The sequence below is a fragment of the Mizuhopecten yessoensis genome, unplaced genomic scaffold, assembly GCF_002113885.1.
Source record: "Mizuhopecten yessoensis strain PY_sf001 unplaced genomic scaffold, ASM211388v2 scaffold716261, whole genome shotgun sequence".
Classification (NCBI taxonomy): Eukaryota; Metazoa; Mollusca; class Bivalvia; order Pectinida; family Pectinidae; genus Mizuhopecten; species Mizuhopecten yessoensis.
This window is the reverse complement of record NW_018480028.1, coordinates 39,401-180,455: the sequence shown is the minus strand read 5'-3', so window position 1 is coordinate 180,455 and position 141,055 is coordinate 39,401. Positions and strand designations below refer to the sequence as shown.

General features: G+C 37.4%; 6 protein-coding genes and 1 non-coding gene across 9 annotated transcripts in view; 2 read left to right on the top strand and 5 right to left on the bottom strand.

The window, feature by feature from the left end:
- Window positions 1-10,229, bottom strand: part of LOC110442406 — a 102,568-nt gene extending 92,339 nt beyond the window's left edge. The window contains exon 1 of one of the 2 annotated variants that reach the window (XM_021486001.1): window positions 9,818-10,229. In XM_021486001.1, coding sequence (XP_021341676.1) covers window positions 9,818-9,872 — 55 coding nt within the window. In that variant the 5' untranslated portion in view covers window positions 9,873-10,229. The remainder of the gene's footprint in view (window positions 1-9,817) is intronic. The other variant, XM_021486000.1, reaches the window with a different exon arrangement.
- A 1,307-nt stretch (window positions 10,230-11,536) lies between these two features.
- LOC110442404 (uncharacterized protein Rv2082-like) lies at window positions 11,537-17,704 on the top strand. Its single transcript, XM_021485999.1, has 8 exons — window positions 11,537-11,608; window positions 12,165-12,217; window positions 12,386-12,485; window positions 13,510-13,779; window positions 14,858-15,007; window positions 15,263-15,425; window positions 15,928-15,964; window positions 16,176-17,704. The coding sequence occupies exons 1-8, from the start codon at window positions 11,584-11,586 to the stop codon at window positions 16,659-16,661; spliced, it is 1,284 nt and encodes a 427-aa protein (XP_021341674.1). The 5' UTR covers window positions 11,537-11,583; the 3' UTR covers window positions 16,662-17,704.
- A 2,439-nt stretch (window positions 17,705-20,143) lies between these two features.
- LOC110442407 lies at window positions 20,144-25,572 on the bottom strand. The gene is made up of 3 exons (XM_021486002.1): window positions 25,432-25,572; window positions 22,446-22,799; window positions 20,144-21,592 (listed from the first exon to the last, which is right to left on the bottom strand). The coding sequence occupies exons 2-3, from the start codon at window positions 22,771-22,773 to the stop codon at window positions 21,432-21,434; spliced, it is 489 nt and encodes a 162-aa protein (XP_021341677.1). The 5' UTR covers window positions 22,774-22,799; window positions 25,432-25,572; the 3' UTR covers window positions 20,144-21,431.
- Window positions 25,573-32,366: 6,794 nt separating this feature from the next.
- On the bottom strand, window positions 32,367-48,714 carry LOC110442408 (alanyl-tRNA editing protein Aarsd1-like). Its single transcript, XM_021486003.1, has 13 exons — window positions 48,574-48,714; window positions 46,986-47,114; window positions 46,364-46,381; window positions 45,726-45,867; window positions 44,107-44,164; window positions 43,672-43,831; window positions 41,391-41,510; window positions 38,534-38,664; window positions 37,056-37,122; window positions 36,360-36,451; window positions 35,813-35,867; window positions 35,239-35,336; window positions 32,367-33,775 (listed from the first exon to the last, which is right to left on the bottom strand). Exons 1-13 carry the CDS (start codon window positions 48,610-48,612, stop codon window positions 33,628-33,630), a joined length of 1,257 nt encoding a protein of 418 aa, XP_021341678.1. The 5' UTR covers window positions 48,613-48,714; the 3' UTR covers window positions 32,367-33,627.
- Window positions 48,715-57,964: 9,250 nt separating this feature from the next.
- LOC110442400 (serine-rich adhesin for platelets-like) lies at window positions 57,965-82,005 on the bottom strand. Of its 2 annotated transcripts, XM_021485994.1 has the most exons (7): window positions 81,860-82,005; window positions 78,173-79,630; window positions 77,480-77,844; window positions 62,925-67,634; window positions 61,465-61,622; window positions 60,917-61,029; window positions 57,965-60,547 (listed from the first exon to the last, which is right to left on the bottom strand). In XM_021485994.1, exons 2-7 carry the CDS (start codon window positions 79,429-79,431, stop codon window positions 60,403-60,405), a joined length of 6,750 nt encoding a protein of 2,249 aa, XP_021341669.1. In that variant the 5' UTR covers window positions 79,432-79,630; window positions 81,860-82,005; the 3' UTR covers window positions 57,965-60,402. The 2 variants fall into 2 exon arrangements, with proteins under 2 accessions (XP_021341669.1, XP_021341670.1); XM_021485995.1 differs by lacking the exons at window positions 78,173-79,630; window positions 81,860-82,005 and adding an exon at window positions 71,524-71,543 and having other exon boundaries at window positions 77,480-77,658.
- A 1,224-nt stretch (window positions 82,006-83,229) lies between these two features.
- Window positions 83,230-83,301, bottom strand: Trnaw-cca. Its single transcript has one exon. It is a non-coding gene; the product is annotated as a tRNA-Trp (tRNA).
- A 3,747-nt stretch (window positions 83,302-87,048) lies between these two features.
- Window positions 87,049-99,357, top strand: LOC110442416 (metallophosphoesterase MPPED2-like). Its single transcript, XM_021486011.1, has 6 exons — window positions 87,049-87,100; window positions 87,806-88,149; window positions 90,122-90,353; window positions 91,133-91,248; window positions 96,339-96,449; window positions 98,883-99,357. Exons 2-6 carry the CDS (start codon window positions 87,834-87,836, stop codon window positions 99,134-99,136), a joined length of 1,029 nt encoding a protein of 342 aa, XP_021341686.1. The 5' UTR covers window positions 87,049-87,100; window positions 87,806-87,833; the 3' UTR covers window positions 99,137-99,357.
- Window positions 99,358-141,055: the final 41,698 nt, after the last annotated feature.

Here is a 141,055-nt window from a genome sequence, read left to right as displayed (position 1 = left end):
GACCAGATTTTGTCATCATTGTATATATTAAGTATTGTTTTAAGTTGACAGACCAGATTTTGTCATCATTGTATATATTTAGTATTGTTTTAAGTTGACAGACCAGATTTTGTCTTAAGTATTGTTTTAAGTTGACGGACCAGATTTTGTCATCATTGTATATATTAAGTATTGTTTTAAGTTGACAGACCAGATTCTGACATTATAACATTGAGTAATGTGTCTAGTATTGCTCACTATAGAAATTCTACAGTCTTGGTCTTAATGTTACCGATGTAGTTATACATAATCATCAAGATATTCAGTGACAAGTTTAATTCATTGACGAAATGTACATTACAGCAAGAATCACAAAAGTATAACTGTCACATACATACCTCCATGGTATATTCCCCTAACTATGACCCTTAATTCCCCCATCCTGAACCCCCACCCCTAATGTCACCCTAGCTCAGCTGAAGTGAATATCTTATATTAAACCTCTGTGCTGTATCTAAATCCTCTTTTCTGTCCCTCATCTAGCGTGATAAAACTTACCACAATCAATAGCTTTAAAATTCTGAATTCCTGGTAATTTAAACAGACAATGAAACCCATTGAATTTGGAAGTGTGCAATTGGGGGCGACCATGACCACTGGCCTTCAAACCATAAAAAAGGCTAGCCGCTTTAACAGCCAAACAATCAGAGTTTGTAAGCCCGTGATTATCTCAATTTGTTACCGGTGACATCTTGTTATGAATAAAAATCTTGTAATCTTGAAATTGTGATTGATTTTCATGGCCTTCCCCTAATCTGGCCTTGGATACGCCCTTGTTCATCTCCATTTCCTAGAGTATCGTGATTTCAAACTTCCTACCCGAATACTCCTCCAAATATTTTGCCTCAAGTAAAATTTCATTATATTTTCATCAAGAGATCCTAAAATGAAAACCACCCAATGAACAGACATGCTGATCTACATTATTGAGAAAAGAAGTTGGTCTTTCATCACGCTGATGTATGAATCATTATTAATCCAGTTATTACTTACTGTAAAAACATAAATTTTTGTGGGACATTAAATTTTGTTTATTTCCTGGATAACAAAAATCAATGAAATTAAATCCCCACGAAAACATCAATTTGGTATGATATAGATAGGGGAAACTCAGAAATCAGCGAAATGTAATGTCCTTGAATCGAAACAGGCTAGTATATATACCACAAAAATTTAACCCCAGGAAAATAAATGATTCTACAGTAGTTACTTTGGACTGTTTGTTCATCATTAGGTCCATACAGACAAATTCAGTTGTCGTTACTTAACTATCTTCATCTTTGATTACCTGTTTACAAGACAAGTCTCACTTTTCTATTCAAAAACTGTCCCAGTGTTTCAGTTGCCTCACAAACCTGGAATCATAATTGCTGGGAGCAAAGAGTGACAAGACTAAGGAGGCCCCTGGAAATTGGTGGTTTCTCTGAGCAGGCTCCACAGAAACAGTGGCTGGACCAAAGAGGCTTTGCAAAAGGTGGCTAAACTAAGGTATCCCCCCTGTGTATAAAACTTCCTCCCCACAATATACTGGGAAATCAAATACTTCTGTGGGGCCAAAATTTCATTGTTTCCATTTCGTGTGTACATAAATTTGTGGATGACTAGTACCCACTCCCATGGAGAATTGCTTATATCAAACTTATAACTACTTTGTTGACCTATGAATTCATGCATGAAGATTACACACTAAATCAACAAAATTAAACCAACTGTTGAATGATCAATCATTCTCCCTAGTGACTTACTGTTGACATGATTTTAAAGTCAATCATTTTCAAATTAACCTCATCAAATGCCAGTCATTATATAATTCTTATAATCTTTCTTTCCCACAGTGGCCAATAATGATACCGAAGTGGGCTGTTAACATCCTATTTTGGTACGACTTAAATGTGAAAAATAATCTTTTGAAGTTTCCTCTGAGAGTAAAATTGTACAAAGGAAAGATATATTTCAGTTGCAATCCTATAAATGGAATCAACTTGAACCCTTGCCATTTTTAAAGAGAAATTCTGACTTGAAAGTCAATTACTCTGAGGTGAACCTGATGTGTGTGAGATGTGACAACTTCACTCGCTTTTTATGTCCACAATTCTATAAGTGAAAGGGTCTCGTTTGTCATTTCCACAACTGCTAGAACCCGATCACCACTTGGTGGATTTGGTATCTTCTCTTTCCCTCACACTATGTGGATTCTGTACTTTTTGTGTACCCCACACTTGGTGGATTCTGTACTTTTTGTGTACCCCATACTTTGTGGATTCTGTACTTTTTGTGTACCCCACACATGGTGGATTCTGTACTTTTTGTGTACCCCACACTTGGTGGATTGTGTACTTTTTGTATCCCACACTTGGTGGATTCTGTACTTTTTGTGTACCCCATACTTTGTGGATTGTGTACTTTTTGTATCCCACACTTGGTGGATTCTGTGCTTTTTGTGTACCCCACACATGGTGGATTGTGTACTTTTTTTGTATCCCACACTTGGTGGATTATGTACTTTTTGTATCCCACACTTGGTGGATTATGTACTTTTTGTACCCCACACTTGGTGGATTGTGTACTTTTTGTGTACCCCATACTTGGTGGATTCTGTACTTTTTGTGTACCCCACACTTGGTGGATTATGTACTTTTTGTGTACCCCACACTTGGTGGATTACATACTTTTTGTGTACCCCACACTTGGTGTATTATGTACTTTTTGTGTACCCCACACTTGGTGGATTCTGTCCTTTTTTTGTATCCCACACTTGGTGGATTATGTACTTTTTGTGTACACCAGACTTGGTGGATTCTGTACTATTTGTGTACCCCATACTTTGTGGATTCTGTCCTTTTTGTGTACCCCACACTTGGTGGATTGCATTCTTTTTGTGTACCCCACACTTGGTGGATTATGTACTTTTTGTGTACACCAGACTTGGTGGATTCTGTACTATTTGTGTACCCCATACTTTGTGGATTCTGTACTTTTTGTGTACCCCACACTTGGTGGATTCTGTCCTTTTTTTGTACCCCACACTTGGTGGATTATGTACTTTTTGTGTTCCCCATACTTTGTGGATTCTGTACTTTTTGTGTACCCCACACTTGGTGGATTCTGTCCTTTTTTTGTATCCCACACTTGGTGGATTATGTACTTTTTGTGTACCCCATACTTTGTGGATTCTGTACTTTTTGTGTACCCCACACTTGGTGAATTATGTACTTTTTGTGTACTCCACACTTGGTGGATTATGTACTTTTTGTGTACCCCACACTTGGTGGATTGCGTACTTTTTGTGTACCCCACACTTGGTGGATTGTGTACTTTTTTTGTATCCCACACTTGGTGAATTATGTACTTTTTGTGTACCCCACACTTGGTGGATTATGTACTTTTTGTGTACCCCACACTTGGTGGATTATGTACTTTTTGTGTACCCCACACTTGGTGGATTCTTCGTTTACCTGTATTCTCATGCCTAGCTATAATTGTATTCTCTAGCAAACAGTGAAATTTTCATATACATGACCTTATAACCATATCCTTTAATTATTAACGAAACAAGATTAATTTCAGGACCGAAATCATCATGTTTGAACGACAATCTGGAAATTTGTTATACTGGTTGTTATGTGTGTAGTAAAACCTGCAAAACCACTCAAATAATCGAACCATATTGTTCGGATACACATTCTTTTACCATGGTTACAGACAATCAGTAGTCTGGATGGGTTCAAGGTCAGACAGCTAACTGACCAGTCTGATTATATTAGTGACAGACATGACCATATTTAAAATATCATCTATCTATTTTACATGAAAATGCCACCAGACACATCACTAAAGCATGATTGTCTCCCTTGCAGGTGATTTCATTCTTTCATTAATTCCCGTTTTTTTGCATTGATACTACCAACTAACCAGATTTATTGTGCTTTATCCATTCTTATACATATTTCACTGCAACTGGTCTATTTGATGATACCTCTATAGCATGAATATCCTTATACATCATTACATGTATCAAAATGATGTCATTTCGCTTGATTATCTGCCCTTACCCACAAAACGTGGATATATTCATATCAACTGCCACAAAATCAAACATCATACTCAATGAGGAGAACTTCTAGATAGAGACCTGCCTACACATGCAATGTTTTACCAATATTTTGTAAGAATGATGATTTGTCATGATGTGTGTAGTGAGAGGTTTGGTTTATTGCTAGTGACCTGATACATGTATCTCATGTTGTACAGCTTATCCACCAAATGTTGGGGCCTCGGGTCAGAATCCTAGCCAGGGTAATATCTCACCCTGCTACACTGAATCATATTCTCCGGCCCTAGACAATAATGGTCTCAGATTATACATCTAATATGTGTCTGTAGTCTGAGATTTTGGTTCAATAATTAAAGTTCACTAAGATGTACAAACACAGGTAGACAGCTGTGTAGTGATCTAGGGCTATTAAGACGAAGTCTAGTAATACAAGTGTCAAATTAAAGTTAATGTAGCTCTTTGGGAATCAATAACTCCATGGACTGAGTTGTCTATGAAGGTTTTCCAACATGTATGTGTATGATTCAATATAAACACTCATAAAAGTGACAAAAGAAGTTTTCTGCAAATTTTTCTGAGTTTCAGCATATAAGCTTTAAATACATCATTAGGTGAAATGTTCTTTAGCAAGGTACACTGGTCTAGTCTATGAAAATTCAGACAGTCTAAAAGAAATCCATATCTCAGAGTCCCAATGTCTGTGGGGTGTATATTTTAAATTCTTAAAGGTGAAAATGTTTTGAATACAATTTTCAAATAATGTATGTGCATCACTTGATGATCAAAGGTAGACAGCGACAATTATTTAAGTGTCCTGCTGTCCTTTTGTTCCAAAACAAGGACTTTCTTCCATAATAAGATAGGGATAATCCAGAAGTGATTCAACAATATCCATGTGTGAAATCAATGCAAACCGAGCTTAATTGTCACACTGAAGCAAAATTGCACCACATTGTTATAAGTTGTATAGAATAGTCAGCTTTTAACAGGTTTTCTCTGTCAACAAGGCCCGCGCCATCATCCACTTCGGTCTTGTTCAAAGTATGTACATGTAATAGATCGAAGCATAACAAACACCTCATGATCATAATGATGATTCAGACTTTTTTTAAGCAAATAGCAACATGTTTTAAAATTATGTCCTTCATTTTGTGAAAAAAGCTCATTTGATTATAAAGAGTATTTCAAAGGTTTGTATTGCGAGTTTGTCGATACTTAGTTGTAATAAGTAGAACGGTTAGGTGACTCCCCCTTAGAAACAGGATCTCCCGCTACAATGTAGACTTGCTAATGAGGGTCACGTTACAAGGGCAGAGTCTAACTAAGTTGGAGTGTGGGGCCACACCAATCAAAGGGTCATTGGTTCTTTATTATTTAAGAAATCTATTTTGAAATTATGGATACATAACATCAAATAGAGCATGGATTATTTAAAAAAGTTTTGTATTTTTTCCCCTCAATTTTTTAAAATTTCTGCTAATGTCTTATCAGACAAAATAATCAGCTGGAATACACTTAGAATGCAGGATATAAAATCTATAAATTATGTCTGACAGCATTTGCTGAGATAAAAATCTTGCTGTTTTTGAAAGTCTGAGGTTTTATACCTCATGCAGGATCATCCTTGAAAAAGTAATAAAAAAAATCTCTACTGATACACAGGATTAATTCATGCGTGACCATTCTATGTGTATGCATGGACGATTCTGTCCAGATCACAGATGTCAAATCATGCCTTCGGAAATGAAGAAATTAATTTTGTTTTGAAGGTAAAGTGTGCCACTGAACCAGTTACAGCCATGCAGGAAAGCTTACAGTTGCTTCCCTTGTCATCGTATTCACCTCTCATTTTGATACTAAGCATTTACATTTCCTGTATCACAACACTTGTAAGATGTAGGATTTGTAGAATAAAGGATTTAGATTTGATAGAAGTATTTTTATTTCTTTTAATTTTTTTTTAACTTCACTTTTTAACAACTATAATTCTGTTAATGCAAAGTGAACACTTCTGTGGAAAAGGACTAAAGATATTACGTGGCGGTGACAATCGTAGTTATATGTTTTAACTTGGTGGTTATCTACACCTTGATATATCATGACAGAATTCAGATATTCCAACTCATAGGAGGACAGCGAGGATTACACTTAGGACGTCGGTCCGTGGACCACAGCCGCTGTGACAGCCTGTCCGCAACTGAGGAGCTATCCGACCGCAGAGCGTGACCTGGATGGGTAGGACTTTAAAATCTCTGAGGGCCTGGTAAGCAGAAACCTACCCCCTCACTTCGACTGAACACCTACTTCGTCAGTGAAGTGTAGACGTAAAACCCATCAATCAACAAACCAATCAGATATTCCAATTGTGAAAAATTATTATTACATGGATACATTGTAGATCCATTTATAATGTAGGTTTACTTACAAATTAACCTCATAGATTCATACATATATATTATATTATACATTTATTTCCTATGCATGAAATATTCAATAACATTGGCTGTAGATCTACCGACACACCTTGTATACTTTCAGTATATAAAGACCGTTAAATTTAATATTGATCCCATGTTTTATTTTAACATTTAACACAGCTCCATTACTTTGCAATATATCTTACTCCTTGTTCTCATGCTGCTTATCACTTCTTCTTTCAAATATAATACACTGAGAAAGATGTTTAAAATCTTGTTACCAAAACTGACTGATCAAGTAAAATGTGACATCATCATCTAAATATAGCTGTTCGTGAGATTCCTCCCACAGCTATCAACGACCAATGGTAATCCTTCCTTGATGTTGAGGTGATCACATGATGATTTATTTAACCTGGCTGGAAAAATACTATTACCATATTTCATAATTGCTAGGTTATACATTATGCAATTATATAACTAGGCCATGGGACCAATATCAAGAATGATGACTAGATGATGACGAGATCAAAATGTTTGATCTTCGTATAAACGGGTAAAGGAACTACTGCACTCAATGGATAAGGAATGGGGTTCTTACTTTACTTTAAACTGAAACAATAAATTCACCACAAAATTACTATCTTCCTAAATACTATTATTGACTTTCAAAATAATTCAGTTTACCAGTTAAAACCATTCTTCTTTATAGACCATAAAGAACACCAATATACAGTGAAACCTGTCCAAACTGAACATACAGCTGCCAGTGCTCTGTCTACCAAGACTTCAGATCATTATTGGTATGTACTTACTGGTTTGGATTTCAGGGAGGTCTGGTAGCAGTTGGAAGCACACCAGCCTGTATTGACCAAAAGGCCATATCCAGACAAAGTTATGTTTTTTGTGACCTTGAGGAAGACACTCTACCCCTGTTGCTCAAATCCACACCTACCTAAAGACTGCAATAATATGGTCTATTTTTCAATAATTTCTATGGGAGAAATTAAAAGTTTTCATTACTATGAAATTGAGAAAATGGCTAAAATCAGCCATAAAGCTTAAAGTTTTCATCTCTGCAACACCCCCAACACTGCTGTAGATTCAAGTGGTATTCCAGTATAATGCTGATGGAAATGCAGACCCCTAATAAGGAAACCCCTATAGATACAGGTAACATGGTAAGGATGTTCTCCAGTATTAGGGATGTGCCCACAGATAACACCAACACATCCCTTGAATGGTAATTACAGTGGGTAAGCATTGACAGGCAATCCCTTTTATATCAGATATCATCATACAAATATATAATATTTATCTCACATCAACTCTACATTGTGGCTGCTGGTTTGGATATAAAGTTATATCGCATTCAGGAAATAATTGTGAATCATATCAAGGATTGGTTTCTTAAGATTCAAAATATATAATTTGACACCTTCTGTGTAGTAATTTTTTCTAATGTCACATGATGAATGTTTTCAGGGCGGTAAATTATCTGGTTGACTATATACACATAGACCAAAAATTTATTTTGAATGTAAACTAACTTTCCAGCAAGAAACTCTATAAAAATTCTCCAAACTGAGTGAGTTTAATTTATATTCTAGATGTACATGTATGTAAATTTTATAAGTTACACGTCATGACAATAAGTCTAAATTATCGAAGTAACCATCATCATAGGCCCTCTGCTCTTGTGAATCAACCATTAAAACCTTTGAAAATTAATTACTGTTTCAATAATATTTGAACATAGATGGAGACAATATACCCGTTTTAAATCTAGGCCTTGTGATTGTTATGACAGGACCATGTTGACTTTGTTTGTACACTAGCCTAGGTCCAAAGTCAACAGTTACTGTACATGTACATCACATTGTGTAGCTTAACTATACTGGAGCATGCACTCGCTCAGTCTGTGTGTACGTGCATAAAATTTACCATTTAGATAAAAGAATAAAAGTTAACATTAATTTTATATCTGGAAATGTAATTTTATTGAGTAATTTAAAAGTATGAATATTGCATAATGGTGCAAAATGTTTCCTTAGTTTTAAAACAAAGCTCTGGACTCTGAATATTTTATCTATTGAAAAAGAAACAATCGGTATCAGATCCATTTTTTTATTAAAGTAAAACACTTTAATAAGCTGATAAGTTATCTTGAAATCAAAACTATAGGCAAATTACATTTAGTTCAAAATAGTTTCATTTTAGAATACAGCTATACCCATAACATTCACAGCACCAATTATTTACCTACTCAACAGCTGTGTCCTTAATACTGTAATAGTATTATTATTAATTCTTGTAATACAATATTTTATTACACTTGCTGAGTTGTCAATTAAACTAAAAGTCTGATTTAAGATAAAATAAAATTAATGTGATTTATTTACAGCATAAAACTTAAAACAAATACACATCTTTTTCTAATGTTCTTCAAAACCTGTTCAATTTTTTACAAGAAATTTTAGCTAAACCATGTTTTATTTTTTTGAATAATAAACATTTCCAAATCACATCTTCATGAGGTTTCATTGAATGTTATATTGTAAGATTAATTGTTTTATAGTTTTCAAACAAATTTAAGTTGCAATGTTTGATATTGTCATCAATCAAAGACAAATTATTTATTTAAACTGACATAAGCCTATTCATTGATTAATAAACAAGACTGACATAAATTTGTATTGGTTATACTTAGGCCTACTGAGTAACCAGTACAAAGTCTTCATCATTGACGTTCCTGTTAACATGTCATAATACAACATTTAACACACTGCACGGTAGCACAACCATGATATTTCATCCAAATACTCATTAACATTTTTACAGTTTATTTACGTTTACAAAATAATAATGTAACAACCTTTATTTCGGGTGCAATTTTGTTTTCGTCCGTTTGCACAATATTCACCCCGAGGTGTTCCTAATTGACCCGTCTAGACGGCGACATCATGACCTTTACCTTAGATTTACCTGTCTGTTCGCCTGTGGTCGACCTAGCGTTTTCGACCCAAACAAAACATTCAATATACAAAAAAACAGTGTATATATCGTGCAAAATATACATAGTAATACAAAATGGACCAATATAGCTCAAAATGCACGTCTTAAATTAACATAAACTATTTCAAACGACGAACTGCAGTAAAATGATTACTTCGCAACAGAGAAGGATAGAGACGATCATGAATGTCGGTCATGAACAAAACGCACTTCGGCCGCTTCAAACCCAATGATGGCGAGTCGAATGAAACAGTCTGTGGACAATATGTTAAAAAGTAGATTAAAAACTTACCATCTGGAAGTAAAACTCCAACAAAGCTAGCTGTAAACAGCCATAGAGGCACCATAGTTGGACTGAGGGATCTCCCCTCGATTCCACTGTCTGTTTATCTCTGTAATGTAGTCCGTGTCTTTCGAACGCTTTCACTCGCTCCCCTCCGACTCGGCAAAAAAGCTTGCGTCCTCGGTCCGGATTACAACAGTACTTTGACCAAGCACGGCATTGATAAATCCATAGGCCTATCAAAGATTGTCAATTTATTTTATCACGGGTTTGACACTCAACACTCAGTGCAGTATCAGCCCGCTTAAAGTGTTCTTTAAAGACACACCATAACCCTACGAGCATGCGAAGTATTTAATTGGGCGGTTACATTCAATAAATAGGGAACGCAGCTTCAACTGGTTTCATGACATAACAGTCTGCACAGCGCTTAATCCCAGTGTATGAATACGTTATAAGTTACGTATCATAGAACGCACTCCAGTCGAGCACGGCTTAGTCTATTTCTCTGGTAGGAAAACATCGCATTAAGCAAATGAAGGTTGTATTGAAAAGAATAACCAAATTAAAATGAGAAATTAAACGCCGTTTTTGTTAAAAAAATAATAATTATACAAATGCGTAATCTGATGGGATGAATCATCCAGAATCGATCATATTGAGCAACGGCGGAAAGGGAAGTCGTACTAAAGTGGTGAAAATCAATTCACTGACGTAAATGCGCTGAAATTCTACTGAGAAAATATAACATTAAACAATCAGCATTTTTGATCAGTACAACCAACTAGGAAGTCGAACATAGCTTTCCAATTTAAAGCAAGCGATTTAAAAATAGGAACGATGATTATAAAAAAATGGATGTTTATAAATGATTTTTTTTTCTCTCCATAAATCATGCACTTATGGGCGTGTCCATCCCAACGATCCTTATATACGTGCGTCCCTTATGCAAGCACATTGTACTGCAGTGGAGAAAATTGAGCAGGGTCAATGTTCTGTATGCCGTGTTGCCCTGTTTTGTCATCACGCCTGTGGTCAATTTTCATTATCAAAATGTATTTCTCCTAGAAAGAGTAACTAGAGCTAGTATGAAAAGCCACGACATTTTTCATCCAAATGAAGTTTTTCAACGAAAAACTATATCGCTACTAAAGAACGATTTGAAAGTGTCATTTGACATTTCACTGAAAGACATCGGATTAATGCCGGTTATAACACGTTTGATTATGCCTACTTATCCAAAGTATTTTTAATAACGCATCTTCTAGGTCATGCTTTTTAATGAAAATCAACCATATTACTTCATTTGCGGGATTACGGGATTGAAAGAAGTGAGGAATCGCAACTGTTATGACCCATATACTGCAAAACTATAATGAAAATTTAAATATAAACTTTATCTATTTTACAACAATTATGAAACAAGTTCTAGTCACTCTTTTCGGCCCGGATGTTAGCGCGCGGGGTCTTCATTGGTGAGGAAACAAGAGAAACCCCACTTGGTCGGACAGGTGACCCATACCTTTCCATGTCCGATCGGGGAATCGAACCCCGACCGCCTTGGTAAAAGATAACGAAAATTTGCATTCCAAGCCAAGAACCAAGGAATCAGATGAAATGCAACTCCATGACGGCTACTCAGTGGAACACATGTCTCGTATTCATGAGACTTTTCCCGCCATGTGTTCATATTGCAAGCACTAACGTTACGTCGATTGTTCCGTGTTTATGACGTCACAAAAAACGACGGCGGAAAAGCGACACTCATTCTTGCAATGTTTCGTTTTTGTCTTATTTACGGTAAGTTCGGCCATGGAAATTGCACTTAAAACTGTTTTGTAAAAACTCTTTATAATAACTCTCTATTTTCTTTGTAAATGACATTGTGTTGGCTTTCGACGGAACATTTCTCTTTTGTTTCTATCAAAGTGACATCACGACCATTTCGTTCAAGTCTCATCCAGTCAAGGAAATAAAAGACACGAAATGTTCCCGTTAGGTATACTACTTACGCCGACTCGATTGAGAAAATCACACACGCGATCTCAAGTAAACTCTCCGAATACATATTTAAAAACTATATGTTGGTGTCCCTAATCCTATCATTACCTCTTTTGGTGTAACCCATCTTTAACATCTTATATATATATACACATATAAATTTGTATTAGGTTATTACGTGACACATTAATTTTGTATATATATTTTCTGTAACGGAAAGGACGTAAGTAAGTTGCAATAACTTTTGTCCAATCCATTTATTTATACGTCTCTGCTAAAATGTTCCCGTTACCGTAGAGCTATGGACCGTTTACAATGTAAGGGGAATAATCCATACAAAAATTGCGTCTTACAGGTTTCATTCTGCTTGTCGCAGCTTTGACAGAGGAGGATGAGGCTACCCCTAAGGTATTTTCTAACTGTTTTGCGTATTGAACTGTCGGCTTTATTTATTTTTCATTACAATGATAAGTTAATTTATCCCGCACATAAAAAATAGAACATAAATGGCACAGTACACATCTCAAATTCAAAATTGCTATTCTTATCTCTTTTTTTCTTCTCTCTATTTTGAAGAAATATAATGGTCCAGTCAGAAAAATTCTAGAAAAAAATGAACAGTTTCGAATGAATGATGGAAAGACCAAGCTCACTGGTGAATTTGGAGACCAATATGGTAAGTAACACATATGTGTACTTAACTGCTACAAGAAGAAAAACAGAGGTTGCTTTCTTTTGAATCATCATTTTTGAAGCATTTTGCATGACTAATTGTGGTAGAAATGTTGAAGAGAAAATGAAAGAATAAGATTGTTTTACAATGGGGAAAGGGATTAAAGTGGCAGAATGTCTAAATCGACATTCACAGATTGCTAGTTATCATATTTACTGTTGGCCTTTCTTCCTTTTAAAATGATCGAAAACAGAAAAGTGAAAGTTTAATAATTATGTTTTGTTGTAAAATAAAAATGTTTCTTAAAGTTTAAAGTTATCATGTTAAGACCAGTATTCATAATTTACATGTATTCAGTACAGCATTTATTGGTCATATTGTAATGAAGGAATATTTATGTTGACATGACATCATATAGAAAATATTGTCAATAACTTAACTGAAATTATTATGTATTAAAAAAAACCGATAAATGAATAACTGCTGCTCCAGATCCAGTAACTCTGAAATTAATTTCAAGGCAATTTTCAAAAGTAGAAATATAATTTCACCAGTTATCTTCCTTTACAATGTCAAACAAATCTTGTTGAATTATTTCTCTTATGATATAAGTCCAGTTTTGATAATTAAAGATAGATTTATCCAATATGTAATTAATAAGGTCACATGATATTCCTTTTTGTCTGAATTTGCATTAAACGTCAAGTACATATGTTAGGCCGAGTTTCCTCTGGCCCTAACACCAGAATTAGACATATAAATGTCTAGATCTGTCAAAATGTCTAAGTCTGCTGTTAGGGCCAGAGGAAACTCAGGCTAGTACATATGTCAGATTCAAGTTTTGTATTTATAGGCATTTCCTTAAACAGATATATCAAGTGAAAAGTTAATTTAAAACAGATATATTGAGTAAACATGAACAAACATCCTTGACTGTTCAGAAATGCGTTGCCACTTTCATTTCACATCATTTTCATTCATTTAATGCTATCATAAAAAAGATATGTTGTGTGTTTGCGGTACCCAGGATCACCCTCGCTGAAAATCCACAGTTCAAAGAGTGTGTTAACGGATGGGACTCAAGTACTGGACCTCGCATGCTCTACTGGATCAGCTGAAAAAAGGATTCATAACTTTGTGTGGTGGAGAAAAGGACCACAACAACAGATGTTCAAGTCACTGGTAGCAATGTCCCCAACGGGTGTGATCATGTGGCCTGATCAGGGCGGTGGCATCCTCTGGAATAAATATCAGCAGTTGAAGGATAATCAGCTGGTTGAAGGCACGGTTCGTTCAGGTAGGACAATTACAGTAGAAAAAAAACAACATATTTTCAGGGTTAAGGGTAGTCCCATTTTACTGTGCAGATTACATATGAAATTACCGCCTTTATACTCACAATGGAATTTTCTGTCTAAATTAAGATTTGAGATTGATTTAAGAGAGACACCTGCAAGGAGATTCCTGGAAACATCAAATCCAATGACACCATTAGGACGAAGGAAGATTTATCATAAAAGAGGCATGGTTCATGATTGATATTTGTTTCTGGAGGAGATTTGCAGACTTTTATATTTATAGGTGTCATTCAGTATCAGCTAGGACATATTTAGGGGGCACTGGTATTGACCCAGAAAGTGGGAACTTTCCAAAAGTCTGTGATCATGGAAATCCCCTTGCAAACATCAGTTGGTGCCAATGATTTTTACCACAATATACGTATGCTCAAATAAACTTGATGCATTTAGTGTTGACAAAATTAACAATCCATTTGGTAAGAAAGATATTTCTCCCATTTCTGTGTGTGTAAGATAGAGCTTTCCATGGTAAGAAAGGGGTGTAGGAAAATTCTATCTTATACCCCATTTCACGTGGCGTGTCAACAATGACGTGACGTCACAAATTCCATCGCTGCAATACTGGAAAGACGACATGACGAAATTAAAACATATTTACAGTACATATCAGAAAGATGAGATTAATGTTTCTGTACAAACTCTGTTTGCAAATATGGGGTACTCTNAGGGGGGGAATTAATATTTTCAAAATGGTAGCCAGTTCAAATGTGTTCAAATGCAAAGCCTCAGGTTTTACCAAATTTGAAAACCTCTCGGATGGAATTACCCTATCCTACACCCCTGGGCATAAAGAGTCTTATAACCTTACATAAAACAAATGGATATCTTACAATGGTGGGTGACAAAATCCCTCTGGAAAGGGGCAATGATCCTTCTGACCAGCAGAATGGACAAACCAGTATTGGTAATTAAATAAAACTCACCATATTCTGTTGATAAGAAAGGATATTAAATCATTTGAAAGTTTTTTTGTTTTTAACATCAGTCTCAGACAAGTTGTTGCTGTTTTATTTCCAGTTACTTCCGCCTCTCTCACTTTACACATCCCACTAGAACCTTGTGAGGATGAGGGACTCTTCAAGTGTTCTCACACTTTCAAAAGAAAAAGTAATACCAAAACACAAACAGATGATGTTGTGTTCCACTTCAACAGGACTCTTGTTTGTGGTGAGTTGTAATTACACATGTTCTGTTAAATGTTTTCTAGTTCCCGATATTTCTCTTTTATTTTCAATTATTTATTTAGGTCAAAGTTTATATCTCAGTCTGAGAAGTTCCATTATCTACAAGATTAATGCTTCTAAACCTCTCCCTAAAAACAGTTCAGAATAGGTGATAGTGTTTTTTGTTTCTTTAATCATTTGTGAAAAAGTTCTACAGAAACATTTTTAGAAAATTAAGACTTGTGCATTCAACTGTCAGGTAAATCCATGTCTGCACAGTCAGGTTCAAGTTCCCCGAAACACGTCCCTTCAGCTGTTGCTGCTTTCCTTGAAAATGAAAATGTCAGCTATGCTGACCTGGCTGTCACGGAAATGGCTGCCATAGTTGGTCTAATCATCGCCCTAATTGTCACCATTATATGGTAAGTCCAGCTGACCGACACTTAGATGTTTAGTTAAGAATTACTAAGTTAATTGTCTGATGAAAGGTTTGTTGATAAATTGTATAGGCCATTATGTATTGATGACACATGTTATTGTATATATCATTACATAGATAATGTTCTGATCAATGATATGGTTTTCACAGTTATATGACATGAAGTGAAACTTTTTCAAAACAGTGTTAATATGCTATGGGTAGCAATTTTAAATAAGATATCTTTCAGATGAAAATTACTGGTACAAATATTTTGAATTATTATTTCACTTTAAGAAATAACTAAATTTATATAATTTCATGTCCAAACGACTCCAGTTTACTGGGAATCAATGATTTGATAATAACAGATTGTAAATCCATTTATGTTAGATGTATATTTTCTTAAGAATTTTCCCCTGATATATTTCCTAAAATTAAATTTTTGTTTACCAGATGGTACATCTTAAATTCAACATTATGTTTTTTCTATTTTCAATTATTAGTTGTTTGCGTCTTTGGAAAAAAGCAAGCAATGAAAAGGTAAGATTGATAATTTATGTACAAAAAGTACACTTATGAATTGGTATATTATATTACACATTACTTTTGCTTACTTTATTTCAACTAATAGTGCAACTATTTCACTTAATAGTGTAACTTTAGCTTTCATTCTGTTGGTAAGCTGTAGTGTGTGATAGGTTAAGGTTTTCATGTTCATTTTCTTGAGACAATTTGTTTTATAAACTTTCAGGACGGAAAAGACAAAAAATCAGACACCAACTTACCAACAAGAAAGATATCATCAAAGAGCAGAGCAGGGATGACCAGATCAACAAGACATTTAAGCTCGAGAAGTCACTTGTCGGCTCATAGACAACCTTCCTATTCCTCAACGGGTCCAACCTACAACTCTCCCAGGCCGCATAGGTCGTCACACCAGTCCATGACAAGGATGGGAGGGCCACCTCCTCCAACACCTATGGGAGGACCACCCCCTCCCCCTGGAGTACCTCCGCCATCTATGGGAGGACCACCCCATCCCCCTGGAGTACCTCCGCCATCTATGGGAGGACCACCCCCTGGAGTACCTCCGCCATCTATTGGAGGACCACCTGTTCCCCCTGGTGGACCCCCACCTCCCCAGATGATGGGAGGACCCAGGGAGGTCCCTGCTGCTCCTAGGAATGCCTTATTTGCCAGTATCAATGCTCGGAGGGTGAGCTCGTCTAATTTGTAAAATTATCATTTGACAATATCCAAACTGTGTCCGATTTAAACAATTCATATAGATTTTTAATCATATTCATAGTTAAATTGTTTTAAGATTCAAAAAGATCATATACCCTAACTATGAAATAAGATATGGTGTTGTCTGCAGTGCTGCAATACTTATACATTTCCTAATTTTAGTCTTGGTACAAAGTAACATATGATGAGCAGAGACCTGTCATGACTGCTTGGTCGGGCAAGTTGATTTCAAATTTGTCTATTCGTTGTGATATCACAGTTGTTTTGCTCATCAAAACCTTGTTTGCGGATTGATGAATTAGCAAATTCAGTTTTTAATGATGGAGTCAAAATACAAAAGGAAAAAGGAGCAAACAGTACGTTTAGTAAAATTGATGACTTACAATTCATAAACAGATGCAATAAAGTTATTTGATATTCAATATAGGGAGTGTGTGTTTTACTTATCACCCTAAACTAGGGGGAAACAGAATTTCATTGTAAAAAATTGTGTCAAAGCAGCATCATGAATCAAGAGCGAGGCATATATTCCATCTTTGCTTATTGCAGAGTTATCTTCTCTTGGGAGCAGGTATTGATTGTTGCGTCACTTGTTTGTGAGAGTAACGTCATCAATTTTTGAGAAAACGACGTTATTTTCTCACACAAACCAATGACGTAACAATCAATACCTGCTCCCATGTGCATGGTTTCAACAATTACGATCTCAAGTAGAATTTCAAGGTGTTTTTTTTACTTTTTTTATAAGTGCAAAATGTCATGCTTCTGAAACATTTTTGTCACACCAAGTATGAAAATATTACTCAGGAAAGTTGAATTATTCATTAAAACATAATCTACTTCGCTGGCAGGATTAAAGTAGTTCTTTTTTTTTTCTTTTCGATTTTTAAAAAAGTTTGTTATTAAGGAATGCCTTCTTTTTCCTATATTTTTTTTCTAATTGTTTATACGTGTTGGAGAACCAAGTAAGGGCCATAACTATTGAAAAACCTTGACACAGTGCCCATTTTACGAAATACAAACTTTGTATCATCAATTGCAACAGATCTCCAAAGATTCCGTCAAAATGTGGGACTATTTGCGGTCACATTGCTGTAATTTAATAATGCTAATATGCTTCAATTAGGACTATGTATAAAATGTAAATTACGTTTATTGTCAAACATATCATTCCCCAACTTGTATGGGAGAGCTACACTGTTTTAGGTCTGGTAGCCTCCAATCATATTTGTATAAAACCAAGATCATGAACTGAATGTCTCTTTCTGTATAAGAAAATCTTGGTATGGTATTGGTAATTTAAAAGTGAGGTAAAAGAAACTTTTTTGTTTTCTGATTACATACAAAATTCATGTATGCAATCAATTTGTTGAACTGCTTTCAATAATTATAATTACTGGATTCTTAACGGACGATTAACAAAAATGAGGTCTTTGGGCCAATTAAAGTAGATAAATGAGTCAAAGGAAATGACATCAAAGGGACGAACAGGTAAAAGACAAACGTCAACTTTATAGTTAAAGTCATGGCTACATGTATATGGTTATAGTTACCTCGGGATATTTTTTTGAACAGACCAATAGTTTGTAGGTAAGATAGAATTGTAGAGATATTTACACTATTTGAATATTACGGAAAGTACAATTAAACATAATTAAAACATAAACAAATTGTGTAATTCATGACTTTTTATTATGTTGATCAATTTATGGTCTCTAACATGCATTTTCTGTAATTCCTCATTTAGTATATATCGCTATAATACATTCTAGTTTAAATAAACATGTTTACGAGTACATACACCCGTGATAATGTCACACATTCACTTTTATCAATTTTAATTTAACATTAAGATTTTTTTAAACAAAATTAAACTTTTATTAAAATGTAAATTATGTTTTGAACTAAATGAAGAATTAATTTTGTACGGTTTCAAACAGATTTTTTGTGTGCATAGTGAGTGTGACATCATATAATAAAACATTTTCTTGTCTATTAATTTCCAGAAACCCATGTATTACAAACTATCATAAATCAAACTTAATATTGATATCCAATTCTTTCCTTGAAATGAATATAACAGAACATGATACATATGCATGTAGTTGAAGATGGAAATGTTAATCGCTTTTGGGAATGTATGATCAAATTGACTAATTGCACTTAGACTTGGAGGATGAATGTTAAAAAGGGGGACATTTTTGTACAATAGTCCTGTATGCCAAGAGTACATGGCTTGTACATGATTATAAAATTAATAAGTGCTTGTGAATTTACAACTAGAGCTAATTTTACATACAATGAATTCAGAAAATAAAAGCTGCTGTGTCAGGTTGTGTTTTTTTTCTATTTAACTGAATGAGAGATTCATATATAGTAGTTTTTAAGATGGGAGAAAGATTCCTGTTTCTGAATTCCATATGTATGAGCTACGATTACAACCTTGATTAGTGGGTTACTTAATGATTCTTAGACTTGCTATAATCACTTAAGTCTATTAATACAGTAGTTCTGTGGTTTTATCTGCGTATATGGTTTATACATTTCTATAACAATTTAAAGTGTTCTACATCTTTTTCCAATTAAAAATATACAGGCCAATTCTTAATTATTCCAAACTTTTCCTAGATCCAACCGGTTTGTCTGTTCATAAATGTAACATTTTTGTGTATAAATCCTGGCGGACCTGCAAAACTTTATGCAGGCCTTGCAAGGCTTTGACAAGGCTCACCTGAAAGCAGCATCAGATTACTAGGTTCGACCTTATTTCATAAACGAATAACTCTTTGGATCGCGATAAATGAAAGAGGACCGGCCTGGTCTCTTGAAATACATGTTTGATCCCCAAGTATAAACATGTGATCATAAAACCTGTGGTTTGTGAGCATTTTTGTTATACAGATACAACTTTTTGAAGGATTTGTAGCTTTCAGGGACCCTGCTATTTTTTTGGAAAAACTGAAGACAAATTTTCCCTGAAATATAATGAGTTTTGACTCATTTTGATCACTGCTTGATTAAAATTTTACTTCTAGCCACTGAATTTTATAATACTATGCTGTGTACAGTAAATAAAATCTATGATTTAGACAGCCCACATAACATCATGATAAAACGCTGTGATAATCATTTAGTAGAAGGGAGATGATGGTATATGGCACAGGATAAAATGAGAAAAATATTTACAACAAAAAAAAAAAGGGAATAAAAACGACAATAATCCATCTGGACCTATCATTAGTGCCCTAAGCCTTAGGAAATATAGGATTGAGGTATTAAATAAAAATTAATGCGTTCAAACACTACGATTTTTAGAAATATCGATGGAATCCTCACTGAAAGTAATGATATGATCACATAACAGTATTAGTTAATAGAGTCTGCAAGATGCAAAGAAGGAATGTACGGTCAGTCAATCAAATGACCATATAACAATAACATAAGAGGTTTGATAATTGTTTTCTGGTTGGATTTTTTACAATTGTTACAAAATTTTTGAGGGTATAACTTGATACAAGATCATTTTTTAGAAAGAAAACACTTATTGTTATATTTTTATATGATTACAACAATGAAGGGATTATAACATAAACAAAGTATAGGGGCCATTTACATAGAATGCAAACATCATTTGTTTAAAAAAAAAAAAGGAAAAAATGCTGAAATTGGAAGACACTGTGCTTTGCAAAAATGAATTTTATTTTAAAATCCAATGCTCACTTTTAACAAAGTTTTTCACCTACAGAATTTTAATCAGTTTATCACTGTTTCTTTTCCCCCAAACACTTAACTGATGAAAAAATAGCACTTACGAGTAAAACAACAGAATGTGCTTTCTTATAGCTTTAAATAAAAAAATAAAAAAGAGGAATATTTAAAACGGACATTTGAACTAAATATGTACAGTAGACTACACAGTACGCACCTTACAGCGATGAATGGGATGACATTTTATAGGATGGTTTACACAAAAATCTATACATTGTCATACAAAAATATATATACCTTGATCACTATTTACATGTGTTATATATAAAATGTTAAGAAATTGACTAAAATATCGAAATAAAAAACATGTTATCTTTTCTCAATAGCCAAAAAATTCAATGTTTCCTCCATCAAATATTGTGCTCTCCATTTTTTGGCATCATGATTTGATTTGAATGGACCTTAGAAACAGTTCCTTTAGATCTCTAAAGATATTTTAAATATTGCAATATTAAGTTAAGTAAGTATACACTGACTAGCTGAACAATTCCATAATCTTCATTCCACAGACTTGAAAAGACACAGTAGTAACACATGTGTCTATATATTACAACTACTCACAGAATGTCAGGTGGTATCACAAGACAGAAGATAAAGCTATATACAAATTATGATTGGAGTCTTCAATACAGTTTTTTAACATTGGACCATGTCATAATATGATATGCAGAACAGCAGCTCAGTCCACAGGTAACTTAAAATTACTGGTGGTCAAGTCAAGCCAACATGTGTATGTTGGCGCAGGTCTTGAATCTCTTCACCACGAAAACAACATCAGACCAATATATGCCTGTCCTAAACAAACAATTCTGGTCCGACAGGTCAAGGACTTGTGTCAAATAAATCCATCTTTAGACACTTAGATATTGAACTTATCATAGAATTATTTATTTATATCAGCTGAATTATAAAAACAAATGTTCAAGAGGTCAAACATGGCGTTAAATTTTTTGTAGAAGCTTGGAGGAGGAGAAGAAACGTGTTGCCGAGGTTAATAGTTAAACTTGAGTTGGTAGTGTAACACTTGAGCTATGATGAGAAGCAGGACGATAATGGTCGACGCTATACCTCCAGCTGCAGCACCCTTCGCGTACGATCCGTACTTCGAGGCCTGAATATATTTACAGCGATTGAAATAATCCTTTGACATTTCTGTTAAAGAAAAACAGAAAAGAAGAAATTAAGAAAAGCCAACATAATTTAAGAACAGTGTTTTCTGACAATTAACACAAGAATTATAAGAGTGAATTTTAGCGAGATGGCAAACATAGTCAATATGACCTCTGACAGACCACAGAAAACAGTTCATGCAATATTCCTGTATTTCTATTTGCATTATATCATGTCCATCTTAAGCTTTTTATTCAAAGCTCGTTTAGATAATAAATACAATGATGATATGATCAATTTTAATTTAATCAGAAAATGATAAATCGCATCCTGAATTTTCAGCACATGGATATAATAATAGAATCCATCCCTGATGTGATGTATGGATAAGGTTATTCAAACCAAGGGATTAAATATTGAGCAGGAGACCAATGGCTTTGCCGAGGGTCTTTTGCTCAATATTTTATCACAAGGGTTTGAATAACCCTATCCTTACCTCATATCAGGGATGGATTCTATTTCTTGCTTATTACCTAAAACCCATAAAAACAGCTGCTCTTCTAGTAAAGTTGTAAACTGTCCGCACATTTCTCATTTGCATATGAAGCCTGGATGGCATTGTTATTGACGTCAATGACCCTGACTGACCCCAAAACGTCATAAAATGACGTCACAAACAATTACGTGACGCTGAAAGGTCACTATAATTCCCCCCCTCCAGTCTACCTGAGTAAGCGATCTAGACCTGTGAGTCGGATAGAATTTTCCAGCACCGCCGGAAATGCGGATATCTCGGTCTAGTATGCAAGAACATGGTATAAAGTTTTAAGGATATGCTGAACAAGAGATTTTCTATGAAAATGTAAGATTTGCCTATATCCTGCTGATTTCTCACCTGCTAACAACACAGCAATGAGGCCAAACAAAGGGTTAATGAACACAGAACAGCAGGCGAAACCCCAGTTATCTGCTGGCTTCTTAATAGGGTCCGGTGCATCTGTGACGACTGGAAGTATGTAGGAGGCCTGGGACGGCGTGTACATGGACAGAACGCTCCGACTTCCATATAAGGACATTGTCATACTGGCTTGTGACGTGTACCGCGAGTCTCCCAGGCGTCGCAGCTCATAAGCACTTCCCAGCTCTGAGGCAGACTGGAGGTGGTTGGTGCTGCCTCGAGTGTCATCGAAATACTGGTTAGCCATCGGTGGATAGTTAGACATGATGGCGGTCTAGGTGTGGCAGGTATCTGAAATCAGAACAGAATTGTATGTATGAGTTTGTACGTAGCTGGTTATGATATGTTGGTGGATATAAGAAAGAAAAAAATGCAAGATTCCGGATAACATGACTGAAAAAAATAGGACAGGTCAGGAAGGATTTATTGTCTTTTTTGGAAGGAGATGACTTATTTTAGAAATTACAAAAATAATTTTCAGATCTTTTAAATACCAAGATGGGGTTGAAGTTTGGATTTTTGTTTCGATACAACCTTGTCCATCAGTTTGTTTGCATCTGGTGAACAATTAGTTTCAAAACCATGGATGGGGTGTGTTCAAGTGATATACAATTGCTAGATCTAAAGTCGGAGATAAATACTAGGGTCTGTCAGAGTACCTGAAACACAGTTTGGTTTCGCCAAAGCTTTTTTATCAACAGTTTACACTAGAGGGGCACATGTCTAATCTGACACCACAAGACTTTCAAACGACCGTTTAGAGTATGTTTTGGACTCCCCAAAATAAGCTGGAATCTTCGGTTTAAAGGACAGGTTTATTTGTACCTTTTTAGGTCACCTGAGCTTTAGCTCAGGTGAACTATTGCTATCCGTCTTTGTCCGTTAACATTTTACATTTTCAACTTAAGCTGAAATTCTGGCAAAGGGATTTCATTAATATTTCATGGGAAGGTTACTGACATCTCCCTGATCAAGTGTTGTTATTTTTCGGGTCGATCAGAAATCCAATTTGGTCGCCACAGTCGCCATTTTGAAAAATTATTTCAAACTTAAAGTCAAGTTCTGCTGGGCCGATTGAACTGAAACTTTGTAGGAATGATGATCGACTCATGGTCCTGATAAATTGTTGTTATTTTTCGGGTCAATCAGAAATTCAATATGGCTGCCACTTTGAAAAACTATTTCAAACTTTAACTCAAGTTCTGCTAGGCCAATTGAACTGAAACTTTGTAGGAATGATCGACTTATGGTCCTGACAAAGTGTTGTTATTTTTCGAGTCGATCAGAATTCCAATATGGCCGTCATTTTGAAAAACTATTTCAAACTTTAAGTCAAGTTCTGCTGGGCCGATTGAACTGAAACTTCCAATTGGTAGGAATGATCGACTCATGGTCCTGACAAAGTGTCGTTTATTTTTCGGGTCGATCTGAAATCCAATATGTCCGCCACAGCCGCCATTTTGACAAACTATTTCAAACTTAAAGTCAAGTTCTGCTAGGCTAATTAAACTGAAACTTTATAGGAATGATCGACTCATGGTCCTGACAAAGTGCTGTTATTTTTCCTGTCAATCAGAAATTCAATATGGCCACCACGGCCGCCATTTAAAGTCAAGTTCTACTTGGCCGATTGAACTGAAACTTTGTAGGAATGATCGACTCATGGTCCTGACAAAGATTTGTTATTTTTCGGGTCGATCAGAAATAAAATTTGGCTGCCATGGCCGCTATTTTGAAAATACCTATTTCAAACTTAAAAACAAGTTCTAATAGGCCGATCTAATTGAAAATCGGTCTGGGAATGATCAGCTCATGATCCTGACAAACTTAAGTTAACGTAATGCTTAACAATTTTTTACTCAAATTGGTACATATTTCAACAACAAAAATAAATACTGTAGGACTCAGGTGACCGTTAAGGCCCATGGGCCTCTTGTTTTAAATATTTTCTTTCTTTCCAAAATTCGTGGAAAATTATATTTGACTGTTGAACTACTAAATGTCAAGGGCCAACTGATATAGCCCTTACTTCATATATGGGATACACAATATTTTGGTAAGATTGGACAGGATATTGTATTGTGTAATTAAGATACCCAAGACATGTGTTGTGTCGGGGGGGGGGGGGGGGGGAGTACAAGGTATCTAGTAGCTTTGGGTGGGTGAGGGATCCTCTGAAGCTATCCACAGTAGAACTAAGCACAGAGGTGTATGTAAGATGATACCAGTCAGGGGCTTTTACAGATCTGGGCTTTAAAACACTTTGATCAAGTTGATGTTGGAGTGTTTTCATTACAAAATATATATATATAATAGGATGACAGCAGCATGTACGTTGGTTTAGACAGGATGCCAGGGGTCAGATAACACAGGTTTTCCTGAATAAAACACCTTCTCAAAACCTGAAATCATTGTACAATACTCTGATCATTTACATGTGTCCAAAGCACTTTTTTCTGATTTATATTTATTGTGGCTGTGTGATTTTGTGATAGTGCATACAAATATCCAGTATTTTAAGTAAATTAATTGTGTCTGCTTAAAAGTGGGGAATATATATTAAACACACAATAAGTAAAAAAAAATGCTGAATATGTTGTGTATGTTATATGTACAATTTCAGGAAGTGATTCACATAAATCATATTGAGCGTTAGGACAATTTCCCAAATCGAAAATTGCATTTTGTACTGAAGATTAACCAGGTAGATAACACCTGGTGCGTAGATCTGTGAAACTAATGCAGATATATATAAACGATGTACGTAGTTTATGGAGAAATCAAACCTAATATTTAGGTCAAAAAAAATATGGACGAAAAGTAGGAAGTGCATGGCGCGGTTACGTGAATTCAAATAACACCATCTACCTGTAGCGTTATACAGGTGAATAATATAATCCAAAGCACACCTGTGCTTATTTACCTGTATTTTACGTCCAATATGTTACATCAACGCAAGATTCTGTGAGTGAGGAGAATCTTCTTATCAAGTTTCATCGTCTGGTCTCTACATTTATTCACCTACAAGCGGAAATCAACGCTAACAATAATATGTAAGTACGCATGCGCGCAGGTATGAAAAATCTTAGGTGAGTCATTTGAGGAATGTTACACAGTGTTTATATCGGAAACAGCCCGTCCCTTTTGTAAATAAAATTAATCAAATACACAAATATCAGCAGATGTTTTTAATATGTTGGTATTTAATAAATTAACAGGATTTTCCAATAACCTACGTGATAATTAATCGTAATTGCAAGAGAAGTTCAAATACGAGTTACTTCCCTTTAAGCTATAGACACGCCCAAACGTCCGCGCCACATGTACTTACTAATTAAAACAGTAGAGTTTGTGTTATTTTCAATATCCTGCTGAACAAATCGCGAAAAGTACTGATACATATGTATCTATTGTACATACATAATAAATGTATTGTTCAAACAATCTATTTTCATTAGTATGATTTAAGTTTTTGATTTAAACATATTTTATTGTTTTTAAAGCAACAGGATTAATATTGGGCACAAGTTGTACAACTTATTTAAAGCCATTTCCCTAAAATTAAACATCTGTGCATATCTTATGAGGGAGAGAGAGATAGAGAGAGGGATATTTTTTTAAAATGTATTTTTTTCATAATGTGGACAATCTTTTCCGACACTGACGGCAGAAGTTGACACTATACACTTTCCTAAACATTCTGCTTGTACTATTGTCCATCACTCCCGTGCCAAGTGTGCTATTGTCCATCACTCCCGTGCCTTGTACTACTGTCCATCACTCCCGTGCCTTGTGCTACTGTCCATCACTCCCGTGCCTTGTACTATTGTCCATCACATCCCGTGCCTTGTGCTATTGCCCATCACTCCCGTGCCTTGTGCTATTGTCCATAACTCCCGTGCCTTGTACTATTGTCCATCACTCCCGTGCCTTGTTCTATTGTCCATCACATCCCGTGCCTTGTGCCATGGTCCATCACATCCCGTGCCTTGTACTATTGTCCATCACTCCCATGCCTTGTGCTATTGTCCATCACTCCCGGGCCTTGTACTATTGTCCATCACTCCCGTGCCTTGGGCTATTGTCCATCACTCCCGTGCCTTGTACTATTGTCCATCACACCCCGTGCTTTGTGCTATTGTCCATCACTCCCGTGCCTTGTACTATTGTCCATCACTCCCGCGCCTTGTACTATTGTCGATCACCCCCCGTGCTTTGTGCTATTGTCCATCAGTCCCGCGCCTTGTACTATTGTTCATCACTTCCGTGCCTTGTGCTACTGTCCATCACTCCCGGGCCGTGTACTATTGTCCATTACTCCCGTGCCTTTTGCTATTGTCCATCATTCCCGTGCCTTGTACCGTTGTCCATCACATCCCGTGCCTTGTGCCACTGTCCATCACTCCCGGGCCTTGTACTATGGGCCATGACGCCGGTGACTTGTACTGTTGTCCATCACTCCCGGGCCTTGTACTATGGTCCATGACTCCCGTGTCTTGTACTATTGTCCATAACTCCCGTGCCTTGTAGTGTTGTCCATCCCCCCCCGTGCTTTGTGCTATTGTCCGGCACGGGAGTGATGGAAAATAGCACAAGGCACGGGAGCGATGGACAATGGCCCAAGGCACGGGGTGTGATGGACAATCGAACAAGGCACGGGAGTTATGGACAATAGCACACTTGGCACGGGAGTGATGGCCAATAGTACAAGGCACCGGAGTGATGGACAATTGTACAGGGCACGGGAGTGATGGAAAATAGTACAAGGCATGGGAGTGATGGACAATCGTAAAAGGCACGGGATGTGATGGACAATCGTACTATTGTCCATCATTCCCGTGCCTTGTACCATTGTCCATCACTCCCGAGCCTTGTACGATTGTCCATCCCATCCCGTGCCTTGTGCCCTTGTCCATCACTCCGGTGCCTTGTACTATTGTCTATCACTCCCGTGCCTTGTGCTACTGTCCATCGCTCCCGTGCCTTGGTTTGCTTCCTCCTTGTCATTCCGTTCGTCCTTGACTATCCGTTTCTCTTGTGCCGTCAGCATCGGAAAAGATCGGTACAAAAACATTTAAACGTATATATATACACCCTGATTTTTACCTATAACAGAGTAAGATAGAAAAGTGTGCTATTGTCCATCATTCCCGTGCCTTGTACTTCTGTCCATCACTCCCGTTCCTTGTTCTATTGTCTATCACTCCCGTGCCTTGGTTTGCTTCGTCCTTGTCATTCCGTTCGTCCTTGAATATCCGTTTCTCTTGTGCCGTCAGCATCGGAAAAGATCGGTACAAAAACATTTAAACGTATATATATACAACCTGATTTTTAACTATAACAGAGTAAGATAGAAAGTAGGGAAGGGAGCGGGGTGGGTTAAAATCTGTTAGAATCATGAATATATTACTGAGTATGCATGAAGATTAATTCATTTTCCTGCTCAGATAAATTTGTATCTCCAAAAAGGAGTAGATTAACGGTGAGAGGAATATATGCATTAAGTTCACGGAAGAGGTTTATTCTTTGTTCAGCATAAGTATTGCAGTTAAAAAGGAATGATTTAAGTTATCAGGTTGTAACATGGATTGAAGACTGAGTGATAGAAAGCAGTGTGTAATAACTAATGGAACGGCCTCAAAACAATATCCAGTAGTCAGCGGAATCCCGCAGGGAAGCGTACTAGGGCCGATCTTCTTTGTCACTTACATCAATGACTTGCCAGACAATACAAAATCTCAAACATTTTTATTTGCAGATGATACCAAAACATTCAGGGATATAAAAGGTAACGAAGATTACAAATCACTTCAGGAAGATTTGAACAAATTACAAATATGGTCCGATAAGTGGCTGTTAAAATTCCACCCACAAAACTGTAAAGTACATGAAGGGATCTCGGGAAGGAAGGATAGATATAGAAAACGTCTCACAAGAAAAGGACATAGGGGTGATGGTAGACGGGAAACTTTAATTTCTCGGCTCGTATACAGGAAGCAGTAAATAAAGCAAACAGCATATTGGGACTCATTAGGAGATCATTCGTTTATTTGGATCGGATTTCTTTCAAACAACTTTTCAAGGCATTAGTAAGACCTTATCTAGAGTATGGAGTCCACATAAAATAAAGGATATTGAATGCATAGAAAAGGTACAAAGAAGAGCCACGAAACTAGTACCAGGTTTGGAAGAGTTACCATACCGAGAGCGCTTGAAAAGGATAGGTATTCCAACTCTTGGCATACCGGAGATTGAGAGGCGACATCATAAATGTTTTTAAAATAATGAACAACCAACATGACCAGAAGGTAACAAAAGGAATCTTCGAGTTAGATACATCATCTAGAACAAGAGGACATGCACAGAAAATCAGGAAAAAACATTGCAAGCATGATATTCGTAAATATTCATTTAGCTTTAGCGTTGTCGGAATCTGGAACAGTCTCCATGAATATGTTATTACATCGCCAACGATTAAGGACTTTGAAATTAATCTTGATACTCATTGGAAAAATCTTGAACTGAAATACCAGCATTTGGCCGGCCATAAAGAAATCTCAGGAAATGACAATTAATGAATAATATTTTCTAAATACATTAAAAATATATTGATATATGGATAGAGAGGCAGCGTGTCTGCCTGCATCCATTATTTATCCTATTGTATCCTATTGTATGAAGGCGGGATTACTAATTATTTATGTTCAAGATCACGAGGAAAGCCAGAATCTACTATGGTCTTATATGATGAATCACATAGGTGTATTGACAGACGAGGCCAATACCTGTGGATGAATACACGAGAATCATCTATATACTTTAGTACAGGTAGAATAAACCCTTAATCACAATGATCAAGTAAGATTTTCTTATCGAACATCTTTCACAACTTCTTCGTGATCGGGGGATACCGTTTATATCAGATTTACTTTGGACTTAAATACTCTGAATAAAAACTTACCATTCAACTCAATACTAAAAGGCTTGTTGTCCGCCAAAAAGTCAGATGACATTGAATTTTTCCCCTATACTGTATATACTTTCTGATCACAGCTACGCAGCGGATACAGATAGGGGAACGTACATCCGTTCCGTTCAATATAATTGAGTAGCATTTTTTGTTCGTATTTATCCTATTTGATACATTGCTTTACAACATCAACTTAACAACTAAAACCCGTTTAGAAATATTTAAAAGAAATAAAAGCAACACACTTGAGCGAAGAAATTGTAATATTTAGATATATCCTTTGAGGAAGCTCGTTTGTATCCAGAAAAGGAGTTGAGGGTGGATGCTTCTAGGATGCGGTCTGTGCACGTGGTCGCTGCTGACCGAGATCACGAGCATATCCACCAGTCCATACCTGAACTTTCATGTGTTCATATTTTTTTTCTCTAAGGTATGGCTAATTTAAGCTATTTTGACCAAAATTTGCTCATCAATTTTTCCTTTTTCATTCTGCTCTCGAAGAAATTTCACATAATAAGGGGCCCGAACGGCACGTATTGCTCATATCTCTAAATGTATAAAACGACTGGGAGTGCAAGATATTGGTGGAAGTCCGTTTTACTTCATTGGTTTCTTTAAAAAAAAAATATTATGTGATGGAACTTACAAATTTGTCACTTTTTTTTTAGCCATACGTTTTTTTCCAGTTACAAACTGTTCAGTTCCCAACAACATATACACTTATTGGAGACTGGCAGGAACGAGGCGTGCTGGGGTCAATTGCCTTTTCAGAAAGTAGTTATCATATGCTCTTCATTTTACCAATATGTTGCTTGCTATCTGGTTTGTTCCCGGTACCACATTCCCATCCGCCGTCATCAACTTGATCCTAATGACTTTACATATTGATTGAAATTGGACTTGACAGGTCCCATAGAAACAAGATTATATCAAAGGCATGTGACCTCTAAAAGGAAATGAATTAAAGGTTTTACATATTTGACCACTGTCCACTTACAAAAACTTGAGGTAATTATTCTGCTAGTTATGTGTAACATGTGATTGGTTTGCTGAAGGTGGTCAAGTATTTTCTTGTGAATATATGAGTTGTTCCCCTTAGCATTACAATACCATGATAGCATATCCCTTTAATTTTACCCAGTTATTTTCTTTTGAAATGTATTGATATTAATTTTCCCTGTAACTACAGTTTGTCCCCTTATAATTCTGATAACAATAACTATGATGCTTGATTTTGAAATAGACAATTTGCATGTGGGGTTTTTCCTCAATTTTCTTTAATGACGTAATTTGTTTCTTCCACTAGGTACTTGCAGGACATTTTCAATCCATTGCATCTTATGTATATGAGACAGCCAAGGATGGGTTCCCCTCCTTCCGTTCCTCCTTGCCAAGACACCCATGCAGGTTCTCACCTTCCAAGGATCTCTGTTGAAGGTGGCCACCATGCAGGGTATCACCTTCCAAGGATCTCTGTTGAAGGTGGCCACCATGCAGGATCTCACCTTCCAATGATCTCTGTTGAAGGTGGCCACCATGCAGGTTCTCACCTTCCAATGATCTCTGTTGAGGGTGGCCACCATGCAGGATCTCACCTTCCAATGATCTCTGTTGAAGGTGGCCACCATGCAGGATCTCTGTTGAAGGTGGCCACCATGCAGGATCTCACCTTTCAAGGATCTCTGTTGAAGGTGGCCACCATGCAGGATCTCTGTTGAAGGTGGCCACCATGCAGGATCTCACCTTCCAAGGATCTCTGTTGAAGGTGGCTACCATGCAGGATCTCACCTTCCAAGGATCTCTGTTGAGGGTGGCCACCATGCCAGGATCTCTGTTGAAGGTGGCCACCATGAAGGTGGCCACCATGCAGGATCTCTGTTGAAGGGGGCCACCATGCAGGATCTCACCTTCCAAGGATCTCTGTTGAAGGTAGCCACCATGGGAGGTCTCTTCCCCTCTCTGGCAAGGTATTGTCAGATTACCATGATTCTGCCAATGTCTACGGCTGATTGTGAAAGGTCTGTCAGTACATTGAATAGAATCAAGACAATTCCGAGAAATCGCCTTAGTCAGGGAGTACTGAGCTTCTTGGTGACCATCTCAACAGAAGGCCCAACCCTTGCAGACTTTGAATTGGGCACTTGTGTTAACTAGTAGAGTACAGTAGAAATGGCTTGATTCTAAAATAAAAGGGCATGTCTCAGATAAACATGGATAGCGGATTCATCCTGCCCAACACAACTATATATATATATACATTTATAAACTACAATTTGAATACAGATTTTTTAGAAGATTTTATTTTCTCCAAAAAGTGATTTCCCCAGATTTGGGACTTGTGAAAACCATGGTTACCACATCAAAAAATGATAAAAAAAATAAAAATTTGACCCAAGCAAACAGTATTTATTTTCTTAAAACCTGTCTTAAATTAAATATCACCTACTAGGTAACAGAAATACTCACGTTTTAGCATAGGTCGTTCAACTGGATTTTTCACAATATTTACACATGTGCTGAGTACAAAAATTCACTACATGAAAAGCTAGCTTTTGTTGTGTAGACACAGATTTGTAAATGGCAAAAAATGTAGTCTCAAACAAAATTTGATTTTTTTTTTAAAATGTGAAGCCCTCATTGTCCACTTCATCATGTATATGCCAATTTTAGTGCTGATTTTTTATTTTTTTATTTTGATACGTGTTATATTACAGGGGTTTTTCATTGTACAAAAATATCACCCATGGCCACCGTACACTACTGTACACTGCTACCTTACAGCATGGACAATTCAAGTGAGTCCCAAGTGATGTGTGATGGTCAGATAACTGTGTTTTAGACAGACTGCTTTTCAGATACAACAGTCATATCAATGTGATTAGAATTTGTTTTTTTTGAATGAATGAATCAGTGGACTTCCTTAAAGATAGAAAGTAATTAATTTTGTAAAGTGTGAAAGTTTCTTCATAAGATTCTAGAATGTTAATCAGAAAAAAAAAATCTTAAGATCATCATGATACTTTTGCTATTTTGTAGTGCTGTGTTGTTCCTTTTTAAGGATCTTTTATTGGGTGTTATAGTTAAATGTTTTAGTGAGAGTCTTGATAAGATGTAGTGCTGTTTGCATATCAGGTGTTTTTAGTAAAATCCAAATTTATATCTTAAAAGTTTCTGGAATAAGGTAGTTGAACTTCTTGTTGTAGTGCTCAAATTTGCTGTAAAATATGCATGTCAGTATTATATAATAATATGTTTAAGAATCAGAAAAGGGAATGTAATTGAGTGTGCAATGTTATGTGTATTTTATTATGTTATTTATTTAACAAGCATTCTGTGGGTATTGATGAATCAATACATGTCCCCTACCGGCCCCCAAACTTAAACCTAAAGATTTTGGCCAGGATAGTTAAGTCCAAAACATGTCAAAAATTCCCCCAAAAAATAAAATTAGTTTCCATTTTCAATCCACAGCATTAATGCTAGACCCCTAAAGAACCTCTATGCTAAGAATATCAGCATCCTAACATCATTATTAAGCGAATGGTAAGCCATTACAAAACTTTAACCCAAACCTTAACCTGCAGATTTTGGCGACGGACGGACGGACAGACGGACGCAGACAAAACCTAGAGTCCCCCCGGTTTCACCGGTAGAGGACTAATAAAAACAGTCCATTGCTATATCTTCTTATGTTATGCTTTTTAACTGCATAGCGCGTGATCAATGGATCGTGTCGCTGAAATGGCCGGCTATGCCACGCCTCGCCGCAATTGGGGGCTGGGCTAGGGAAGTTACCATAGCGCATCAAACAATTTTTGGGGAGAAAACTGCAAATTGTTACAAATGATCATATTCAGTTGACACACTTCAAATGATGTTATAGGTCAAGCTTATTGAAAATCAATATTGCCACCCTAGCCTGTGACTGGCCAAAACATTTCAAGGAAACTGCATTTTTCTTAGATTCAGATCACTAAGAATAATAGAAAAATAAAAGTAAAGGCTACAGATGATTAAAATCATTTAAGTTGAAAATAAAGAGCTTTCACTCTCAGTGATAACAATGTATTCAATCATATGTGGAGATGTAAATAAGTCCAGGTTAGAAGTGATACTAAAACACCACACACAACACTATTAAAGTCAGTATTAATTCTCGTTAACAGTCTGCTGCGGAGTTGGTTGAAGAAACTCTCGGAAAAGTTTCTCTGCCTTGTGTCGTTGACCTAGTTTATTAACCTTTCCTTGAAAATTTCCACGGTTCGTTGACCCTTTGCCATCCATGACCTCTGCAATCCTATAAATAGAAAGGTCAAAGGCAAACATCAACAAGAGTACCGCAGGGCGGAACAAAACACGCCCGTCGAATGCCATATAGTGTTATATACTTTCTTACATCGAAATAAGATCTGCATCATTCTAAGAGTGGTTAGCTGACGTGCTATAAAAAATGTAGGAGAAAATCTCTGGACAAAAAATCAAATACTGAAATGAACAAAGGGCAAGAACTTTTGCAAAAATCGTCGAATCAAAATTCTTTTAAGGGAGACACAACTTCATATCATGATTATAGTGTATACCAAGTTTCAAAGAGATCCGTAGAAATATGTAGGAGGAGATTGCCGGACAAAAATCAAATACTGAAATAAACAAAGGGCAATTCCTTTTGCAAAACTTGTCGAATCAAAATTCTTTTCAAGGAAACACAACTTCATATCATGATTATAATGTATACTAAGTTTCAAAGAAATCTGTCAAAAAATGTAGGAGGAGATTGCCAGACAAAAAATCAAATACTGAAATGAACAAAAGGCAATAACTTTTGGAAAAATTGTCGAATCAAAATTCTTTTAAGGGAGACACAACTTTATATCAAAAGTTTACGCCGGACGGATGGACAGACAAACCCATACCATAATACTCCCGTCAAATTTGAGGGGCGTATAAAAATCGAAAAAAACAATATAAGAAGAGAATTAGAAGAGTCTAAATTTGGGGAGTGTTCCTTTGTATTCGAGGAAAGAAACAAGGGATGTTAAAAGTTCAACAAAACTCTATTTTCTAAGTCCATTAGGGTTACTTACAAATGTTTATTTGTATATGTGTTACACCAGAATTATGGTACATATTTAAATCTAATAATGGAATATGGCACGAATAGAAAGAAGAGAGGAGGGAGGGAAGGGGGAGAGCCAGGATCACTGGAAATACTAGTATTAATCCTAACACTGGTGGATAGTATGAGGACAAACAACGAAGAGTGATGGAGAGGAGGAGGGAAAGAAATGATTACTAAAACTACCAGAAAGGCAATGGAAGGAAGGACTGAATAAATAGGGTTGTGGAAGAGGATGAGGTAGAGGATGTGAGGTGGAAAGGAGGAATAGGATGGAAGGAAGGGAAGAAAGGATGGGAGGGAAGGATTGAGGATGTGATAATGAGAGAAGAGAGTTGTGGAAGAGAACGAGGGAGAGGATGGTAGTTGGGATGGAGGGAGAGGATGGAAGGGAGGAAAGGATGGGAGGGAGGAGTTGGGAACATGAAAGAAGGGAGAGTGGTGGGAAAGAATGAGGAAGAGGAAGGAAGGGAGGAAAGGATGGGAGGGAGGAGTTGGGAATGTGAAAGAAGAGAGAGTGGTGGGAAAGAATGAGGAAGAGGAAGGAAGGGGAAGAAAGGATGGGATGGGAACAGCTGACTAGTTTATGACCTGATCCCTTATTTGTGGATTCCTATAATCCTATGTTAGAGAGATGACATTACCTTGGTCCCACATCCTTGAGGATTTCCTCCCTTCCTGACAGGAGGAACAGACCTGCTCCTTTCATGTCGTCCCCGACTGTTAACAGACAGCTCACCGCCTGGAATGGAGGGTCCACAGATACTAGCTACTGACGACTTACTGATTACAAACGCTAGATATCACTAATGGAATAGATATATAAATATTTATAGAAGAAAGAAAATTTAGGAGTCTCCTTCCAAAGTAAGAAAGATTTTGCAAATATGGATATACAATGTACTGTCGTGTTATAATACTCATATCTTTGGAGTTTGATTAAATATGTTCAATGATCACAATTGTTTTGTCTGGACAAGACTTGCATGGACAGACAGACAGACAGACAAACAAAGAGGACACTATATACCACCCTAACCACTCTGGGGTGGGGGTAATAATAACGTCATTTTTGCGTGTACCTTATCACCATCAAGTAACTTGAGTTGGTCTAGCATTTTTTTTTTTAAAGTTTTGCAAAGGAAGATTCCAGCTTCTTATTTGAAAAAGAAAAGAAATGGCTTGTTAAAAACAGTTTTCTGTTTTTTGGTAATTTACCTTGTCGTTGATTTCTCGTACAACGATGTTCATGAAGTCAATGTCCCCTTCCTTCCTGTGAAGGTAAATACAAGTTTACTGTTCTTGGTTAGTTCTACATTTCTATGTCCATTATATTCCGAAACAAACCTCATCAGAGGTAGATACAAATTCCACAATGTAACTCTATAGAAAACTGTGCAGCACTTTAAAATGAAAACACAGTTTTTTAAGGTAAATTAATGCTAAAACACTTTTAAAAGGATTTAAATGCTAACGAAACTTTTCAGATAATTTCTTTTAAGATGGCATGCAAAATAATCTTTGAGGATTGATTCTGTTGGTAGGATTCTTGGAGGATTTTTTTTTTTACAAAGGACAGCAGGATTGGTGTATGGTGCAGGTGCCCTTTTCAATCAGAGTGATTGAAATTTTTTGATGTACCTATAGCTAACAGACAGTTAACGATGTATTACAAACAAGAGATCTGGGTCAGTGAGTAGCTTGTTAGTACTAACCAATGTCACACAACAAGAACTGGGTCAGACAGATGCTTGTAAGTACTCACCGGTGTAGCACAAACAGAGGATCTGGGTCTGTCTGAGACTTGTATTTTTGTGCCTCCAACACTGCCAGATCTTTCAATAAGTTGGACACATTCTACAATGAAATATTTCAGTTCAATATAGTTATCTTACATTTTTATGGAACTTTAATTCAGAACTTAAAACAATATTTTCGCTATCTATAAGTTCTGTAGAGTCAGTGTAAAATTATATTTATTACATAACTGACCCATTTTACTATGTCATACGGCCACGTCATAAATATGGTATTACACATGTGTAATAAAACCTAAAGGTGCTGCGATTGGTCAAAACCGTGAGAACATATTCCTACGCCACTACAGGTACTACTTTTATTTACTATACCACAAAATACATTTACAGTTATTCTAAATGAACTTGAAATGTTTGTTTTGTCATTATTATTCTCATTGCATTTAAAACTGTTCATTATTAAAAATAATAAACTGGCACTACTTTGTCACTGCGAGGAATGACAATACTATGATCGGAGTACTTTGGTTTTGATTTTAGAGTTAGCAGATAACACATAATTGTGTTTGCATTTTTTTTCCTTCAAATTATGAATGCTTTGTGATAAATAGAATCTTACATGCGTGTCCATGTCATATTTAATTTATCAAACGAGTTCAATTATTTGATATGACACGAGCCTCAGACCCTATTATACCTCTTACCTTTTGACATGTCTTAAATCCCTTCACGGCCTTGTCAGCTAACTCAAAGTGTTGGTCTAGTGGACCTCTGAAACAAGACAACATGACATTATATTTACATTTGCTCTGCATCCTTCCATTGCAATGCATTGAGAAGGCAAATGTTGTTATGAGACTATAACATTCGCAAATGTTGTTATGAGACTATAACATTCGCTATTGTAACATCATCAATCTCTATTATGATGTCATCAATTTCGAAAGCGTAAAAAAAATGAAAAAAATGTAATTATAAATAATGAGTATTTAAGCAAATATTGTTATGGTCCTATAACACGTATCTATTGCTGACAAACTTACATAAAGTCCTGCCAGGCTCTTATAAGTTTGTCATCAATAGCAATGTGTGTTATAAGACCATAACAATATTTGCTAAAACATTCATTGCTTTAGCAAGTACGAAAACCAACATAAAAAGGTCATAGGTCATATGACTTATTTATGGTCATCCTTGAGTAAACCTATATGTGATCGTTCTGTCTATACATTGTAAGGTTTAAGGTAGCTGTGAGTTAGGTTACTGAGGTATTTATGGTCATACTTGAGTAACCCTGTTAGTGATCGTTCTGTCTGTACATTGTAAGGTTTAAGGTAGTTGTGAGTTAGGTTGCTGAGGTATTTATGGTCATACTTGAGTAGCCCTGTTAGTGATCGTTTTGTCTGTACATTTTAAGGTTTAAGGTAGTTGTGAGTTAGGTTACTTAGGTATTTATGGTCATACTTGAGTAGCCCCGTCAGTGATCGTTCTGTCTTTACATTGTAAGGTTTAAGGTAGTTGTGAGTTGGGTTACTGAGGTATTTATGGTCATACTTGAGTAACCCTGTTAGTGATCGTTCTGTCTGTTCATTGTAAGGTTTAAGGTAGTTGTGAGTTAGGTTACTTAGGTATTTATGGTCATACTTGAGTAGCCCCGTCAGTGATCGTTCTGTCTTTACATTGTAAGGTTTAAGGTAGTTGTGAGTTGGGTTACTGAGGTATTTATGGTCATACTTGAGTAGCCCCGTCAGTGATCGTTCTGTCTTTACATTGTAAGGTTTAAGGTAGTTGTGAGTTAGGTTACTTAGGTATTTATGGTCATACTTGAGTAGCCCTGTTAGTGATCGTTCTGTCCGTACATTGTAAAGTTTAAGGTAGTTGTGAGTTAGGTTACTGAGGTATTTATGGTCATACTTGAGTAGCCCCGTCAATGATCGTTCTGTCTGTATGTTGTAAGGTTTAAGGTAGTTGTGAGTTAGGTTGCTGAGGTATTTATGGTCATACTTGAGTAGCCCCGTCAGTGATCGTTCTGTCTGTACATTGTAAGGTTTAAGGTAGTTGTGAGTTAGGTTACTGAGGTATTTATGGTCATACTTGAGTAGCCCCATCAGTGATCGTTGTCTGTACGTTGTAAGGTTTAAGGTAGTTGTGAGTTAGGTTACTGAGGTATTTATGGTCATACTTGAGTAGCCCTGTTAGTGATCGTTCTGTCTTTACACTCCGTGTCATGTAATTCCTGAGCCTTGATCCCGCCACAAAGTGCAAATTGGTTTTGTTTTTCTTCCCTTTTTCAGCAAAAAGAAATTTGATCAACTGAAATGAAAAAAAATGTACATTGAATTACAGTATATTGTGTTGCTACAAAAATACAAAAAAACACCTTAAATAGCTTGAATTTATGAAATATTTATTGATGTTTTTCAATTTTGTGACAGCCAATATTGCTTGTAGGTATAAAAAAGAGTTTTGTGTTATACGTGTATATAACTACATAGGCCAACAATTGAAGAACAAAGAACAAGGTACCATAAACACCATATCAGTATGGAAGAAGTAGATAGATATATGTACTATAGAAACATTTAACATTATAATGGGCAGTACATGTTTAATATTGGAAACTGCAGCAAAGAATAATGAGATTAAGTCAGTAGAGATCTACACTGGTATCCCGGGAAATGAGGAAATATAATTGATTACTTTGTGAACAAATGCAAGGTTTTATTAACATTGAGTGATGTCAACAGGTCTTATCCGATAATCAATCATAAAACTACAGTCTGGGATTGAGATCTGGAACCCTCCAAGTTCTTAGTGATTGTTCTACCAACTAAGCTATGTCATTACTTAGTTTATCCAATCATTAATTATGTCCCTCTAATATGTTTCTATCATACAGCTAAACATCCTCGACACACTAAGAGTTATGTTTACTTTCGATCTCTGCAAAACCTGGAATATGTCATAGCAAAATTGAAAGCATGTGACTAGTTATTTTGTTGGTTTCTGGTACAACACCTGAACAATATCACTAGGCTGATGGTTTCTGGTAAAACACCTGACCAATATCACTAGGCTGATACCTGTCTTTGAACGATTACAGAGGAGCGACACCCGACTTCAAAGCTAGTTAATTTTACTGTAACACAACCAACAGATTCTTTTGATGTACATTAAAGGATCAAACTAGTCTTCTCGTGTTATCCACAAGGTGGCGCCCACCGAGTCTTCTATTTTTCGCATTCCAGGGGTACAGATAGCAAAAGTGAGCGAAACCCCAGGCCTGTAGTATCCAGAATGACACTGAAAGGGACACATCTATATTTAACCAACCTCACCTGTAGGTGTGAGAGATTGTACTAAAGGTGACTCACCTGTAGATGTGAGAGATTTATACTTAACGTGACTCACCTGTAGATGTGAGAGATTTATACTTAACCTGACTCACCTGTAAATGTGAGATATTTATGCTTAATGTGACTCACCTGTAGATGTGAGAGATTTATACTTAACGTGACTCACCTGTAGATGTGAGATATTTATACTTAACATGACTCACCTGTAGATGTGAGATATTTATACTTAACGTGACTCACCTGTAGATGTGAGATATTTATAATTAACGTGACTCACCTGTAGATGTGAGAGATTTATACTTAACGTGACTCACCTGTAGATGCGAGATATTTATACTTAACGTGACTCACCTGTAGATGTGAGAGATTTATGCTTAACGTAACTCACCTGAAGATGTGAGATATTTATGCTTAAAGTGACTCACCTGTAGATGTGAGAGATTTATACTTAACGTGACTCACCTGTAGATGTGAGAGATTTATGCTTAACGTAACTCACCTGAAGATGTGAGATATTTATGCTTAACGTGACTCACCTGTAGATGTGAGAGATTTATGCTTAATGTGACTCACCTGTAGATGTGAGAGATTTATATTAAGCCTACCTCACCTGTAGATGTGAGATATTTATACTTAACGTGACTCACCTGTAGATGTGAGATATTTATACTTAACGTGACTCACCTGTAGATGTGAGAGATTTATACTTAACGTGACTCACCTGTAGATGTGAGATATTTATGCTTAAAGTGACTCACCTGTAGATGTGAGAGATTTATGCTTAATGTGACTCACCTGTAGATGTGAGAGATTTATATTAAGCCTACCTCACCTGTAGATGTGAGAGATTTATACTTAATGTGACTCACCTGTAGATGTGAGAGATTTATACTTAATGTGACTCCCCTGTAGATGTGAGAGATTTATATTAAGCCTGCCTCACCTGTAGATGTGAGAGATTTATGCTTAATGTGACACCTCTGTAGATGTGAGAGATTTATATTAAGCCTGCCTCACCTGTAGATGTGAGAGATTTATGCTTAATGTGACACCTCTGTAGATGTGAGAGATTTATATTAAGCCTGCCTCACCTGTAGATGTGAGAGATTTATGCTTAATGTGACACCTCTGTAGATGTGAGAGATTTATATTAACCCTCCCTCACCTGTATATGTGAGAGATTTATACTTAATGTGACTCACCTGTAGATTTGAGATATTTATGCTTAATGTGACTCACCTGTGGATGTGAGATATTTATGATTAACGTGACTCACCTGTAGATGTGAGAGATTTATATCAAGCCTACCTCACCTGTAGATGTGAGAGATTTATATCAAGCCTACCTCACCTGTAGATGTGAGAGATTTATGCTTAATTTGACACACCTGTAGATGTGAGAGATTTATATTAAGCCTGCCTCACCTGTAGATGTGAGAGATTTATGCTTAATGTGACACCTCTGTAGATGTGAGAGATTTATATTAACCCTCCCTCACCTGTATATGTGAGAGATTTATACTTAATGTGACTCACCTGTAGATTTGAGATATTTATGCTTAATGTGACTCACCTGTAGATGTGAGATATTTATATTAAGCCTACCTCACCTGTAGATGTGGGAGATTTATACTAAGGCTAAATCACTTGTATGGGTAAGAGATTTCTATTTAGCCTAACTCACCTGTAGGTGTGAAAGATTGGACACATGAGTTCCACAACAGAGGGTGCCACCATCAATCCCCTCAATGTCTAATACTCGCACTGGTCCAACATGGTCCTCGGGTAGTCCCCGACATCGGTACTGTAATATCAAAATTTAAAATGACATTAACCTCTTCACGGTATATTTACTAGCCTCATCAATCAAGCCATCTCAAATTACTAATTGTGGCATTCCTTTCAGTATGAGCATATACCGGTAGTATCTTTCTCTGTTAGAAAACAGATCTCATCTCTGTATGTGATTGCGATACAAACGTGATTAGTGCCACCCCCCCTTCCCCACACATCCCAAGACTATAAAAGTCCCTTAGAATTACTGTAGTCTCTGAGTATATGTAAAAAACACTTCTTAGTCACTTATACAATGTAGGCCATGGCCACAATTAACAGACTGAGCACGCATAAACAAGAAATGTTATGTATCTCAGGAACTACACATGGCGAATGACTTGTTAACCCCTCGCAACGAAAGTTCGAGGGGATAGAGGATTCAGCCTGTATGTATGTTACACTCTTTGTCATCGCTCTAATGACTTCATTCCTCAACGGAATTTCATGAAACTTCATACAAGTGTTTGATATGGCAATGCCTTGAACAAGGTCGCGTTTCAGGTTACAGGTCACGTTTACTGTGATGTAAACATCTGACTTGTGACTATTTGTGATTTGTATCACTTGTGATGTTTTGTTATTACTAAATATTTGTGAAGTAAACAAATGAAAATTGACCATTTGTGGTGTTAATAAGTGACAGGTGTAAATAAATGACATGTGACTATTTGTGATGTAAACATCTGACATGTGACTATTTGTGATGTAACATCAGACATGTGACTATTTGTGATGTAAACATCTGACTTGTGACTATTTGTGATGTAAACATCAGACATGTGACTATTTGTAATGGAAACTTCTGACATGTGAAAATTTGTGATGGAAACATCAGACATGTGACTATTTTTGATGTAAACATCTGACATGTGACTATTTGGGATGTAAACATCTGACATGTGACTATTTGGGATGTAAACATCTGACATGTGACTATTTGGGATGTAAACATCTGACATGTGACTATTTGGGATGTAAACATCTGACATGTGACTATTTGGGATGTAAACATCTGACATGTGACTATTTGAGATGTAAACATCTGACTTGTGACTATTTGTGATGTAAACATCTGACTTGTGACTATTTGTGATGTAAACATCTGGCATGTGACTATTTGTGATGTAAACATCTGACTTGTGACTATCTGTGATGTAAACATCTGACATGTGACTATTCGTGATGTAAACATCTGACATGTGACTATTTGGGATGTAAACATCTGACATGTGACTATTTGGGATGTAAACATCTGACATGTGACTATTTGGGATGTAAACATCTGACATGTGACTATTTGAGATGTAAACATCTGACTTGTGACTATTTGTGATGTAAACATCTGACTTGTGACTATCTGTGATGTAAACATCTGACATGTGACTATTTGAGATGTAAACATCTGACTTGTGACTATTTGTGATGTAAACATCTGACTTGTGACTATTTGTGATGTAAACATCTGGCATGTGACTATTTGTGATGGAAACATCTGAAATGTGACTATTTGTGATGGAAACATCAGACGTGTGACTATTTGTGATGTAAACATCTGACTTGTGACTATCTGTGATGTAAACATCTGACATGTGACTATTCGTGATGTAAACATCTGACATGTGACTATTCGTGATGTAAACATCTGACATGTGACTATTCGTGATGTAAACATCTGACATGTGACTATTTGGGATGTAAACATCTGACATGTGACTATTTGTAATGGAAACATCTGACATGTTACTATTTGTGATGGAAACATCTGACATGTAACTATTTGTGATGGAAACATCAGACATGTGACTATTTTTGATGTAAACATCTGACATGTGACTATTTGGGATGTAAACATCTGACATGTGACTATTTGGGATGTAAACATCTGACATGTGACTATTTGGGATGTAAACATCTGACATGTGACTATTTGAGATGTAAACATCTGACTTGTGACTATTTGTGATTTGTATCACTTGTGATGTTTTGTTATTACTAAATATTTGTGAAGTAAACAAATGAAAATTGACCATTTGTGGTGTTAATAAGTGACAGGTGTAAATAAATGACATGTGACTATTTGTGATGTAAACATCTGACTTGTGACTATTTCTGTTGTGCATGTTTCCTACTTCTTTCAGCTTTGGATCATTTTTATCTTCAAACACATGAGGAGTGACAGGGATCCCTGCTAGGATGTTCTCATTGACCGATTCCTCCAGCTTGGCGACATCCTCTTCGGTCAGGGTCGGGATATCTAGCTCTATAAAGGAAGTCTTCTCTCCTAAACACCTGTACAATAAAGTTTACATGTAATCAACACTTCCTGTTCTATAGTCACCTAGACATAAATGGTGGTGCTGTATTATAATCCTACAAGGACTAAGAATTATTGTTTATAAAAATACTTCCTCTGGTTTCCAAAATGAGGATAACATATGAGCTCAGGTTGACCTTTGACCTGTTATTGTTATTTGAATCTGTTTGTCATATTACATGTACTGATATGATCAAGCCGGTGAATTGATTTTGACAGTATGAAAGTTTTAAGTTTAAGTAAAACTTACCAAGATGTTGTAGGACAACCAAACATCTGTTCTGCCAGAGCGGTGATTAGATGCTGACCTGCAAAGACAGTTTATCAGCAGAACGATTGATTATAAAGATTCTAGTGCATTTTTTTCTCACATTATTACTGTATATAAAGTTGTATATACAAATTGATAAGACACTAGACTAGACTGCTTCTCCGGTAAACACTATGGGAGAAACGGTATGATTTTGTTGATTTAGTAAGGGAAGGTAATCCCCATTACCTTTTGTTTTGTGAATCAAATTATTGAATTTAAGATATGAGAGTTTTATTCTGATGAAATATTTTTAAGCTGCATATGTATGCTAAGGTATGAACGTGGTTAACTGGTGGAGTCTTCAGTCTCCAGGAGTTCCTGGTACCGATTGTCATTCCCTATGTCAAGTGTACCAAACCTACATGAAAGCTGTCGTTTATGAACATGAGGAAAAAGAATAATGATATCGAAACTACTGCATATTGTGCCAATATCTATCTACCAGTAGTTAAGTTTTTTATCTGACAAGTTTTATATATTAAGACAGGTTTGACTCCTGACCAAGGTGTCTGTAAATGTCCGCTTCACATCAGACAATGTGATATCAAGACAAGCATGACTGAAATGTCTGTTGGCCTACTTGCCTGAGACAAAGTCGTACTAAGACAAGTGTGACTCTAATGTGTGTTGTATTTACCTGTGTGTTGTATTTACCTGTGTGTTATATTTACTTGTGTGTTGTATTTACCTGTGTGTTGTAGTTACCTGTGTGTTGTAGTTACCTGTTTGTTGCTGTCTAATGTCTGTTGTATTTACTTGTGTGATCTATTTACCTATGTGTTATATTTACCTGTGTGTTTTATGTACCTGTGTTTTGTATTTACCTGTGTGTTGTATTTAGCTGTGTGTTGTATTTACCTGTGTGTTGTATTTACTTGTGTGTTGTATGTACCTATGTGTTGTATTTACCTGTGTGTTGTATTTAACTGTGTGTTGTATGTGTTGTATGTACCTGTGTGTTGTATTTACCTGTGTGTTGTATTTAACTGTGTATTGTATGTGTTGTATTTACCTGTGTGTTGTATTTACCTGTGTGTTGTATTTACCTGTGTGTTGTATTTACCTGTGTGTTGTATTTACCTGTGTGTTGTATTTACCTGTGTGTTGTATTTACCTGTGTGTTGTATTTACCTGTGTGTTGTATTTACCTGTGTGTTGTATTTACCTGTGTGTTGTATTTACCTGTGTGTTGTATTTACCTGTGTGTTGTATTTACCTGTGTGTTGTATTTACCTGTGTGTTGTATTTACCTGTGTGTTGTATTTACCTGTGTGTTGTATTTACCTGTGTGTTGTATTTACCTGTGTGTTGTATTTACCTGTGTGTTGTATTTACCTGTGTGTTGTATTTACCTGTGTGTTGTATTTACCTGTGTGTTGTATGTACCTGTGTGTTGTATTTACCTGTGTGTTGTATTTACCTGTGTGTTGTATGTACCTGTGTGCTGTATGTACCTGTGTGTTGTATTTACCTGTTCGTTGTATTAACCTGTGTGTTGTATTTACCTGTTCGTTGTATGTACCTGTGTGTTGTATGTACCTGTGTGTTGTATTTACCTGTGTGTTGCTGCATGTGGTCAAACCTACGTGTCCAGTCCACCTTCATGTCCACCTCGGTGGCTTCAGGGATCTCCGTGCTGACAAAGTGCACAGCCTCTGCTCCCTTCCTTGTAATACGTAGGACGTCTATATCGTTTATCTACCAATCAATGAAAACATGAAAACTATAGAATCAAAATTACATAAATGCTGTAAAAAGACAATTTCTTTCCTAGTAAATATTTTTGAAAATATTCCATTATTTCTAATCACATATGGATACTTTTTTACTTTATAATTAGAGCAAAACAAATTCATAATACTACTGGATATATATTTTCATAAAATGAGAACGCTGAAAACAAAATCCTGATATTGTTCTTAAGATAACACCACAGCATCCAATGTTTCAAATAGAAACTTAATTATACAACAATTATGACACAAGTTGATCAACTTAAATTAATAAGTCTTATTGGCATAAATTGCAATGCCCTGGACATCTTAATGAAACTGCAGTGCCCTGAGAAAGCCAATGTGGCCAGGCAGATGACCCATAACTTTACATGTCTGATCGGGGAATCAAACCCTCGCCATCTTGGTGTAAGGCAAGTGCTCTATCCACTGAGCCACCGGACCATCCATAGTATACTTACAGTTCCTCTGTCATCAGGCTGAAATAATATTGGAAAACAATATCAATATCAATAGTCAATGGAAAGGTGTGTCATAATCAGCATATTTCAATTTTCCATCAAATGCTAAACATTTTGCAATCTTTTACATATATATCTTAAATGATGTGAGTTTATTTTATTGCTCCGACCTTGAAATTTGAATTTGCAGTAAGTTCTAAACTGAAATAAACAAACAGACTTAAATTTGCATGTATTTTTTAAGAATTAAGTTTTATTACACAATTTTTATTTACTAAGATTGTTACCATGAAGAAAAACTAGGTTGTAAAATTTTGGAATATATCTTTGTCAAACCTCATTAATTAATTAAGATATTTTGAAAACAAAACTTTCTATAAAAATAAAATATGTCTGGCTTTTGCATTATTAATGAGACCAATCTTTTTGCTAACAACAGATTATAATTATTTTAGTTTTTTGAGTAATGTGACCATTTGGTCTCAATAAAACTCTTTTAGATCTGGAATGTGAATTGGGTTGAGAAGTGTTATTATTTGTGTCCTGATTTGAAGTCATTTAGATTTAAGGGGATCGGATTAATGACAAATGACAGTATTTGTAGAAGAAAAAAATTTGATACCTGTCCACCCCCTTCTGGAAATAGAACTGTATCTTCCAAGATGACCTCGTAACCTTTGACCTTGCCCTTTTTTCCATTTGTTACAAGTGTGGTCTCCACTGGTACACAACTTTTCACCTTAGATTTTAACTAAAAGATAATACATAAAATCTTGCTACATATTCCAGTATACAATGGTGCATTCAAACTAATTGTTGTACTTTGTTCATTTTTCCAGAGCATTTCAATTTATGAACATTTAGACAAAATAATCACAGTAAACAAAATAAAACAGAAAAAGTCTTCAAAATTGGGTTCGCAAAACTTTATTCTTATGTTTGTCACAGTGGTAAAAATTAATGTTTGCAAAGGGAATTCCTCTGTAGCTCATTTGGTAGAGCGTAAGCCTAGTAAACCAGAGGTCCCAGTTTCGACTCCTAGCGGAGGCATTGACATAAATAATTACCTCTGTTACAGGTAACAGGAAGGAAGTAGTAAAATAATGCTGATGCTGAGGATTGAACCAGTGAACCAAGACTCTCTAATTGGATGTTCTACCACTGAGTTAAAGGGAAATTCCCTCAAGCCAAACTAATTAATAATTATAAAAGAAGAGAGAAGTCACATTCAGTGTAACTGACGAGAGAACTGCACGGCGAGAATGGGATTCAAACCTGGCACCTTCAAACTCTAGCCAAATCCTTTTAAGCTACCTGGTGATTGAACCAGACCAGTTCCGCTACATTCCCCCATCCTTTTTATCCACAAAGACATTAATAATAATTACTATTTACAACCCAGGTACAGGTTTCCCCTTGCCAAGCATTCACAGAGTACTTGAAATAATGTTGGTCACGGGCACCACATTTGAGAAAGAAAAATGCATGACCAGACAAGGATTCAAACCAGGAACCATTCAGAGATTAAGACTGACCAAATCCTGTTCCGCTCACTTTAAAATAGTTACACGTATACTTTATGGCTTGTAAAATTTCATTAAATATTTATTCACCAAGTCAAGTGCATTAAAAAAATCATTGAATCGCCTATTAGGCATATTCTGATCACAGGGGCCGAACACACAGTTGTTAGCTCGTGAATGTATAGAGGATTTTTTATTAAAAATCGCTATTTATATGGTTATTATAACAACTTTTGGTTGAACGTTTTTCGTGTTTTGAGATTTTCGTGATTTTAGATGTCTCAACTTTTATAAGGCTTCAAAGGTCGTGAAATACTTTCAAAACCGAAAACTGTTCAACCAAAAGTTGTTTATAATAACCATATAAATAGCGATTTTTAATAAAGATGATTGGTGATTGCGTCATACATGATACAAGTCTTGACATAATCTTTTGTAAATGTAGAAGTTGACTGGTCATATTTAGGACGATATGTCGTCAATATCTGCAACTTACATTTAAAATAACCCAGATTATATTTGTGCTGAAAGAATAAATCTCCAAATATATTACAACACACTACATCCCTAAGCTTATGTTTCAACAACGGTTCCTGATCCCTGTGATTGCGTCATGATTCTCGGATCCTGTTGGCACCGATGCATTATATGATATCTTAACATACAAGTTGAATGAACATAGTTTACCTCTCTCAGGTAACTGTTCCTCTGACATGCTAACGCCATTTCAACTACAGAATAGAATATGTATAAGAAGTCTGATCGCCACAGTGTAGGGTCTAGTTTCACTTTCAAGCTCGGCGTCAAACACGCGCTTCTCTTGGCAGATCAACGGAACGCTTACTTATCCGTGCGCTTCCCATGTAGGTGGCTAACCCTTTTTACCTGGAGATTACTAGATGGTTGCTGATACAAGTTGTTAAATGGAACTAACACAAAATTAGTGATGCTGAATTGACTCGATTAGCGGCAAAAAATGGGTAAAAAAGGATCGCCTGCTACCAGGTCCCCCCCCCCCACACACACACACAACATTCCTGTTATTTCTTTTTCTTTCTTCTTTTGCAACATATATAGATTGACTGAAATAATTAAGATATCTGTATCTAACGTCCATTTCTCTTAAAACTTTAGTACGGTTTGTCAATTATTATTCAAAGTATTTTATGAAGTCAATATATCAGAAGAAAGATAATAAAATATTGTAGAATTTAAATCACTGAACCGATTTAAAATTGACCATCTAGAAAAAACGGAGTTTAAACGAAAACATTGCCTATTTTTTCTCTGTATTATAATGTAATGGCTGCCAGGGGTGACTTCTCATAATTCTAAAATCACGGTATATTCTCAGATGAATTTAGCAATGTTGTAGTTATTTCACGAAGCTGAATCAAACAAGCGCAACACAAAACTATTGTAGAATATAAATCTCTGAACATATTTAAAATTGACCGTCTAGAAAAAACGAAGTTTATACATAAACGAAAGCCGATACCACTTATATGGGCGACTGCAGCCAAGTCTCTGTCTGTATATAATTTCATTTGAACTAAAAAAAAAATCACACATTAAAATATTTTTCACCTTCAAATTTACCCAGTGGCGATGATTTTGAGCTTTAAGACTTCTATCTTAAAACAAATTAGACGATATCGTTCATATCTGCAACTTACATTTAGGAATAACCAGATAGTATAAATCCCCAAATCTATTATAACACACTACAAGCATATTTATATAACTGTAAACCAGTTACAGTTCTTTTTTGTATATTTAAATTTAAGGATCAACAGAGACAGATTTTTTCATCAGATGCTATGGTACTTAAATTTACCTGGTTGAATCCTAGCCAAGATTTCAGTCTCTAAAGGTTTTTTTATAGATATTCATCGGCGTTAATATTACAAAAAAATCTTAAGCTTCGCGATATCTTTTAACAGCTTTCAAAGACTGACATTTTGGTCTAGGAACAAATAATGTTCCATCTAAATCGTGTCCTTAAAACTGGCTGTTTTTTGGATAATTTTTATCAATTTTGTGCGATAAAATCTGTGTTTAAGGTTTTATCTCTCCAATACGAAAGGCTACCGAGCTCATTTTCGTAGGAGAAAAAAACCCTTTTCCATCGCGTAATAACGCGAAACTAACGCATAATAACGCAAAACTTTCGCGAAATAACGCGAAACTAACGCGTCATAAATAACGCGAAAATTGTTGTAAAAAGGCGGTTTTACGTTTGCATAGTATCGATCAGTTGAACCATGGATGAAGAAGATATTTTGGGTATCCCCTGAGGATGTTTCATCCGAAGAAGTCACGGACTAAATGATGAGAGATGAGAGAAAAGATAAATGTCTGTTTGCTTTTTACACAAGGAATTTTAGTTCCCTTTTTGATAAACAAAATTAACCTCCTGTGAATTAAGTAGAGTTTTAATTATAATCGGTCCGAAACAAGTTTGATTTCATTTCGACCAACAAGAAGTTTGAATCGCATACGTATAGTTGGAGGGACCCAATCGTTTTGATGATATAAATTAAGATGGCTTGTTCACTGCAACCAAGTAAAATAACACTTGCCAGTTAGCCAAAATAACGTCCCAATTTTCACGATAAAATTACGTTTTTATCGGTTTTCGTCATTTTACAGCCAGGTTTTCAATAAAAAGGTCAAATATGTATATATAGTAAAACAAAGAACTAGAATTATGTTCTTATTACATACCTATTCAATCCTACCAAACTGATAAATGGTCAATTCAAACTGTGTGATAAAAATGTTTGTATCACCACGGACACACGGGTGTGATAACGACCGGACGACTTCTCAGGGAATCCCCTTGTTGTGTTTTTTTTTCTTAATATTAATATTTTTTCGAGTGTGACATCTTGTTTCACTAGTTTTTCTATGATGAACACAAAAATATAAAGTTTTATTGGGTTGAACAGGAATAGCTGATAGGAAAACCAACATAGCCTCCGTAATCAGGACGATTACAAACCTATTACCGTCCATGTAGTCGTTTCCGTTTCCGCCTGAAAACCCCGCCCGGATCTAGAATTTGATAGATGATACACCGGTGTCGTGGGGAACAGTAAAACCAGGCTGTACGTTTCTGTTACGCATCTAAAACCATGAAGTTGTCCAGAAGTAAGAATGAACATAAATCCGAATAATATTTCCTCCTCGTTAAACAGAATCGTTTCAATATTCTCTTTAATGTCGACTTATATTACTTGTGATGATTTTATCTACTATTGCTAAAAAAATAAGATTTCAGCTTGGGATAGGCCAAGTTCAAAATAAAACCGAACTAATTTTTGTTACTTCATTTCTAGTGTGTTAAAAAGTCGCATTAGCAACTTGTTTATATAGAAACCTTCGCGTTATTACACATTAGTTTCGGGTTAGTTTTTGTCTCGTACGAAAAAGAGCACAATAGGCTTTCGTACTCAAAGGCCGGTAGGTAAAACAATTATTTTTATTGCTCAAATAATAATTCAGAGATGATAGAAATAGGAACAATGGGTCAAGTAACCTGAAACATATATTTTTATTTCAGGAATTTTCTCCATGTAATGTACATGAGGTCAAGATCAGGTCATAGTGATTTTATCAAAGTCATTGGAATTTCAAGGTCACACCAGAATCTCGTCAAGGTAACATTGGTAACTCATTAATGTTGCATTGAAATCTCATTGAGGTCACATTGGAATCTAATTGAGGTCACATATGTATCTCATATTTATAAGTCACATTGGTATCTCAAGGTTACATTGGTAACTCATCACGGTCACATTGGAATCTGAAGGTCATATTGGTATCTCATTGAGGTCACAATGGTAACTCAAGGTCACACTTGAATCTCATTAAAGTAACATAAGTAATTCATCAGTCACACAGGTATCCTATCAAGGTCACATTGTAATTCATCAATGTCACATTTGCATCTTTCAAGGTCACACTGCAATCTCACCAAGTTCATATTTGGTTGTCTAGGTTACATTGGTATGCGTCATCTGGGCGACACTTGATCGGAATCCGACATCATCTAGACATGATTAAACTGTATTGTTAAAGAATAACAAGGAGACACACAAGCTTTTGATAATTTTATAACATTATGCACAACTCCAGTGCACATTGTGTAGTATACTCCCAATGTTTAGGGTTTCCTTAGAACAATATATATTGATATTGGACATAAACAACAGAAATATAGAATGATAAAATTACACAAAAAATGCTTTTCATCAACATATCTTTTCTCAAAGAGCCATTTCTTTAGTGGTTTTATATTTTTTAATAAGCTTAGTACAGTCTCAACTTTCATGTAAAAAGAATTAACGGCAAAATATGCCAAGCAAAAAAATAAATGCAAGGTAAATACAATTCTACAGACAAATAAAACTAACATGTTGATGATCACCGTTTTATGTTACCTGTTGAAACAGTCAAATCAGTGGGTATGGAAGTTTTAATGGCCACATGTCACCTTGGAGAGGAGTCAGAAGATATGGTCCTCTGCATACCTATATAATGTGTATCACAACTTTCACATAACAATAACAAAATAATTTAAACGCAGCACTGCAAATATTGCAAGGTCTTCCTCATCTTCCGCTGTACTTTATAAGTACCCATTAACATCACCAGAAATAAAGTAACAAGACAGTGGAACACTCGCCTGCCCGAGGCAATCTCATTCATCCCATAACTATATATATATACACAGGTCTACAAGTCTTTCATATAGTTTTATATACATATAATGTGTAATTCCTTCATTATAAGTGAGCACACAGATTACATACATTAGATGATGTATCATGTACACTATATACAACAGTAACAACTCCGCGCGGTGACCGCATGGACACCTCTCCATACAATTAACACAGTACTCAAACCAACAGGAGTACATACAATGCTATAGCCACATTCCAAAGCCCTAGAACAAAAATATCTTAAATAATTTTTTTCAATTTTTGGTCTTTTCTAAGGCTCTAGAACAAAAAAAAACAAAAAAAACATTTGTTTTCTTTAATTTTTATCAATTCATGTTCTAAAGCTCTAGAACAAACAAAATGTTTTTTGTATCATTACATGTTCTAAAGCTCTAGAACAAACAAAATGTTTTTTGTATCATTACATGTTCTAAAACCCCGGAACAAAAATATTTAAACAAAATATTCATTTTTATCAATATCAACAAAATTTTACTAAATCCACGATTGAATCTACGCAATCATGCATCTATAAAAATGTCCAACAAAGTGGTTCTGAACATGACAATAAAATAGTCAGATCCTTAACATTAATTTTGGCTATCATCTACTATAGCTGTATTATAGCAAATTGCACTAGTTTGAGGAAATCACAATATATACATATAATATATAGAGGAAGATATTATGGCACGTGTCTTCATTGAAAACGGTGTTATATTAACAAACAGTCTACACTAAAACTCTTCCCTTAGGTGTTGTGCATGTGGAAGATTAACTAACTCAGTATACAGACGATATCATTAATCTAAAGAAGCAACATTCTGTAGTAAAAAGGTCAATGTAAAGGAGCACTTCTGTCAATACATTAAGACAATAAACAAAATCTGATTCTTATTTCATAAGTGAACAACTGTTTCTCATAGTAGTATGGATTTTATTTAGATTATCTTACAAGATAATCATTTTTCTTTTGAAATGTTAAAAAAAATATGGTTCTACCAAACAATTTAACAAGACAATCTACAAAATTAACCACATTTTGTAAGTTGAAAAAGAAACTCTTAAAGATGGTTTCCCACTTATTTTCACCAATATTTTAACAACATTTGCATTTGACATATACACAATATTATGGTAATTTTTCAGAACAAAAATAAAATTTAAAAGATTAGTGCCAGATTGTTTAAGACAATTTAACCAAACAGGAAAATTTCCAAATACACTGTGCTCTCTTTATTATTTAATCATCTTTAAGTCGTAACAATAAAAATACATCAAAACCACAGATAACAAAACTAAACGAAGCAGGAAACTGCCTTTAGATGAGGTTTAGCAATACATATGAAAATATTGTATATGATATTAAGTTATTAATTCAGTGTATTGTAAAAAGGCTTTTTTTGTGAAGGTAATATTTTTATTTCATATGGTAGGTGGAAACTGCCAAATTCAACAATTTCATTAAAATTACTGTTAACCAACCAGAAGGACAAATTGGCAGAAGGACAATGATGAAATTATTCATAAGTCAATTTTGTTTGGCCAATAAAAATATCAAGAAAACGTTCATTTAACAAAGCGTAAAGTACACTTTTGTGCTTGGAGCTAGAAAATATTAAATCAACCTTTTTTACATTAACAGATAAAAAAGTACATTCCTTTCAAAGGTTTATAAGCTAATAGCACTAACTGACTACAGAAGCATTATAAAATGAATAATCTCTAAAACACTAAACATATTGAAAGTAAAGAAACATAAAATACGTTGGTGTAATGAGTAGCACACAGCACTAGGTGTATATATTGGATGTTTTTATACCTGAAATCTGACACATAAATGGTAAGTAAAGTAAGTCTCCTTTTGTCGTTAGCCACAGGTGAATGAAGCAAGCAGGATGTCAATGACTCGATACATTTCATAGTTTGCACAGTTATGAAATTCCATGTAATATATTTCTTGTATGATTGTATTTCCTTCAATCCCCTCACCTCAGCATAAATAAAATGACAGAAGCCCATATAACAAAATCAATTGTAAATATATTGTCTTAAAACGATTTAAAAATTATTTGAAGTAAATGCTGCAAGCTATACATTGCTCGGAGCAATTAAATGCTTTTAAGGTTCCAGCTTTTAAAAAATACTATCGCTAAAAAAGAACAGAGTTTACCAAGATCATCTGTACGAAATTCAAATTTTCTCCTCATTTAGTGATATTATTTCCCTCATTTCTTTTGCAAATTCTACATTTTCCTCCCAATAGGCCTGTAAGGCTGTAGTGCACACCTGCTATTCGATGTCATTTGCAAATCCATCTCACATCTGTGATATTTAAAGTTGGTTAGATTTAATTGATTTAAATGAATTTGAAAGCATGGAAGCTACTAACAGACTATCAACACTTTATCCATCTGAATCTTGATGAAAGCTTTTAGCTTGGTTTGATCAAGAATCTTTCCAGGTTGTTCAAGGTAGTTTATTGCTAGTGCATCCTAACAGGCAAATAGACAAATGTTTATACTTTAGGCCTTGAGGACTTTATCAATGGTTTTTCAACCCTTGTGACCAAGAAAGTTGGTCAAGTTTACTTGTTTTGAATTAAATGGACGGTGCTTTATCCCAGCATGCTACAGGCTAGTTGATTATCAAGAAGTTGGCACTTGACAGACGATGGACACCGCATTACAGCACAAGATAAGCACACTTGCCCATGAATTATACATGCTATCAATCAAAGAACAATACAGTGGTCTATCCCACCTGTTTCATGGACCGACTTGGGGCTAGAAATTAATTTTGAATACCACTAGTCAATTGGGTTAGTAGTTTCCAAGTTTTACTAGTTTATGTGCAAATTTCACAAACCCAATATTATTCAACATGATAAGTAATATCAAATTGTGACTAGTGAATCGAGCTAGTGGTTTTCAACACCACTAGTCCAGCTGGAGATTTCACTAGTCTCAGACTCTTGGGCTACCCTTATTGTCTAGTCCTGTGTCACTAGTCTCAGACTATCGGGCTACCCTTATTGTCTAGTCTAGCTGGATATTTCACTAGCCTCAGACTATTCGGCTACCCTTATTGTCTAGTCCAGCTGGAGATTTCACTAGCCTCAGACTCTTGGGCTACCCTTATTGTCTAGTCCTGTGTCACTAGTCTCAGACTCTTGGGCTACCCTTACTGTCTAGTCTAGCTGGAGATTTCACTAGTCTCAAGACTCTTGGGCTACCCTTATTGTCTAGTCCTGTGTCACTAGTCTCAGACTCTATCGGGCTACCCTTATTGTCTAGTCCTGTGTCACTAGCCTCAGACTATCGGGCTACCCTTATTGTCTAGTCCTGTGTCACTAGCCTCAGACTATCGGGCTACCCTTATTGTCTAGTCCTGTGTCACTAGTCTCAGACTATCGGGCTACCCTTATTGTCTAGTCCTGTGTCACTAGTCTCAGACTCTATCGGGCTACCCTTATTGTCTAGTCCTGTGTCACTAGCCTCAGACTATCGGGCTACCCTTATTGTCTAGTCCTGTGTCACTAGCCTCAGTCTATCGGGCTACCCTTATTGTCTAGTCCTGTGTCACTAGCCTCAGACTATCGGGCTACCCTTATTGTCTAGTCCTGTGTCACTAGCCTCAGACTATCGGGCTACCCTTATTGTCTAGTCCTGTGTCACTAGCCTCAGACTATCGGGCTACCCTTATTGTCTAGTCCTGTGTCACTAGCCTCAGACTATCGGGCTACCCTTATTGTCTAGTCCTGTGTCACTAGCCTCAGACTATCGGGCTACCCTTATTGCCTAGCCCTGTGTCACTAGCCTCAGACTATTGGGCTACCCTTATTGTCTAGTCCAGCTGGAGATTTCACAAGCCTCAGACTATCAAGCTACCCTTATTGTCTAGTCCAGCTGGAGATTTCACAAGCCTCAGACTATCAAGCTACCCTTATTGTCTAGTCCAGCTGGATATTTCACAAGCCTCAGACTATCAAGCTACCCTTATTGTCTAGTCCAGCTGGATATTTCACAAGCCTCAGACTATCAAGCTACCCTTATTGTCTAGTCCAGCTGGATATTTCACAAGCCTCAGACTCTTGGGCTACCCTTATTGTCTAGTCCAGCTGGAGATTTCACAAGCCTCAGACTATCGGGCTACCCTTATTGTCTAGTCCAGCTGGATATTTCACAAGCCTCAGACTCTTGGGCTACCCTTATTGTCTAGTCCAGCTGGAGATTTCACTAGTCTCAGACTATCGGGCTACCCTTATTGTCTAGTCTAGCTAGTCCTTATTTCACTAGCCTCAGACTATCGGGCTTACCTTATTGTCTAGTCCAGCTGGAGATTTCACTAGCCTCAGACTATCGGGCTACCCTTATTGTCTAGTCCAGCTGGATATTTCACAAGCCTCAGACTATCAAGCTACCCTTATTGTCTAGTCTAGCTGGAGATTTCACTAGTCTCAGACTCTTGGGCTACCCTTATTGTCTAGTCCAGCTAGGGGATTTCACTAGCCTCAGACTCTTGGGCTAACCTTATTGTCTAGTCTAGCTAGTCCTTATTTCACTAGCCTCAGACTATCGGGCTACCCTTACTGTCTAGTCTAGCTGGAGATTTCACTAGTCTCAGACTATCGGGCTACCCTTATTGTCTAGTCCAGCTTGGGGATTTCACTAGCCTCAGACTCTTGGGCTACCCTTATTGTCTAGTCTAGCTGGAGATTTCACTAGCCTCAGACTATCAGGCTACCCTTATTGTCTAGTCTAGCTGGATATTTCACTAGCCTCAGACTCTTGGGCTACCCTTATTGTCTAGTCCAGCTGGATATTTCACTAGCCTCTGACTCTTGCGCTACCCTTATTGTCTAGTCCAGCCCGACTTTCAACTTTTACTCATAAAAATATCAACAGTTTCTCAAGTCATACCTCTTTTTATCATTCTCACCGAATTATCTGCATTTGCAAGAATTTCTCTGTCAATTAATAGTAAAACTAAGCCAAAACAAAGACTCTAAATGAGGAAGATTGTGTATACATGTATAAGGAGCGTCATATTAAAATAACCTTTTTTTTAAAGCAGTAGTTAATACACAACAAATATAAAAGTGATCTAGGTAAGGTGTGTCTAAAGTTTTCCTGTAACAACTTGGTGACAATAGTAAAATGAGGTTTGCCTTGTGAGATTGTTCCTGGATTGATTCCCAAACTACAAACCCACATCACAAGTGGAACTGACTACAAACCCACATCACAAGTGGAACTGACTACAAACCCACATCACAAGTGGAACTGACTACAAACCCACATCACAAGTGGAACTGACTACAAACCCACATCACAAGTGGAACTGACTACAAACCCACATCACAAGTGGAACTGACTACAAACCCACATCACAAGTGGAACTGACTACAAACCCACATCACAAGTGGAATTGACTACAAACCCACATCACAAGTGGAATTGACTACAAACCCACATCACAAGTGGAATTGACTACAAACCCACATCACAAGTGGAATTGACTACAAACCCACATCACAAGTGGAATTGACTACAAACCCACATCACAAGTGGAATTGACTACAAACCCACATCACAAGTGGAATTGACTACAAACCCACATCACAAGTGGAATTGACTACAAACCCACATCACAAGTGGAATTGACTACAAACCCACATCACAAGTGGAATTGACTACAAACCCACATCACAAGTGGAATTGACTACAAACCCACATCACAAGTGGAATTGACTACAAACCCACATCACAAGTGGAATTGACTACAAACCCACATCACAAGTGGAATTGACTACAAACCCACATCACAAGTGGAATTGACTACAAACCCACATCACAAGTGGAATTGACTACAAACCCACATCACAAGTGGAATTGACTACAAACCCACATCACAAGTGGAATTGACTACAAACCCACATCACAAGTGGAATTGACTACAAACCCACATCACAAGTGGAATTGACTACAAACCCACATCACAAGTGGAATTGACTACAAACCCACATCACAAGTGGAATTGACTACAAACCCACATCACAAGTGGAATTGACTACAAACCCACATCACAAGTGGAATTGACTACAAACCCACATCACAAGTGGAATTGACTACAAACCCACATCACAAGTGGAATTGACTACAAACCCACATCACAAGTGGAATTGACTACAAACCCACATCACAAGTGGAATTGACTACAAACCCACATCACAAGTGGAATTGACTACAAACCCACATCACAAGTGGAATTGACTACAAACCCACATCACAAGTGGAATTGACTACAAACCCACATCACAAGTGGAATTGACTACAAACCCACATCACAAGTGGAATTGACTACAAACCCACATCACAAGTGGAATTGACTACAAACCCACATCACAAGTGGAATTGACTACAAACCCACATCACAAGTGGAATTGACTACAAACCCACATCACAAGTGGAATTGACTACAAACCCACATCACAAGTGGAATTGACTACAAACCCACATCACAAGTGGAATTGACTACAAACCCACATCACAAGTGGAATTGACTACAAACCCACATCACAAGTGGAATTGACTACAAACCCACATCACAAGTGGAATTGACTACAAACCCACATCACAAGTGGAATTGACTACAAACCCACATCACAAGTGGAATTGACTACAAACCCACATCACAAGTGGAATTGACCAGTCCTTTTCACCATGCATGCTACTGGAGTCTGCAGACGAGACTCTGTCGTGTAAGAAAATCAATCTCCTGTTTGGAATGCGCAAGATCTCACACTGATACCAAGATCTAACAACACTTTAAAATTCAATTATCATCATTATGAGTACACTCACAATATTGTTAGTTGTGCTCATTTACTTGTGGTGGTGTGTTTACCGATTTCTTACCAGCACACTATTCATGACAAAATTGGTTTTTTTTACTGATTTTTGTATGATTTAGTAGTGTGAGAAATTTGAAATTATTTGATCACATATATTACATCATATGTATATATATTTTTACTAACAAACCAAGAAAAAACATTTTATGTTTTATCATAACTAGGCAATACTTAATATCATAGCCTGGGGGTTTGAGGCTAACAACACAGTTTTTGTTTCGTTCAACTTGTTAAGAACTTAAGAAAGAAATGATGAAAGGATGTTAACATTTAACACTGTACCACATTGACAAACCTATGTTAATGTATTGCATCTGAAGATCTTCCCCAACACCGTTCCAGGGAGTACTGCTTCAGTTTCTGTGTCATGTGACCCTATGGTGGACAATCAACCAAAAAATATCACAATTTTTCAGATGTCTCCATCATTACACAGAAGAAAATGTTTATCAAGTTGTTCATACGTTCGTGTTTTTTCATCCACATTTCATCATTAAACTTGCAGTAAAATCTATCAACCCGCAACTGCAATCTCGACTTATCACAAAACTAAACATGTTTCTATCGGTACATGATCAATATTACATCTTTCAAGCAAATAACTAAGCATCATACTAAATATCATAATTCATTCACATAATGCAACGTCTTCAACATCCTTCAGTGTAATCGATTCATATTAAATATGTAAACTAGTTACATTCTGGGAACACCTTAATGAAAGTGTCTAGAAATTCAGTCTTAAAATGCCACTTATAACAACTTTGTTATAGCAGTCTTTCCCAGTAATTCAATGCAGTGATATATTATCAAACAAAACAATAACTCTGTAATTAAATAACCCAATTTTCATCCTAGAGAAGCAACAGGTCATCTAGCTTTGCGTTTCTTGTTAGTCTTGCCCCGGATGGCCGTTTTAGCCTGGATCTTACTCTCCGTTTCCTGGGCTTGTCTGTCCAGTTCAGTCATAGCCTCGTGGATGGCCGCCTCCAGGTTCGAGTTCATTTTTCTTCCCCTAGTAGAGAAAAGTGAAGTTATTTGTAATGACAAATCATAACCCGGAAAAGTCTTTTCTTTTGTCAAGACATTGCGCACCATTGTTCCTCAATAAGCATCCAAATGAAAAACAGTATCAAATTAATTATTTAAAATTCACCACTTTATAATCTCGATTCGTGTATATATTTTGGAATCATTTGAATCAAACTTTTCAAAAGACATTTGAACTCTGTAACAAAATCACTGAAGCAATTTATTCGACCCACAATTCTTTTTAAGTTTAACTATCTTGACCCAAAATTCTTCAATGATACTAAGCATTTTTAGCACATATCTAGTATCATTAAAATGACCTTTTGACCGTAACTGTAAAAGATGGCCTCACTTTCTATACTTTTTCCTGGCGCGGTGGTGAGCCTCCAGCCCCTCAGACAGACTCTTCAGCTTGTCTGGTTCTACCTCTGTGAACGTGTGGTCACCAAACCATTGTACCCAGCACTGAAACACAAAGGTCAAAGATTAATTTATCCAACTTTAGGTCAAAGGTCAACTCTTCATCTTGCATGAGCATTTTACCACAAAGACCTTCCAACATCTTTTTGTAAAAGTTTATTTTTAGGATGTCTATTTAAATTGTTTTGTTTAATCAAGTTCTGAGACACTGACATTGAAAGTTCGTTGTTTAAGCACACTTAGCTAGCATTAAGTGTATACTGTATAAGAATATCTTCCAGCATTAAATAGGATACCCTGCAAGCATCAAGTGTAGATTATTTAAGAATACCTGGCCAGCATCAAGTGTAGATTATCTAAGAATACCTGGCCAGCATCAAGTGTAGATTATCTAAGAATACCTGGCCAGTATCAAGTGAAATATATGTAAGACTAGTACATGTACTTAGCCAGCATCAAGTGTATTTTGTGTAAGAATACCTTGCCAGCATCAGGAGCATGCCCTTCCTTGACCTCTCTCTCGTCCACAACCTTGCCCGGCCAGGATGGGAAACCCCTGATCTGTCCCCACACCAGGTCGCCAGCAGTGAAGTTGTGAGGGTAGGATGACAGTGACATCTCCGACGACGAGCTGTCTTCTGGATAACCCAAGGTTCTTACACATAACAACTATATATCACGGGCATAGAACATTGTAATATATATCTTCTGGTTAACCCAAGGTTCTTACACATAACAACTATATATCACGGGCATAGAACATTGAAATATATATCATCTGGATAACCCAAGGTTCTTACACATAACAACTATATATCACGGACATAGAACATTGTAATATATATCTTCTGGATAACCCAAGGTTCTTACACATAACAACTATATAGCACGGGCATAGAACATTGTAATATATATCATCAAACGTATGTTTTAACAAGTTTTCACAGTTATGATAGAACTGCAAATATTACTCCAGCGAATATTAATAGATATGTAAATTATTTAGGTTTACACATTCTGGCCTGAAAGTCACAAATCTTAATCATTTTTCTAAAACTTTAATTAGAAAAAATTTTCATCAGTTTATATTTAGAAGCAAAGCCACGTCTTTACTGAATTACTTCTGAGGATAAAAGTGAAATTGAAGATTATTTACGTTAATAAGGTCATTTAAGACTTTTGAGATACTTGGGAACCTGGCCAACATTTGTACAAAGGAAACAGGATGGTAGAAGTGTAACAGGGACATTGCAGTGGGCCTTTGTTAATGGTAGAAGTGTAACAGGGACATTGCAGTGGTCCTTTGTTAATGGTAGAAGTGTAACAGGACAATGCAGTGGGCCTTTGTTAGTGGTAGAAGTGTAACAGGACAATGCAGTGGGCCCTTGTTAATGGTAGGAGTGTAACAGGGACATTGCAGTGGGCCTTTGTTAATGGTAGAAGGGTATCAGGACAATGCAGTGGGCCTTTGTTAATGGTAGAAGTGTAAGAGGACAATGCAGTGGGCCTTTGTTAATGGTATAAGTGTAACAGGACAATGCAGTGGGCCTTTGTTAGTGGTAGAAGTGTAACAGGACAATGCAGTGGGCCTTTGTTAGTGGTAGAAGTGTAACAGGACAATGCAGTGGGCCCTTGTTAATGGTAGGAGTGTAACAGGGACATTGCAGTGGGCCTTTGCTAATGGTAGAAGCGTAACCGGGTCATTGCAGTGGGCCTTTGTTAATGGTAGAAGTGTTACAGGGACATTGCAGTGGGCCTTTGTTAATGGTAGAAGTGTAACAGGACAATGCAGTGGGCCTTTGTTAATGGTAGAAGTGTAACAGGGACATTGCAGTGGGCCCTTGTTAATGGTAGAAGTGTAACCGGGACATTAACTGAATCATGTAAGTGAAATTTTGGTTGTTCTGGATTGTTTCGCGGTATAACAGAAAGTAGCTTACCATCATCGAATGAATCCGTGTCAATCTCCCGTGATCGTTTGCCCACCCTGTTGACGAGAGTGAGAGCATCAGCTGCCTTCTGGGCACGCTCACTGGAGAGTTCCACAGTGTTCATTAGGTGATTGGCTTGGAAGAAGTTGACCTCAACCCTGTGTCCAAGGTCAGACTTGGTCGCTGTGACAACATCTGATGGAAGGTTTGCCTCCTTTGGTTTTTCTGCAATGCTTGGGTCATGCTCTGGACTAGATTTTTGGCGGATTTTGTCTTCTTTGTTGACAGCACCTACTGTTGAGGACACAGTGCTTACACCTAACTGAGGACAAGGTCGACTTTGCTGGTTGCCGTCGCTGATTTTAAAACTTGAGGAATTTGTTTGGTTTCTGCTAGATGGTTCACTACTGCAATCAAATGCACGGTGAGTAGTAGTTGCACATTTAACCTTGCTAGCATTGCTTTTAGACTTCAGTTTTGGTATGCCTTCACATTTAGAACTGGTATTGCATGAAGAGGTGGCTCGGTTGCAAGTCTCTTGCATCTCTGATTCAGAGCATAATGATCTGGGCACGGCACAATCAGAATTATGCCGGTCTGCGGCGCCGTCAAAGCACTGGTCAACACACATTTGTCTCTCTGTTGTTAAGGACGCAGATTGCTTACATAGTGACACACTTCCATCTGTGATGTCTTGTTCACAGTGCCCATATCTCTCATGGCCATCCTCTGCTTTATTGGAGTCGTCAGAAACTGATGAATTATTGCTACTTTGAGGAGACACGTCTTGTTCGGAGATACAGGAAGTGGTGACCAGCGAACATTGTGTACCATTGAGAGTATCATCTGTAGTATTTCTCTGACTGCTTGAGCAGGACAGGAAGGTACCAGAGGATTTCACACTAGATGACAGGTGAGCTGTGTTGGGCAGAGTACCACAGAATGATGCTGTATTAGATGTTGCACTCAGCATTTCAGAGGCTTGTACATCCAATGAAGTGTCTGAACTCGCTGAACCTTCCAATACAGAGGAGCTCACGTTAGTCCTGCAGTCATCACTTTCATTGGTTTTTCCATCATGTCTTTCAAACGTAGAATCAAAAGAATCTGGTCTGTTTTCAATATTGCTTATAACTGTTGATGTTGGAATGTCCACTTTTAAATCAGATGCACTCATATCAGCGGCAGTTCTCAGAGGCATAACAATGTTCTCTCCTGTTACCGGATGTGTGAGAAAGGTTTTGCCGTCCATGGTGAGACAAGTTTCTGTACTATTTCCCGTGGTGATGGCAACAGCTGCCAGGCCATTGCTGACTGTAGTGGAGGCAGTTTTGTTGGCCATACTAGTGAGGGGGTTGCCGGGGTTACTCTGCATGTTAAACTGACTGATAAGCGTCTGCATCCCCTGTAGCTGCTGAATCTGCTGAAGTAACTGCTGCTGAAGCTGAAGTGTCTGCAGTTGCATTGCAGTCAGGTTGCTGCCTGTGGTCAAGTTGTTCCACACTTGTTGGACATTCATCATGTTCAGGGGTGTGCCCACCTGGGTAAGCCCAGCCTGCAGCTGACCAATCAAGGCTTGGATGTCAGCCTGGCTCTGTATGGGGTAGGGCTGCTGCTGTATGCCACAGCCAGCTGTCTTGTCCAGCATGGCAGGGTTAGAGGCTGCTGACATCTGGTTGGCATTAAGTACCTGCAACAGAGGCATCTGCACATTTGGGAGTAGCACCATCTGACCAGATGAGGTAGTCACAGAGGGCAGCACCTGTTCACATGGCAACTGCATCTTGTTGACCTGATCTTGTAGGTCATCTGACTGTGTTGCCATGGCTGATTTCATCTGCATGGCTCCTCCCTGGTGGTCTGATGGTATCAACTGGGTCATTGTTGGACCAGCTTTGTTGAGAACGTTTGGGTCCATCAAGTCACGCTGGCCAGAGACCATGTTACCCATGTCAATATTTTGTGCGAGGTTGTTACAGCCAATGAAGCGCTGGAATTGGGACTGGTTGATGCCGTTTAGATAGGTATTCGGTCCAACTGCACTGTTTACCAGTGATAAACATGACATGTTATCCTGTGGTAGGACTTGACCGGTCAACACCATCTGGGCACCCTGATTGTTGGCCGAGCTATTCTGCATCGTATTGAGTCCCAGGTTGTTGAAGAGATTCATCATGGCTTGCTGACTGAGGAGGTTCTGAGAGCCATTGGTGCCTATTGCTGGGATAACTTGTGTTAGGGAGTTGGTCACAGCAGTAACAAGCGGCAGGGATATTGGTGGCATGGGTGTGTTTACACTGTTAGTCTGGACATGGTCCAGTGTATTCATGCTGGCAGGACCCATCACAGACTGCACAGGTAAACTACCAAGATGTTTCATCAGATTGCCATCAAAATTGCCTTGTTTTAGTAATGCTGTCGTGTTGATACCATTTACAGGCTGTGCAAGAATCTTAGATATCGTGTCAGTGCCTGGCCCACAGGTCTCAGAATCCTGTTCTCCGGTGTAGCTTTTCCCAAAAGAGGTAGGCAGGGAAGAAGAACAATCTGTTGAAGCCTGACCCTGTAATGCAGACACAATGCTACCGGAGTGTGAAGGATTGGTGACAACACCTAGACCACCAGATAAACTTTGATTGACTATCATAGGCCCACAGTCAGCTCCAGCTCCGATAACAGTTGAGGTTGGTGCTAACTTTCCGTCCACCCCCACAGGCAGGGAGGAACCAGGGTTGATGGCCATTGGGAACGACTGGCTGATCTGAATATTGGGCACAGGTTGTTGTTGGTTTATCATGATGTTCATGTGACTGTGTTGTTGTTGTACCATTTGTGCCCGGGCAGCAGCCGACAGCAGATTACTGGCTGGGAATTCAGTCGAGCTGTGATGTCCAAGCATCTGTTGTATCAGGTTTGTGCCGCCAGCATTCCTGTTAAATCTTGGCCCGCTAGTGTCCAGTGGTGATGATTTCTCTCGAGTGTGGTCGTCATTCACAGTTTTACATGGCATTGACACATTATGTCCAGTCACATTTAATACTTGTGTTGTCACCACAGTTTTGTCAGTTGGGAAATTCTTATCTTTAGTTTGTGAGTCATTCTTACTTCCACCGTCCTCCTCAGTGTTTGACGGAGTGTGGTGTACCACAGAACTTGGTGTGATTGTCTCTGTAAACACCAAACTTTCACTGCCCGAGTCAGGCGACAGTGACTCACAACGGTCCTTGGTAAACATGTCCTGATTGGTGTCGGGCAGTTGTATATGAGATTCAGATATTGTGCTGGGTAATTTCAGGAATATGCCTGCACTTTCTAATGGATGCTGTGAAGGTTTGATGAATGATGAGGATTCTTTGGACATGACCACTGTGCCCCCACACACCGGTGCTAATGCTTGTGTCGAGGTAAAGATAGGCTTTGGAAGTGAAATGCTGGTAGTGTTCATCACAGAACTACTGGATGTCTGAGATACAGATTTGGCCTTGATGACAACATCGCCGTCAACAGTGTCATTTTTTCCGTCTTTACTGACAGAAGTGGAAGTGCTCTCAGATGTGTTGCCCGCAGAACAGGTAGGACTAGAAAGAGTAGAGGTCATTGAATTACTTATAAGTGCAGTCTGCTCGGCTAAAAAAGCTGTGGGATTTTCTAGAAAAGATGACGAAGATTTGACTTTTGGAATCGGACCTCTCCCCTGATCGTGGAGTTGACTAACATCAACATTTGGGGGAGGTGTATCACTTTCAAATACACTGTTCACTTTTTGCTTCTCCTTTTTTGCCTTTGATTTCTTGGGTTTGCTTTTCTTTTTCTCTGTCCATAAAGGGTCGACAGACTGATAGACTGGGTTTGGCGGATGATACATAGACTGTTGTGGACTCACACTAAAAGGTGGCCGTCCTCCAAACCCCATTCCATGCATAGCATTCATGTGATATGGTGTTCCAGCCATTATATGGTTCTGATCCAGCTGTGGATTCATGAATCTGTTAGATGCATTCTGGAGCTGGTACACTGGAAAGTTGCCCTGATGAACACCTTGAACAACCACACCCATATTCTGGGGAACATTCACTGGGGAGCTTCCACATGGGATGTTAGAACCAAAGTTGCCACAGGGGAGTGTATGGTTTGGGGGAATGAATCCATAGCCAGGCGAGTTACGTAGTGGATTTGTCGGAGATTGCTGAATGAAAACTTGCTCTTTGAGATGTTCCTGAGAGAACACTGTCTGTACCGTTAGCTGGTTCTGATGCTGAAGAAAGTGGCTAGTCTGTCCAGGGCTATTATCACTGGGTATGCTCGACCCAGGAGGGATGCTACAGTCCTCTTGACTGGCACGGCCATGACTGAAGTCCAGCTTTACAACCTTGCTAGAACTGATAGGTCCCAGGTCATCGCTGGGATCACTGCTGGCTGACCCTGATTTGACATATGACCCATCACTCAGAGCGCCTGGCGATTTACTGTCCTGTTTGCAGTTTGGCAGATGTTCAGTAAAGGGATCCCCGGAGACCTGTCTGCTCCCGCTCATTCCTCCCTGGCCAAGTCCAGCTGTAAGGGCTTCTGAGGTGTTGGGACTGGTTATTTTCTCCCTGTTAGCAGCCTGAAGGGCAGAGTTTTTTAACTTTTCTCTCTGTGCCAAAAGCTCGGAGACTAGGAGGCGGTCATATGGATTTTGGCTGCCGCTTCTGCCCTTTTTCTTCTTCCCCTTGCTTTCTGAAAGTAAAACAAAGCAACACTGATCAGTATGTTTCAAACTCATAACAAATATCAATAAATCGGGTTATTTCTGCTATAAAATTGTTATTGCTACATACACTTTAATTTTCAAGTACATGTATAAGAAATATAAAAATTGTATTTATTTTACAATTATGTAACAAGTTTTCCAACTGACATCCATTATTCTTGATGCCCCCCTAAAACATACATAGAGGGTCTTAATATGGGAGGAAACAAGAATACCCGATCAGGGAATCCAACTCCAGCGGTCTTGGTGAAAGGCAATTAAGTACTTTCATAAGTAGGTGTTGGGGGTATGGAAATTCTCCCCCATCATAATTAAGTACCTGTAAGTGTGGGGGGTATAGAAATTCTCCCCTATCATAATTAAGTACCTGTAAGTGTGGGAGTATAGAAATTCTCCCCTATCATAATCAAGTACCTGTAAGTGTGGGAGTTTAGAAATTCTGCCACATCATAATTAAGTACCTGTAAGTGTGGGAGTATAGAAATTCTCCCCTATCATAATTAAGTACCTGTAAGTGTGGGGGGTATAGAAATTTTCCCCTATCATAATTAAGTACCTGTAAGTGTGGAGGGTATAGAAATTCTCCCCTACCATAATTAAGTACCTGTAAGTGTGGGGGTATAGAAATTCTCCCCTGTCATAAGTACCTGTAAGTGTGGGAGTAGAGAAATTCTCCCCTATTATAATTAAGTACCTGTAAGTGTGGGGGGTATAGAAATTCTCCCCTACCATAATTAAGTACCTGTAAGTGTGGGAGTATAGAAATTCTCCCCTAACATAATTAAGTACCAGTAGGTGTGGGAGTAGAGAAATTCTCCCCTATCATAATTAAGTACCTGTAAGTGTGGGGGGTATAGAAATTCTCCCCTACCATAATTAAGTACCTGTAAGTCTGGGAGTATAGAAATTCTCCCCTACCATAATTAAGTACCTGTAAGTGTGGGAGTATAGAATTTCTCCCCTATCATAATTAAGTACCTGTAAGTGTGGGGGGCATAGAAATTCTCCCCTATCATAATTAAGTACCTGTACGTGTGGGAGTATAGAAATTCTCCCCTATCATAATTAAGTACCTGTAGGTGGGAGTATAGAAATTCCCCCCCTATCATAATCAAGTACCTGTAAGTGTGGGAGTATAGAAATTCTGCCCTATCAAAATCAAGTACCTGTAAGTGTGGGGGGTATAGAAATTCTGCCCTATCATAATTAAGTACCTGTAAGTGTGGGAGTATAGAAATTCTGCCCTATCATATTTAAGTACCTGTAAGTGTTGGAGTATAGAAATTCTCCCCTATCATAATCAAGTACCTGTAAGTGTGGGAGTATAAAAATTCTCCCCTATCATAATTAAGTACCTGTAAGTGTGGGAGTATAGAACTTCCCCCCCGCCCCCTATCATAAGCAAGTACCTGTAAGTGTGGGAGTATAGAAATTCTCCCCTATCATAATTAAGTACCTGTAAGTTGGGATATAGAAATTATACTATATCTCAGCTAGAGGTGTCGGGAGACACATAAATTCTACCCAAGCATGAAGAGTTGTGGGGCATATGGACATTTTTTCCCATTATATACACTGTCGCTTATACAAAACTGGATTGGGAAATTCTACCCTTTTACAGGTATATCAACAAGAGGCCCAAGGGCCTTAGTGGTCACCTGAGTTATATCATAGGTACTGGTAGCTTTATTTTATTGTTTAGATGTGATTTGGAAATCCGCATGTAAACTAAGTGAAATACAATACTAGTCATGTCATCAAAGGATAAGAATTTGAAAATATTGGTAAATGTTCCCTTTGGGGCGCCGCCCTGGCCCCTGGGGATGGGGCAGGAATCCCAATTTTACAAAGTAATACTCTCATTCACCAAAGATGATTCTGACTAAGTTTGAGTAATTTTCTGCTGAGAATGGATAAAATATATATACCCAAAAGTGTTATTTCCCTATATAAACTATAGTAAACTTTACCCCCTCCCCAAGAGAGCACGGATAGCTCGGGGGTCCTGAAATTTACAATTTAAGTGGAGCCCCTGATAATCTTTCTTTCCATGTAGAGAAAACGAGTGTAGTACCTCTTAGTCTGGAGAAGAAGATTTTTGAAATATTGGTTAATTTTCCCTTTGGGGCCCCGCCCTGGCCCCAGGGGTTGGGGTAGGAATCTCAATTTTACAATTGATGCAAGAAGCCTCCAAGGATAATTCTCAACAAGAAAAAATAATTTCCTACAGAAAGTTGTCAAAATATACCGTAAAGTGTTATTTCCCTATATAAACTATTGTAAACTTTACCCCCTCCCCAAGGGAGAACGGATAGCTTGGGGGTCCTGAAATTTACATTTTAAGTGAAGCCCCTGATAATCTTTCTTTCCATGTAGAGAAAATGAGTGTAGTACCACTGAGTCTGGAGAAGAAGATTTTTGAAATATTGGTTAATTTTCCCTTTGAGCAAAGCTCAGGTGACCTAAAAATGGTTTGTTAAATTAAATTTGTATAGAAACTCCAGATGTATACTGATCAATAGAAAAATAATAATAACAATTGTTTATATGTATAAGTGTTTTGTATATAAATACAAAACATACTCATTGAAATTGACATTTCTTTTACATATATATAAATTATTTTTTAATTAACTTTTTCTCTTTATATTTTCAATAAATGCATTTAAATGTCATGTTTTTTATGTTATGTTAACCCAATATTTAGGGTGAAGAGTATATAATTCATCATACTGGTATGTATCTGTTGTGCACCAAGTACATTGTTATTAATTCCTACAATTTAATTAACACAGTAGCATACATTTCACACTGATTTCTATAGAACTGTTACAAATTAAATACTATTACTGACAAATTAACATCAATTTTTCCCACCTGTTTATACTGATAGTTCATAAATGTAGACAAATTAAAACATCATGATCAATTACTATTATTATGTTTTCCATACAGAAAAAACTCCCATTATATTGTCACCTTTTGCCAAGAGACATTATGGCGATATAAAAGGGTTTGATGATAAATCGAGGGTAACACAATAAAAGGAATTCTTAAGAATATAAGAAAAAATTCTATGAAATATGTTTGCAGTAAGCAAGGAGGCAAATGAAGCAGGTCATCATATTGAGGTCTTACTGTCTATATATTGCATTGGAATTGGATCAGACACACGGTTGTGTGCAATCACCGACGTTGATGAATTATTAATTTTTTTTTCCAGTCCAGAAATACAAAGTATTAATTTTTACCAGGTGTCTGAAAATTGGTTACAAAGAACCTGGTCAAGCCAAATGGTACACTTCAGAGAAGGACCATGGTTACATAGTATAACAATGGTTAATACTTGGCACAATTACCTAGGTAAAACTGCTACAACTACCGGCAAATGGGCCACTTCAGAGAGGACCATGGTTACATAGTATAACAATGGTTAATACTTGGCACAATTACCTAGGTAAAACTGCTACAACTACCGGCAAACGGGACACATCAGAGAGGACCATGGTTACATAGTATAACAATGGTTAATACTTGGCACAATTACCTAGGTAAAACTGATACTACTACCGGCAAACGGGACACTTCAGAGAGGACCATGGTTACATAGTATAACAATGGTTAATACTTGGCACAATTACCTAGGTAAAACTGCTACAACTACCGGCAAATGACAATTTTGAGTTAGCTATAATCGGTTTAACAAATTAAACATATATATCATTTGTAACAGGTTATCATGGACCATGGAAATGTTCTACTTTTTCAGACAAGCACTGCTTTAGTCAGGATTTGTGTTCCATACAGACAATGCAGGAAAAGCTTTATGAAAAGCAAAACTAAATGCTTACACACCTTCTTTTCTGGACGTAACTCTAAACAGAAATAAATATTTGTAAGTAAAATTTGATCATTGGACTTCTTTTTAATACTTCACACTGATTTCATCAATCAAGCAGCATAATTCAATATCCGACATTGTAAAATCCTGTACAATAAAGATTATTTGTAGAATTGATTGCTTATCATGCAACAAGAACGTTAAGAGTGCTAAAGGCGTGTTGGGGATAGGTACATTAATCAATAGACTTTATTTCACTGGATACAGTCTGTGTGATATGGTACCACATAAAAACCTGACTATAAAAACGCACAGCTCTGAGCTAACTCTAGTATCGGATGCCATGTACTTTGATTGCCCCGGAGATTTGGCATGTACGTCTAGCAAGTGCATGCTGGGCATGGGAAGGCAAGCACACATTGCAAATTTCGATAGTGAAACAATCGATTGTTGCACGCACGTCTGCGAGTTAGTCACTTGAGATAGCCCAACTTGTCAATTATATCTACACATCAGCCACCTTTCATTACTTCACCAATTCTATTATTATTGATCTGGTCATAGTTTTATTTATTTTTTGAACACAAGTGCTGCCTATAGCTAGCATCCACTTGTCCTGGTCTGTTAAGCTCAACGCTGCTTTAAGTATTTTGCTGAGTAAACCATTTTACTCTAGTAATACACAGTAAACCAAGTATTGAGAGTTTATATAATGAAGAGGCTTGACAAAATATGTTGTTTGTTTTTTAATGCCTCACATAAATAAATAATAATATACAACATTTGATATAGCGCCCTATCTAGCTAACATAAACCGCTCTAAAGCGCTTTACAGTACATAGATATACAATTTTATACAGTCAATACAATTAGCATATATTTTTAAATCAATACAATATTGAGGAATTCACAGGAGCTGCCTTATCAGGCGCTAACTACTAGTCCTATGCCACCTGGCTAATATCTCCCTATGTGCGTATGCCTGTGTGTGTGCTGGATATGTATTGTGTTCTGTTTGTAGTGGGACCGTGATTCTAATGGTATCATTTATAGTGCCACCTCACTTGAATGCTACAGCATAGATACCGCAACACCCACCCCAGACCATTTTATACTCCATCTAGGTTGTTGGAGTTGTGTGGGCAGGAGAAAAACACTTTCTCTGAATATTCCATGCGTACAGCGACTTCGGGGATCAAACCCCGGCCGCCTGCTTGGAAGGCCGGAGTGTTAACCACTCGACCAATCCGTCCAGGGTTAATACTCATGTGAGGACGATTGACAAAATATTACAGATTTAAGTGTCATCATAAAAATAAACACCCTGCAATACATGTCATTGGCAATAATCAAGATAGCAAACTAAAAGATGTACCTTAATATAACTGTTTAAGTGTATTCACTTCAAGTAGACAAGTTATATATATATTAAGTGTGCAAGATTACCAAGAGCCCCATTGCGATATCCCAGGCCAGAACTAATTTATAAAACAAATCTGTACAAATATGAATTAATATTTTTTTAAATACTCCTAAATGATGACAAATGTATTCAGTTAAAAACATTTGAAGTGTATATAATAAGAGATCCAAAAGGGATCTTGGTGCCCACCATTGTACCATCTTCATTAGTTCTTTGTCAGTTCGATCTTTTCTCTTCTTTCCTCTAATCTGTTTGATCGAGTCATGTTGACAGTAAATGCACCTTGAGGTAACTTTTGATCTATATATTGGTGGCCCAAATAATTTTTGGAAGAAATATTTCCACAGCATTTAACACAATGCTTTAGCACATTTAAATTATATATAACATGACAATGTTTGTAATATGTAAAACAGAATAAAACATTATATTTTTGATTCTTCATCCCTAGTTAAAACCCGACATGAACCACTCCATTCAGTATTTCCCAAAGAAATACACAAAACTCGCACCTCAAAGAAGACACCCTGGCAGTATTTTTATATAGAAAATCTGAAAAAAAATCATCACATGTTCTAAATCACGGACAGTTCGATTCAAATTGAAGTAATGATAACTGAAAAATGTACTGCCCCCCCAGTTAATGTGGAAGGGACTATACTTTCTTTAATTCATTAATTTTCAACAGTCGCCCAAACTATTTTTGTTGGGCCAGTGACTACCTCACTTTTGACAACTTTTGGTCACCCGAGCAAGATTTTAATCGCCATTGGCGAGCAGCCAACCATCTATTTCAGACACTGCTGCACAACAAGGGAACAAGGGGAACCTACATATAAAATTTGAGAAAGATCCCTCTGGTACTTCCCGAGAAATAGCGACAACAAACCATCAGTATCAAATTCCAAGATGGCTACCTGTCTGCCATGTTGTTTACTAGTTGCCCTGCACAGCTAAGGACCAAGGGGAACCTACCTAAAATATTTGAGAAAGTTCCCTCCAGTACTTCTTGAGAAATACCGATAACAAGAATTGTTTAAGGACTGACGACGGACCACAGACACAGGGTGATTTGAATAGCCCACCATCAGATGATGATAGGCTAAAAAGAAATCGTCTAAATGTTTAGACATTTGACTCTTATGATGAAAAAAGGTCAGGGCCATATTTGTTTCCAAACTGTGCCAGGCTCCACCCCAGAAAGCTACTAGCCAAGTAAGATGACTCTAGGCATTTTGAATCTTCAGAAGAAGTCACTTGAATGTTTTGACATGTTGTACCTCTGTGACCAAAATAGAGGGTCAAGGTCATATAATTAGTTATCAAACTTTCCCAGGCTCTATCGATGTCCCTGGAAGCCAGATATCCTGACTCTAGACCTGTCAGTTTTNTTTTTTTTAAAAAATTTTTTTTTTTTTTTTTTTTTTTTTATATTTGACCCATGTGACCGTGAATAAGTAGGATTTTATAACATCTACCAACAAGTTTAGAATGAACAAAAATCATTTATGACATGCTGATGAAATTCTAAGACAATTCATCATGAGTATTGTGATAGTACACTCTGTTTATCTTGTGTTACTAAATCCTTTTTTTTTTTATATATATTTTAAGTCCTTTATATTAATTTTGCCAATGTTTGGCTATCTATTGTCTTGAAGGGTAGTGCTAGATAACCATACGCCCATCAGTAATCGAGTGTCATTCACGAGATGTTTATAATTGAGGTGATGTCAACAGTCAAACTGGGGTAGGAAAACCGACTGCTAACGACAGGTCACTGTTTATAACAGGTGGCCGCTAAGACAGGTTTGACTATACATGTATCTAGCGATTAATGATGCTGGTTTGATTTCACTGGTGTAAATGAACTGGGACAGAAGAGAAAAGACGTAGACAATTTAAGGAGCTTTTTAACAATAAACAAGTTATTTTCACCTGTACCTACGTAAAGAAATAAATATCAATTTTAGAATTTCATGGTTTTAATTCTATAATACAGGAAAATATTGCTGCTGGTAGTATACACACACGACACAAGGAAGATAACACTGTGGGTGGTTTACAAACAGGGGAGGTAATATTGGTGGTAAAATACTGATAAGGGAGATAACACTGGTGGTATTATACAGACAGGGGAGGTAATAATGGTGGTATTATACAGACAGGGAAGGTGATACTTTTGTTTGTAAACAGACAGGGGAAGTAATACTGGTGGTAGTAAACAGACAAGGGAGGTAACACTGGTGGTATTATACAGACAGGGGAGATAATAATGGTGGTATTATACAGACAGGGAAGGTGATACTTGTGATTGTAAACAGACAGGGGAGGTAATACTGGTGGTAGTAAACAGACAAGGGAGGTTATACTGGTGGTAGTATACAGACAAGGGAGGTTATACTGGTGGTAAAATACTGATAAGGGAGATAACACTGGTGGTATTATACAGACAGAGGAGGTAACACTGGTGGTATTATACAGACAGGGGAAGTAATACTGGTGGTAGTAAACAGACAGGGGAGGTGATACTGGTGATTGTAAACAGACAAGGGAGATAATACTGGTGGTAGTAAACAGAAAAGGGAGGTAGTACTGGTGGTAGTATACAGACAGGGGTGGTAATACTGGTGGTAGTATACAGACAGGGGTGGTAATACTGGTGGTAGTAAACAGAAAAGGGAGGTAATACTGGTGGTAGTATACAGACAGGGGTGGTAATACTGGTGGTAGTATACAGACCTGGGGAGGTAATACTGGTAAGGTAAACAGACAGGGGAGGTAATACTGGTAAGGTAAACAGACAGTGGAGGTAATACTGGTGGTAGTAAATAGACAGGGGTGGTAATACTGGTGGTAGTAAACAGACAGGGGAGGTAATACTGGTGGTTGTTAACAGACAGGGGAGGTAATACTGGTGGTAGTAAACAGACAGGGGAGGTAATACTGGTGGTAGTAAACAGACAAGGGAGGTAATACTGGTGGTAGTAAACAGACAGGGGAGGTAATACTGGTGGTAGTAAACAGACAAGGGAGGTAATACTGGTGGTAGTAAACAGACAGGGGAGGTAATACTGGTGGTAGTAAACAGACAAGGGAGGTAATACTGGTGGTAGTAAACAGACAGGGGAGGTAATACTGGTGGTAGTAAACAGACAAGGGAGGTAATACTGGTGGTAGTAAACAGACAGGGGAGGTAATACTGGTGGTAGTAAACAGACAAGGGAGGTAATACTGGTGGTAGTAAACAGACAGGGGAGGTAATACTGGTGGTAGTAAACAGACAAGGGAGGTAATACTGGTGGTAGTAAACAGACAGGGGAGGTAATACTGGTGGTAGTAAACAGACAAGGGAGGTAATACTGGTGGTAGTAAACAGACAGGGGAGGTAATACTGGTGGTAGTAAACAGACAAGGGAGGTAATACTGGTGGTAGTAAACAGACAGGGGAGGTAATACTGGTGGTAGTAAACAGACAAGGGAGGTAATACTGGTGGTAGTAAACAGACAGGGGAGGTTATACTGGTGGTAGTAAACAGACAAGGGAGGTAATACTGGTGGTAGTAAACAGACAGGGGAGGTAATACTGGTGGTTGTTAACAGACAAGGGAGGTAATACTGGTGGTAGTAAATAGACAGGGGAGGTAATACTGGTGGTAGTAAACAGACAAGGGAGGTAATACTGGTGGTAGCAAACAGACACGGGGAGGTAATACTGGTGGTAGTAAACAGACCTAGGGAGGTAATACTGGTAAGGTAAACAGACAGGGGAGGTAATACTGGTGGTAGTAAATAGACAGGGGAGGTAATACTGGTGGTGGTTAACAGACAAGGGAGGTAATACTGGTGGTAGTATACAGACGGGTGGTAATACTGGTGGTAGTAAACAGACAGGGGAGGTTATACTGGTAAGGTAAACAGACAGGGGAGGTATTACTGTGGGTAGTAAACAGACAGGGGAGGTAATACTGGTGGTAATACTGGTGGTAGTAAACAGACACAGGGAGGTAATACTGGTAAGGTAAACAGACAGGGGAGGTAATACTGGTAAGGTAAACAGACAGTGGAGGTAATACTGGTGGTAGTAAACAGACAGGGGAGTTTATATTGGTAGGAGTAAACAAATAAGCATATAACACTAGTGAAAGTGTAGAGAGGCCTTGGGGAAGTAACACTTGTGGCTTACCTTTCTTGGAAGTGCGTTGTCCTGATAAGTAACTCCAGCAGTAGTTATATACTGACCTTTCTTTGGGTTGCAAGGGTCCAGGGTTATTATAATGTCAGTGATATTATACGTACTGACCTTTCTTGGAGTTGCTGGGGACCCGGGTTGTAATACTGGTGGCAGTAATTATAATATACTGACCTTTCTTGGAGTTGCTGGGGACCGGGGTTGTAATACTGGTGGCAGTAATTATAATATACTGACCTTTTTTGGAGTTGCTGGGGACCGGGGTTGTAATACTGGTGGCAGTAATATACTGACCTTTCTTAGAGTTGCTGGGGACCAGGGTAGATATATATACTGGTGGTAATAATATACTGACCTTTTTTGGAGTTGCAGGGGACCGGGGTTGTAATACTGGTGGTAGTTGATGTAGATAAGCTGGAACTGATAGCCACACTCGTCACACATTGTGTTGACACAGGTGATGTCACTGGTAATGAGGATTGAAATGTTCGACTGTTCTGAAATGTCGCCATGGCAATTATTTTTCGTTTATGATTACAAAGTTTGGTCAGATCTTCTGCACAATGAACGTCTAACATCCACTGCCTTGATTGAATTGTTATGTCAAAACTGAACACTTTGTCCACCATCACTGGACATTCCAGCCCACACTTGCATGTACCTTCTCTGGACAAATACTGACCAATCTCTTGAGTTGAAGACAATTTGGTATTACTTGGACTGAAACAGGAAACAAATGTCGTTGGAGAATTTTGCAAGTATATACTTTTGCATACATTTCTCTATATTTTAGTTAACTGTTTTTAGCTACCTAAAGTGTGAAATGAGCAATAGCATAAAAAGTAAGATCTTTGAAGAATTTTTACTTTTGAATTGTAAGAAAGCTTAATCACAAAATCTAAATTGAAAAAGATTTGCACTGAATCTTTAGATGTCATAACTATTACTTGTAAATGGTTTTCAATAAGAATGTCTCCTGATCACTTTTCTGTTCCTTAGAAACTTAAAATTATGGCCAAGATAAATGAAATTTGTTTTCTGTAGTTACCTGTAGTAGACAATAGCACCTTCTTCCACTACCCTTCTCCAACCAAAGGGGATGATCACATGGTTAGATGAGGGTGGGCCTGACTGACCTGGAGTGTCTGACCCTCCTTTACTAGAACACTGAAGTGTAGGTTTTATATCCTCCTGTCCCTTATAATCACAACCTAGTAGATATGGTTCCTTTTTTGTTATTGATGTGCCCACCAACTTCCTGTCTACCACAGCCGATATGTTGCTATGTGATGTTGCCATGGTGACATGCGTTGACGGAACGACAGCTGGCGTAACAGACGTGCTATGCATGTGTGCTATGACAGGTGTTGTACACGTAGTGCTGTTGATGGTGATGACAGAGGAAGTGGTGCTGGTAACCTGGTTACAGCTGGCAGCAACGTGCGAAGACATGATGGGCGGGGATGATAACGTCAACTGTGGCTGTAGACAGGGAGTAACACTACTACTGGGGACTTGAGACGAATTCAGCACTGTAGCACCACAAGGATTAGCAGGTCCAGGCAGGTTTTGACATCCCATCACATTAGCGTTAGAAAACTGGCTGAAGTTACCAACCAGATTAGCACTCATGTTGATTTTCATATTTACGCTGCTGAAGCTTTGCGGTTGATTTCCAAGGTTTGCAATCATTCCAGAAACATTTGAGGAATTGGGTACAAATTGGCCTAGATTTCCATGTTGTAGTAAGGCGCTTGGGAATCGATTTTGGTTTTGATTGGTTTGAAAGATCTGTTGTTGCAGTTGTTGTTGCTGAAGCTGTTGTTGTTGTTGTTGGTGTTGTTGCTGTGTAGAGGGTTGCTGGTATGGCTGATGCATGAGAAAGTGTCCAAAGCTAGGCAGAGCGTTGACTGCCCCTGCAGACTGCTGGGAGGGACTGTGCCAACTGTCCAGACCTTTATAGCCAGTGTTGGGCAGCACACAATGCCCCATGGTGATATTAGCCTGATTAAAATTACCAACAAACGTCCCCATGGACGGCAGAGCTCCAGTGCTACCTGACCCGGCTGTCGGCATCCCGCCCTGAACATTAGCGAGAACAGACCCCTGGCCTTGGTGCATCATGGGATAATTTGGGATGAAGGCGTTATTTCCCATCATGCCAGGTATGTTGAAGGGTTTGTTCTGTGCCTGCTGGAATCCCTGCACCTGCCCATACTGCAGCTCGTACCCTGTCCCCTGGGCCACAGGGAACATATGGGACATGCCGGCTCCCATAGGCTGGGCATTCCGGTGGTTAGGATCCATAATATCACACCACCACTGCCCAGGCCTTCATCCCATCATCTAACACAATAGCCTTAAGCCGACCGTTCACACACAGCACTGCCCTTCTCTGACACAAGTTCACTATATAGTCAATGTCTTCATGCGAGTTATTCACTGTCTTTTTCGTTTCCATTCAGAAAAACACATCATGCTTCAAAAACTATGTTACTAAACATATCTGAAAAGACAAAAGACAGATTTTTTAAAACATTAACTTCTGTTTTCATGAAAATAAAAATATAAGTTCAAAGGAGAAATGAAACTCATTGAAAGCATATGACCTATGTCAAGGTTGAATTTCATCCACAATAGCAATTTCTTTTCTTATCTAAGTGAACAAAATAAATTCATAATTAAAACAAACATTGTACTTGGCCAGGATGTCATGACCATGATTCGCAGTCCCCTAATACAGAAGAAGAAGAAATTTCAAATTACCATTATATATTATTGACGTATTTTGAATGCTCCTTTATTGACAGTAATACTTTGAACGTTTCACACATAATATAAGCTATAATTGTAGCTACAGGGTCCCTGTACCGGACCCTATAAACACCAGGCAAAAACCCTGCTGTATTTTGTGATAAACCAGCTTCCCCTATATGACAGCCCTACAGGTATAATCTTCATACTGGAAAAATGAATAAGACACCCAAATATAATTTANCCCCCCACAAAGAGACACTGTACCGCAGTAGTGTATGCTTGCCTATAATGACAAGTCCGTGATTTGAAGTCAGCTGTCAGGTAGAACTGTCACGACAAACTTAAATATTCAGTGAAAAATGTTTCCTTACTTCTGATTGGTCTATAAGGTTCCCTGTCCTACTGCACTGTGGTTTTTCATATATTTTGTTTTGGATACATAAATGTTAATGTAGGACAGTTGGTTTGTGACACTTCCGTTGACCGAGTAGTTTAGTTGGTTAAAGCTACAGCAAAACAGTTGAAGTCCAGGGTTGGAATCCTGGTGTAGACAAGCTGATTTTTGTACACGTGTACCTAGAATACTTTGCTGATTGTTTTTTGTTAATTTCATCTCTATTATGTATTTGGCAGTGACATGGATATATGGGGACCTTTAACTGCAATTAAAGACTGAAACTACATGTAGGCTGAAATGGCAAACACTTATAGAGGAATCATGATAAATAATATATAAAACAAATCTAGACATATATGTATTTTGTATCCTTGAGCAAGATGCTTAATTATAACGTTTCTTGCTTACTCCAGCGACCTAGGGTGGATTAAGATATGGCCTTGGTTGTGTACAGTATATGCACTGCAATATCATACTTTTTTTTATAATTTTCATGGGGGAAAAAACACTTGCTCAGAATGAAAATCATGAATAAAATGTGTGTACATAACACCTTTAAATGATGTGTTTGATGACATGTTTGGAGCTGTTCTTTCAGATAACATCATCAGATCTTAGGAAATAGTATTCCTCCAGAATAGTTTACAGCAAAGTCACTTGTTGAACATGCTCAATTTTAGGGTTCAAAATCAAGAGTCTGACTCTCTTTCAAAATTAGTGAGAGTTGGTATTAAATAAAAGTATCGATCTTCGTGATTAGGTGACATGGTACTAAAATTGCTGCTGGAAGAATGGTCCCATTACAAATAGAAAATGAAGAATACAATTACATCTCCTCTTTAAAACATATTTAATGGGGAAAAGTATCTCTGCACATTTCTGACCAACATGTAACCTATAGCCTTAAAGCTACTAGCCTAGATATTATGATTTAATTATATAGTTCTTCCTTTTTACTAATATTTAATTGGTCTTGACAAACAAAAGATGCAGTTAATTTCAAATGTTACAAATGCGAACCTGTAAAATAGGACAGCAAACGGATTTTCTGATTATAATGCCACTTGTGTCTCAGAATGTGTCTGGTTTCATGACCTAAATAAATGGGAAAGCAGACGGCTATGTCTGTCCGACTAGCTTATCTAGGTTAGCAGCTCAATCTTCGAAAATATGACGTAACTAATTTAAACATAAACAAGGAAACACGTTTCGGTGTGTCCCGGTGGGATCACCCGTTACGGTACACTGTTTACGTTACATACACCAGTGAACGTCCCGTCACCTTTTTGTTGACATTTTGCGGTTACGAAAGTGTACACACATGGACACTGTCGAACTGTTTTTACATCGTATTTAATTAAAAACTACAAGAATTTTGCAATTATGGTGTACGAAATGTTGTTAGGAATTACAAATCGAAAGTACACATGTTGTAAAGCGGCTGTCAAAATAATTTTAGAAGTAATTTCGCGTGTAACTTTTAACATCCCAGACCCGGACGCGAGCAACCGATTAGTGTCAACGTTAGGGTCACTGAACGAAAGCCACCGACTCCTTGGGCAAATAAGGGCGATAACATACCGTGCATAATGTAGTCTGATATTCCTGTATAGCTGTAGATCCACACAATGAAGCCATCTTTACAGAATGTTGATTCAAAGTAAGCCATATTTACATCGAATTTTTCATCAGGCAAAACATTCTGCAGAAAATGGCTGACGGTTCAGTGCGCATGTGTCAATACCCATGATGCAATGCGATGTCAACGCAATTATCATGCAGAGCCTTGCAATACACATCGGGAAACGTTATGAGTTCATAACAGTCATCGATCGCCTCTTGCACGCATCACATTTTCATAATTTTAATCAGCGTTGATTATAACTACACATGCTTCAGAAGGACATAAACGTTTTGTGATGTTATCATAAGGAATAGATATACAAGCCTATACTAATTATATCGACGGGCACCTGTTGTACTGACTACCGTTATCGGCCTAGCAGTAGCACTGCTTTCCGTTCAGATTTCCACATAGTCTAAATAACTCGAGAATATATCCGATTCCAACACTTTATGCTATGTAGGCACATTATTGTCCTTCATCAACAGCATGTCATATAATCTCGATATTACACAACACCAAAATCCAGACCAGCATATCGCACAGGATTTTTACCTGCTTTTGGACAAGAGAGATAACTCTGTTGTCGTTGCAGGTGGAACCTGCAGTGTCCGGATAATCTAACCCCGAATAGGATAGCACATGACTCAATATAAAACATTCCGTAAAGATGTTGCAGTTTCCCCGTTTATTCCATATTTCAATTAATTCTTTGCTTAATATCTTGTTAGTCCAGAATATAACGTTATTTTAATATGACCGTTGATAAGTCTGGATCTAGTATTATAAGATTATTGTTCACCCTCCCACCAGTTTTTGTCGAAATCCCATCACAATTAAGATTGCCCACCCTTAATGTTGAATACTTAGAAGTGACATTGCACAAGTTTTCGAGATCATAAATGATTACAAGAATCGATGTCGTTTCAGCACCACAAACTTACATTTTTCAGCAAACGTTCAATTAAATGAAGCTGTTGGAATAATTTACCTGCTGAAGTGGTGAATACTTAAAGGTCTAAACAGACTCCAATAGAAGTTTATTGATCATTGGATAGACCTTCATGCAAATTTGATCCATCATGTCGTTTTAAGTATGATGTCAATGTGGTCTTAAGTCAAGACAATGTATAAGTAATGACCTTAGCGTTAACTTTAGGACCAATATAAATATTTTGTATATTATTTATCAATTAATGTAATGCTTACCAAACCATCATGATTTACAAGCATTTCCATTGAAACCCCCTAAAAACCTCTGGATCCGTCACTGTTCACTGGTATAGCCGATTTTGTAAATTGGTTAATTTTAGTAAAATAATGATAATGACCCCGACGTGATTTGAACACGCAACCTTCTGATCTGGAGTCAGACGCGCTACCGTTGCGCCACGGAGTCAACATGCTCGCAACTGTTTTTTCGTTAAACGGGTAAGCTTAATTCTGCATAAATTACGTTCTTAAAGCTCATTAGAGTTTGTGTTAAGTCGTTATTCTTCGACTTGCCGACTTTAAATAAAGCTTATCTTATTCTGCATCGCTACGCACTTTACAGGCTTTGCCTTTTTATATTATACAAAGGGTGTGCTGCACCTTTTCATATCATACAAAGGGTGTGCTGCACCTTTTCATATTATACAAAGGGTGTGCTGCACCTTTTCATATCATACAAAGGGTGTGCTGCACCTTTTCATATCATACAAAGGGTGTGCTGCACCTTTTCATATCATACAAAGGGTGTGCTGCACCTTTTCATATCATACAAAGGGTGTCCTGCACCTTTTCATATCATACAAAGGGTGTCCTGCACCTTTTCATATCATACAAAGGGTGTCCTGCACCTTTTCATATTATACAAAGGGTGTGCTGCACCTTTTCATATCATACAAAGGGTGTCCTGCACCTTTTCATATTATACAAAGGGTGTCCTGCACCTTTTCATATCATACAAAGGGTGTCCTGCACCTTTTCATATTATACAAAGGGTGTGCTGCACCTTTTCATATCATACAAAGGGTGTCCTGCACCTTTTCATATTATACAAAGGGTGTCCTGCACCTTTTCATATCATACAAAGGGTGTCCTGCACCTTTTCATATTATACAAAGGATGTCCTGCACCTTTTTATATCATACAAAGGGTGTGCTGCACCTTTTTATATCATACAAAGGGTGTGCTGCACCTTTTCATATCATACAAAGGGTGTGCTGCACCTTTTCATATCATACAAAGGGTGTCCTGCACCTTTTCATATCATACAAAGGGTGTCCTGCACCTTTTCATATCATACAAAGGGTGTCCTGCACCTTTTCATATCATACAAAGGGTGTCCTGCACCTTTTCATATCATACAAAGGGTGTCCTGCACATTTTTATATCAAACAAAGGGTGTGCTGCACTTTTTCATATCATACAAAGGGTGTCCTGCACCTTTTCATATCATACAAAGGGTGTCCTGCACATTTTTATATCAAACAAAGGGTGTGCTGCACTTTTTCATATCATACAAAGGGTGTCCTGCACCTTTTCATATCATACAAAGGGTGTCCTGCACCTTTTCATATTATACAAAGGGTGTCCGGCACCATTTATTCACCTAAGCAGAGACGTATTATACGTCTCTGATCTAAGATAGAGAGGTATTTAAAATTGCCAAGTTTAGATGTGTCCAGAAGCAAAACTCAGTATAAAACAAAAGGAAAGCGTGTAATGAATATGCATTTTATGTAAGTGTACACAAATGAGTACAGTTGTAAATTTCAACTCAAATTTCAATAAGGACGAAAGTAGGACGGAAATTATTGAGAAAACAAAACACTTTTCATTTCAAAATTAACTAACAGAATCCCCTGACTAAATCTTCCGTTTTATATAAACCTTTGATAGAATTTCTGTCATTTTTCATTCTTTATATATTCCTGTTTAATTTACACATGTTTTCAAAAGCCAAAATGGTATTATTTTGGTTGTTTTTGCTCATTTTAAAAACAGCAAATTATATTTGTGATTTTCCCTATTCCCTTAGGTTTCCGAAAATCCCACTTTCGGTCAAACTTTTGCCTTCGTGTTTGTGCATGTAATACAATAGGACTTCTTTGAACAGATTAAGGAGGAAAATCCGGAAATACCGGAGTCTAAAAACGGCCCAATAGTCACTCGTTCTTTGTCGAATGTGCGAATTTGAGGGAAATTGAACAGCAATACTCTCTATATTGTTGATCAAAATGATTATTCTTTAATTTTAGCTGGAAAGTCAGTTTTCAATCGTTTTCTTAACTCTACAGCGAGAACTTATTCCATCATGTCTTCGTTGAACAGCACCATATTTAGTGACCGGTATCTGTGCCGGATTATTTGTATTGTAAAGTTATATACTGTGGTACTAAATTACGGTCCAAAAATACGGAAATATATCAGTGATTTTTTTTTTCAAAATTACATTTATCTTTGGTGTCTGCTATGTTTTTGAATGGTAATAAAATATATGGCATATTTCAAATACATGTATTACTTAATAGTCATTAATTTTAGGTGGACAATTCAAATAAACACCAAAATACCGACAGTTACACAGTTAATTTAAAACAATACTTTATGAATGCGGTGCTCAATTATACCAATCTCGAAAATATAATCGAATTATGAGATTTAATCTTTTTTCTCTCCATATGAAATACACAAGTTAATGAAAATCATCACGATCCACTACCGTAGCCTACCTAATTAGGTGTGGCATTAATGTACAGGTAAATAACACTAAACACATCTATGTCCAGTACTGACAGCAGAAGGCCTAAGACACACCTATATACCTGTGTACAGGTATGGCATCACAGGGATGTCAGCAGGTGGACAAGGGGGTGTCCGAAGTTAGTATGTAGATTGGTGTAGATTATGTGTTTTCCAATTTTCCATTTAACAACAATGTCCTCAAGCTAGATAACGGGGAAATGTATATATATTTTTTTTTTTTTTTTTTTTTTTTTGTATACATTGCAAGGAACATATGCATACATAAAATGCATAAGCACTGTCAAAGAGTCACATTATATGCAACCACATTCAGTACAACTGCATCAAACGACAGATGAAAGTCAGGAACAAAGCGTGGTTATACACATTATACATCTGATCAGGTGGTTCAATGATAAATTAGTGATATTTGTGAGACCTGATCGGACAGGTTCTCCTATGATCAGGTGGTTCAATGATAAATTAGTGATGTTCGTGAGACTTGATCGGACAGGTTCTCCTATGCATCAAAATTCTAATTAGATACTTTGCGGAACTATGAATTTGTGGATTGAAGATTACCCATGACTGAAATTAAAAACAAAAAACAAAAATTAGTGATTTTACTATAAGTTAATTTCGTCAACTAACACATTATAATTTTGTTAACAATATTCAGAACAGATTCTATGAAACATCCTGTACGATAAACATTCAACATTTTAGAAACATATATACAATTTTCCCGAAAATAATGAATTATTAAAATGGAATTTAACATCGAAGATATTTTCCAAAATATCATCAAATAAATTGTAATAGAGAAAGAGCTATCACATATATTTTATAATTTGTATCAAGCTTTTGAGTAAAATGATGGAATTTTAATAGAAATGCTTCATTTAATCTGTGAAAACTCTATCACGTATAGGTCCGCTACTAAAACGCACATCTCGTTTTACTATTAAACTAGACAAAACGATGGAAATGGATATTTTATCTACTGGTATTTAAGTAAAGGCTTTAAAAGAATATTTGTTGTTTTACCACCAGCACGTGGTTAAAATCAGAGACGTATATAACACTTATAATGGCTTTATACGTCTCCGTTAAAATGTAATGTTTAAAAATCAACCACAGTATTTAGATATAAATATAATCAATGCTTATACATACACTTTTATAAATGGGAGGTAACTATTTCTTTGGTAAAGTGTATAGAATAGAAAGTTATAATTCAAGATGACACTTCAATCGTCTCGTTGTTCCATCAACTTTACTTGTTGTGTCAGTTGTGGTAGTAAACGCTACCGCTTGTAGAAGCTTAATCGGTGAAACCATTATAAAGGTATGCGCTCCAATGCCAGTCTGTGTCGGCTAGGTGTTTGTAAACTAAATTTAGACATGTACAAATTATGACAGATCTAACCAGACGAAACATTTTGGCAGAGCGACGAAGATTTGAGGTAAAGTATAACTTGTCGTTATCTATAAAGTAATTTTTCACGGGAAAAGGATCAGACAAGATCTTTTTAATTTCCTACATGATACCAGTGTTTTGTTTACTAGCTAGGGGCCTGTTCGTTTATGCGGAACAGCCGGTTTGACCGTTTATAAATGTAGCAATTTCGGGTATAAATCCTGGCGAACCTGAAAATGTTTATGAAAGCCTTGCATTTTGTCAAGGCTCGACTGAAAGCAGCATCAGATTACTAGGTCCGACCTTATTTAATAAACGAACAACTGTGGTCTGACCGGTTTGGCCGTTTAAACGAAAACGGCCAAGAGTCCTGCTGTCAAAACAACAATCACATGTTTTGATTACGTTTTTTCTTCTCGTGAATTCATAGCATTAGGATTGATAGAGTGATTTCATTTATTAGTTCTTAAAACACTCTGAGTGATTAAAATACAGATCTTCATTTACACTAGACTATGTCTAAAGACGTACATGTTATCAATGCTGTAGATGATAGATATTAACATCTGTATTTTAATCAGATTGTCCAGGGACGTATATATATACTGTCCCTGGATTGTCCTTAAAATAAAGTGTAATCAGAAAAATAATGTGAAACAAAATAAAATAACTGCTGTAACAGGTACTTCCAATACATTATAAGATGAGTAAAAACATTGAATTTCTGTTTTTTTTCTTCTTTTTTTCCCAGGTCCAATTTTGTTGTTGTAATTATCAAGATGGCTATGAATGACAGCTTGGACACCGACTCAGACTTTCCTATTGCAGTTGATGCCGATACTAAGTTTCCTTGTAAAGCTTGGGAGCGTTTACTTGTCAAGACAAAATACGAGTACATACCACCTAAAGACCGTCTTGACTCGGACACTCCAGTGAGTGCTGACTGTGTGCGTGTTGTCTGTATATCCGACACCCATTCTAAAATAGAAGTCCAGGATCCCAAAACGATACCATATGGGGATATTTTACTGCATGCAGGGGACTTCACCATGAAGGGAGAACCTAATGCTGTCCATAAGTTTAACACTTTTTTAGGTTTGTACATAAAAATTAAACAAATCATATTTTGCTATGTTTTATTGAAGTTGGGATACTGATTAAAATAGCATATATAATTGTTTAAAATTATTTTGAAAGATTTTTGAAAGATTTATCCCATGGTGCAGCGTCAGTCGTCCGGCGTCCGTCAACTTTTTCCTTTAAAATGCTACTTGTCCTGAATGGCTCAGAGGATTTTGACCAAATTTGGTCAGGAGCATCATTGGCCAAAGGGTTCTCAGTTTTGTATAAACGGAGGGTATAACCCCCCGGGGGGCAGAGGGGCGGGGCCAAATAGGGGGAAAATAGGTAAATCTTTAAAAATCTTCTTCTTCTCAACCAATAGAAGGATTTTGACCAAATTTGTCCTAGAGCATCTTTGGACAAAGGAGACTCAAGTTTGTATAAACGGAGGGTGTGGCCTCTTTGGGGGCAGAGGGGCGGGGCCAAATAGGGGAAGTAGAGGATTTTTTCTCTCCTACTATACAAGTGAAGGGATTTAAACCAAATGCAGTCTGAAGCTTGGTCAGGAGCATCATTGGCCAAAGGGTTCTCAGTTTTGTATAAACGGACGGTATAGCCCCCCCTCGGGGCAGAGGGGCGGGGCTAAATAAGGGGAAAAAAGGTAAATCTTTAAAAATGTTCTTCTTCTCAACCAATTGAAGGATTTTGACCAAATTTGTCCTAGAGCATCTTTGGACAAAGAAGACTCAAGTTTGTATAAACGGAGGGTGTGGCCCCTCTGGGGGCGGAGGGGCGGGGCCCAATAGGGGAAATAGAGGATTTTTTTTCTCCTGCTATACAAGTGAAGGGATTTTAACCAAATGCAGTCTGAAGCATGATTAGGGACAAAAGAATCAATTTTGTATAAACTGAGGTGTGTGGGCCTCCTTCTAAGGGCAGATGGGTGGGGCCCATTAGGGGAAATAGAGGAAAACATCAAATATCCTTCTCCTTTTGTACCGATGAAGGGATTTTGACCAAATTTGGTCTGGAGCATCATTGGCCAAAGGGTTCTCAGTTTTGTATGAACGGAGGGTATGGTCCCCCTGGGGGCAGAGGGACGGGGCCAAATAGGGGAAAATAGGTAAATCTTTAAAAATCTTCTCCTCAACCAATTGAAGGATTTTGACCAAATTTGTCCTAGAGCATCTTTGGACAAAGGAGACTCAAGTTTGTATAAACGGAGGGTGTGGGCCTTCTGGCGGCATAGGAGCGGGGCCCAATAGGGGAAATAGAGGATTTTTTTTCTCCTACTATACAAGTGAAGGGATTTAAACCAAATGCAGTCTGAAGCATGCTTAGGGAGAAAAGAATCAATTTTGTTTAAACTGAGGTGTGTGGATTCCCCTTCTTTGGGGCAGATTAGTGGGGCCCATTAGGGGAAATAGAGGAAAACATTAAAGATCCTTCTCCTTCTGTACCGTTGAAGGGATTTTAACCTAACCAAACTTGTTTTAGAGAATCTTTGGGCAAAGGGAATTGAATATTTATAAATGGAAGATGCAACTTTGTTACTTGTACTCCTTTGATAAACCTGAATGGTACTCAGCAGGTTTTAAATTGAAAAATAAAATACCAGGTGAGCTATTAAGGCCCCTGGGCCTCTTGTTTTAGAGTTGTATGAGGATAAACAATATTTTGCTAATTTTACCTGTGTTAGAGTTATCTCCCATTAATTTCTTTATTACATTCTAATAATCCATAGATTGTTATCAGTGGTCAAGTTCTTTATTTATTGCTATCTCACTTTATAAACCTTAGAACCAGTCATATGTAATTTTATAAAATTCACCTGAGTTTTGAGACCATATATATATGTATGCATAAATTTTGTTTAAGGCAAAGAATGGAAAGCTCTAATACCTAATAGAGAAAAACAAAATTAAAATACTTTCTGTTGCCTAGCTTAAAATCTATAATGGAAGTATTGTTCAACTTTTAAAATATATTTTTGTTTTCCTGACAGGTCAATTGCCTCACAAGCACAAAATTGTGATAGCTGGAAACCACGAGATATCATTTGATGACAACATCATGAGCAAAGATCACTTAGACCCTATGTTTGGTTCCATGAACAAATATGTGAATGAGATGTCAGATTTGGAAGTTAAAAGTGTGAAAGACTTACTGACAAATTGTATATACCTAGAAGATTCTATGGTCAGCCTGTATGGGATCAATATCTATGGATCCCCATGGTAAGTTCGGGATACATCCAGCTTCTTCTCATTTCATTATCTTTCAAATAGGGATTTAAAGGCACTTGGCGTCATGGAATATGTATGTAACTGATTTGCGTTTATACCGGCATCAAATTGAAAAAAATGCCGTTCATTCATATTAATATGTGTGAAATCTTCAGCTGACCATAATTTAAAAAAAACAAAAAAAATAAACATTAAAGGCAGATAATGAGGAAAAATATTTCTACAACTTCAACACTATGTAGAATTATCATACCTCTACCAAAGGGAGGCAACTCATACTTTTGTAAGAGTTATCTGTCAACTGAGGAATATGATATGAAAAATGAAGAGAAAGTATAAAGGTCATGGGATATATACACACCCAACATTGTAAATTAATTGTCCGTAAATTTTAGGGGGGGGGGGGGGGGTGTGTAAAAATCAAATTCATTTATAGTAGCTGGTCTACTGAAAAAGATGAAAACTGTATAATGTTCTGTAATGTTGAATCAGTCTTAGAAATCACTGATAAGTGAATTGGTACTCCATCAGTTACTAGAGTAGTTCTTCTTGTCTAAAATTATTTACAGTTTTTAAGATGAAGGTTTGGAACTTTTAAAGGTCAAGGTCAGAGTAAAATCAAGGTTTATGGTCATCATCTACTATTGAATGTTAATCTGAACAAAGTTTGAGGGTTATCTTGCTAAAACAAACATTGCATGTCAAAATGAATAACTTGACACACCAGTAAAAGATCCTGTACAAACTTGATTGAATGTTCCTTCCAACAGGCAGCCAGCATTTGGGGGATGGGGATTTTGCCTACCCCGAGGAGAGGCTCTCCTAGAGAAATGGAAGCATATACCAACAAACACAGACATACTGATGACACATGGCCCTCCTGTGGGTAAGTCTAACATAGACATACTGATGACACATGACCTCCTGTGGGTAAGACTTACACAGGCATACTGCTGACACATGACCCTCCTGTGGCTAAGTCTCACACAGACATACTTATGACACATGGCCCTCCTGTATGACACATGACCCTCCTGCGGGTAAGTCTTACACAGACCTACTGATGTCACATGACCTCCTGTGGGTAAGACTTACACAGGCATACTGCTGACACATGACCCTCCTGTGGCTAAGTCTCACACAGACATACTTATGACACATGGCCCTCCAGTGGGTAAGTCTTACACAGGCATACTGATGAAACATGACCCTCCTGTGGGTAAGTCTTACACAGACATACTGATGACACATGACCTCCTGTGGGTAAGTCTTACACTGGCATACTGATGACACATGACCCTCCTGTGGGTAAGTCTTACACAGACATTCTGATGACACATGGCCCTCCTGTGGGTAAGTCTTAGACAGACATTCTGATGACACATGGCCCTCCTGTGGGTAAGTATTATACCGACATACTTATGACACATGGCCCTCCAGTGGGTAAGTCTTACACAGACATACTGATGACACATGGCCCTCCTGTGGGTAAGTCTAACCCAGACATACTGATGACACATGTCCCTCCTGTGGGTAAGTCTTACACAGACATACTGATTACACATGTCCCTCCTATGGTTAAGTCTTACACAGACATACTGATGACCCATGGCCCTCCTGTGGGTAAGTCTTACACAGACATACTGATGACACATGACCCTCCTATGGTTAAGTCTTACACAGACATACTGATGACACATGGCCCTCCTGTGGGTACTGATGACACATGGCCCTCCTTTGGGTAAGTCTTACACAGACATTCTGATGTCACATGGCCCTCCTGTGGGTAAGTGTTACACAGACATACTGATGACACACGGCCCTCCTGTGGGTAAGTCTTAGACAGACATACTGATGACACATGTCCCTCCTGTGGGTAAGTCTAACCCAGACATACTGATGACACATGACCCTCCCGTGGGTAAGTCTTACACAGACATTCTAATGACACATGGCCCTCCTGTGGGTAAGTCTTAGACAGACATTCTGATGTCACATGGCCCTCCTGTGGGTAAGTATTATACCGATAACTTATGACACATGGCCCTCAAGTGGGTAAGTCTTACACAGACCTACTGATGACACATGGCCCTCCTGTGGGTAAGTCTTACACAGACATACTGATGACACATGGCCCTTCTGTAGGTAAGTCTTACACAGACATACTGATGACACATGACCTCCTGTGGGTAAGTCTTACACTGGCATACTGATGACACATGACCCTCCTGTGGGTAAGTTTTACACAGACATACTGATGACACATGGCCCTTCTGTGGGTAAGTCTTACACAGACATACTGATGACACATGGCCCTCCTGTTGGTAAGTCTTACACAGACATACTGATGACACATGACCCTCCTGTGGGTAAGTTTTACACAGACATACTGATGACACATGGCCCTTCTGAGGGTAAGTCTTACACAGACATACTGATGACACATGCCCCTCCTGTGGGTAAGTCTTACACAGACATACTAATGACACATGGCCCTCCTGTGGGTAAATCTACCACAGACATACTGATGACACATGACCCTCCTGTGGGTAAGTCTTACACAGACATACCGATGACACATGACCCTCCTGTGGGTAAGTCTTACACAGACATACTGATGACACACTGCCCTCCTGTGGGTAAGTCTTACACAGACATACTGAAGACACATGCCCTCCTGTGGGTAAGTCTAACACAGACATACTGATGACACATGGCCCTCCTGTTGGTAAGTCTTACACAGACATACTGATGACACATGTCCCTCCTGTGGGTAAGTCTTAGACAGACATATTGATGACACATGCCCCTCCTGTGGGTAAGTCTAACACAGACATACTGATGACACATGGCCCTCCTGTGGGTAAGTCTTACACAGACATACTAATGACACATGGCCCTCCTGTGGGTAAGTCTAATACAGACATACTGATGACACATGATCCTCCTGTGGGTAAGTCTTACACAGACATACTGATGACACATGGTCCTCCTGTTGGTAAGTCTTACACAGACATACTGATGACACATGACCTCCTGTGGGTAAGTCTTACACAGGCATACTGATGACACATGACCCTCCTGTGGGTAAGTCTTACACAGACATACCGATGACACATGACCCTCCTGTGGGTAAGTCTTACACAGACATACCGATGACACATGACCCTCCTGTGGGTAAGTCTTACACAGACATACTAATGACACATGGCCCTCCTGTGGGTAAGTCTTACACAGCCATACTGATGACACATGGTCCTCCTGTGGGTAAGTTTTACACAGACATACTGATGACTCATGTCCTCCTGTGGGTAAGTCTTAGACAGACATTCTGATGACACATGCCCCTCCTGTGGGTAAGTCTTACACAGACATACTAATGACACATGGCCCTCCTGTGGGTAAGTCTAATACAGACATACTGATGACACATGATCCTCCTGTGGATAAGTCTTACACAGACATACTGATGACACATGTCCCTCCTGTGGGTAAGTCTTACACAGACATACTAATGACACATGGCCCTCCTGTGGGTAAGTCTAGTACAGACATACTGATGACACATGATCCTCCTGTGTCATCAGTATGTCTGTATTAGACATACTGATGACACATGATCCTCCTGTGGGTAAGTCTTACACAGGCATACTGCTGACACATGACCCTCCTGTGGGTAAGTCTTACACAGACATACTGATTACACATGGCCCTCCTGTGGGTAAGTCTTACACAATGGCCCTCCTGTGGGTAAGTCTTACACAGACATAATGATGACACATGGCCCTCCTGTGGGTAAGTCTTCCACAGACATACTGATGACACATGACCTCCTGTGCGTAAGTCTTACACAGGCATACTGATGACACATGTCCCTCCTGTGGGTAAGTCTTACACAGACATACTAATGACACATGGCCCTCCTGTGGGTAAGTCTAGTACAGACATACTGATGACACATGATCCTCCTGTGGGTAAGGCTTACACAGACATACTGATGACACATGGTCCTCCTGTGGGTAAGTCTTACACAGACATACTGATTACACATGGCCCTCCTGTGGGTAAGTCTTAGACAGACATTCTGATGACACATGGCCCTCCTGTGGGTAAGTCTTTCACCGACATACTGATGACACATGGCCCTCCTGTGGGTAAGGCTAACACAGACATACTGATGACACATGACCCTCCTGTGGGTAAGTCTAACTTAGACATACTGATGACACATGGCCCTCCTGTGGGTAAGCCTTACACAGACATACTGATGACACATGGTCCTCCTGTGGGTAAGTTTTACACAGACATACTGATGACACATGTCCTCCTGTGGGTAAGTCTTAGACAGACATTCTGATGACACATGACCCTCCTGTGGGTAAGTCTTACACAGGCATACTGATGACACATGGCCCTCCCGTGGGTAAGTCTTACACAGACATACTGATGACACATGGTCCTCCTGTTGGTAAGTCTTACACAGACATACTGATGACACATGACCTCCTGTGGGTAAGTCTTACACAGGCATACTGATGACACATGGACCTCCTGTGGGTAAGTCTAACACAGACATACTGATGACACATGGCCCTCCCGTGGGTAAGTCTTACACAGACATACTGATGACACATGACCTCCTGTGGGTAAGTCTTACACAGGCATACTGATGACACATGACCCTCCTGTGGGTAAGTCTAACTTAGACATACTGATGACACATGGCCCTCCTGTGGGTAAGTCTTCCACAGACATACTGATGACACATGCCCCTCCTGTGGGTAAGTCTTACACAGGCATACTGATGACACATGACCCTCCTGTGGGTAAGTCTAACTTAGACATAGTGATGACACATGGCCCTCCTGTGGGTAAGTCTTACACAGACATTATGATGACACATGACCCTCCTGTGGGTAAGTCTTACACAGACATACTGATGACACATGGCCTCCCGTGGGTAAGTCTTACACAGACATACTGATGACACATGCCCTCCTATGGGTAAGTCTAACACAGACATACTGATGACACATGGCCCTCCTGTGGGTAAGTCTTATTTTCCTCTTGAAGTTAGGTCCCCCATGTCCTCCCACTTAAATAGGCCATCATTGGCCCCTCAAAGTTAGGCCATAAGCGCCATCTCATAGTCAAACCATTAGACTTTTCATAGTCAGGCCATCCAATAGTTTGGCAATAATTGACTTTTCATAGTCAGGCCATCCAATTGTTAGGCAATAATTGCCTTCTCATAGTCAGGCCATTCAATAGTTAGGCAATAATTGACTTCTCATAGTCAGGCCATCCAATAGTTAGGCATTAACTGACTTCTCATAGTCAGGCCGTCCAATAGTTAGGCATTAACTGACTTCTCATCGTCAGGCCGTCCAATAGTTAGGCATTAACTGACTTCTCAACGTTTGGCATCATTGTCATTTTATAGTAAATCCTCCAATATGCACTCATTATTGGGCCCTCATTTCCTGCTCATAGTCAAACCTTTTTTTACTATTCTATCGTAATACTTAGGCACTTAAAACACACATCCAACCAAATCATCTCACACAGATTTCTTGTGGAAAACCTACTGAGGCCAATGTAAAATATACACTATCTGACCCCAAGACAAATCAAAATCTTTGTGTCTCAACCAGTTTTAATCAAAAGCTCAGGTTTAGAGGTAAGTTAAGTGTGGATAATACTGGAGCTTGTTGCTATCTATCTTTTTAAGACTGAAAATAGGCAAATGAAAAAAATTGTACTCTAATTTATACCTGTTTATATTAATACACTTTAGGATAGGTACTTTGACCGATTTTATTTATGGTTGCAATTATCCTACCAATATTTCACTACTAAAACTACTAATTTGATTCAGTGTGAACAATGCTATGAATGTTTGAACATCTTTTACAATTTTAAATACATGTTTATGGTTTTGTTTCTTATTTTCATTATAAATCTTCTGTGTTTCAGGTTACGGAGATGTCGTAAAGGGAGGTAATCATGTTGGGTGTGTAGAGCTTCTGAATGTTGTACAGAAGGTAGTGAAGCCCAAGTACCATGTGTTTGGACATATACACGAGGGTAGGTTGAATACGTACCAAGTGTTTAGACATATACACGGGTAGGTTGAATACGTACCAAGTGTTTAGACATATACACGGGTAGGTTGAATACGTACCAAGTGTTTAGACATATACATGATGGTAGGTTGAATACGTACCACATGTTTGGACATATACAAGAGAGTAGGTTGAATACGTACCATGTGTTTAGACATATACACGATGGTAGGTTGAATACGTACCACATGTTTGGACATATACACGAGGGTAAGTTGAATACGTACCATGTGTTTGGACATATACATGATAGTAGGTTGAATACGTACCACATGTTTGGACATATACACGAGGGTAGGTTGAATACGTACCCTGTGTTTAGACATATACACAAAGGTAGGTTGAATACGTACCACATGTTTGGACACATACACAAAGGTAGGTTGAATACGTACCATGTGTTTAGACATATACACTAGGGTAGGTTGAATACGTACCATGTATTTAGACATACACGAAGGTAGGTTGAATACATACCATGTGTTTGGACATATGTAAAAGATGTGCATTGATTAGGCTGCCTTACAAGCGGCAGCTGTAGGGAATTTCCCTTTAGCTCAGCGCTAAAGCATCAGGCTAGAGAACCAAGGGTCACAGGTTTGAGCCCCAGCGAAGGCACTATCTTTATCACTATTCCCTGTCCTGCTACACATATACACAAAGGTAATTTGAATAAGTAACAAGATTGGACATATACACGAAGGTAGGTTGAATAAGTAACAAGGTTGGACATATACACGAAGGTAGGTTGAATAGGTAACAAGATTGGACATATACACGAAGGTAGGTTGAATAAGTAACAAGGTTGGACATATACATGAAGGTAGGTTGACAAGGAACAAGATTGGACATATACATGAAGGTAGGTTGAATAAATATCAAGATTGGACATATACACGAAGGTAGGTTGAATAAGTAACAAGATTGGACATATACATGAAGGTAGGTTGAATTAATATCAAGATTGGACATAGACATGAAGGTAGGTTGAATAAATGTCAAGATTGGACATATACACGAAGGTAGGTTGAATAAGTTACAAGATTGGACATATACATGAAGGTAGGTTGAATAAATAACAAGATTTGACATATACATGAAGGTAGGTTGAATAAGTAACAAGATTGGACATATACATGAAGGTAGGTTGAATTAATAACAAGATTTGACATATACACGAAGGTAGGTTGAATAAGTAACAAGATTGGACATATACATGAAGGTAGGTTGAATTAATATCAAGATTGGACATATACACAAAGGTAGGTTGAATAAGTAACAAGATTGGACATATACACGAAGGTAGGTTGAATAAGTAACAAGATTGGACATATACACAAAGGTAGGTTGAATAAATAACAAGATTGGACATATACATGAAGGAAGGTTGAATAAGTACCATGTTTTTGGACATGTTGAGTAAAGTGAAGTGGGTCCTGATACTTAAACTTTAACCTCTTCGTACAAGCACACAGTCAGATCCTCTTGAAGTAATGTCTTGTTAATGAAATGTGATAATGTCTTCCTTCTACCTGCTAAAAGATGTATTCCCTCTATTCAGCAATATTTTGTTATCGATAACCAAATTAAGGAGTTTAAATTAATGGTTTTATATGTAACCTAGGCCCATCACATTTTAGTTGAACGCATCACACCTGTCAAAAAACTAACATAGATTAAGGTTACGTGTCACTATGTAGTCAATATGATTGAGTAGAGAGTAGCATACCATTGTTTATTTGTGTATTAATTGGACATGTCAGTGTTCAGGACGACTGAAAGCCAAGTCTTACACGAGGACAACATATTGATTATTGACAAAGAGAACTCAGGACTCCTCAATCATGGCCTACAAGTACACGCATGTTTACATAATTCAATGTATTTTAATTAAGTATACACAATTTATGTGTTCAAGAATATCAAATATCTGAGAAAATTAGATGTTTTAAACCTAAAATAACAATTTTAACAGGTACATGCGATTCTGCATATCTTTAGTTGGTGCAGTATCCATGCATAGAAATCTTGTGGCCCTGGTACAGATAAAACAAGCCAATGAGATGAGATGAGATTTGGAGACAAATCAGATCTCAGTAAGATTGCCCTTATATCACGGTTTTCATATCTTACTTAGCCATCTATGATTTAAAAACAGCAAGAAATGCTTGATAATAATAATTAGCAATATAGAAAATCAGCAAGAATCCGTCTGTAAATAGTATTTGACTTCCTTTACAATTATAGTGATCGGGAATTGATTTAATGTTTTGATAAAGAGAAGAACCAATACCTTTATTCTGTGTGGTGACCCAATACTCTAATTGTTACAAGCACCTGCTGTTAAGGTTGTCACCCAAGTAACGTCTGCTTCACTTATTTTGTGTTTTTACAGGATATGGAGTGTCAACAGATGGATGTACAACATTTATCAATGCCTCCACTTGTACAACGAGATACCGACCCTCCAATCCTGCAGTTGTCCTTGACTTCCCTCTACCCAGTGGGCATAGCAAGGAGGAGGACCCTATCATCATTCACACAAAAGTGCCACAAGATCTGACCGCTGGCAGAAAGAAGAAAATGTCCTCCGCCAAATCTAGAGTAAATAGTGCATTGTACCCTGGGAACAACAAGTGTAATGTGTAAAGAAAGATTCATTTTTTATAGCCCCCGCAATGAAGTTAGGGGGAGTATACTGGAATCAGGTTGTCCGTCCGTCCGTCCGTCCGTCTGTGGACGCAATGTAGTACTGTGTACTCCTTCTAAACTACTTGATGGATTTCAATGAAATTTGTTGATAACAATTCATGCAGCTTGGAGATGGGCGTAAAGTACTTTTCATTGGGTTATCTCCCCTTTTCACGACATGACCATGACATTGTATTCCGTCTTTGCGTATTGCAGAGTTATCTGCTCTTGTGAGCAGGTATTGATTGTTACGTCATTTGTTTGTGAGAGTAACGTCATCAATCTTTGAGAAAACGACGTAATTTTCTCACACAAACCAATGACGTAACAATCAATCCGTGCTCACAAGAGAAGATAACTCTGCAATACGCAAAGATGGAATAGAAAATGCATGAACTTTTTTTATTTTTTCAATTCCTTCCGAATTTGGTATGGTAAAACTAGAAGCAATAATGTTTAACATATATTACGGGTTGTCTAGTCAGGTTTCAACCTTCCGCGTTTTGAACTTTGACCAATATAGTACATATGTACCAGATACTCCTCCTAAACTACAGGATGGTTTTTAATGAAATTGATGCAATAAAGTTGCAATGCAATGTTTCTTTGTGTAGAAAGTCTAACTCAATACTGTAGCATAAAACTGTACACCAAATGTGTGTCAAGTGCATTTCATACATTTTCCCTCTCTCTTCATACTAAATCTTAACCCTTACATCACAGCTTCGCTCTCNGGGGGGGGGGGGGGGGGGGGGGGGGGGGGGGGGGGTATTAGTTGTCCCCGGATGACAGGTCTAGTTTCTTTCAGTTTCATTGCCTGGTTGTATATAAAACCAAGTGATAAAAACAATCTGTACAGTTATGGTAGGTTCTATACTTAGACAAATGTAGGCTTACATAGGAGAAAGTTTGTATATTTTAAACGTTAAAATATCATTATATTAAACACATTTGAGTTATTATTAACCTGAAGGTCTGCAATTTTGCTCAGCAGGGACTCTGGACAGGTATTAATAGTCAATTTCATCATGTATCTTGGTCATTGACGTCATTTGCAATCACAATTCAGGCTTCATAGGCAAACGAGAAATTTGAAGACAGTTTATCAATTTTACGGAATCGTAATTTGTATGCATTCTATACAGGTTATGTTTTCTAGTTCATGATATTTGGGGAAAATTTGACTGAAATATCTTTTGATCCAATTAAAATAAAATATGATCAAAATGGGGTACATAACTCAACAGTAGTGCCCTTAAGAGACGAGTATATTGTGTGTATGTACTGTCAGGTCCGACTTCAGAGACGAGTATATTGTGTGTATGTTCTGTCAGGTCCGAATTAAGAGACAGGTATATTATGTGTATGTACTTTCAGGTCCGACTTAAGAGACGAGGATATTGTGTGTATGTACCGTCAGGTCCGACTTAAGAGACGAGAATATTGTGTGTATGTACTCTCAGGTCCGACTTAAGAGACGTGTATATTGTGTGTATGTACTCTCAGGTCCGACTTAAGAGACGAGGATATTGTGTGTATGTACCGTCAGGTCCGACTTAAGAGACAGGCATATTGTGTGTATGTACTGTCAGGGCCGGCTTAAGAGACGGGTATATTGTGTGTATGTACTGTCACGTCCGACTTAAGAGACGGGTATATTGTGTGTATGTACTGTCAGGTCCGACTTAAGAGATGGGTATATTGTGTGTATGTACTGTCAGGTCCGACTTAAGAGATAAAATAAAATAATTATATAAAAATATTTACTTCATTCACTGCACAATATCTGTAAGCTTTTGACAGAATTTCTCCTCCAATTCCAATAGCAGAATTTATATATAACTTGCCATGATTGATCTTGAGATGATGCAGATTTTTTTTTTTTTTTTTTAAATTTTCAAGTTTTGTCAGAAACCAGGAATGGCCACCACGGCAGCCATCTTTAAGAACATATTTTATTAATCTACCAATTGAATTTATCCCCCCCACACCCTCACACACACACACAATCCTGAAGGCTGTTGCGTCAATTAGAGAAAAATTATGGGGTAAGCTATGTGTTCTTATTATTTGGATTAATTCAAATTCCAGGATTTCAGCTGACAAAATGTTGGAAGTTTATGTTTAACATCATCAACATGTTTCAATATATTACCATACATTGACATTGGATTAAATGATACGATTCCCAGGCTGCTTTTTTAATACATTTTTTATGTTCAAGTATATAAAGTGTGGCCCTATTACATATACATTTCATTATGTACAATTCTGTATAATACAAGTAGTGGTGTTTTTTTAAAAGTTTGTTGAATATTTGTTACATGTATTAAGATGGGCATTAAAAATTGTCATTTGATGATGAACATATCAATCCATTTGTATTATCAAATTGTCTGTGTCAATTTAATTGTTATGATTTACTGAAAAAAATTTGCAATCTGATTAAAATACAGGTGTTAATTTCACATGTAGTGTATAATAAAAATATGTACTGGTAGTTTAATCAAATTGAAAAAAAAAGTTGTATAATGCCTCTATTTCTTCACATTGAACTATACCGGTACTTGATACAAAAATTATATGTTTTGTACAAATATTGAATTTCTATGAATAGTGAGTCATGAGGGTAATCTTATCGGTTAGCAAAGTTCTTGACTTTAAAGCGTTGGATTTATTTGTTTTAGATAATGAGATTTTACTTACTTTTCTTTACAAATGAAAATGGATGGTGTACAGTCTTCATCTGGAAGCCACCTCACTGAAATCTTTAATAGATATGCAAATCTCCAGTTTTACAAGTATGATATCAAACTGTAATTCTGTATATTCATTGGTATATATATGACAACAATGTGTTTACTTCAAAGTAGTGTCATTTTTTTATTTTGAAGTGGTATTGATTTGATAAAAAAATATTGTGATATAGCATTAATTAACATGTGATAATAGATGCACAGCCTGTTTTTTTTTCAATTTTCATCAATATTATACAACACAAGTTAAACATAATATCTTTTGATATAGAAGTATGTCACAGATCATTTTTGATTCAGACATGACATACAAACTGACGTAGAAGGATCATATACTGAACACCAGGACATATTGTGCTGCAGTTTAATATTCACCTTTTTCGCCCTCCATAATAAGGGCAAATTTATCATAACGGCAAACATTTGTTAGCAACATCATATACAAATTATATCAAATATGAAGGGCGAATTTACTACTGAGCAAAAATGCATTTTACCTTTAAAGTTTGCCTAAGCGAAAATTTTCCAGTAAACAGTATTATTTTCATCTATTACAAAATATTGTACATTCTTGGGCCATTTTGTCATCCAATGATGTTGTGTTTGTTGTAGTCATTGATGTTTTAAATGTGTAGTTCACATTGCTGTAGACGTTATATAATGTTTTATATGTGTAGTTTACATTGCTGTAGACGTTATATAATGTTTTATACGTGTAGTTTACATTGCTGTAGACATTATATAATGTTTTATATGTGTAGTTTACATTGCTTTAGACGTTATATAATGTTGTATACATGTAGTTCACATTGCTGTAGACGTTATATAATGTTTTATACGTGTAGTTCATATTGCTGTAGACGTTATATAATGTTTTATACGTCTAGTTCACATTGCTGTAGACATTATATAATGTTTTATACGTGTAGTTCACATTGCTGTCGACGTTATATAATGTTTTATACGTGAAGTTTACATTGCTTTAGACATTATATAATGTTTTATACGTGTAGTTTACATTGCTTTAGATGTTATATAATGTTTTATACGTGTAGTTTACATTGCCGTAGACGTTATATAATGTTTTATACGTGTAGTTCATATTGCTGTAGACGTTATATAATGTTTTATACGTGAAGTTTACATTGCTTTAGACATTATATAATGTTTTATACGTGTAGTTCACATTGCTGTAGACATTATATAATGTTTTATACGTGTAGTTCACATTGCTCTAGACGTTATATAATGTTTTATACGTGTAATTTACATTGCTTTAGACGTTATATAATGTTTTATACGTGTAGTTTACATTGCTCTAGACGTTATATAATGTTTTATACGTGTAGTTAACATTGCTGTAGACGTTATATAATGTTTTATACGTGTAGTTTCCATTGCTGTAGACGATATATAATGTTTTATACGTGTAGTTTACATTGCTGTAGATGTTATATAATGTTTTATACGTGTAGTTCACATTGCTCTAGACGTTATATAATGTTTTATACGTGTAGTTTACATTGCTGTAGACGTTATATAATGTTTTATACGTGTAGTTCACATTGCTGTAGACGTTATATAATGTTTTATACGTGTAGTTCACATTGCTGTAGACGTTATATAATGTTTTATACGTGAAGTTTACATTGCTTTAGACATTATATAATGTTTTATACGTGTAGTTCACATTGCTGTAGATGTTATATAATGTTTTATACGTGTAGTTCACATTGCTGTAGACGTTATATAATGTTTTATATGTGTAGTTCACATTGCTGTAGACGTTATATAATGTTTTATACGTGTAGTTTACATTGCTGTAGACGTTATATAATATTTTATACGTGTAGTTTTCTTCACTATAGATCTTGTTTTATGTTTTACATACTACAGTAGCTATATAGAATGTGCATTATTATGACAAGTGACGTCTTTGCAGGACGTGGTGATTCTCTTTCTGTGATATATTCACTGTTTATTAATATATGTTTATGAAAACAGTAATATATCATTTATTTAACTGTGATACTGTCTTTTATCAATTTGTCACACGTTGACAGGTTGAATTAAATCAAAAGTATACCTTTATAAAATAAATTGTTAACAACTCCACCAATGCACTTGTTACTATTATATCTGTTCAAAGAGCCACCATCCTTTTTCATGTTTTTCTTTCTAAAAATGACTACTTCTCTAGAAAAGCTGAACAGATTTTTGTAGGTATGAAGCTTCATTGAATAAGTGGATTTAGTGTTATGTAAATGAATAGGTTTGCCCGTCTGGGGGTGAATCTTTGTTTGGGGTTTAATGTCCTCACAACAGCTAGATTCATATGAGTACAGGTGTCTAGGGAAACACCACTGGGAAGAGAAAGCAGATACAAAAGAAAGAAGGCAGGGCAAGATAAAGATCCTTAGTGTTGTAATGGGGACAACAAATCAATTTTGTGTTGTTCCATGTCCTCTTAGTAGAAGCCACAGAAGAAAACCCTTGATTCTGCAGGGGGTCCATTGTTAGTCGCCTGTAACGATACACAGTGCGATACAGCAGGCCTATTCTCTTGGATGATAACATAAAGACAGAAGTGTTGTTGATTTTCGAATTGAAAATCAAAGATGACTGTCTGCCCTCTGATTGCCTGAGAAATTTAAGCTTTTCAAATATCACCAGGGCGATTTCAACCAAAGTTTGATATAAAAAGAATTTTAACATATTTGACACCTGTGAGCTTGAAAATGGGTAAAGGTGATTCATTTGAACAAACTTGGTAGTCCTTTATCCAAGCATACTACTGGCCAAATATCAACACCCAAGGCCTCTTGGTAATTCAAAAGAAGTCATTTAAAGATTTTAAACATATTTGACCCCTGTGACCTTGAATATATGTCAAGGTCATTCTTTTGAACAAGCTTGGTAGTCCTTTATCCAGGCATGCTACTGGCCAAATATCAATTACCAAGGCCTTCTGGTTATTCAGAAGAAGTCATTTAAAGATTTTAAACATATTTGACCCATGTGACCTTAAATTTAAGTCAAGATCATTTATTTTAACAAACTTGGTAGCCCTTCATCCATGCATGCTTCTGGCCAAATATCATCATCCTGGACCTTCTGGTTATTCAAAAGTCTTTTAAAGACTTTAAACATACTTGACCCCTATGACCTTGAATGTAGGTCAAGGTCATTCATTTAACAAACTTCGAGGCTTTTAATCCCAGCATGATATTGATATTTTTAGCTCACCTTTGGGCCAGGTGAGCAAATAAACATTAAAACAACTTCTTCCGAATTACCAAAATACTCCGGGTAATGACATTTGGTTAATACGATGCTGGCATAAAGGGCTAACAAGTTTGTTTAAATGAATGACCTTAACCTATATTCAAGGTCACAGGGGTCAAATATGTTCAAAACCTTGAAATGGTGTCTTCTGAAATTGACAAGTAACATGCTGGGATATAGGGCTACCAAGTTTGTTCAAATGAATGACCTTTACTTAATTCAAGGTCACAATGTCAATTATCTTAAAAAATTTCAAACAACTTCTTCTGAATAACCAGAAGGCCCATGGTGATGATAATTTGCCAGTAGCATGCTAGGATGAAGGTCCACCAAGTTCAAATGAATGACCCGGACTCATATTCAAGGTCACAGGGGTCAATTGTCTTGAAAAACTTTAAACGACTTCTTCTGAATAACCAAAATGCCCATGGTAATGCCATTTGGCCAATACCATGCTAGCAAAAAGGGCTACTTAGTCTGTTTAAATGAATGACCTTGACTTATATTCAAGGTAACAGCGGTCAAATATGTTCAAAACATTGGAACAGCTTCTTCTGAATAACCAATAGGCACAGGATGATGATAATTGACCAATAACATGCTGGGATAAAGGGCTACCAAGTTTGTTCAAATGAATGACCTTGACTTATATTTAAAGTCATGGAGTCAATTTTTTACCCTACTATCAGCATCGGTTTGGGAGTACTATGTGATTCTGACTTGCGTAACGCTGCACGAGGATGTGCCAGACGTGTGCCCATCATCTGTACACTGACAACAATATAGGAAGCTCACCCAGATAACGTAAAAATTGTAAATCCAATTAAATACATACACAGCATTTTATCTTGCTTAATGTTAACCCATTCTTGCTAAAAGGAAAGAGAGAGAAAAAATCATCATTGAAAGATTGACCCAGTCTGTTTTTGTCTGTCGCATGTTAAACACACGCTAGTGTCCTATGTAAATAAGGCATCACTTCCCTGCAATTTTCACGTGAAGGTGTCTTTCGTAAATCAGCGAGCGGTATTGGATAAAAATGAAAGCTTCTTTGGTTTTGAGAATCATATAAAATTTATTTTCATTTTAAAAAATAGAAAAACCGAAATACCATCCAACAAAAACTAAACATTACTGAACAAAAATATGAATAAATAACATTATGAGTAAATGAAATAAATTTATTAAATAACTTATTGACCAACAAATCGAAAATCCAATAAAATGTACAATTGGAAATGTTTTGATAATCAATTTGACCGTAAAACATGCATTAAAAAAGTAATAAAACATTTTTGTCTGCATGGACAATTGTGGAAAAGTTTTGCAATGTATTCGAGTTTCCTTTTTTTAACAATGGACCAGAGTAGCCGCTTCGTAGCTCATGTCGATTTTGTTTCTATGTTACACATGTTAATTACAGTCCTGGCTGATTTTTGCAGATTCAACCGATAGGGTATGAAATCCGCGGTTGCTTCTTACGGCCCAAAAACGGATTTGCAGAGGATATAAAATCATACTTTACAATTAGGTCATATATGTCTGCACGAAGTAAGTGTTACTACTTCTCAATTGCCAATATTTGCCACATAATATTGACACTGACACCAATCATACTTGAGTTGCTTTTTCTTTAAATATTGCCAATGGTCATTATAAATGCTAGCTATCCAATGCATATTAAATCCTCTATCCACACCAATTCAAAATATTCTGGATCCATATCCCTCTACTTATGTAGATTCTTGTTAACCTGGTGCTGATATGTTATTTGCATTGATGTCCGTTGTTTGTCGGAATACATTTACCGTTCACTTATTACCGTTAAACTAACCCTATACTACAATATGAAACACTGCCATGTATACAGCGACGCTGGTCCCTGCAACCATTGAGTATATACCAAACAAAAGCATTAATACACAACCTACGAAGATCAACTTCCTTTTTACTTTGTCGATAAGTAATTTTGCTTCCGCCTGGCAATACAGCATCAATACTATAATGATGTATGGAACAAGAAGTGTGGTAAGCATTTCTCCAAAACATCCGGACAATGACATCAGTAGTTCAAGTTCTGGGACCAATATTGTAAAAGTACCTTCAAAAGAAATGTTTGGATATATAACGTTAAGTATAATTTATTCAAAACACCCCATACGTATTTGTAGGACAAATGCATGTTTCTTCCTACTAGAGTGGTTTAAAAACTAGCGTGGATTACGATCAGAGCAGTGAGAACTCCACGTTTGTTTACAGTAAGATAAAACGCTCATGAAGGTAAACGACTATAATATCATAATAGCAAGTAATTTACATTAATTAACTAATTATTGATTAAAGTACTAGAAATATCAAATAAGGATGCATATATGGAAGATTTTGATTTTTAGATGCAGCAAAATAAACATGCTGCACCATATGGCATATCTTTCATAAAGGCATTTGCAGATGAGTGAATATTAAAAAAATATGTAAGCGAATAAGATAATTAAAATATACACTCCATCAATTTTCAAACAACCTTATAGATATAGAATTAAGATTGTAGCTATGGCCTCGTGGTCTCTATGAAGGTTAAAATAGGTGTTTTATATATATATATATATATTCCTGTTCGTAATGTCTTTCACTTCGATTCATTTATAAATATACTTACAAACTAGAATCAGCAGAATGACTCGACAGATGTATTCACCGTACTTCTTAACGGGTTCCATACTGAATCTCTCCTTTAATGGTCGCCATATCATTTCTATTAGTAGGAATACCGGCGACCCCATTGTACAGTACAAGGTAAGGAAGACAAGAATCTTCAACGACTTGCATATCCTAAAAAGAGTATGTACGTCTTTCTACCACATTTCTAAATGACAAGGAAGAACAAGAAGCAATCATTTTATACTGTTTTTGTCTTAATGATTCAGTGTTTTATTTACTTATACTCACCAGTTATCTCCTGGAAGATTTAACAGGTAATTTACTTGTGTTATCTCTCCAAATCTCAGGTATCCAAAAAATCCACAGCAAACGTGAACAATAATAACAAATACATGGACAACACCTAGCACACCGTTCCAGCCGTCGAAGTTCTTTTTATTCTTCATTCTGTTCCGTACTGGCAAAACCTACAACGAATGTTTAGATACATTTTATCTACCTAGTACTGGACTAACAACGATAAACATGTATATTTATCACATCGGTATTGGAGAAACCGTGACAAACTCACTGATAAGTTCAATACAATTAAGTAGATACTATTCATCCTGGTATTGGGTTACCGTGATACTCTTACTGATAATTTAAATATGGTTGATAATAATAACCCTGGAATTGGGGTACCTTGATCATCTCACTAGATAATATTTACCCTGGGGTTAGGCATTCTGGTTACCGTGATATTCTTACTGATAATATTAATATGGTAGATACAAGTCAACCTGGTATTGGGTATTCGGGTTGCCGTGATAACTCACTGATGATTTAAATATGGTAAATAAAAGTTACCCTGGTATGGTGTATTCGGGTTACCGTGATAATCTCATAGATAATTTAAAATGGAAGATAATAGTCATCCTGGTATTGGGGGTAACCATGATAATCTCACTGAGATAACAGTCAATCTGGTTTTGGCATGCTTGCGATATAACCACCGTTATATAGAACTATCTATGGTAACCACCGTTATATAGAACTATCTATGGTATTTTAATGAACCCCTCACTGAGATGATTTGTTTTGACATTTGTATTGCTTAACGACCGATCAACAATTTTGTAAATAAAAAAAATATTCTCATCCTGAAATTCCTGAAATTTTTGTTGACAGCACATTTATAATTTTCATAAACCTTGACGAATAATTAAAGCGTATGTAGGGTTAGGGCAACCCGTCCATTCTAATTCTGAAAAGTGTTTGCTGGCAAAAGATATCACAGCATCGTTTCAAAATGTTAGAATATTTCATTCGAACAAACAGCTGAAGCGTATATAGTATGTGATGTGAAAATAAACTAATGTTTATCTTACCATAACGATTCCACCATATGAGAATATCGCATCATTCGTAAAAGATGTAAAGGATAAGTAATCGAAGAACTTGACAGGCGATCGTGTGCTAATATCCGGAAGGTCTCGACAGATGTACAGGAATGATATTATGAATATCCCAAGGAGAACAGCGTTCCCCACTGTCGCTAAAAAGGAGAGCAGCCTCATTCGTCGTGTTAAGTAGACAGGCAACAGCAACACCGAAATAACAACAATAGACAGCGTATCACTGATATCGATGTACCGGTGAAGAACCTGTGGAGACAAACATATTGCTAATGTCATACAGGATAGTGTTCTTGTATGCTAACTTTTGTCGCTTAGCATTCATTTTGTTTTAATCACTTCCACTAGAATAAGTCTCTGAGAGCACGATTCATTTAGTGACCGATTTATATACATGATATCTTGTAAAACTGAAATATATGTATAAACATTAATATAGCTCATGATGTTTTTGTCAAGAAAACGTGACGTTTGCACTTTTTTTGTATTACGTACCGTAAATTATTAATGGGTACCTTATATCATGATATATAGGATACCATAGATCAGTTTCATAACAGGAATACAGGTATTGTGTATTATGTTTTATGTTTGTGTACCTATTATGATTGCATACCCAAAATTACATATGGATTCCAAAAGCTTTCAGTTGTGATCCTGATCGGGCACATACACTTGAGGCACACGAATTGGTACACGTTTCATTCTTAAGGCTGTTACACACGTATCATTTGGTTTGATTTAGTATTGTTTAACGTCCTATCAACAGCTATGGTCATTTAAGGACGGCCTCCCCTCTGTGCAAGATGCATGCGTGTAGTGTATGCGTGTGTTTTGGGAGGCTGCGATATGTTCGTGTTTGTCTCCTTGTGATAGTGTGGAACTGATGCCGATTTTATCGTGCTCCCTTACTGAAACATACTGCCTAAGATACCTAACAGGACACCCCACCAGGTCACATTATACTGACAACGGGCGAACCAGTCGTCCCACTCCTAAATTGCTGAGCGTTAAGCAGGAGTAGAATCTGCCATTTTTACAGACTCTGGTATGTCTCGGCCAGGGGACAGAACCAAAAACCTTCCTCACAAGGGCTAACGCTCAACTAAAGGCCAAAAGTGAGGCATTGTTAAGGGAGACTTTAGGAAGAAGAAAGTTGTTTAGAAAGAAGAGAAAAGATAAGATCCCAAATTTAGTCGCCTCTTACGATCATGCAATGGGGGCAGCAGGTACAATTCTTACGCCCTACCTGCAGGGACAACACACACGTATCAATACATCTAAGAAAATGTTATTGTTTTTACTTTGAAACCCTAACAGACATTGTATGTCACAATGTTTCAGAATTATGATACTAAAGCTTTATTGTAATTTACAATAATTACTTAACATGCTTAACTGGTATCTTTTAATCGCGCTTGCTGACACGAATTTGGCCTTTATGTGGGAGAAATTTGGACTTCTGGGTTTATAAGCCTAATTTGGGAATCAAAGACCGGTAGTCTTGTTGAACGGCGGCAATTGCAACATCCGACCATCCTCACATACTATATCATAAAGACTAATGTCGATGCATGCCTAATTGTTTCTTTTTCGAATCCAACATTTTGACCTGTAGTATTACTGATAGTCATTTATTTCAATAAATATGTATAGCCGATATATCGAAATTTGTAATTTCATCTACACGTTATAGTTTATACTCATTAACCAAGAAACAATATGCACGCTGGTGTCCATAATAAACAAAACCCTTTATATTGCACACGGACATTAACATTAATCAAATAAAATCATGAAGGCGACAGTAAAACATGATCAAAGTATATAAAGTGATGACAAAGTTCACAAATCTCGCGACAGATACCTGCACGAGTTACGAATTACAAGACATTATTTACTTCCAAATACTATTTCCTTCAATAAACGAGTATTTGTGCCCACTGCTTTAATAAGCGAATCTTTTAAAGGATCGAAAAAGAGTATCACATTAGATGGAATGTTTGAAGTCTAATTAAAGCTGTAAAAAAATTGTTTACTTACATCTTTTCCGAGGAGGTTCATAAGTGATAACATATCAGTTAAATACAGATAAAAAGTCACTAATACACAGCAGTCAATTAAAATTCTGAAACAAATGAAAACAAAACCGTTGTCACTAATTTATTGAACGACCTAGGACTCTATTAAGCCATAGAAAATGTGGTATATATCCATCTCTTAGTTCCAGAAAAGAAGTCCCTTAAATCAATATAGCCCAATTGCCCCCGTTTGGCCCCGCCCCTCATGTTCCTGGGGGCCAGACCCACGGTTTATACAAAATTGGTTCCCCTTTACCAAACGATGCTTCAGACCAAATTTGGAAGAAATCCTTTCATTCCTAGAGAAGAAGAAGGATTTTAAGGAATTTGCTATGTTTCCCCTATTGGGCCGCACCGCTCAGGCCCCTATTGGGCCAGACCCACGGTTTATACAAAATTGGTTACACTTTAACCAAAGATGCTTCAGACCAAATATGGAACAAATCCTTTCATTCCTGCAGAAGAAGAAGGATTTTAAAGAATCTTTGCTATATTTCCCCTATTGGGCCCCGCCCCTCAGGCCCCTCAGGGGCCAGACCCCCGTTTTATACAAAATTGGTTCCCCTTTACACAAGGATGCTTCAGACCAAATATGGAACAGATTCTTTCAGGATTTTAAAGAGTTTGCTATTTTTCCCCTATGGGGCCCGCCGCTCAGGCCCCTATGGAGCCAGACCCACGGTTTATACAAAAACGATTCCCCTTTACCCAAGGATGCTTCAGACCAAATATGGAACAAATCCTTTCATTCCTACAGAAGAAGAAGGATTTTAAAGAATTTACTATGTGCTCCCTATTGGGCCCTGTCCATAAGGCCCCTCGGGGGCCAGACCCCCGGTTTATACAAAATTAGTTCCCCTTCCCCCAAGGATGCTTCAGACCAAATATGGAAGAAATCCTTTCATTCCTACAGAAGAAGAAGGATTTTAAAGAATTTGCTATATTTCCCCTATTGGGCCCCGCCCCTCAGGTCCCTCAGGGGCCGGACCCCCGGTTTATACAAAATTGGTTCCCTTTTACCCAAGGATGCTTCAGACTCAATATGGAACAAATCCTTTCATTCCTACAGAAGAAGGAGGATTTTAAAGAATTTACTGTGTGTTCCCTATTGGGCCCCACCCCTCAGGCCCCTCGGGGGCCAGACCCACGGTTTACACAAAAATTGTTCCCCTTCACCCAGGGATGCTTCAAACTAAATATGGAACAAATCCTTTCATTCCTACAGAAGAAGGATTTTAAAGAATTCAGTATGTGCTCCCTTTTGGGCCCTGCCCCTCAGGCCCCTCGGAGGCCAGACCCCCGGTTTATACAAAATTGGTTCCCTTTCCCTCAAGGATGCTTCAGACCAAATATGGAAGAAAATCCTTTCATTCCTACAGAAGAAGAAGGATTTTAAAGATTTTGCTATATTTCCCCTATTGGGCCCCGCCCCTCAGCCCCCAGGGAAGCCAGACCCACCATTTATACAATATTGGTTCGCCTTTTCCTAAGGATAATTCTGACTAAATTTGGTCAAAATCTGCTCAGTCGTTTATGACTAGTAGCGATGTATAGGAAAAGTTGACGGACGACGGACACCGCGCCATGGCATAACCTCACTTGCCCTTCGGGCAGGTGAGCTAAAAATACAAATGTATATATTATTTTTCTGTTTTCGTATAGCCGCAATGTTTGTTAAGAAAACCATACCTTTCCTATCTGTGTTAGCATTACATTTCACGACCATCTAAGAGGATACATTTCCTTGTGCATTTGTGGTTTTAATCACAAAAAATAAGTATATATGTTGACACTGACCTGAATTTTCTGGCGTGGGGTTGTAGACAAGGAGGTCCCAGTTTCATACTCATCTCTGACACACTGCCAATGTCTCCAAACCTTTCTCCAGTTCTGTGACAAATCCAATTAGAATAGATTGCACCAAAGCCAATTTGCAAATAAATCAGCATTACAAAAAAACCCCGCACATAGTATTCATCAACTCCCATCTTTTGAAAACCTGTGTTGCAGGTTTGACCCTCACGCTTCGACAGATGTCAGGGGCATGTATTGTATACAATGCAATAAGTAAACACTGTATTATTCATGTGATGTTGTGTATACCACATGACTTATAATTGAATTCATAAAAGAAACATATTATTTACAATTTCAAACAAACACTACCTTTCTGTTAGACGCTGGGCACTTCCTGCTAAAACCAAAGCCCCCAATTCGGCTAAAATGCCATAGAAGAGAAGTCCGCCACTCCCACCCTAGAAGGATAAAAGCATTATCTTGTAACTGATTTACACTCATACTGATAACTGCATTTAAATATAAATATGAAAATAAAAACGCAGGAATTTGCCCCATTTTTTAAGTATTCAACGTAAGTAAATCACTCCCGTGCTACTTTGTGTAATCTTCAATATGTAACACAAGAATTTTCTATCAAAAAGTTGTTTAAGAATGGTGCTTTTAAACGTTCGATTTAAGTCACAACCCTAAGTTCAGTGTCTAGGTTTAAAGGACTCAAAAAACTAAATAATTTACTCTATGTTATTTACTAAGCTTTACTATTTGGTTTAAAATGTATTTATTCAAGTAATGAAATACATGGTATGAATAATACAAACCACATTGGCAAACATGACGAGGAAACAAGTACTGTGTACGTATATATAATTACATTTGCATGGCATTGTCACTATATAACCTCTTTGGAAGCTGTGTCGTTGGTGGGACTTTAATTACCATGCAGCACGGGACATAGTTCGTAGCGTAATAATACAACACTGACCGGAACTACAATATCCAATGTAAATTAACATGACGGCTGCTGAAATATCGCTAGGCATTGTGAGATTTGAAAATGTCATTTACTGTAAATTTATGTGCAAAATAAAAAATGAAATAAAAAATACTTTTATTACAACAAAAACAAGACCAAGGTGTGCAATATCGTACAAAATGCATATCGGTTGAAATCACCAATGCCGGCAATGGAAACAATTTTAACGCTCATGCAATTTATCAAAAATATCGTCTGGTACACTGCACTGATCAACAGGGGGTCGTTACAAATGTCTGAAATACACATATTTTATAGACCTACTGTCACATATGTTACAGACCTACTGATATGAGTCACAGCACACATAAACATTTCAGACATTTGCAATGAATCCCTGTGCTCAGTCGCAAGATCACTCACTTCAAACGCTATCAGTTTCACGCGTCTCGCAGCCACTGTTTCCTCAGTTTCTGATGACATATCAAATAACGAGGCTGTTATAAAATCTCCAGACTGTAGTCAGATTCCCATACAATCAACAAATAAATTCACGTCTGGATTCTTCATGAAATGAGCAAAGAGAAAAGTTCGAATTAACTTCCAAAAGTAACTCCCTCGTGTAAGGCAAGGTCGGATTTACGGTGTTCACTGTATTTATCCATGCGCTAAATTTGTTCCGGAGAAAAATCGAAACAATTTCAAATCTAACTTTCAGCTCAGAGTTCTATTGATAAACTAAAATCACCCTATATACATATCATACGCAATTGTATTGATACTGAATTGTGGAATAAAATTGAAGTGTTTGTTACAATTTCAAAGTACTACTTTGTTTGCCAAACAGCACGCGACAAACACGCTGTTCAAACTCTTGAACGAAATTTTGTGGACTGTCGATAAGGCGGGCATTTTGAATTTTAAATATAAATTATAAGTTAAAAAAGAACATAAGAGGCAGAGAAAACGTAAATATAAGTATTGAACTGTTTTTGTATCCGTGACAGGCCGCCACGACACGCTAGCGCGCATTATGAGTTGCTTGCTTGCAAAGCTGTGTCATTCAAATAGATCATAAATACCATACAAAAACAGTTCAATGCTTAAATATCCTTTTCATCTTTCTAATAATCTAGTGGCCATATAGATTACTAACAATTCCTACAAACAAATGAAGGAAAGACAAATCTGTGGTAATGCTACGTTTACATTATGTACCCGGCGGCCACGACATTCCCGTTTGCCCGAAACGTAGTGCGCCATGGGATTTTGGCATTTTTTTCTCTGAATACAAGTCTTGGCAAGTTTTCCCACGGTCTGTCACGGTATCCGTGACAGGCCGTGGGGGGAAAGGGGTTGCTGGGTCCCGGAGGCTCCAAGGCGCACTACGGTTCGCCCCGCGGTCTACCACGGATGCCAGTACGTTCCCTCTAGGCCCTTCACGTTCTGATGGGGTCCCTCACGTTTCTCACGATCTGATGAAGGTTTGGTTTGGTTTGTTTTATTTTGTTTAACGTCCTATTAACAGCTAAGGTAATTTAAGGACGGCCTCCCCTGATGAAACGTGGACACCGGGCAGCTTTGGAGCACGTTTGTGCCCAAGAAGGCCTCACAAGCAAAAGCAATCATTATATCCTGAGACGAATCGACGAGATAAAATCATGAATTCCCAAGATGAAGAAGATTTTGTGTACGAAACATAGTGCGCCGTGGGATTTTGGCTTCTATATACTCCCTCCCAGACCGCGCGCGCGCGCGCGCGCCGTGTCAGACCGTAGTAGAACGCAACGCGCCGGGCCCGCAAACCATCACACACCGGGACGCGCCGGATTGAACGCGACCAAACAGCTACCATACACTATAGCTTGCCGTGAGAACAGTGACAAAACGTGGCAAAACGGGACAAAAAGCGCAGCAACCGTGAACCAACCGTGACAGAACGCGCACTAAACGCGATAGAATTTGACGAAACTTGAAAGGACCGTGAGATGCCGGGAAATACACATGCTTCCCGTCCCACTACGGACCGCCTCCAAGTTATATTACGGCCTATTACGTATTGTCACGTTTTGTTGCGTTCACCCGGTTTTACTACGGCCTACTCGGTTTCTCATCCGCACCGTGACTGCCGTGGCAAAGTTTGTGACAGTGAAAAAATCTGCCCGGCAACCACGGCAACCACGGCAACCACGGCCTGTCACGTTGGCCCATCCCGTCCCCCCGCGTTATCTCACGTACATCCTATTTTGTCCACCTTGGCCTGAAACTTGATTGCCGTGGACACCGGAAACATAATGTAAACATAGCATAAGGGACATGTTACGAGAGATTTATTGATATTCCATGAAATGGTAAGTAATTTTATTATTATGACAGCATTAGTGAGGTTTTCACAATTTCATTTGATCAACATAATAATACTTATATTGCTTAACCAAAACGTTAAGACTGGCCGATGAAGTTTCGAACTCTCGAATATTTCTGTATTTTGTGCTGTTAGGTTAGAGTCTCGATAAAGTAATACATTAGTAGAGAGTTGGTAAGAAAGGCGACCAAGGCATTTACGTCTGGGAGTTTCATACTTGTGACAATTGTTTTAGGAAATGATCGTTTGTTTTGAAGGCAGCAAGGCAAGAACAAATAGGATTCTCGAAAAAAATTTTCTGGAAGCGATAACAATTCAATGAACTACATTCAAGGCGTAGTCTGGCATGGTGGATCTGACCGATACGGGAACCGTTATTGTAATAGGAAGGAATATCAACAACATTTCTGTTTAAATAACTCTTAAGTCTAGAGATAGACGGAATCATTTTTAATGATTCTGGCAATTGATTCCATAATTCAATGCTAGGGAGGAACGAGTTTTGGTATGTAGTTGTTTTACAGCGAATAGGTCGACTATTGTTTGGATGTCTTGTTCTGTAATCGTGAATGCCAGAGTATGTTTGAGGTATAATATCTATATAATAAGATATGTTGGGGTCATGCGATGTATCATTTTGTGTATCTGTATAATTTTATGGTTGTCACGTCGAGTTATGAAGGGTTTTCAGCCAGTTCTCTTGTATAAATTGAGATTGCTTGTAAGTTTTGTCCCACCGGTAACTATATGTGCGGTTTCTACTTGAAAACTTTCTAGCATTTGAAAATGAGCAATTGTTATTCCAAAATTAGTCTAATAAAAGAAATGTACATTTTTTGAAGTGATAATCTGTCAATTTAAAATTTTAATTTACGCAGTATTTTTAGCTTTCCTGACACTTTGCAAACTACATGATTTCGGTGCTCAGCCCAGTTCCCGTCCCCACAGAAATAAATGTTTATGAATGTCAACTTCCTTTAAGATAATATCATTCATAAATAACACCCGAGGGCGATTTGGTTTGTGTGGTTTGTTTTTACTGAATGTCATAGACTCGGTTTTTGAAGGGTTAAACTTAATGAGCCATATTTTGGACCACTTTTGAATTTTATCAAGATCCGTATTTACAATATTAGCCGCTGTATTAGGTACATCAAAAATCTTAACTATTTGAAGTTCAACACTAGTGACAACTGTCTAGATTCATAGAGGCATTTTTGGCGTATTTAATGGCATATAAGAACGTTACAGGCGTCTGCTTTTGACAACAGGAATTTCAAGTCGAACCGGTGAGTGGTACGGGAACACCCCCTGACTACAAAAACTATACGCTTTTCTAAAGTTAAATATCTGAAAATTTCATTCAATGTCAAATAGGTCAAAAATTACTCAGAGGCACTGTATTTAGCCGGAACATTTTAGGTAGGATTACAATTGTATGAAATACTTGCTGATTGGCTTATTCAGTTTCGCGAGTCATTGAACAAATTATATAAAATATAAAATTATATCATTTTATCATCATCATCATCATCATCATCTGAGATATGAATTTAATTGGTTTAGCGTCTTATTTGTGTTATTTATGCGTGCATGGAGGCAGTATGTTGACAGATGAACGGGACTCACACACAGGTGATTGTACCTTTACAATTCTGTTGCTGCAAACCTCGGGGATAAAAAACCACCAGCAAAATCTACCACCATGTATCTTGAAAGATGAATGTAATACGTACACAGGTGATTACACCTTTAAAAGGGACTTTTTTTACAGCTATGTCAATATTACATAGGAGCCTGCCCCCTCATAACCTTCGTTTCAGAAGTGCTACGAGATTTATGCTGCTGTTTTGACTCTCTTCAATCCTTTATTCATCTGATGTTATTACTTTGAATCACTCTACTAATTATTCAGATGATTAATTAACTTGAGTACAGCATGGGGGTCGAAAAACGTCAGCCTGGAAGTATTTATCAGAAAAAAATCGTAAGTTTTGCATCATAATACTTGAGAAAGATCATTTTCTTTTATGTTGTGCTATAATAATATATTTATCATCCAGAATGTGAGTTTAATCGAACATTTTGTGAAAATTTTAATGTAAAATATAGGATTTTTCATGCTTATTATTCTTGTATACCAAAAAATTTCATAGTATAAAGTAGTGTTATTTCAAATATGTATGCACAAATTCAGTCCAAAAAAAGTGGTGGAAAGTATTCATTTCGCACAACAAAGTACCCTGTGTACCCAAAAAGGTGAGGGCATAAGACACCTCCCTGGGGTCCACCAAAAAGCAATGCAACTGATTACAGGTAATGAAATTCGTTGCAAGCCTACAATAAACCTTTCAGTGCATGTTAGGTCACAAAAAAAATCCAAAATTCAAATTTGCTTCATCACTTGGCGTGATTGATAAAGTTTTTGTTACCAATACATTTTCAGATCAAATGTGATATCCTTGTCAATTTTTAGAATTTGTTCTTATACATTTTATCATCAGACTTTAGTTTTTCATACTCATTTTTTAAATATTCAACTCATAATAAAGAGTAAATGTATTGGTGAATGTCGCCATCGTATCTTCGCGAAATCTCGTAAATCTAAAGGTACACAAAATGTAAAAAAATCCATAATATAAATGGCTTTGGATATACTGACTAAAAGTGGCATATATTGCTGCAATGAAGAAGTTAGTATTTGTCTGAAGTGCTACATAAGGTATCTGCGCATAAGAGAATCTGAAACAGAACGTTTTGAATATGAAATTACCAGAAGTTTTTCCCATCAAGGACCTATTTTACGGGTCCTGTTCACATAAAAAATGTTGTCTTTGTTTTAACAATTTTAAATCGAAGGGAAGCAAATCCACAATTCTGCAAAAATGTGCAAGGCGTCAGTTAATTTTCATACAGTAGGAAACATCTACTTTCACACATACTTTATTCTCAGAAACATTCTTTGGAGACAAAGTGACTGCCTTAATAGATGGTACACACATATATATTCAAAAGAGTGCTGATCATAAGCTTCAGAGAATGTCTTACGGTGGCCAGAAGGAGCGTAATTATCTCAAAATTTCTGAGCATATCTCTACATGATGGCTTCATTTTGGACGCAGTAGGACCGTTCTCTGGAAGCCAAAGTGATGCAAGCATTACAAAAAAAAACACCATCATGGACAAGCTCACATTGTTGGAGCAAGACGACAATGTAGTCGTTGATCGTGGCTTTAGCGATGTCACGCCAATGTTAGAGGCATCTGGTATTAATATCAGTATGCCCTCATTTCTTAAGACTGGTCAGAGCCAACACTCTGATATACAGGCTTACATTGACAGAACAAATACTAAATCCCGAATTTTAGAACTCAGTTAACATCAAATTGCTTCATTGATATAATTAAGGAAGTGCTAAAGATTGTGACTGCATGTCCCAATTGGATACGGGGACCAATTTATCAAAGATCACTGGAAACTGACAGAAAAGACAGAGAACTTGCACATCAAATGTAGTTTCTACTTACAAAAACAAACTGTTTGGCTCAGAGTATGAAAACAACTAGCTCTCTCCAAGAGAGCAAAGTTTGTTTGTTTGTAATGATTATGAAATATGGGTGTGTCAGCACTCTAAAGACCTCATCCATTGTCAGATTTGTTGTAGACACAAAAGCCAGACTAAATATAATGTTTGGATTCAGCACACGACACCAAATGATAATAATCCTATAATATATTACTACTGCCAATGCCAAGTTGGTCAAAGAGCTGTGGGAATGTGCGCTCCCACATCAAGTATACTTTATTATCTTTGCTATCATAGCAATCTTCAAAATCCGAAATAGTTGCACCCAAGGGCTAACAAGTTCCGACAAAGCTTGAAATAAGTTGTTTTCTTGTGAATCTAGAATCTTCAGTTTGAAAACAAACTCAAAGCCTCTCATCATTTTTTTCTTCCTTCTTTTTTCCAAGTCTGCCATTCAAACACATAGCATACTCTTGCATCTTGCAACACCTTATCTGTAAAAGTCATCAGCTGTTAATACGGCGTCTAACTTAGATATATATATAAAATCAAAGTAAGAAACAAACACAATCCCTGAATTCCATTGATAGTTGTCTATAAATCTTGAAACTGACAATTAATTGGGCAGTAAAATGAATGTTTTGGTGGCCATCTTGTAAAGGAACCAAACATTGAATCTTTTATAAAAATCTTCTCTATTGATTAAAAACCCATTCCATCCAAACCGGAACAATTGTTTTCTTCCTTTCTGTCAGTTTTCAATCATAATGATAAGACTACATATAGTTATAATTTTTTATGTATAAGCCATACAGTTATTTGATCCCTTCTTTGAATATGTTCCACCACATATTTTGGATTGATAGTTTTGTCACTTGTAGTTCATGACCTAGTCCATCTATAATCAAAATATGTTTGGTATACAAAGTTATAAGATACTTTAATTCTATAATGAACACATTATTCTATAATGAGAAACAACTCACTAAAGGAAATTGAAATCAAAGGAGACCCCCCCCCCCCCCTTTAGTAAGAAATACAGTGTGTCAAAAATGAATTACATTGCTTGTCCTTCTTGGACTCATCGCTAAGGACCAAAATGTTGGAAATCCAAATCGGTCTTAACTACTGTTGAAACAGAAGTGGAGGTGCGTCAAACTGTTTAATTATAAATTTCAAAATTAAGAGTAAGATAAACACAAGGAACAACTGTTTCGAGTAACGGTACATTTTTCTATCACTGTATTGATGACTTTGTCAAGTGTTCGCCATCATTGTTTGCAAAGGACGAGTAAAACCCGGGTAGGATTCGATATAAAATGACAAGTTTGATATTAGATATGAAAAAAACCCACCACAAAGCTTCATCCACTAGATAGTATTGTTCGTTTTAATCATTTACGAGTGTTCGTAAAGCTAACCTCTTGAAACATTTATACATACATTGTTGTACTACGTTATATCATGAAAAAACCGTAAAAGTGGATTTTGTTTCACCCAGTGGACATGCTAGCGTTTTTGAATTTAGTTAAATAGCCACATACGGCTATCTAATTATAGAGATATATAGATATAGAATACATCTTTTAGAACCATTGCCAACGCGAACATTTCCAAATTTACAATAGGAAGTAAATCATAAAACATAATAATTAATAATAATATGTGTTTCTATCATTTTGGTAACATTTTCCCATAAAAAGGCAAACTTGAGGGAATATTTTGTTACCTGCTTCGTTCAGGTGTTGTATACATACCCATAGACCTAAAAGCTTGACTATGTAAGGAAATCCAACACCTGTTCCAATATATGCTGGCATTAGAAGCATAAATCCTTGAAAATCTCTGTAAATAAAAGGATAAAAATAACCTAATAAAGATGTCCAATACATTCCGTTTCCAAGCGAAGACAAGCTGATGTCATTAATTAAATACCAGAGAAAGCGTTTAAAATGTAAACACGTTATAATATATTTCATGTGTTGACGAATCATTGGAGAGTTATATTTTCTTTCAATTATTGCATTACGCTTTAAAATGACGTCTCGCTATTAAATTGGGACCACGTGTGTCCTGTGCTCAGTTGTAATAGGAATATGACAAGAATAAGCATGGCGTATGTCTCTTGCTCTATTTTGAACAGATTTAGACTAAAAAACAGGTTCTGTTATTGTAAGATGGTTTAAGTTTTTATATTTCCCTTCAGTGATGAATTGCTTTATGTAAATGTAGTTGTAGATTCATTCAAGAGTGTGTATCCCTATGGAGTCTCTCATACACATGCACAAATTTCAGGAAAGTGTCGATGAAACAAGAGCACATTTTAAGCAAAAGAAAGATTTACACAGATTCTTTGAAAAATACATGGTGTGAGAGGAAGAAGGCGTTCCGTAAGGTTAAAAGTTCTGCTCCATCGTTATATGATTTAACACAACATAAGGTAAAATTATCACTTTGCAAAGGGAATTAAATGTGTCAAATCGATAACTAGCATTTAACTTACGTTAAACTGTCATCGTCTTTTGTATCTTCCGCCTGGTCTGTAGTTTTCGCATGTTGGTTGATGTTTTCATCCAATGACAAGTAATTGAATCCGTTCTGGCTGTTTTCAGGTAAATCGGTCTTGTTGAGAGCCACGAGCTCCATCGTATCTGCAGACATGTTTCTGACTACATAATAACGCTAACTTTTTTAGGCCAACACACCTAATCACATTCATAGATTGGAATGTGTTGATTGAAGCATGCCTGTAGAGACATATCATGTGATATTTATGTGTTCATGTATTCAATTAAAAACCAAAAAAGATGAAAGAAAAACATATACCTGCTATCTCCTGTTATGCTTTGCCGCAGTTACTGTCTGTCTGATGAAATGACGATATTTAGTAACCCTCCTAGCCCCAAAGGCTGGGTAAAAACAACTTCTTAGACTTTTTTAGGGTCTTCTGTATTTATTATTCCCACAGTAACCTATGAACAGAAAGATACGAAACTATCACTCACAGTTACAATATACATATACAGTTTACTTTCACTTTACGAATACGATGGACATGACTACATTATATAATATCACAGATATTAATATATTATTACATTAATAAACACTATGAATAAAATATGATGAGACTTAACAGGGACCTGGGAAGGATAGACGAGGTCCGTCCTGCGCGGCAGCATAGTGTGAAGTGAATGAGGGTGGTGACTTGCGCGTACGAATACGACACACGGGGTGGCGTGAGTATGTAAACAACACTGCACGTTCAGGTTATGACACGAGTACGGGACAGACAACACATGGGTAATGTGTGGCTTAGTGCAATGAGTTACATACTTTCCCATTTTGATGAATGACACCTGACATTCCCAAGATGTATCCAGTGTTTTAAATTAATTGAACTGGTTACACCATAAGACTTACACAAGAACATAATATACCTCATACGTATGATATATACAAGTGTATTCCAATTACGACATTACACTAGTAACAATGTTACTGGTCATTTTTCATAAAAGACAAGGAGACTTATGGAGGAATTCCAACTCTGCGAGCTAATTGAGTATATCCATAAGGTAAAAATAATTATATAATTCCATCTATAGCTCACAATCCCTAAGCTTACCACTGGAAAGGCTCAAAAGTCAAATGATATGGTCATAATCTGGGATAACCAATCTAAATAAAAAAGTATCGTATAGCAATAAAATATGGCAAAAAAATAAAGCAAACCCCAACTGTGACACAGCTAAAGTGGTTGGGGGCCCCCCTACCTACTCCAGGAGATTGTAAATAACGAGCCATCACATTCAGTGTTAACATTTTATAGTTCATACAAAAATTTCACCAGATCTCGTTTGCTCAACCTGCTGAGAGAATACCCACTGACCATACCGATCTGGTTGTTTACGCGTCCGTGTGGACTGTCGTACAATTGGTGGCCCTTGTGGTGGTTCCCGTGGGAGTTTCCCTCAGGATCACTTACTGTTTGGCTCGTTTGGTCCCTGACATTACTCACATTTTCTGAATTTAAGAATTCAGGTTCCACCACTGCCGCCTCATGGGGTGTAGCCTATATAGCTATGACAGACATTGGCTCCAGAGCAGTAGTGGTGAGAGTATCTGGGGAGTTTCTCAAATGTCGTTTCCTGGAACTTCGCAGAAGCTTTACAGGCTCAACATCAGTATCGGACTCCGAGGAATGCTCTGACCCTGATGAATGATCACCGTGAGCAGAAAGGACAGGCTTTGATAACTTCACTTACAGTGAGGCTCCATAGTGGGAACTTCTTGGGGTATAGCATTGAAGTATATCAACAAGTTCCGGTGTAAGGTTCGTTTACGTTCCTTTCCCGTTTCCTGTTGCACTTCATATACAGGAATATCACTATTTGGTATGTTAATAACTTGATAGGGTTTATGTTTCCACTTATCCGCCACCTTGCCTTTTCTCTTCAGACCGACCTTCCTTACTAGGATACGGTCCCCTATTTCTAGTCTCACGGTCTGACCTGTCATAGCGATTCTTGTTACGAGCAGAAACATTAGCGGCCTCAGTACCAGCAACCGAGGAGGAAAGCGTCCAGACAGGCTACGATGCCAACCAAACATTAAAAAAGTGGTGAAAATCCGGTGGCATCACTCTTTGAGGCATTATAGGCTTGGACTAAGGCGCTACATACGACTTCCAATCCACTTTCTAATCCTCCTCTAGGGTTGCAAGCATACCGAGGAATGTGCTGTTGAAGCGTGCCGCAGACCCATTCCCTATGGGATGGTAGGGTGTGGTTCTGGTCTTTTGAACTCCTGCGATCTTTCAGAGCTCTCTAATGACTTTGCTTTCAAAGTAACGACCCTGCTCACTATGGAGACGTTCAGAAAAACTGTAAAAGGCTATGAAGTGCTCATATAATGCCTTAGCAGGTGTGTGCCGTCTGATTTCGACAGGGCACAGCCTGAGCGTACCTGGTAAAATTATCAGTGATCACCAGAATATTTTCATAACCACCCTTGGAGGGCTCCAAGCTGAGAAAGTCAATACAGACTAACTCCAGGGGTCTACATCGTAACCACACCGGCGTTTTACGTCTTATGCAAAGTCCACAGTTCTCAACTCTGTTGTCTACATCTCTCTCCATACCTGGCCAGTAGAACCTCTATCTAGCAAACAAAAGATTTTTTCCCTCGCCTTGATGACGTCATGGACCCCTTTCAGGGCTAAGGCATGGTACTGCTTTGGTAGCACCAGTTATTTCACTATCAGAGAAGCGGTTCTGTATAGTACACCATCATGTAGACTGAACTTGTTACATGTCCTCATAAATTTTTGAACATATGGGGACTCATTCTTTCGGTTATTCCCCCTGGGATGAAAACCGGTTCTCTTGAGGTCTATAACCCTGGCAATCTCTTTTTCCTCCTTTTGCTGTTTTTGCCAATCTATTGTGCTCAAACAATCATCTGAATGTACATTCTCAGTGGCCACATGAGAAACTCATTCATTATGATCCGTAACACTATCAATCAGTGGAGCTACAATAGTTGCAGACTGGCATACTGCCTTGACAACATCAGAGTTACAGAATGATATGTGCGAGAGACCATCTGCATCGGTATTGTTTTTCCCAGCTGGGTATATCAATGTGAAGTTGTTATTTGCTAGAGCAGCAACCCATCTATGGCTGGTGGCATCCGGCTTAGTTTTAGCTAGCACATATGTGAGGGGGTTATTGTCTGTGACAACCTCAATCGTATTACCATAGAGCTAATCATGATACTTGTCGGTAACAGCCCATTTCAGCGCTAGAAATTCAAGCTTATGAGCTGGGTGGTTGCGCTCACTTGGTCTCAGCCGTCGACTCGCATATGCGATGACCTCATGATTCTGGTAGAATACTCCACACAAACCAGTACCTCTAGCATCAATATGCAGTATGAAGGGTTTCGAATAGTCCGCATACGCAAGCACGGGAGGACTGAACAGTCTTTTCTTTACAGTGTCAAACGCGTTTTGCCCAGATCCATTGAGCCTTTTGCGTGTGTTGAGACCTTGATTTCTTAGACTTATTAGCCTTGTCAGACTTAGAGGCCTTTTCCGACAAGTCATGACCCTGTTCAAGCTTGTTAAGTGGTTGTACTATCTTGGCGTACTCTTTCATAAACCGCCGAGTTTTGACCGCAGAGGTTTTCTCTTGATCTGTAGCTTTACCTTTTTCTGATACGACATGACCGAGATATGTGAGTGAAGATTTGAGAAGATTAGGATGTCATCTAGGAATATAAGACATTCCCTAAGATGCATATCTCCCATACACTTTTTCATCAAGCGCTGGAAATTTGCTGGCGCACATGATAGTCCTAAACCCATCCGGTTGGTTTCCCAGAACCCGAGGTTACCAACAGAGAATGCAGTTTTTTCCTTATTGGACTCCTCAACCTGCCAGTATCCTGACCTTAGGTCTAACTTTGAGAAGTAACGGGAACCATTCGAGATATCCACCGTGTCATCAAAGCGAGGGAGTATGTATGCATCTTTTCTTGTACGTGAATTCAACATTCTGTAGTCGATGCAGAATCTAAGGCTTCCATTTTTTTTACGACATTTGATGAGAAAGGACTATTAGATTCGCGTATCACGCCCGCAACAAGCATTCCCTTAACATGCTGACGAACCTTCTCATACATACCGGGTGTTATCTTGCGATAAGGCTGTTTAAATGGCCGTTCGTCAAGGAGGTCAATCTTATGTTTCACAAGGTTAGTGTTTCCCCAAGTCAAATTGACTTGTGGAAAATGCTTGTGTCCAGTTGCCCAACACTTGTCGAACCCGCAACAGTTGTGCCTCAGTGATATTAGTTCTATCAATATGTACAACAAGTTCCTCAGGTAAAGATAATTCTCCTTTACTGTAGGGATATCAGAAGCTAAGTTATCTATTACATTGACCTGGTTAATAGTACAAATTAATGAACGTGGTTGAATAACCAAAGGTTTAGCTGAAATATTACACAGCTTCACTGTTACTGTTTCACTTTAATCACACGAGGGCAAACTGTATACCGGACAGCAGACTTGTCCTGGTTCTCTGGGACTTGATCAGTTATGTCGGGGTCTAAACCCCTGGCTATTCCATTTGGAACAATGGTGGCATAGGGAGCAACTGTAACAGATTTTTTACTTAACATTCTCACTGCATATGCGCAGGAGACACTATCTACTTAAGCTCTCCATTCTTGTGGTACTACAGATCCTTCCAATGTCTCCCCTTTGACTAGGCGGATAACATTGGTGCCTAGGATAACAGGGAAAGTACTGTTATAGTCAGTATCGGGTACAACCAGCATAAGAATATTAAAAACATTTTCTGCCAGGAAAGGGATCCCAACCTTACACTTTATATAGCCTAAGTAATTCAAAGTAGAACCATTAGCTACTGTTATCTCTAATCCTAGCGTGTTCAATTCTCGAAGTTCGGGTGTATCCAGAAGATTTTCATAGCATGTTTTTGATATAGTTGAAACCATAGATCCACTGTCTTTTTGTGCTTTTACCTCTTGACCTTCAACAAAAATCTGACATGCAACAGATACCCCTCCAAAATGTCATGACCTTGGCCTTTTGACCCAAGTTCAGTCTCTGATTGGCCGCTAGCAGAGACTGCTACTCGCTTGGGGAGTTCTTCTCGTCATTGGCCTTATTTTTCTTGTTGTGCCAATTTACCGGGACTTATTATAATATCCTCCTCGGCATCGACCTTTGTTGTTTTGACGTGAACTCTGATTACCTTGACCTGACCTCTGACTGTTACCTGAGGATTGACTACCAAGTTTGTCTATGATTTTATCAAACTTACCCTCTATCTTAGAACTAAGTTGTTTCTCTAGGCTTTTAAATTCTGGTCAATTTGTTTTATCTATGTCCCCTACAGCTGCAACCTGTTGCTCAGATTCAGCATTAACACCATGCTGGTGTCCCTTTTTTGTTTGACTAGACCCTGTAGCTGTACCAGTAACGATAGTTAAACTTAATTCCTTCTTTACAACCAGGATTTCCCTTAATAGCTCACCGTAGCTTGTCAATGTGTCATATTTATGACGAGTCTGACTCTCCAATGCTGTTTGTAGCAACGACTCTTATCTACAGCCAAATGCGGTGGCGGATTCATTGGGTTTCTGCAAAGAATTGAAAAATTCCTGCATTAGCACTCCATGTATAGAAATGTCCAAAAACAAAGAATCAAGCTTGTATCAGATTTCCCTTGATGTAACCTTGTCCCCTAGAGGGACAAGCATTCTCCTTGCAATGCCACGGAGTGACCTCCTCATAGCCTGCACCAGGGTACTGTTTGTAATCTCAGGATCTCCACATCTTATCTCAAACCGCCATTCAGCATAAGACACATCCCCTTTTAAAGGTGGCTTCTCCCCGGAAAACTGTGGCATCTTAGGAATATGGTGTGGGTTGCTGTACAAGTTTGTTATATTATGGCTAGGGTCATCGGGTGGATGAGACTGGCTAGTTCCCACAAATCTAAATGATCGCTTGGTTGTACTTGCAGCTTTGGGAACTGGAGGTGGGTCCTCCTCATTTACAGGGATTATCCTGTATTTCCCTAGCTTAACCAAAGCTTCAACCAGCTGGTTCTCACTAATATCGAGCTTACTCTCCGATCCCGTTTCCCCCTCTTCCTTAACCTGGTCTTCTACCTGTTCTTTAGAGGGTGCCCCACAGTATGCCATATTTTACATAAGAGGTTATGAAATTATAAGCAAGTATTAAAAATAAAAATGATCAATAACACCAAATCTCTCTGGTTTCAATGGTATGACAGTATATTCAAAGCAACAGTCACTAATTCAATATTAATACAATATGAACACAATAGTGTTACTCGGTCAAATATAGACTAAGATTGCAGGAATCCAATAAATCACTGTGGTTGGGGAGCCCCCTACCTACAAGTGTATTCACTGGACTAAAATGATCCACCTGCAGCTATAATACAAAAAAAATATATAATTCTTAACAACAATCATGCAATGCTTTAGTGACTATTCGCTCCATCCAACATCTAGCTAACACCGGACTTGGATGTATGCCGTCTTTGTACAGAGAGAAGTTGATAATAGGTTTGCGACCTTCTCGTTTATACTGGAGCAAATCACACCTAAAATTAAGCGAGTTTACACCGGACTTGGAATTAAATTCCCTAATATAATTGTTTAAACCCTCAATCCTGTTATCCAAGATAATATCTTTTTTCGCAAATGACTCAGGATTTACATGGCCCTTGTAGGAGTTCCAAACTTGAATGGAATAAGGTGGAATCTCCAAAAATATTAGTTTAACAGACGAACATTTTGACCAAAACACTCCTCATCGGTATTGTGACTTAAATTAATAAAAGGACCACTTTTTGTAGTGATATCACAAGTACTTAGCAAAATGTACAATACAATAGGACCATTCTTTTTAATAATTTCAGACAGATGTTTTGTAAGCCAAAAATAAGTTTGATCAAATCTAGCTCCTGCTCTACAATGAAATTCAATTTGATAGCCTAAATCCTCAATAATATCAAAATGGTGCTTCAAGGAATAACCTTTACTGCTAGTTAACAAAACGGGTTGGAATTTAAGTGATACAGGTGCCAAAATAGGTTTCTCAATAGTAAGTTTGCTAGCACTCATTTATACAATAAGGAAAAAATATGTGTATACAACGAAACTACAAGTATAATTCTGCACAATAAATTGGCAAAATGCCTAGAGAGAATGAACTATATTATATACATTAAACTTTGTATCCCAAACCCTGGTGTACTCGTGCTTTAAATCAACAATATGTTTAGACATTGACATAAAACATCATATTTATACCTTACCTTCCATTCTGGTGGCGGGAAAGACAGCGTGCATACAACATTAAAGGATGATGAATGAAGGGGGAGGATGTTGATACAAACCAACCGCTCTACAGGTGTCCTTTACAGGCCCCTGGCTATCACAGACATCCTGTTGTACAATTTTACATCACTATCCTACACCTAACATACACGATCATTATAGAGTCACAGTACATGAATATATTGAAACAGTAGTAACAAACATAAATCTTGAGTGTCCAGCGAAAACGAGATAATGTCCGAATAGATAATACACATGTCCGTCGAAGAGCACTTCACCGATCAAAGGTACATCCGAGTCCGTCTAACGTCTCCATCTCCTCCGCCTTTTATATAAACCTTCAACGATGTCCCGTCTCGCCCGAGACTCTCCACACACCGTGTCCGCTCCGTCTCCAAATCAGAAACAGGTCTATACAGATTTTATATCGATCAATCCGCCTCCTATAACTGATAAATGTGTCTAGTGGTCATGTAAGCCGGCCACCGGAACTGATCCCAGCTTCCGGCCCTTGTCGCCGTCAAGAATATTTAGCCCCTGGTTTCTGGAATTAATTTGGTCTACTTTTACGTGAACGATATTTGTAACCCTCCTAGCCCCAAAGGCTGGGTAAAAACAGCTTCTTAGAATTTTTTAGGGTCTTCTGTATTTATTATTTCCACAGAAACCTATAAACAGAAAGATTCGAAACTATCACTCACAGTTACAATATACATATAGTTTACTTTTACTTTACGAATACGATGGACATGACTACATATATAATATCACTGGTATTATTCTATCATTACATTAATAAACACTATGAATAAAATCTGATGAGACTTACCAGGGACCTGGGAAGGATAGACGAGGGTCGTCCTGCTCGGCAGTATAGTGTGAAGTGAATGAGGGTGGTGATTTGCGCGTACGAATACGACACACGGGGTATATGATCACTCTCTCACAACACTGCACGTTCAGGTTATGACACGAGTACGGGGCAGACGACACATGTGTGACTTAGTACCCTGTTACATTCATTTTACACCATGATGCGCAGAATTTTGTTTCATTTTATGACATATTTGGTATCTTTTTGTTTCTTATAATAGAATTATGCCAAAACAACAAGAATACATTAACTCCATTTATTCTATTTATAGAATGCACTACTTTAACATAAAAGGAAGCTGTTTTCCTGCTTTGTATAGTATGTTAAAGGTATCTTTGTTCTGTATTTTAAAACATTGTAAAACAAACCATCTTTTCAACAATTTAAATCTGTAGTTCAAGTTTGATATATTCCTTTTTTAAACGTGTATTATTACGTTCGGTCTTACGTACCTCAAATTGTTGAATGGCCGTAATACAATATAAAATCAAAAGTAAAAGACAGTTTGAAATTCTATGCAAATTAATTAATAGCGACGAGAAAATAATACCTTTGATTTCATCCCTGCTTTTAGCGATTTATTTAGACTATTTCTGTACAAGGTGTATTTGGGAATGTTGTCGACAATCATTGTAGTTTGACAATTGTAATGAGGTTTTAATTGTCTTGTTGGCCGTAAGCGGCATGCTAAATTACAATATGAAACAAACTGAGCCATCCTATATTTCATACGTAACATGTGCTATAAATCCTATACATATAGATGCTCATAACATATTTTTCACGATTGTACGATCAAAACGCTAACAGAAGTGGGATTAATTAAGCTTATCAGTCTGTCAGAGCACGGTTGACCTCACACTTTTGCTTCATTGCATTTAAATTAAATTAGCAAATCTAACCGAAACATCTACAAACGAATTGGTGCTCTTTGAAAGGGAGTAAAACAGGAATTCCGACTGACGTCATATTTTTCTATATTCTATTTCTGTTTCGGGTGAAAACGGAAATCTCACTTGCTATACAAGAATGTAAAATATTACTTCTATTATTCCCAAAACATATACAACTTATATACCTTCTGAAACTAGAAGACTATCTCTTAATTATTTAAACAATATTATACACTTTAACAGAACAGAACAGAAATTCAGATTATATATCAATAAAACGCCATCCGATCTTTCGACAGGAAAAGTTAAACGATTCTTAAAAAACGGACGTGCTGCCATATTTCCAAGAACGGACCTAAATAAAAAGTGGACGAACTTGCCCCGATCGGCCAAACTCCCCTAATTGTTATGTAGGTCTTAAATTCTCATTAGAGATTGTGTTTTATTGTCATTCATCGACTTGCAGACTTTAAATAAAGCTTATCTTATCTCATTCTGAAACCAGTATTTCCCATTCTGATCGAATCATTAAATATCAGAGATCAACAAAAGCTACGTTCTTTTAAGGTTTTGCCTTTTCATATTAATAATAAATAAACTCTCTGTGAACCGGCATCACAACACGTTCTGTTCTAGTTCAATCCTTATTACTAGACAGGAAAGTTAATAGTTAACCAGTCATTTTCAACTTTCCCGGATATTATAAAACATTATTCTTTATAAACATTGTTCTGCTCATATAGCTAACGATAATTGAAATAATAAATGAATATCTTTTTCTTATAATCTTTGTTAGTAGAAGTTGTCAATGAACGAAACTAAAACCACACGTGATGTAGCTTCACAGAGAGTAAATATAATATTGTATAGACAATATTAGGCCGTGAAACAAAGCCGGTTTATAGTCCAGAGTTATATTAATGAAATAAAGAGTTAAAGACCATATATAATTTGGCCGGTTTACACAAAGATCCGGATAGGAAAGAATCCGGTTTAAATAATAAAATTCACAGAACATCAAACTTTATGAAATCATTAAGCTTCAATACGTTCCAAAATACCAAATTTTGCCAAATCGCATCTAGATTTCAATCCGAGGCATAAACTTGAACCCATCTAGAGGGGCTTTGCACTTCAGGCGAAAGCAGTATTCTTGTATTGAACATACATGCTCATACTATAGAAAAAACAACATTTTACATATTCTTTTTACTTGTATTTCTATAGCTTGGTGGGGTTTTGCTCCCCTCCCTCCCTCCTAGCCCCAACTCAGACTTCGTCCCTGGCCATGTCGCCCCACAATATGAAAATCCTAGGTCAGCCCCTGCATAGAGGTATCGAGCATGTTATCGCAAGTCGAAATTTTGGGAGTTACTATCTTGAAATTTTGAGTATCTCAAAATGTCGGATTATTTAGTCGGGATTTCGAGATACACTAAAAAGTGATTTGTTTTTCTACGTGGCCCTAATGCTCATCCGTTATTATCATCATGGTCTATATGAATAATAACTCAAATCAAATCAACACAAAAGATAAAATACAGTGTCATCATTCAAAACTTTCTTATTTGATTTGTTTTTTTGTTTATGTTTAACGGCCCATCGACGGCTGTGGTCATTTAGGGCCATGGTGATTTATTTATTTTATTTTTTTAACAAACATGTGAGTAGCGAAGATAAAATGGTTCATTTTAAAAGTATTCGCATTAGAAGTGTAGATAATAAAAAATAATAAAAGGGGGTTAAAATAATAAAATAGATAACGAATAGATGATATGGAATATGCGATATATATATAACGTCAAAAATGATAAGGTTAGTTAAAAGACATCAAAGTCTATAAAAAGTGTTTTCATATCCGGGACTCGGAAGTAGTTATCACGAATGTGTTTAAAATCGGAACATTCTATTAAAAAATGTTCCACTGTAAATGGAGTGTCACATGCGTGGCATGAAGGTATATCTTCTCGTTTCTTCTGGGTTAAATGTCAAGGTCATTTAGGTCCAAAGGTCAAAGACAAAGTGGATCTCTTACTTTGACCCTGGCTCTTGATGGGGGAAGTATTTAAGGTGAAATAAAAGAAATCAAAGCTAACAAATGAGTATTGCACCGGTATTTACATTTCTGTTAGCCCAACAAATATGGAAGTGGAAGGAAACGAGACTCGCATCATAGTACATGTAAAATATATATTTTGCTTCCTTGCGATTTTTTTTGAAGTCCAAATGTCAAACGTCAAGTTCAGCTATATGGACAAATTGCTTCTTGATGATTATGGGGATGTATTGCCACAAGATGGGGCCTTTACTGACCTGTCAGTGTTCTAGTTTCACCTACGTTGACCAAACTTGCTAAAGTTTTAATGTATCTTGGGTAAGTAGGAGTGTTAAATTCTTAATTCGGGCCTCGTGCCCCACTATATAAGAATGCTCCAGACCAAATTAGAATAAAATTCCAAAATCCTACGGTTAGAAGAAGAATTTCAAAGGTTTTTACATTTGGCTCTGCTCCCAGGGAGTCCAAACCCACCAAAATTGAGTCCCTTGGCCAAAGGATGCTCCAGACTAAATTTAGTCGAAATCTGGCAGGTCGTTCAGGACTAGTAGCGTTTTAAAGGAAAAGATTATGGACGGACGACAGACTCTGCCCCATGGCATAAGCTCACTTGCCTTTCGGTCAGGTGAGCTAAAAAACGATAAAAAAACAGCTATATCGGGTATTATGATATATCGGTTATTATGATAGTTTTCTCCGGCAAATAGAATAGTATATTTTCATGGGAAAATTTGCAATAACAAAATATATTACTATATTAGGATAAATGAAATAGGTATAATTTATTAAATAGTAAGTCGTATAAATGTTGATCAACTTTAAATGTACAAAATAAAATTAAAATCAGTTTATATATAGTTCCATGAGGTTCAACATTTTTATACCGTTTAAAGTTCTAAAGCTAAATATGACACCTGTTTATCATATTTAATCTTTGACAGTTAATTGTCTTTTCAAGCATGTCAATATACCAACAAGGGAGATAATTTATAAAGGCTTTAGGCCTGTTTTCCAATCCACTTGACATGCTACGTTTCTATTGTCATTAACATTTGTTGATATTAAGTAAAACTAATCCAACGATGTTTTGAAAGTAACTCGGCAAACGGAACTGGCTGTACAAAGTAGAGGTTTCTTCTCCACTGTCCAAAATTAGTAACAATGTTAGCAATTAAACTGGAATCGGAATCGGTCTTTATTTTTTTTATTTGTTTCCACGGGATATATTAAAACTTAATTTTTAAACCATGTTGAAATTCCTCCAAACGAATATTATTTTTCATAGTTCCTGCAGTTTCCCATGATCCACGGCAACATGTTTGAGTCGCCTCATTTTTTTAACAGATTCTTGAAATCAAATCCTGACCCTGGATATATTATTTGCCATACTGTTGATGTCTGTCGAAATGCATTGACGGTTCACTGTTAATTGTTACACTGTTCCTATAAGATTATATGAAACAGTGCCATGTACACAGCGACGCCGATCCCCGTAACTGTTGAGTATATGCCAAACAAAATATTTACTGCACAACATATGAGTAGCATTTTTCTTTTAACTTTGTCAATAAGCGATTTTGGTTCCGTTTCGCCAAACAATATCAATATTGTAATGATATATGGCAGAGGAAGTGTTGTAAACATTACTCCAAGACATCCGGTCAACGACATCAAGAGTTCAAACTCAGGCACCAAAATTGTAAATGTACCTTAAAAAGAAATGAATATATTCAAGTTCCTTTAAATTATTAAAAAAATATGACATAAGAAAACATGTGTTTGATAATTCAGATCTTCGATGCAGAACGCCAAACAAGGCAAACAATTTAACTGTTAAATTTAAAAATTTAGCGTTGAATACGGAAAGGACAATGTGACGTAAATATTTCTTATTACAATTAGATAATTTCATAGGGTTAACAACATAAGTATACCTACGTAAAACTATTTGTAGAGAAATTATGATTAATACTGATTAGAATAATAAAGACGCATTTTAGGAAATTTGAAACAACCTTTTACATGTAGAATAAAGGTTGAAGCTAATGACTTGTGGTTTCTTAAGTTCAAACATGTGCTTCATATATATTTTCCTTTTCGTAATGACTTGCATTTCTATAATATTCATTCACATACTTACAAACGAGAATCAGCAGAATAACCCGACAGATGTATTCACCGTAGTTCAGAATAGGTTCCATATTGAATTTCTCCTTTAGGGGCGGCCATAAAATTTCTATAAGTATTAATACCGGCGTCCCCATTGTGCAGTACAAGGAAAGGAAGGAAAGAATCTTCAACAACTTGTATATCCTAAAAAGAGTATCTACCTATTAGAAACATATTTCAGAATAAAGGACCAACACAAACCCACCCCAGCAGGTCGGGGATCGAGAAAAGAATGCACCTGCTAATACCCAACGCATGTATCGTAGGAGGCGACTTATGAGTTAACCCCTCCACAATTTGGGATTTGCTTTACATGCACTCTATTGGAAAGCGACCAAAATACATCTGCTGCAACAATTGCAATATTTGGGATATTAACGTTCCTTTCTATGTCTAGCTACCTTTAATTTCCTAGCGCCTTGCTTGTCAATACCGCACTTTTGGCTTTATTGTTGAGTGTTTGCCCAGGGGAAGAAGGCAATGGGTTCTATTCCCAGGCCGGGAGATAACAAAGTCCTTAAAAATGGTAGTTGTCATTCCCTGCTTAACGTTCAGCATTAAGTGTAATAACAAGAACTGGTTCACCTGCTGTCAGTATAATGTGACCGGTTGGGATACTATTCTGGGTGCCTTCGGCAAAGTTTTTCAGTCAGATAGCACTATACAGTTGGCGTCAGATCCGCGCTATCACAAAAAGACAAGCACACCAACATACCCTGTCTCCTGCATACACACACCTAAGCACACATACACTCACTACACATGGAGGCACGTCCTTAAATTACCTTAGCTGTTAATAGGACGTTTAGCAAAAAAAACCCAAAAAACCAAAAAAAAACAAGTACCCAGTACTTTATTCTGACTATTTGTTTTGATAATTTGCGTCAGCATTGTGGCGTCATTTATTTTTCACAAATTCATTGCTAAATTTATATTGATTTTTATCACTAACCATTAGAGCATCATTGTGACGACACCTATTAGCATTCCTTCGCTGTTTGACATTAAGGTTAATGCTAAATCCACGTACGTTATTTACTTGTAACACTCACCAACTATTCCCTGGAAGACTCAACAAGACATTTACTTGTATCATGTCTCCAAATTTCAGGTATCCAAAAAATCCACAGCTAACATGTACACTGATAACCAATACAAGGACGATTCCAAGCAAACCATTCCAGCCGTCAAAGTTTTTTTTGTTCTGCATTCTGTTCCGTATTGGCAAAACCTGCAATGAGAGAATTGTATGTACATTGTATCTCCAAAATATTGGGGCTATTGTCATACAGAACTGACTAAAGTAAATGAGTTTACTGCCGATTTATTTGACAATGACATACAGGTTAACAAGAATGTTGTTCCACCACACAACCAATGCCCGGGCGAACTCCTGCAGGTTGGAGGGCCGATTAAGGCGACGCCGCAAGTGCTTCCTTATAGCGTCCCAAATGTGCTCTTTTGGAGACAAATTCGGCGATTTTAAAGGCCAATTCAAAACGTGAACATTCTTTTGTTGCAGGAAGGACCTTGCACACGACTCTTATGTTGTGTTGCGTTGTCAAGCTAAAAAATGGCCACCGCTCCTAGACCCTGAAGGTACTTATAAGGGAAAAAACAGGTCATCGCAATATCGCGCAGCATTTAAATTGCAATTTACTATCACCAACCTGGTAAGTACCGTCCCATACCATGACACACCCGCAGAAACTGTCACGTTGAGCAACACATCAGTTTGTGAAACAATCACCACGGCGTCGACTGACTCGCCATTTCCCATGAATCAAACAAAATCGCGACTCACCCGAAAACAAAACGTTATTCTATTGCCGCAATAACCATCTGTGGTGTGCTCGAGCCATATTAATGTGATCGGTACGATGATGTCGATAACCTTGATTTTGTTTGCCGAGTATACTTATTTAATCATGGAATATGGTGCCTACTTCAGATTGATACCCTTATTTAAAATTAAAGTTGATCTTATTTTAACGAATAAAGAGATAGAATAAAAGAGAATCATATCTTACCATAACAATTCCACCACATGAAAACATAACGTCATTCGCAAAAGATGTGATAGTCAAGTAATCGACGAACTTGGCAGGCGATCGTGTGCTGATATCCGGAAGGTCTCGAAAGATGTACTGGAAGGTTATTATAAATATCCCAAGGAGAACAGTGTTGCCCACTGTCGCTAAGAAGGAGAGCAGCCTCATTCGTCGTGTTAAGTAGACAGGCAACAGCAACACCGAAATAACAACAATAGACAGGGTATCACTGATATTGATGTACTCGTGAAGAACCTATAAAGACAACGATACTGTATATGTCATATTGAATATTATCCTTGTACACAAGACTTGTTCCGGTTGATCGTTCGCCCCGGTGAGGAAGGCTTTGGGTTCTGTCCCATGTTGCCCCCAATTGCATGATCGTAAGAGGCGACTAAATTTGGGACCTTATCTTTTCTCTTTCTAAATAACTTTCTTCTTCCTAATGTCTCCACTGACAATGCCTCACTTTTGGCAATTTGTTGAGCGTTCGCCCCTGTGAGGAAGGCTTTGGGTTCTGTCCCCTGGCCGAGACATACCGAAGTCTTTAAAAATGGTAGGTTCTACTCCTGCTTAACGCTCAGCAATTTAGGAGTGGGACGACTGGTTCGCCCGTTGTCAGTGAAATATGACCGGGTGGGGCGTCCTCCTGGGTGTCTTCGGCAGGTATGTTTCAGTGAGGTAGCACTATAAAGTCGGCATCAGTTCCGCGCTATCACAAGGAGACAAACACGAACATATCGCAGCCTCCCAAAACACACGCATACACTACACGCATGCATCTTGCACACAGGGGAGGCCGTCCTTAGAAGACCTTAGCTGTTAAAGGGACGTTAATCAAAATAAAACCAAACCAAACCAACCCCTGGCCGATACATACCAAAGTCTTTAAAAATGGTAGTTTCTACTCCTGCTTAACGCCCAGCAAATTAGTAGTTGGACGACTGGTTCGCCCGTTGTGAGTATAATGTGACCGGGTGGGCGCCTGCTGGGTGTCTACGGCAGTATGTTTCAGTAAGGGAGCACTATAAAGTCGGCATCAGTTCCGCGCTATCACAAGGAGACATACACGAACATATCGCAGCCTCCCAAAATACACACACATACACTACACACAGGGGAGGCCGTCCTAAAATGACCTTAGCTGTTAATAGGACGTTTAACAAAATAAAACCAAAACCAATACTGTTTTTTCATTATAAAAAAATGATCTTCATATCGCATTATCGCAGAAAATGTTTCCTAGCGAATAATTGTTATAATAAAACATGAGCAAACAAAACAAGGTGATGACAAAAATCACATAACTAACTAACGATATCAGTTTCAATGCTAAATACACATTTTGAATAATAAGTTTTTCAACTATGTTATTCACTTTCAGCACAAAATCAGAAGCAGGATCCTGTTAACCAACACAGAAATGTTGAGGTGGAAACAGGGTGAAACAGAGATGTACTTTTATATATGATATCAGATATGTTTTTGAAAATCAATTAAATAGAAAATAAACATGTTTTCTTCAATAAGATTCATCAGTTTGGAAATATATATTACCAAACAATGCACGTACGTAGTGTGCTGCAACGTTTCAAGACCGGCTGGCTCCTTAACGTTGTGACACGTTTACTACGTATATCATTGGTGTATAAAGTAACAGTTTGATGATATAAAATAAAGTTATTTTACTTACATCCTTTCTGAAGAGGTTCATTAGTGACATCAGATCAGTTAAAATCAGAAAATACGTCGCTAATATACAGAAGTCAATAACAATTCTGAAACAAATAAAAATGTTAAACATTTCAACAATGACAATTGAACGACTTATGTCTTAATTAAGACGCGAACCCCCCCCCCCCCCCCCCCCCGATTGGATTTACACGTATTCATGATTCCCAAATGATACACGAACAAGACAATTTAATGTATTAATCAATTACATTCAATACAATACATTAACACGTATATAATGTCTAATGGATATGTTAAGTGAAGTTGTAGTATTGTTGTCACTACCTTTTATCTCGTGGCATTGCTTGGATTTGATCTATAATAACATGGTGGGTGTCGTCGATAAAGTAGAGGACGCTTACACCTCTGGGACACTTGGTCAAATTATCCTTGTTCTTTTTCAAGGGTATCCATGGTCATCCTTCCTTTTTTTCATATTTCGCCCAAGTTTGAGTTTGACATAGGTTGGGAACGGCGTTATAAATAAATGGTTGGAAATTATTCAGGAGCATGTTTGATGAAAAGTACAGCAAAGGCCAAACTGATCTTACCAGGACAGGTTATAAATACCTAGCCGAGTCCTTCAAACTCATAGTCAGATATATGGATGATGCGCTGTCGTCGAATGACAAGAAATCAATTGATCAATCAATCGCATATACCCTTCAGATCTTAAAATCAAAGACACTGACCTGAATTTTCTGGCGTGTGGTTGTAGATAAGGAGGCCCAATTTTCGTACTCATCTCTGACACACTGCCAATATCTCCAAACCTCTCGCCAGTTCTGTGAAAAATCTAATTAAAATAAGTTGCACAAAAGCCTACTCGCATACAGATATCATAATAAAAAACGACGATATACAAGCACAAGGAAAATAATATTTCACACTAAAGCTGACAGATGAAGTTAAAAAGCATTCAATTGAGATCTTCCCCAGTCACAATCTCTTCTGGCTGTCTTATCTAAGGAAGCGCTGACATATTATTATGTACTTGCTTGGTAACGAGTATGTGTCTCGCTGGTTATACAAAGCGCATTACCCGTTAAACCGGTTATCATTTGTTCACCGTGTGGCACTACTATACTATGTTAATAGAACAATTTCACGATGCTTTTAAACCAACATTATTTATCAAATCAGTTTAATAAAATTGAAATGGAACACATCAAAGTGACATTTAGATAAGAAAAATGGAAATAATAATAAAATATGACCAAATGAAATATCTAATGCACAATCCCTTTTAATTAAATTCATTTTTAAAAATCTCCAATTGAAAGCTATTTAACTTGCATTATCAGCTTTCAGATCGTGATGGCGACAGCAAAACTTGCAAATAGTC

Bases quoted from the DNA above. Each gene is read 5' to 3' on its own strand.
- LOC110442404 (XM_021485999.1), top strand. From the start codon at position 11,584: ATGTTTCGTTTTTGTCTTATTTACG. The intron at 15,008-15,262 runs GTGAGTTGTAAT...TTCAACTGTCAG, and splicing joins CAACAGGACTCTTGTTTGTG to GTAAATCCATGTCTGCACAG. The intron at 15,965-16,175 runs GTAAGATTGATA...ATAAACTTTCAG, and splicing joins AAAAAGCAAGCAATGAAAAG to GACGGAAAAGACAAAAAATC.
- LOC110442407 (XM_021486002.1), bottom strand. From the start codon at position 22,773: ATGTCTAACTATCCACCGATGGCTAACCAGTATTTCGATGACACTCGA. The intron at 21,593-22,445 runs GTGAGAAATCAG...TTTCTTTAACAG, and splicing joins CATTGCTGTGTTGTTAGCAG to AAATGTCAAAGGATTATTTC.
- LOC110442408 (XM_021486003.1), bottom strand. From the start codon at position 48,612: ATGGCGTTAGCATGTCAGAGGAACAGTTACCTGAGAGAG. The intron at 47,115-48,573 runs GTAAACTATGTT...ATTATCTTTTAG, and splicing joins GGAACAGTTACCTGAGAGAG to TTAAAATCTAAGGTGAAAAG. The intron at 33,776-35,238 runs GTAATGTCATCT...TTCTATTTATAG, and splicing joins CTCAAGGATGTGGGACCAAG to GATTGCAGAGGTCATGGATG.
- LOC110442400 (XM_021485994.1), bottom strand. From the start codon at position 79,431: ATGGATCCTAACCACCGGAATGCCCAGCCTATGGGAGCCGGCATGTCC. The intron at 77,845-78,172 runs GTAACTACAGAA...TTCCTGTTTCAG, and splicing joins GGTGCTATTGTCTACTACAG to TCCAAGTAATACCAAATTGT. The intron at 61,623-62,924 runs GTAAGCTACTTT...TGGGTTATCCAG, and splicing joins CACGGATTCATTCGATGATG to AAGACAGCTCGTCGTCGGAG.
- LOC110442416 (XM_021486011.1), top strand. From the start codon at position 87,834: ATGGCTATGAATGACAGCTTGGACACCGACTCAGACTTTCCTATTGCA. The intron at 88,150-90,121 runs GTTTGTACATAA...TTTTCCTGACAG, and splicing joins TAAGTTTAACACTTTTTTAG to GTCAATTGCCTCACAAGCAC. The intron at 90,354-91,132 runs GTAAGTTCGGGA...TCCTTCCAACAG, and splicing joins AATATCTATGGATCCCCATG to GCAGCCAGCATTTGGGGGAT.